The sequence below is a fragment of the Colias eurytheme genome, chromosome 7 (assembly GCF_061535395.1).
Source record: "Colias eurytheme isolate Ceu_HAF_F1 chromosome 7, ilColEury1 Martin Lab GWU primary, whole genome shotgun sequence".
In the NCBI taxonomy this organism is placed as follows: domain Eukaryota; kingdom Metazoa; phylum Arthropoda; class Insecta; order Lepidoptera; family Pieridae; genus Colias; species Colias eurytheme.
In genome coordinates this window covers 3,678,765-3,822,943 of record NC_142986.1, presented here as the reverse complement: position 1 = coordinate 3,822,943, position 144,179 = coordinate 3,678,765, and the positions used below count along the sequence as shown (strand labels likewise).

Here is a 144,179-nt window from a genome sequence, read left to right as displayed (position 1 = left end):
AAAAGCTTTGTTGTACTTACCTATATTTTATCACTTAACAATAAATCATATTATAGGTCATGTGATCAGTTGTTGCGGAAATATAGTGTTGCAAAATAGGCAGTTTTTATGAGCCTGATTTTAATTTAAACGATAGAACATACGCGAAAAATTGGCGTAAGATATCAATCTATGGTAATGAATGACCAATGAGTAATGACCAGTTTCCTGTATTTGAGCTTCACAAATAGTTATAACAATCAACTTCAGATTGTCGATATCGAACAATTAAGTAAGCTATGAATCCGGTCTTCATACAGATTTTTTACATTTTAGAAGTCTAACGAAGCCCAGGTACGTGCTTCAATAATTGCTATTATTATAAGCACATAAAAGATACTTAGTCACGCATGTATGCTAGTAAAAAATGGATCCTTATTAAGTTAGTATTCAGTTTTAATAGTCATATAAAAAATTGGTTCATTATTTCAATGCGGCTATGCTTATTTCTCTACAAAATTTAACGTCTCTTAAATTCTTCAACTAAATTGTTATCTGTTGAAAATCTCTGTACTAAGCTGCAATGGGAGATGAGGAAGTATTTAAAAATATTTGATGACATTGGCCAGAGACACGATCGTGACCCTTTTGAAAGCGATGCTAAAAATATTCACCGCGCGATGTAGACCCTGACTGTTTGTCTTTACCCTGAGGTAGTTATATTCGTTTACTTTAAACTCTAAATTTTTTTTACTTTGTTATTTTAAAAGAATTTATTTTAAGCACTTTCAAAATTGCTTAACATTGTTGTTAAGATTTAAGAAATGTCAAAAGGATTTTGTTGGTATGCTCAAGGTATGCTCTTATACCTAGGTACTATTATTATGGTATGCAAAGACTGATTAGGCAATTTACTTGAGAATGTTATTTTTTTAATAATATAACATGTTAATTATTGCTAAAACACTAATAAATATAAAATATTACTCCGTTGTCCTTTTTATATTTAATTCTGGCCTTCTAAATGACTGTGATTGATCAAATAATATGATTCTAGAAGTATTATGCGGTCATAAGCATGCATTATTAAAATTAAACGTATAATAAATAACAAGAAACTTCCGAAATATAAGAATTAATGTAGATAATAATCTGTTTGATCTTTAGATAAGGTCTTTCGATAAAAATCTATACTTTTGGTGAATTAATTAATTACAATTACTGGATTATGTCGGTGTTACTAACTAATTATATAAAAATGTATAATAATAAATTATGTTCTGTGTACAAACACTTTACCAACTTTAGGTAGGTACGTACCTACCGCAAATTATAATGACGTAAAATACACTAAGACTCCGAAAAATCTTATTTATTATGAGGTTAATCTAAAATTTATAATAATGGAAACCTACTTTACCTATAAAAAATCCTTATAGCAAAACTTTTGACATCATTTACTTCGCTAATATCAGCTGGATATATATATCATATACTTATATTATCACTATTTTGTTCATGGAAGAACTTAAAGAAAAAATCACAGTTAATCTTCTCATATTAATTTCTTAATACTGCAAACTAACAGCTTATTAAGTCAGTTAAATTAAGTTGTGTTCAACTCTGACAATGACCTCAAAATGTTTTTCGTTTTGATAAGAATCAAGCATACAGAAATAATCATTTACATCATAATTATCTGTTACACAAATTGTCTGCCTTGCATTTTGCAATAAATTTGTTTCACCTTTTCAGTCAGTCTAGAAGGATCGAAACATCTCAAGCGTAAGTTCATAATTAAGTTATACAAATTGTTTATTCGTTTGTTACAAGACATCCACATTCCTCTGCTACAGTTATTATCATACTAGCCTCTACAATAGGTATAACAATGTAATTCTAACGTATTGTATTGTTATATTTAATTCGCAAAGCTCTGGTATTTCGCTACAACGTGCTCTATATAAATAAACATAGACAATTAATATTCAAATCATTCGTTATCACGGATCTGTGTCAAACATTTACATAAGTAATATGTATAAACATGAATGAATCCTGTGGAATATCCAACGGAGTTCCGATTTGATTTTTTTTCTTAAATGCATCCTTGTTGAAAGGCACACGACTTGCGTAGGTTTTATTTTACGCTCAAAAATTAGTAGGCAATATTTTTATTTATTAGTAGGAAGTATGATATCGTAATATATTGCTTAAATAATATGTAACTAGTTTGAAAAACCATATATCATATTTTCTTCCGATTTCTTCTCCTTCACTGCAATGATAAATGTCATTGAATTAATGATGCTCTATTTAATAAGTTTGTATATTTGAACCGAGAAAATCCAAATGAGCGGTTTTAAGTGCCATATCACACTAGCGGATTGCGAGCGGTTTCAAAGCGGAGCGGGTGCGCAACGAATACGTTGCGGGCGCGCAACGAACACGCCGCGGTTGCGCAGCGAATTCGTTGCGGACGCGTCATTTTGTATACTCTCGCACAAAAGCCAGCCCTTCCGCCTTGCCTAACTTCCATTCAATATTTCCATCGTTTCTGTAGCACTCAATTTTTTAACCGTACTGTGGAAATGCACTTACTTAACAGTTAACTAAAGATGTAATAACAACTGGAGTTGTTAAAAAAAGGTGCTATAAAATTGAATTACTAGGACTTTTAGAATGTACCATACATTCCAAAAGTATGTAACGACTGACCAGTATAATCTCTCCCATAGCAACGTATGTTATAAAGAGATTTTGTGAACCTAATTATGAGCAAAGTGATAGTGAGTTGCTGGTTGCTTGATAAAATTTTCTATTCACTGCTATTTATCTAATAATAAGATAGCCCTGTTTTAGTTAAGGAGCTTTAACATTTATTTCACTAATGAACTTTCTTAATGAGCAATTAAGTTATCTGATTGCATTTCGACCAAGATTTAATAGATAAAACAATACCCTAAACATTAACATGTTATGAAACTCGTAAAAAATAATGATCTCATAATTATTATACTATCACAAGTTATAAGTAACAACCAGCACGGATTCCATTTTGTTAATGAGTGTACATGACTGCGACGTAAACGTTGCGCATCTGCCACGCGTCCGCAACGAATTCGCTGCGCAACCGCAACGTATTCGTTGCGCACCCGCTCCGCTTTGAAACCGCTCGCAATCCGCTAGTGTGATATGTCACTAAGGGTTTTGGATGAAATTTGAGCCATACTATTTATTCCTGGAAACAAAACCGGACGAGCTACATAATATAACCACAGTATTACCAGTTACCACAGTATTACAATATTATTTATAACTTCATAAGAACTCATACTTACAAACCGCCTTTGCTTCCTGTCGTACAAAAACTTGACTCCGGATTCGATTTGTGAACGATCTATGTATGTCCAGACTATAATAATAAATATTTCAAGGTAATTGTTATTTCTCTATGATATTTATAAAATTCATTATAAGGACATGTGAGATTCTACAATTACAAGTTGATTAACACCACGTGCGTTGTTAATGACATAGTTACCAGAATACCTACACGTTTTTAGGGTTCACTTGCTACGCAAAAACAGAGCCCAATTATTATAGTTAAGTAACTAGTTAGGTACTTATTTATAATTTCTCATCTTTTTCTATTATGGGTACATACAAATTACCATTATGCTCAATTTTTTTACGTACAGGCTTTTCACGTAAAACTTTCATTAAAATTTTAATTAGGTACAATTTCAGTAACACGAGAACCTTAGCTAAATTCTACGTAAATCATTTTTTTTATATTTATAAATCATGACACTTACAAATACCTACTACATACCTACTTGAAAGCATCGTATAGTAATAGGATCATGGAATATAGTTTCTGTAATATTAAGTCAGTATATCACATCAAAGTACCGTATAAAAAGTAGCACTAAAGGTCTTTAAACTCCAAACAATTTGAACCAATTTCGCAACTATTCGCTCTCACTTGACCAGTTTTTGTATGTTTGGACTTTGGGTCAAGGTCGGCAGCAAGATGTTTCATTACATAAACTTTGTACTTGTCATATTATAAAGTTCATTACATGCAAACATACCTTGATTAATGATGCTGGAATCAATTTAGATGTTCCTCTTATCATTTGTTTAGATATAAGGTTCATAATGCATCATTTACGTGAGTTATGAGTCTAGAAATTACATACTAAAACGTTAAATATTGTGTTTTACGATGTATCCCAACAGACAAACGCATGGTAAAGCAAATAAAATTTTGTTTGAACGAGCTAATCTCAGGAACTACTGGTCCGATTTGAGTAATTATTTCGGTGTTAGATAGCCCATTTATCGAGGAAGGCTTTAGGCTCTAAATCATGTCGCGTCGCTAAGACCAACAGGAGCGGAGAAATGCGGGTGAAACCACGGGGAACAGGCGAACAGCTAGTTAATGAATAATTTGGTTAAGAACCTACTGCTAAATTCAATTAAATGCAGTATTATAAAAATAATAATTTTAAATCAAAAGAAAGGAGAGAAATAGTATGTAAGAAACATCACATTAAAGTTGACATCCTTATTATTTTATATTTTATTGAAATTAAATTAATTTAATATCTAATTCGCATTGTTTTATATCAAATGATTGGTCGGGCAAATAATGAATTCAATGCAACTCAATGCTACAACCCAGCATGGCATTACACGTGAGCTGAGAACGGCAACCGGTTTATTAAATTGTACATTAATGTGTCTATTTTAATAATAAATCCCTTCACTTTTTAACTTAGGAAGTATAGGCTCTATTTCATTAAAACATATTCAAACAAACCTTTTTAATGGGGAAATCCTGACAGACTGAAACGCACGGAGAAAAGCGTCGTGGGTTTTTCCAAATCGGATAAATCTAAATATATCCTAACCTTGCAGGTTCCACAATAAGTTGTTTAAGGTTTTACGCTATGTAAGAATGTGTCATGCCTTCACCTACGTTAACTTTTCTTCTTTTCTATAGAAAAATCTTCTAGAAAGTTCCATTGATCTTGCTAGGTTCCTAATTCCTATCCTGTCCCGATAACATGCAGCTTTGCGTTTATTGCGTTTCTCTTAAAATAATTTTCTAGATTGTTCTCCAAGACTGAGATAAATTCTCACGTCTATTATTTCCTAGCTTCTCATTAATTCAATATTTTGTGCCAAATATGATTGAGGCCAAGTATTTTAAATAAATACTTAATAACTTTAAAGTCGACAAGAACAAGCTATATTTAAATCGAGCATGTAATTAATATGAACATTGAATTGATTTAAATGTCGTATTTTGGTTATTTATATACAAAATTGTAGTGTTTAATTAGTATATTGAGGCAAACAATTGTTGATAATTAACTAGTACAAAAATAAGTGTGAACTTAATATTGTGTTGGCAAAGGGAAAATGCCGCAAAGGTTAAAACGGTATCAAAATACAATATTATTCTTCCGGGCGGTCAAGTTTAATGAAGCGAGGTGTTTAAATCATTACGCTATTGTTCCGGACCTTAATTGATTTTTAATATTTTATCGATATTTATTTATTGTTTACTTTCGTTTCACCCAAGATTAAAACTGTTAAAGCAACTATGTAAACCAGAATTGGGTTGTCTTTTTGAATTTGCATTATACGCAAGCTGCTTTGCGCCCGATGCAGAAAGTTCCTCTCCTTTAAAGTTTATTTTTGGTGACAGAAACGAGAGTTTGTCCATTTTCAAGTCTTTTTCAATAAGATTTCATATTTTACTATTTGTATATGCTTTGCGATATACTTATCTTATTATATTATAACTACAAAAGGCATTTTAAAGGCCTAGAGTCTAGACTACAACTAGAAAATATGCTTACCATTCAACCTTATAACTAATTGATAAACGTTACCATGTAAGGTTTTAGAAGGATTACTTCGTGAGTCACAATCGGACACTAGTTAAAATAAATCTCGATGACAGGCTGTCTGTTGCAATATAATAATATTAATGTTATATAATATTGTTATTACTGCGTGTTTAAGCTATAAAATATATATTTACTTGCGAATTTTTTTACTATACTCACCGGTTTTCTAAATAACTCTATGTGGTAAGTAGGTATGTTATAAGAGTTCAAAATATTTTCTTGAAAAGTTTCCGAGCATAATTTTTTTATTGACGTATGCATTTTAGTTTATGTATCTATTTATAATTGTACCTAGCATTATTCCTTATTTAATGGAAAAACACTGTAATAAATAAATAAATAATATAAATAGTTATTGAATATAAAACGAGTGAAAAAATTGCCCATAATAACTTGTTATCTGTTGTTTTAAAACGATAAATGGTGGGCATAATTACAAATCGATCTTGTCGTTATCAGTTATACATAAAATATAAAGCAATTACAGTTGGGATAGGTTAAAAAGTATTGCGATACAGACTCATCGTGAAGAAACCGGCATGTCCAAGAATAAAAAAATCGACAACATGACGTGATCGAATCTGCTAATCCGTAGGTACCTACTTGGCCAGCGTGGTGGATTATGGGCCAACCCGTAGAAGAGGTCCGTGTCCCTGCAATGGAAAATACATGGACTGGTGATGATGATGATGAATTTACTCCTAAGTCCTAATAAATAGACTTATCTAATTATTATTAACTTCAATCCATATTCTATAATAATTTTTGATTGAAAATGGCAAAAGGGAAAAAATCATCATACTAATCCTAGTTAGCATTATAAATGCGAAAGTTTGTGACGATGATTAGATATGTATGATGATGCTCTTTCACGCAAATAGGTACTACTGAACCGATAAGTACCGTAGAATGAAATGTTTTAAATTGTGTAGGTAGCTGAAGACCCAGAATATATAGACCCAAAGACATAGGCTACTTTTTATCCCGGAAATCCCACAGGAACGGAAACTATGCGGATTTTTCTTTGAAATTCCGGGCGTCTAATATCTACTTAATAATAAAACAAATGTTGTAATGTTAAGTTGGTATAGATTGTCTTAAAAATACCTGTGAGGGTGTAATTTATGAATTAACAATGAACTAAATTGTATATTTCCGTATTAATTCAGTTAAAAGGTTGTCGCATTGTAATAAAGATAAAATGGTGATAGTGCCTTTTAAATTTCTTCCTTCGACGAATATAGGCTTCCGAATTGGTACCAAAATAGATTTCATTTTTAGTACACCAAAAATAACTTGAGATTTTTCAATGTTAATGAATACTTGATAACGCTACAACATTTTCCTTTATTGATTAAAACAACGGCGTCACCTTATTTCAATGTAAATTATCGGTTTGCGTAGATATTGTAAGTAGGTGTTTTTTTTTAAATTACAACACAAATAAGTACAGTTTATGTTTTTTATTAGCAAATGCTGTAAGACGACATTATTAATCAAAAATAAATAAAAAAGGAACATAAGAAAAATAAAGAAAGATAATATACAAATTAACTGAAACCAATGACATTGTTAATACTTTCATACTTATACATATACATACATTCACATAATATTATCTATACTTAAAAAAAAATATTTTTTTGCTTATGTAGAACTAATTATTTTCCTTAGATTATAGTTCGCTGTATTTATATTATTATATTTTTTATGCTAATAGTCGAGACTTAACTAACAATCAGAAACTGAAACTACCTGAATCCGATACCAAGACTTTGTTGATCTGTTGTTGATAAGTGTACAATATAATATTATGCCCAACTAACCCCTATTTATCTCTGGACTTCCTCAATTATGCATAAACTTATAATAATATTATAAAAATAACTAGACTATGTTATTATAGTAAAAATAAATACTTACCAACTAAAGATAACAACGTAGATAGTATACAAATTATATATAATTAAATCAATAATATTTTTATACTAAACATGCACTTCCTTGACAATGTTTAAGTTTATTATAAAACTATTTAAATCTATGTAGCTGTATCGATTTCATTGTCGAAAATAATTTTGCGAAGTGCATTTTAGCACTCAATGGACTAATACCTATAATATGAACACTCCATTAAAACATGGTTTTAAAGCAAAACTAAGTATTCAAATAGTAGGTACTTACCTAAGTCGAAATAGTATCGAAAAACATTAAATATTAGATATGATAAGCGACGTGTTGCACTGCACCATCATAAGCATGGATATTAATCAATTTTAATCTAGTAACATTTTGTCGAAAACAAAAATAGCTTGCACCAAAATATGAACATTTTCACACAAATAAATCAATAAATTGACAATTCAATGCAATTGCTACATGCGTAGACGAACATTTGTATTTTAAAAACAAACTTGTTCAAAGGACAACATCTTATCGTTGCAATCTTGAGACGTGACTTTTGCATTTGTGTCAATAGCTAAATTATCTAAATATCGCCGGGAAGCAATATTAAAATATTGATTATTGTTGAAATACATTTATAAGGGTTACTATCCATCGCAGCAATCGCGTAGCTATGACACCTCGGAACTGTAAAAAAAACTTAACATTAACAATACAACAACATTAATAGGTATAATATATTATAATAAGTTAAAATAATATATAATAATAAATAATAAGTTAAAACGTTTTGTCAACGCATATTGAATATTTTATTATACATACACGTTTATTAGTCTCGCACTCTATGTTTAATTTTAGGGACAGCTACCTGACTCGAACCGAACTTTGTAAAGTTAACATGTTTTTTTGACGCTTTGATGTTTTAGGGCGTATGAAAAATCAACCAATCAAAATATGAGAAGTATAGAGTCAACCATTCTTGAGTTTATGTTATATCAAAATCCTACATTTCCTTCTTAATATATTTACCTACCTTTTTTGTTTTTAATGGTACGCTTTTAGTAGACAACAATCCTAAATCGGTCCATAGTTACATAGTAACAATGCTAATTTTAATTAGGAAATTGTATGTAATGAAATATAAAAAGCAAGATTGTTTGAATATGAATATTTACATTATTTTAGAATATGATCTAAATAAGATCCATTTAAATAAAATAATTACGGTTCTGTAACAATTTATTTAATAAAATGCTAAGGTAAAAAAATCAAGACAGGCTCATATGAATGTTTTCAAGGTATGAGGTAAATACTGATGATATTGTTTTTTAATTTTTATAAAATTAAAGTATAGGTTTAATCGTTTAATCTTTGAGGTGTATTAAATTGTATTTCAGCAAAATTTCCTTTTCATATTGAAGGGACAAGTTCAATGCCACAATATTATATATCTATCTTATACGTATAAAGAATTGGTTGAACTTTATTTTTACACGCTTTATATTAGCTTCACCTGTATGTTTGTTTGTTTGTAACCGACTTCTTTGGGCGCGATTTTGACCCACTTTAAACGGTCAGATTTCGTTCAAACTTTGTAGATTTATTGAGGACCGATGACAATACATTAATTTGATAAAATTTTCTATTTTTTAGTTCGGTTTTCTATAAAAAGCGTGTTTTTTAGTTTTTTTAAACTATTATTATTTATTTACATTATACTGTAAAAGCACTGTAATATTAAGAAAAAAACACATCTAAATATCTTATTTGATCAATTATAATTAAACGCATTTATAACATTATACAAATAAAGAAAGCATGGTTTATTTCAGTATTGAAAAACTATTTATAGACTAGAGTAGATAATTTTTGAAACAAAAAAAAATCGCAGTCGGATGAAACCCATTAGAAAAGAAGGGGAATATGATAAAAATGTAAGGAAAAATAAATTACGGTCAATCCGAGTTCGGGAAGCGGGAGGGGGGAGCTTTTAAGAGAAAAAAATGGTTTCTCTCGATTTCCGACAAAACTACAAGTCCTATAGAAAAAAGTTCAATGGCAAAGTTGTAGGTAATTAAAAGTTCTACAACTTTTGTATTCACAATTTTTTCACATAACCTAAAAATTTAGGTGAAAAATTCAAAAAACCAAGTTTTTGGTCTTTTATTTCTATCTACTTCATAATTTATTTTTTTTCTACGAAATTTGGTGGAAACTTACTTTATTATGTCCCAAATACACTGTAATTTATTTGATTGAAAATATTTATTTTTTCGCCTTATTTTGAATGAATACCAAAAAAACAACCTAATTTTCAATCGAAAAGTCACCCGTCAAAATATCAGCTTTTTTCAAAAACTTGGGGTGCCTTTTATTCATTGAAATCTCTACTTTCATATGGTGTAAAAAAAATAAACACCACCATAGTAAATGTTCTCAGGAAATGCATACAAACAGTCTGAAAATTAGCTTTTACTAAATCAGGCACACTTCTCGAACTACCTGAAATGTTTTTATCGACATCATTTTGCTTTTGAATATGCTGTAAAATATTAAACTTAGAACAGATAATTATTTTTCTTTTGAAATATTACCGAAAAGCCGATACAAGAGAAGATATAGAGTTCAAGAAGTGTGCCTGATTTAGTAAAAGCTCATTATCACACTGTTTGTATGCATTTCCTGAGAACATTTACTATAGTGGTGTTTATTTTTTTTTACACCATATGAAAGTAGAGATTTCAATGAATAAAAGGCATCCCAAGTTTTTGAAAAAAGCTGATATTTTGACGGGTGACTTTTCGATTGAAAATTAGGTTGTATTTTTGGTATTAATTCAAAATAAGGCGAAAAAATAAATATATTCAATCAAATAAATTACAGTGTATTTGGGACATAATAAAGTAAGTTTCCACCAAATCTCGTTGAAAACAAATAAATTATGAAGTAGATAGAAATAAAAGACCAAAAACTTGGTTTTTTGAATTTTTCACCTAAATTTTTAGGTTATGTGAAAAAATTGTGAATAAAAAAGTTGTAGAACTTTTAATTACCTACAACTTTGCCATTGAACTTTTTTCTATAGGACTTGTAGTTTTGTTGGAAATCGAGAGAAACCATTTTTTTCTCTTAAAAGCTCCCCCCTCCCGCTTCCCGAACTCGGATTGACCGTAATTTATTTTTCCTTACATTTTTATCATATTCCCCTCCTTTTCTAATGGGTTTCATCCGACTGCGATTTTTTTTATCTTTTCATTATTTTCAAAGGCTTCTACCCCAGTATATTAATAAAGAGTTTTATTGAAAAACAGAATGTAAAAGTTTTGCAATAGAAATGAATTTTTCAAATGAATGTACGCTGCAAAAACAACCAGGGGGTTGTTTTCATCGCTATTGCGGCGATTACACCTAACGAGTACAGTGGCGAGTCAGTGTCCTCGGCCGAGTGCTCGGTTGGTATAAACACTTCAACGAGTGCTCGGCCGAGTACTCGGCCGAGAAGAGTGGCGAGACAGTCACTAGAATCCCAATTTGTTTACTCGGCCGAGTACCCACTCGCTATCCCGCTCGGCAGGTATAAACACGCACTCGTCGCGTCACTCGGCCACTCGCCACTCGTTCGTTTCGTCATTGTATTTATTCAAAGAATTATTATTTTTATTTATTATTTCTAATAAATCCCACAATTCGTTAATAATATCTGGTAACAGCCGATTTAAAACCCGTTTAAATTCTTTTTTTTTTCGATCCATTGCAGACGTCCGCGTCGTGATCAAAACTGAACTGACTCGCCACTAGTGAAATACGTGTAAACACCCACTCGGTTCGGCAACTGTCTCGGCCGAGAGCGTATTTATTGACTCGCCACTGTACTCGTTAGGTGTAATCAGCGCATATCCTGCAAAAAGAAAAGAGTGAATTTACAACAAGGATGTATGAATAATTTAAAAGGATTGGAGAGGACAAAAAGCACTCATAATGAGCTATTTTTTTACAATATGTACTTATGATGCTCATAACTATTATAATATATCTATATATATATATATATAACTCAAAGGTGACTGATATAGTGATCTATCAACGCACAGCCCAAACCACTGGACGTATCGGGCTGAAATTTGGCATGCAGGTAGATGTTAGGACGTAGGCATCCGCTAAGAAAGGATTTCCCGAAATTCTTGCGGGAACGGGGAAATACGGGGATGCACGTACAAAGTCGTGGGCGGAAGCTAGTCTACTATATTAACTATCCATTTCTAAGTTTAACCTACCCATATCGGGATGTAGTATTTTGCAGGTATGTGTTTTATGGGTTGATCTATAATCCGATTTTTATTTAATTTTTTTTATAACTTCATGCGGATGCTATACGTATTATAAAATTATACCTATTAATATTTTTAAAATTTCTATCTACACCTAGAAAAAAACATTTTTCCAACTAGATAATAATTATGTAATTATGTTGAACATTCTAGCTTTGAGTTTCGTGTTAGGTATTTAATTTCGATTTCTATTTACGGATGTCTGGTTTACGAATACCGATTAATTCTAAAAATATTCAATGCAAAACTAAATAACCTCTGCAATTAAATTTTTATGTTCTATAAATAGCTAGATTTTAATCTTTGAAACGTGATTCGTATTTGTAGCTCAGTAACATAGAGTATAAATATTTTAATTTGAATCATAAAAGGTTTCTAACCTAAATGCAAGTTAAATGAACGTTTAATAAGTTAAGCTTATAACCCATTTCGCAAACTACAGAATCTATGATATTTTTAACCATAATAGCGAAATTTATTTTATCTTTATTCGAAATATTGTATCTAAATCAAATTATATCAAAATTTATTTTAAAGTATGCAACATATATGTATGCATATTTTTCTGTGAGTCATATTGTGTTTAAAATACTCATAAATACAAAATCGAACTAAGCGAAATACTCAATAAATAACGAACTTAAAATCAATTGGTTGTATGTAACCTTCATAGATCCATGTCGGGGTGCACTCCCAGCCTCCCCCTCAGATAAAAGAGTATACACGAGGCAATTAAATTCTCTGAACCAACGCTGGTATAGTTTACAGTTACTGAGCAAATAGGTCAGGTATTACGTAAGCCCCTTGTGTTTATTTCTCCGGTTTCCATGAAAGTGCTTATTTCATTTAAGCTTTTATTCGAAGCGGCATTCGACAGCTCAATACTGGCAAATTTTAACAAGTTAATAGGATGTATCTGTTTTAGGTTATTATTAATTTCAGCTCTATCGTTTACCGTTCTAAAGATACTTTGGCATCGCTATACAGGGTGTAATCGTTAAGTGTGCACAGGCGATTATTCCGTAACTATTTCAGATATCAAAAAACTTTAAACTGATATCGAAAGCCCTTTACCTAATGAGTAAAATGACAATAATAACTTTTAAAAAATAAAACGGGAAATATCCAAAAAAGTTACATTAAACACATACATTGAATTTTTTTTGTGTTTAAAGCAAATGGTCGAAGTGACGTCCTCGTTTTGGAATACCATTGTTTTCCATATCGAGCTCTATTTACAGTTTCTAAATGAATTTTATTAAAATTTGCGAAGTAATTTAAGCAAAAATTAAAAAAAAAGAACCAAAATTTTTCATATTACATGTTTAGGATAGTCATATCTCATACTAAATGTATTTGTGTGTGATGTAATTTTGATGTAATTTTTTAGGATATTTCCCGTTTTATTTTTAAAAAGTTATTATTGTCATTTTACTCATTAGGTAAGGGGCTTTCGATATCAGTTTAAAGTTTTTTGATATCTGCAATATTTACGGAATAATCGCCTGTGCACACTTAACGATTACACCCTGTACAATATTATTATAATGTAAAATTATATTATTAAGACATTTAAACATAGCCATCTACGTTATAAATTAAAATTTACAATCCATAGATTCCTAAATGAATTGGCATTTACATGCATAAATTATTATTTACGACAGCTATAAAATTTAAAGATCTAGTCAAACATTACGGACATTATCAGTAAGATATTAAATGAGATAAGTATGCGTTTCTAAGTTTATTGCATTAGCTAACCAAAGAAACTTCTTGTTCCTCGATGGATAATACCTATGTAGTTTAAAAGAAATATAAGAGAGAAAATATAATCACTACAGAGCAGTAAGATACTTAAAATTAGATAAATTAGAATATAAATATTATGTAGTTTGCGCCTTACTACTAAATCAATTAGGTATACATAACGTTTTATTTTTTCCTTCACTTTCTTGTAGTTTAGGTATATCATATGCATACGATAATAAACTGATTGTCAACTGGCAACAGTAACTTGGGTTAGGTATTCAACAGAAATCCTTAATGCACACAATTGAATGGAAAAAGTATTTATTGGAAAAAGCATATTCAAAAAAGATAAATGTTAAAATTCAGTCAAAGTTCCTTATTCGCGCTTCCTTCATTCAAGGTTTCACTATTCGCGGGTGGAAAAAATGCGACCTAATTTCTATATTCGCGGACCAAAATTTTAAAATTTTTCTTTATTCGAGGATCGAATCGGTACATCGGTACATACAAAAATTTTTTTACCTAAATAAAAATCAATTCTTATCCTTAGAAAACGCCTGAACTACAACTACGAATTTATAATTTCGACTAAAAAACGAGTAAAAAGTGCCAAGCCATTGCCTAAAGCTCAAGATATTACCTAATTAAATGGTAATAAATATGTATGGTCAAAAATTTCAATAAAACTGATTGCTTTATGTATTAATTGCTTCCTTATTTCGTCACCCAGGAACGTATCCCCTATAACCCCATACAAATTACTATTCCATATTCACGGTTTCTCTATTCGCGGCACATTTACGGAACCTATTGCCCGCGAATAAAGAACTTTTACTTAAAATCAAACCCAAAGCCAAGTAGGTCCTTAAAACGACGCGTATCTAACCGGTCTGCAATATTTCGTTTACTTAGCACTACCTGCCTTATAACTCTACCATTTAATTATGTACCGAGTTCCATGAACTAGCATTACATTAAACCGGAATGAGATAAAAGATAAAATTAGTATGAAATGAGGATTTTCTACAGTATTGGAATGAGATAGTTAGCCAGGGTAAATACAGAACGTAATTGGGTTGGTAATCCCGCTTGTGGTTAGGGCAAAAACCTTAATATATTTATTTTCTTTTTCAATGTATGCAGTGTTATTCCACAAAATATAGCATATTTTATGCAGTTTCTTTTTATATCGTTGTAATCGGACTAGCGAATAGCGCTACCATGAATTTCATACGAATAACAGCTTTATTCGTATGAAATTCGGTCGGGTTACTAATTAAATTGAAAAAAAAGCTACGAGTTGACAACCGCCTGGGAACGTTGGATAAATAAAGTTTTTGCACAAAGGCTTTGCTGTTCAATTCAATATAATAAGCTTTGTTTTTATCAATTTGTCAGTGTAGGTTTTGAAAGTAAATTAATACGATATGGAAATTTTAAATTTGCTATTTAAATTAATTGAAATGTTTGTTATTTAAATAAATTTGAATAGCTCTACAAATAACAATTAAAGTGAGAATTGTTGAATTTCAACTACATAATATAATCGGTTGGAAATTGTTGCATTCTTATCCTCTTTTTTTGTTGTTTTGCCATTTCTTTGTACGTATCACAATTGTATTTTTTAAATAACACATTTCACATAGATTTATTGAAAAACATATTTATCTTAACCACAAATATATCCTGTTCATACTCGTAAGTATTCATTATTTAGGTATTAAGTAAAGATGACGATGGAAATATTCTATATACATATAGACTTTCTGTATAATTTTTGTAACTTATATTAATATACCAAAATTATCTAACAAAAGAATACATAGGTACTGACAATGCCATTCATTAATATAGCGGTCGTTTCATAAATAAATAAATAAAACTTATAATTTCCGTGTATGTATGACGTCTACCTTTATCATAAAAGTTTTTGTAAAATCTGAACAAATAAATCTGTGAGTAACATTTGTTTGACCTTCAGTAATAATTGTAACAGTAACGCATTAAAATGAATGTCCAATGCATGTTTATTTTTAACCACATTCTTTTAAAATAAAGAACGTTATTAAGTAGTACATATTATAATACACAATGAATATAATAAATAATTTCGTTTTATTTTTTCGATGTAGATGAGAGCTACGCCGTAGCGTAGCCCCTCATTGCAATATCAGAATATAAAACATCTGCTACACATATTTTCTAAGTGTGATTTGCGAAACGTTTTTGCTTGAAAATCCCGCCTGGGGGGGATAGCTGATAAGCGGTAGTCACCTTTTGTAGGGTGCAATACATATTGTTCTATAAAATAACGTAAATAGATCAATACATAATACAAAGTTTATACAATAAATAGGTTAATAAATACATAATAGTTTCAGAAAATAAAAAATTATTTTTTTAAAGTTTATTTGACGTTTGCCTTTCAATTGTATTTCGATTCATATATTTATCTAGAAAGTTATATTTCAAACAAGTAAAAAACACTTTATTCACTCTCCACTTAAAACAACAAACTATTATAATGTATTGAACAAGGCCTCAGATGTCATATTTATTTAACAGAACGATTTCGCTTACATTCATATATTATAACATAATATATAATTATGTATATTGTGCTGCCTGAATTTTGTTTTCAACTGGTATTTTCCTTTAGGTATAATAATTTATTGACTCATACGAAACGGGTCTCATTAATTGTAAAAAATCTATGAATAACACGCGGAAGCTTTAATATTTTATAAAACAAATGGTAGTGTTATAACATACGACAATTAAAGTTATTCAACCTATAAATTTATTAAAAATATCTGTAATGCTATTAGGTATCATGAAACATATATTTATTTATGTTTTAATTTTTGTTGTGCTCAATTGTATTGAGCATTTCATTTTGAGTAACCTCCCCTTATATCATTTTTCGAAACTTACATGGCAATCATCTTCAAATAAGAGATGCATTTTAACGCACGCATAGCACACTGAAAGGATTTCTGAAAATTCGCCCCTTTATAAGGTCGGTCAGTTTTGAAGCAAATAGGTAAATGAACGAAGTCGCGGGAAAAAAATATGTAGTTATATCATGTATAAATTAATATTTATGCACAAAAATATAATTGTAATAAAACGATTTATGTTTGACAACCTGCTCAGAAAATTTGCATGTTTTCAACGCGGAAATAGTTGCGAATTAATTTGCGAAACCGTTTCTAAATTGCACGAGTAATGTATATCTAAAATACCTATTATAAAAACCTATAGTCAAATCGATAAGGTACTTAAATAGATGCTTGTATAGGGAAAATAATCAATAATACTTTTTCCATCCTTTTCTGATACATTTTGTACCGAATACTACTTTCCTCACGTTGTTAAAGTTTGCTGTTGTTGAAAAATGGGAGCAAAAAGTTGTAAATATTTTCTTATGTGTCGTTATAGGTACTAATGTCAAGAATATTGCTTTGCATTGGTGCTACGTGAGCAAACTTTACTTTATTTGCCCTTTATCCCTATCCAATCCCTTAGATTTCAGTCCTATCAGTTTAAGTGATTATCGTGAAAGAATAGTAGCAAAACCTCAATAGTTGCGGTTAATAATGAAAATGTTTAAATTACAAACAGAATATGTATAAAACAACGGATCTAAATGAGTCATTGTGGATTCATTTTCTTTGATTTTACCTGAAACAAGTATTAATGAATTTTCTCACATGAAATTCCCAATAATTCCCAATCTGAATTAAATAAAAAAAATATGTATTTAATTAGTGAAATAACATAAGTGCTGCAAATTCAACACTTAATAAATTGTTTTATCATATCAAGGCCCGTGTTGTTTATATTTTGTATAATTTTTTATCTTTAAATATAGGACGGAGGGCATAGGTTTTTGCTCATAAAATATTTAAATTGACTTTAAAAGGTTATACTTTTATTTCGGGATCACGTCGAGGTTTCTTACATGTTTTCTGGCAATAAAGCCTATAGTTGGAATAGTAGGGTACATAATAAAATATCAATAAAACTTATAGGTCCGATGATAAGTTGTAATATGTAACCTCTTGCTACATTTACATAAATAAAATACATACGTATTTATATACATATAATGTATTGCTTAAATTAAACATTATTAAAAAAAACAATCATAAGTCCCTAAATAAGCAGATAAATGAGCACAGAAATCCAAGTGTGTTTATTAAAAATAATACTAACAAACTAAATAACTACTAAATAATTAATGCTAATAAATCTGCGATGGTTATTTACACTCATAATTAGTTATCCCGCAACTGTCCTAAAGGAAAATATTGCCGAGGCTTTCGTGTTGACCTTTAATTTACAAGAAATGATGAATCACGAAGAAAACAATTGACCAAGAATATAAATTATAACAATAAAATGACAATGAATTGTCCTTCAAAGTACTCTTCTAAAGATGCGGTTTCATAGTAGATGGACATATATAAACAGACCAAAGGCCTAACGTTAGTATAAGAAACAAAAGTCCAATAATACAGACGTTATAGCCATGTGTAAAATGTCTTTGTTTCTTTTTCAGTTAAGCTCTAACATCGCATTTGCTACAAAATTGTTCCCTATTCATTATTTACTACAAATTATATTCAATTAACTTACCTACATTATATACACAAATGAATAAACAGTATAAAACCCGCAATAAATAGGCTTAAACAGCAATAAAAACATAATCATTATTACGCCCATTGTTTCTAACTTCCTACAACGGTACAAATATCTAAAGGAAATCTTTAAAATTCGTTACATTTACGGACATTAATTAATTGGTATTATATTATTATATAACCAAAATAAAAATAACTTACTTAACCATGAAAGGCCGGTATCAATCAAAATTTTATATCTTTTTTTCAACAACTAAATCCTGTTTTAAATGCACAGCTGTATTATTCTTTGTTTCTTTATACATCGAAGTATTTGTATGATAAAAAAATCGTTTAAAAACTGGAATATGGAAATATTTTTTATTAAATAGTTTCAGTTGAACTTCGATGTTGCATTATTTATAAAACATTATTAAATTTATACCTTTTCCATCAGATTCATAAACAGTTAAAATTAACAATATAATATACCTACTATTAACATATAATTATGTTTTTTTTTTCTTTGTAGATCAGACACGCAACGTCGAAACTGCGTACAAATAAAATTAAACTTTTGAATTTGCTAACTACGCGGGTGAAGTCGCGAGCGGATAGCGGACGCAAATTCAATTGTTTCAATGTAAATTTTTTATGTTTTTAATGTTATAATGTCTTGTTCAAGTAGGTCATGACAGAGATTTGAAAAATTGCACAGTCACAGAATCATCACAGATATAGTTAGGTAAAGGAGCTTATTGTCACAGTATTGAATCCTTTTTATTCAAAAATGCATTACCCAATAGGTATGAGAAAATACAAATTTGCAAAATTTAGTTTTAGTATTTCTCGTATTCAGGTTACGTAGACATTAACTCTGGTTATCCATTTGACAGGTGCATTATCGTTTGGCGAATTCATTTGAATAATACATTGTTAACTTTTTGCTAATTTTGCACACTCAATCAGCTAAAATATACGCTTAAATTATTTCAAATAAATTTTAAAAGCAGAACATTACTCATATATTTTACATGTACATTTTCAGCACATAACTTTGGTGACGATGTTACAGTTCGCGGTATTGTGCGACATCGTTTTGCAAAAAAAAAAACTTTTTAATCCTTCCAAATTCTGCAGTAAATTGTCTTATCTAATATTTATATATTGCTAGGTTACATTTATCAAATCTTTTGGCGTGAATACTAAGAGAACATTAAAATAATATGTATAGCTATATAATTTAAAATGATAACTACGTACGTGTTCATTGTACATACTATTTATAATAAAATTTAATAATAAACTGTACTTGTTAATTATTTCTGTTACAAATATACATTATGATTTAAATATCTGTATGTTTTTCACGTAAATATTTTCTCTATCTAACTTACTCATGTACCTACCTACTTCAAAAATTAATAGAATTTTGGATGGTCTGGTTGCAATGTCTTAAAATTAATTTTGCCACGAATACAGTAATCTTATCTTTACAAGGCAATGCAAACGCTTCAATAGACGTAAACTAAATGGATTACGTGCAAATGGTCATTTCAATGCCTCGTTTGTTATTCTAATTGAGATTTCAATACAAAATCAATTACTTTTCCTTCGCAAATACCGAGTTTCATTTGTAATTGTGGGAAACATGAATTCATCTAGATTTTTCCTTCGATGTAGTTAAATTTATTCTATGAGCCAAAAAAGATCTATTTATTACTTACATGTATTTTGATACGATGAAAACTATGTATTGCACATTTTATTAGGTATATAATGTTAGTTAAATTGAATTGAATTCATTAATATACAAGAATCCTTAATATATTATACCGTTTATGTAGGAATTAGTCTTATTCTGCTTCAAAACAAGGCGGTTTTTTAGCATTTACATGAAATTAAAAAGAAATACCTACGTAACAAAATACACACACAAAATAATACCTAAAAATAATTGTATACGTAGTATATTATTATTAGTCTGTGATAATACATATTTGCAGGAACCCGTGTAGGTATTTTACTTTACCGTAGTTCGTAGCGATTTTATTATCTAAGTTATGTTGTTATTATATCATGTTTTGCGTTTAGCAAAAAGTTATCTAATAATTTGGTTATTTTTGTGTAGATATTATGATGATCAAGATAAAATCTTTTATCATAACTAATCGTTATCTGCGATTAAAATGAGGTTTTACCTCTACTGGACTAGTTGAATTCTTGTTTTTTAATCGAAAATCTGCATCATGCTTAAAGTGTGCGCAATCTAGCACATTATATATGATAACTTAATGACATATTTTTATTTTTCCAGTTGGTCCAAAATCGAAACACACTGTATGGCACCATCCATCACTCACATTTGAATTTTGACCAGTGATAAACTGTAAAAAAAATCTTTATTTTATCACGAAAAAGTGAGCACAGTAAAGTTTAATGCACTATACAGTATACACTAAAAAATCCACGACTGTGACTCAGGTGTGAGAGGCACACTTAACTTTACGTTTCCTTATAAAAATATGAGAGAAGTAAGTATTAAATTTAAAGGGCGCTTTTTTCATTTGTTTTTTATTTTATTTTTATTTACAGCCAGCGCGCCGCCATTCTAACCGGCCAGTTTTATTAGTCCGTTGATTACGGAAGGCTACGAAACGATGTTCATATGATAAAACCTTTTTTCAGTGCTTTGTGTCAGAGTTTTAGAAAATATATTTTTTTTCCCGCCCTTTAGGTGAATTTAAAGATCATAATTTAATTTTTAATTTTTTAATAGCCTGTTTTGTAATGGCCATGCTAAATTATTCACTTTAAATAGCATCTGACATTTTCCTTTTTTTATTGATAACACTGAACATTGGAAATTTCAGCAGGTTTTCATATTCTTCCTTTTGACATTTTTTAAAGATTTTTCATACCTTGCTTGAAACTTTAACAGGTAGGTGCTCTGCTAACGTGACTATATTATGTTTTATTCTATCTGTATCACAAAAACGTGAAAGAACCTTAAGTCCTTATTCCGAAGGCTGTAAGTAATCAGACAATAAACGATTATATTTTTAGATGTAAAAAATGACCTCGTATATAGTTAAATACAAGCACACTGTTGACCTACAGACATTGACACCTATATAAAATTTATATACATGCTCTCCTTATAATGATTTTTATTAAGAACATTATAGATAAAAATCTAAGCCCTTCACCTGAAATCTTGATTATTATTTTGGTTTTAAATATAAAGTTTTTAATATCTGAAAATGCATTCGAGGTGTTTTTTTATTTAATTTATTCTTATATGTGTGTACATAGTTCGGTGTTTTAAATATTCTACTTACGTACGTCTTTTAAAAATGGTGGCTTAAGATTTTTCTGTACTTTAGTTTACCCTAGCTTAGATACTTTCATCATTTGAATTTGAAAAATTCAGTAAATAATAATAATACTCATTGTCTGATACATATAGAATCTTTATTTGAATTTTAGCCACTGAAATAGTAATAACATATTACTGGGTACTTCAATTAACATATTAAATATGTACTAAAAAGAGCAATTATGCTTTAAATACAAAATATTTTTTTCAAGAATTATTACTAAAAATGCATTGAAACAAAAAATATAAAGCATTTAAGATAAAATTATTTGGTCATAATATTGAAGTGATATAAAAAATTGCTATCGAACAATGATCGTGTTAATTATTTAGGTACTTACAGTACATAATATTATGAAGGAATTAGGAAATATTGCAAGCATATGCGAACCGTGAAAACATTGAGAACAATGTGTACAGAAATCTAAAAATACCAACATAATGTAAGGTTAAATCAAGTATCATAGTAAGTACCAGAAAGGTTCTTGGCGACAATTATTGTTAACTTGAAAATAAAAATTCAAAATAAATTAATCCGCGAACAAATTTAATTTACATGAAAACTAAACTATCTTCGTAAATGTTATAAAGAAAATCGAAAGTATTTTCCATGACTACTTAATATACTTAATTCTGAAAGTAATTTTAAACAGATTTTGATAGAAATTATAAATGTAATTGATTTTCAGTTCAGCCTGAGAAGGACATGCGATATTTTATTTAGGGTTGAATGATTGAACAATGTGTTAAATAAACGTGTGCATGGACCTGCACCATATTGTGACGTCATTGTTGCTTAATCAAACAGTGTGTGTGATTCAATTCACTTTCAATAACTTAAATTAAAAGTCTTATAATGAGGCAAATAATTCATCAAAAATAAAAATAAAACTATGCAAATATTTAAATTGTTGTCGATACTTTTTTATCGAGCTTTGACAGATCAAGGTCATTGTAGAATAAAAGTTCCTTCAAAGAAAATCGGCCATAATAATTATGACCGATTTTCTTTGAATAATTTGAATCTTAGTTTGATTATTATACTAAGCAGTTATTAAATATTATTAGCGTTACTATATAAGTGTGGAAAACGGAAGAAAATAATGAAAAATTCAAGCAAAAAAATTTAGCATAAATAAGACACTCTTTTTTTAATAAAATAAAAAAGTGAGAGTGCGCTATTGAGTGATATAGTAAAAAAATTATGGCTTATAAAATATGAGCAATCCACAGTTATTTTCGTTTTAAGACTTTTCACGAAATATCTAGAATATGTAAAAAATATCGTATCCTTCAATGACATAACTTGTATTTTAAACGTAACAACTTTGTTTATTTTTATCTTACACATGTTTGTTTACATTAAGTATGTAAAACAATTTTATTACCTACGTAAACGTGTTGCACTTGCAGTTCAATGCTAAATTTTTGCTAAGAAAGAAAATTAAGCGCGTGTATAAGACTATTACTTTAATGACAAGAATATTAATTAAAAATAAAAAAGAGCGTGTGTGCCGAGCACACGTGTCAGACGCGAAACTTATTTGGAAAGATTCAAATATAACAAAATTTTCGCCTTACTTTATGACGTGATGGTATTGTCATGACGCAACCTTGAAATTATACTCTCAACGCGCTCAAGAAGTTTCACTCAAAAAAAGGTAATGATTAACTCTGTGACATATTATTCACGGTAGTCTGTAGAATAAATTATAATTGTTATGTCTATTTTTGTTTTTAAAAAGTCTACACAGATTGAACATGATTTGTTCGTTATTATTGAAACTTGACGTGTCGCACACAACAAAACAAAACAGTAGTATTCAATATTATTTATCAAAAGAGTAGTATAAATTCCGACATATGAGTAGTTAGTACAAAACCCCGTATGATTCATGATATATTTTGGTTAGTACCTATTTCTATTTTCCAGGCAATTATATTAAAACAATTGGAAAACATTCAGAAAATATTTAATTTAACAAGCAAGTTTTTATGTAGATTCTTATATTATGCTTACTTACTGGTAATCTCATAGTTGTAATCATGGTTGTATATCTTGATCAATTAAAGCTTTGTGTACCTGGCATAAGAAAATTTCGAAGCTTCTAGAAGTATCGAAATTTTCTATATAATAATATAGAAAATTTCGATACTTCTAGAAATAAAGTAAACTAGAGACAAGTAAATGAAAACAAAAGTGCGGCGCTCCGGTCAATGTCCGCTTGATAGATTCGCTTGTAAACTATTCAAGTTGGTTAGACTTCGATGCCCTTTTGAATCTACAATTAGATCCTTGCACTTTATTATTAGAAATTTGTTGACGTCAATGTCAATTTAGTAAAATTGGTGTTGTTTCTTTTTCTTATGGTGAGTACGCGGTTTTTGATCTTCTTAATTTACTAACTATATTATTCAATACCTACTAATAATTTAAAACAGACATTGTACAAAATAATGCAGAAAATGGAAAAGTTGTAATAAAACACATAATTTATTAAAAGTCCAGATTTTCTTTTTTATCTGCTCCTTTTATTTCCGAAAGAAAAAAATAAACAGTTAGTTACATATATTTTTAATTTTTTTAATCTCGATAAGTTCGATACAATTTACATTTTTTTCTTTGTGTTCAAAGTAAATACAGTTCATAATGCAATTGACATAGCGGGCTGCGGGAGTACAAAATAAATTATATAGCCACTGCATTAGCTAAAATAACCGATGATATTCGAATGGGCATGGACAATAAAAGGCTTACAGTACTGACCTTATTAGACTTCAGTAATGCTTTCAACACTGTAGACCACGACATTCTCCTCAGCTTACTGTGTTCACTAAATATATCCGCACCGGTAATTGATTGGTTTCAGAGCTACCTGAATGGACGACGGCAGCGAATACACATCGATGACGTTTTGTCTTCTTGGTGTGAGGTCTCTGCCGGGGTTCCTCAAGGTGGTGTTCTGTCCCCGTTACTTTTCTCAATCTTTATTAATACCATATCAGATACCTTGCTGTCTCTCTACCACATGTATGCTGACGACCTTCAAATATACACACAGTTTACTTTTGACGAAATACACCAGGCTATTCAAGATACTAATACAGATCTGAATACTATAGTCCAATGGAGCTACCGCTATGGCTTGCAGGTTAATCCACTTAAGACCCAAGTTATTATTATTGGTAGTCCTTCGTTAATCGCAAGGGTTAACTGGGTTAATCTGCCACCCATTGTAGTTGATGGTGCCATAATTCCTTATAGTGAGTCTGTAAGAAATCTGGGTTTGATTTTTGATCAAACCTTATCGTGGAGACCTCATATCAAGGAAGTGAGCAAAAAAATGTACGCAGCAGCTGGATCCCTGAGACGATTAAGAAACTTTCTTCCTTTGCCTACTAAAATCCTTTTAGCTCAGTCCCTCCTTCTCCCTATATTAGACTATGCCGATGTAAGCTATGTAAATTTAACGATGGAACAGTTGAATGTGCTCGAACGCCTACAGAACTTCTGCATACGGTTTATATTTGGGCTCCGTAAATATGATCATGTTTCGGAGTTCCGAAAAAAGCTCAACTGGTTGCCGATTCGCTTGCGGCGGGATGCGCATGCTCTCCAACTACTGTATCGAATTTTATTTGACCCTAAAACGCCAAAATACCTTAAGGAAAGGTTTGAGTTTAGAGGTCAATGTAGTGAGGTTCGTTCATCCGAAATGTTGAGGATAATTATGCCTCAACATCGCACACATTTTTATGATGGATCTTTTACTGTACATGCTACTAAACTCTGGAATGCTCTGCCAGACTCTATCAAAAATGCTCAGTCACCAAATAGTTTTAAATGTATGGTTAAATCTCACTTTCTCAGTGTTAGCCGTACATAAAATTTATTTATATTATATACGTATTATTAATTACTATGTATTATTTTAGTATGGTATTTTTCTTCGAATCTCTATTCCCTTTTACTTATTTAGTTTATATCACAATATATATAATATGTATGTGTATCCTTTATCATAGTTATTATTGCACTACCCATTTATGTATTTTGGTATTTATTCCTCTATTGTACCAAAGGTTGTCTGGAAGAAATCGCTCTAAGCGATAAGACCGCCAATTGTACTTAGTGTAAGTTATATTTAAGTGTTTGTATTTTTTCTTTGTCATCTTTAAGTGCAATAAAGTATTTATAAATAAATAAATAAATAAATAAATAAATAAATTAGTAAATTCCTTTATGACGGGTTCTTTATGATAATAGACAAGAAAAGAAAGGTAATATAAATTTAAATGAGGAATCTAGGAGTAAAATATTGAAATTGAGCTTATTAAAAAGATATTAATTCCTTGAGCCTTGGTGCCTAACCGCAACATATCAAGTATCAAATTAAAATTGTTAGTTGGGTACTAGATAAGTGCTTATACTTATTTAATATAGCTACAATTTATTTTAAATTTATTTCTTGTATTTTGCTGTTAAATCCAAACACTTCGTAACTACAGTTCATGAGACAATTAGGTATTTCAATGAACAAGATGGAAAATAGGTTACGGCAACTTTTCTAAATACATACCTAATAATAGTACCTAAAACATAAATTATGAATGGACAGACTAATCAATTTTAAATCATGTTACAATTTTTAACAACCTATTTTATCATGTTTAAGGTACCTACATTGGACGCATAATATTATACTCCCAATAGATATGCTATTGAACAAAAATTGGGCATGGCGATGACGGGTGAGAATCTGCCTTCTGCCCTGGGGGACAAGTGTAGGGATGCGTTCCTACAATATTGTAGAAATATTGTAGTCGTAGTCAACCAAAGGAATAGTGTGTGATATTAGTTAGCTCTTTACTGTGATATAGGATTAAGTTGAGTGTTTTTGTGCCGTGTTTTTACCGAATTTTTTATAATAATTTTAATTTTACAGCATTTTCAGCAATTATTGTATAATATTTTAGTCATTTTATTTGTAATTTAATCCAGTATTTTTTATCTTGTTTGAAAGTAGTATGTTATATTGTATTTTTTAATTGTAATTTAATATTATCTATACAAAAAAATAAATAAATAAAAAGCAAAAAATGTCTCTGGACTATAATCCAGAGGTGGCGCGAACACCCTGTGATGACGGGTGCCTTCTAAAAAATATTATACTCCCATACGTACACAAAAATTAAAAAAAATGCAATTAATTCCTAAATAGACCAAGTCCTATAACTTTCTTTGTCATATTATTATTTAATATTTATGATTGATTGATTAAGTAATATTCTATAATTACCGCTCACAATGCTATAACAATGAGATAACAAGTATATATATTAAATACAAGAAAAAATATAATAATTGTAAAGCTCATTTAAATGCATGCCAATAAATTAAAAGACAAGGAAGTGGTTTCAACTAGAATTAGCCAACGCGTGCTTGTGTATTAGTGGCATAATTTTGATCCTTTAACTACAGTAGACTACATGGATATATCAAACTAGATGGATCATGTTCAATTGGCTTAAATACCAAGTGCCCTGTTTTTCATTACGTGAGAATCGGCTAAGCTTTTCTTTATAGGGCGTAGAGTTGAGTCGTAAATTTTTTTTGCGCTTAGCTATTGTCCTATGCAACCTAAATCTGAAATTTCATTTGTAGGAAACTTTTAGTTTTAGAGTTACGAATTACAGTTTTACCTCAGAATCTTTCATGATATTGGCAAATTAACACATAACCACATAATACAGACATGAATTTCACACTACATAGTCAAGAAGCAAAATTTTGTTAATCAGTCATGGTTGTTGTACTTACAGATAGTAAATCAGTAGATCATCAGTATATTAATTAAACTATATTTGCAATAACTATCGTTTTGAAATCAGAGACAATGTCTTCTGCTACCACCAAAAGAACCAAACTTACTGAGATAAAATATTAATGATTAAATTAAGTTGAAAACACTCGAATTTATTTTCGTCACAATAAAAGCAATAAAACAGATAATATAGAAGGATTGTCTATTGTCTATGATTTCTCTTTGTAACGATATCATAGCTCAACAAGTAAAGCGCTTTACGAAATGCTGCAAGTGGGTTGCTTCAATAATGCACAGATAATGTGACACTTCACTCTTCTTCATAGTGCTTTTGTATTAAAGACAAACCCAAATTGAATATAATGCAAACGTAGCAATATATTATCACGTTTAGTATCAATGTACCTTCTGATTATAAATGTATTTATAGCAAAGAATTTCAAAACAAAACGATAGAAAAAATAACCATGTACCTATGCATAAACAAAAAAAAATTAATGTTTGTAAAATAACTTTAGTCTAAATATGTTAACATTAAACTTAATGTAAGTACTTACTTACTTCAGCGGCGCAACGACCCAAAGAGGATCTTGGCCTCCGACACCAAAAGTTTCCAGGTTTCGCGCCTTAGCGCCCTGGTGTTGAGGTCTTCTACTTGAAGGATGTCCAGATCTTTTTGGACTTCGTCTCTCCAACGGTGACGAGGTCGGCCGACGGGGCGTCTACCGATCGGCTTGCTCATGTACACCCTCTTCGCAGCGCGATCGTTTGGCATCCTTTCTAGGTGACCGATCCATCGAAGGCGGGCAGCTTTTGTCTCACCAATAATGTTGGGTTCACGGATGAGATCTTCGATGTCTTGATTTTTCCTCATTCTCCAAGTTCCCTCATCAGTTTTTGTAGGTCCTAAGATTTTCCGATGTATTTTCCTTTCCGCAACTAAGAGCTTCTGTTCTTCTTTCTGGCTTAGTGTCCACGATTCGCACCCATACATTAGGATTGGTCTAATAATGGTTTTATAAATTTTGACCTTTGTTTTCCTGCTTATAATCTTGGACACAAGGATTTTATGGAGCGCTGCTGAGCATCTTAGTGCGTTTTGGATGCGGATATCTATTTCGGCTTCTCGGCGGTTAGTATCCGTAACGGTGCAACCTAGATATTTAAAGGAGTCTGTTCCTAGGTATGTAGTATCTCCGGTTACCAGATTTTTCCTACACACTCTAGTATCTTTGTACCTTTTCATATGCAGGTATTCCGTTTTTTCCCCGCTTATCTTAAGGCCAATCTTAAGACCTTCCGATTCTAGTGTCTTAGCCATTAACGTAAGATCTTGTTCACGTTGTCCTAGAAGCGCTAGATCGTCAGCGTATCCAATAACTTTGTGATTGCCGTTGAGCTCAATCCCACCCTCAAGTATCAGGATTTTTCTAATAAGGTATTCTAGAGCAAGATTGAACAGAATTGGTGAAAGTGCATCTCCTTGTTTTAGCCCAGTGGTGACTTCAAATACATCAGTAAAGCCTCGACAAACCTTGACTTTCATTTTACTGGTTTCGGTAGCTACTTTTACCATTCTTACCAGTTTTTCAGGGATTTGGAAAAGTCTCAAGATGTTATAGAGTGAATCCCTGTCGACGCTGTCATATGCTTTGATAAAGTCCACAAATAGGATGTGAAGGCTCTGTGCATACTCCCACCTTTTCTCCATAATCTGTCTCAAGAGAAAGATTTGGTCTGTTGTGCTGCGGTTTTTTCGAAAGCCGCATTGATAATCTCCCAAGATTTTCTCTGTGTAAGGTTCTAGGCGACCCAGTATTATATACGAGAGTACTTTATACGCCGTGGGCAATATCGCTATTCCTCTGTAGTTGGAGCATTTTCTTCGGGAGCCTTTTTTGTGAACTGGGCATATCACACCTAGGTTCCATTCATCCGGTTGTTTTTCTTCCTTCCATATCTTAGTAATGAGCTCGTACATTTTGGAGGTTGTTATATCTTCACCGTACTTCCACAGTTCACCTGGTATACCGTCAGCTCCAGGGGCTTTGTTGTTTTTAAGTTTTGATATTGCCTTTCGTACTTCTATTGGGCTTATCTCGTTTATAAAAGTATCATTATTTTCTATCACTTCAGTGATGGGGCTCCCTGCTACTGGACAATTCAGTAGGGTCTTAAAGTATTGTTTCCACTCTTCTTTGATATCATCTGGGTTCGATAGGAGCATCCCATTCTCATTTTCCAGAAGCTGAGACGAGGGCTTGCAGGCTTTCCTGAATAGCTTTATCTCTTTATAAAACTTTCGGCTTTGGCCAGCTTTACTAAGAGTTTCGACTTCATGCAATATATTATCAAGATGTTCCCTTTTAGCATGCTTCATGAGATTTCTGAGTCGATTCCGAGCTATCCGGTGTTTCTCTTTCCATCCTTCGTCCTGTTCCATGAGAATTTTATACTTTCGCCTCTCTTCATAGGCCTGTTCGCATGCAGTATTCCACCATTTTCTGTTCCCCGTTCTCTTTTTCCGTCCCAAGACTTTCAATCCCACCTCTTCCATAATACCCTTGGTTTCAACCCACATTTTATTTATATCTTCTGTGTTATCTAATTCCTGAAATCTATTTTTTAATTCTAATTGGAATGACTTTCTTATGTCTATATCTTTCAGTCTTTCGGTATCTAGATTTACTATTCCTTCACTGCCACCAATGCGCTGTATTCGGATTTTTGCTTTTATTTTTATGAGTAGTAGGAAATGATCAGAGTCGCAATCTGCTCCGCGATAGGTTCTCACGTCCTCTATGTTACTTCCATGTCTGCTGTCAATAAGCACGTGATCAATTTGGTTCACAGTGGTACCATCAGGTGATTTCCAGGTGCCTTTGTGAATATCTTTATGATCGAACATTGTGCTTTTTACTAGCATGGATTTAGAAGCCGCAAAACTTATCAGTCGTAGACCATTGTCATTTGTGTGTTGGTGCTTGCTGTATTTTCCAATAGTAGGAATGAACGTGTCTTCGCGTCCTACTTGCGCGTTTAAGTCACCCACAACAATTTTTACATCATAGTCTGCTATTTGATCATACACAAGCTCTAGGTCTTCATAGAATAAATCCTTTTGACTATCGTCTGTAATCTCAGTTGGTGCATAGACATTAACAATAGTAATGTGGGAGAATCTACTTTTTATCCGAAGCATACATATTCTGTCTGATACTGCAACAAATTTTATTACGTTCCCTAACACTTTATTATCTATCAAGAATCCTACTCCGTTAACATGTTTCCCGTTAGAATCACCGCTATAGAATAGAGTCGCCTTCCCGTCAATGTTGCACTCTCCGTTTCCTGGCCATCTCACTTCTTGAAGTGCTGCTATGCCGATTCTGTATCTTTGCAATTCCCTGTGCACCTGATATATTGCGCCTGGGCGATATAAGCTACGAACATTCCAAGAGGCTAATCTTAAGTCCTTAAATCCACGCCGAGGGTCGTCGTTATGAGAAGATCGTATATAACTTTTTTGTGTCGGTTTCGTAACATAGGTTTTTTTTATTTAATGTAAGTATGTTTAACTAATTTTTGTCGGTAGATACAATATTTTTTAAATAAAAAAACAGCAACATGTAACATGCATAATATACATGATTATTTAAATACAAAATGAATCTAATAAATGGTAATGTATGTAAATATTTATACCAAATGTTTATACCAGATGGTTACATACAAATATTTGCTTAATTGACCTCAAAATCAAAATCGAGCATTGTTAAATCAGGCGCCGGACCATTAATCACAAAAACAGCAAATCAAATTACTAATCGCATACATAATACGTATATTTAAAAATATTCTCCATTTACATATTTATATGATTTATTTTTTATTAGTCAATTAGATATTTATAGATTTGTATGAAAAATCTAAATACTCCCGGCGTATGCATCCGTACAATGGGGCGGATATGAAAGGATGGCAGCGGGGGCGCGTTCAGCGCTACAGCTGCTTTATATAAAAGTAGCGCAGTTTCGCAACCATTCCAACTTCAAATCTTGCCGCGATCCCGTCAGGGACGTTCAGAAATTACAGTTTACGCGCGAAAACTGACAGGCCGTAAAGACAATTTAAAAAAAATATACAAAAATTTTCTTCTTTCAAAATGGCTCTTACTAGTGCTCGGAATGTTGTGAATTTGCAAGATAAAGGACACTTCGAACAAGAAAATGAACGGATTACTGAAAAATATACGGTATGTATTATAAAAATGCATTCATATAGGCATAGAACGTTAAATTAGCCAATGACAAAATCATCTAGTTTAATTAGTTACGATAAAAATGGCTATTAATTTGAATATATTTTTTTCTTACCTTTTTTAATATGCACCCGCAATCAAAACATTATTTAGAACGTTGCAATTTACTGTTATTTTATAGCTACCTGCATTAAATTTAAATATTGTGACGACGCGTTACTCGATTACTATAGAAGATAATAATATAACTTGTAAATCTTTTATAAATTACTAGTTATTTTGACGTAATATTCAATACGTAAGAATATTTAACTTACTAAATATTAACTAGTACCGATCTATGTAAATTTAAATAAAATTAATATACTTACTTGAATATTATGAATCCTCATTTAATCATAAAATATTTTTTTCTCATTGTTTTAATGTTTTACACACTGTAAAATATTAACTTTCAACTGAAAATTGGCATGTGAACCGCGCATAATTTATTACAATCCTTATGTACTTGATAAAATAAAATAACAATACCTGCAAACAATACCAAAAAATAAAAACCCTTCATAAACTACAAATATGCACTTCAAATATAACAAATCGTCTTGTCTATGATAAAATATGTAATCTAAATTGAATATGATAAACAAACACATTGCACTTTTACGACTGCAACAACAATAGAACATGAATGACGCTGTTCAATTGAATCACTGTACATACAATAAATATCAATTGATAATTTTAAGAATTCTGCTAGTAGAAAAATGCATTTATCTCGCGAAACATTAACGTACTTCGTAAATCGTTTAAATATTTTTTTTTAAGTTAAATCCAGAACAATATTATTATATTTATATTTGCAAATAATTTAGCGTCTTAACCTAATTTACGTTATCAATTCGCCCGGTTAATCTGCGAAGTAAACCTTGCCCTCAAATAAACGACACCATATCAGTCGCAGTTCATATAAATTAGTACATATATCATACATACTTTCTATTTGCGTATATTGGCAATGTACCAGTATTTCTACATATGATAACATGCACAACCTTGAATTGAATAGATAACTTCTATAACTAATAGATGATGTTGACTTTGCAATCACGTTGTTCGTAAGTCATATTGTCTTAATTAATAAAAAAATATTAAGTCGTCGTTCAGTTAAACAGACAACCATATATTACAGTAGTTTACAATAATTCATGTCGAGTGTTGACGTGAAAGATATAAAAAAAATAATCAAGGTACTACATTGTATACAATAATCTTATATATAAAAATGAATCGCAAAATGTGTTGGTAAGCGCATAACTCGAGAACGGCTGAACCGATTTCGATAATTCTTTTTTTATTATATTCCTTGAAGTACGAGGATGGTTTTTATGTAGAGAAAACGTAAATATGTACCACGGGCGAAGCCGGGGCGGACCGCTAGTCTTCTTATATATAAAAATGAATCGCAAAATGTGTTGGTAAGCGCATAACTCGAGAACGGCTGAACCGATTTCGATAATTCTCTTTTTATTATATTCCTTGAAGTACGAGGATGGTTCTTATGTAGAGAAAACGTAAATATTATGTACCACGGGCGAAGCCGGGGCGGACCGCTAGTAAAGAAATAAAATTGGATCTGTCACGCCTGCTTTAAATCTTTGTTGAAGGAGATAAACATTCTTATATGCAATATGTACCTATTAACGGTTTATTTAATTCACTCTGAAAATAAGTTGATGTTGGTTGGTTAGCATTCAGAATTTCAGAACATAACACATTTGTAATTTGCATATTTTATTTATTTACCGAGTTGCATTTTACGTAACAGACGTAAAAAATAAGCTAAAACAATTTATTTTGAATAAACCTCTTTGAAAATGTAATGTAATTTTCACTGGAGCAAGTAGAATTAAAATTTCCAATTTCGATTGATTAAATTTGAGGTAATTGGTAGTTTTTGTGGTAAATAGGAAAATGTTTGCGAATTTTGTATTCGCATCGCATAAGTACGACCCTGATAGGAAGCAAAGGACACAGATATACTTAAATTCAATGCAATGCGATTTTATCCGGTACTTCGTGACTACGAACTAGAATGCTGTATTGTTACGTTCTTCTGCGTTCTAAGAACAGAATATAGGTCCGGTTGTAACATTGTTTTAATCGAAAAATTAAATTGTAATTTATTAGTTAGTACGTGAGTACTTTGTATATATATCGATTTGGAAATAAATTAAAAAGATGAGGGTAACCTTCCTAAAATATATTTTTGAGCACCGTCAAGAATTTGTCAACTCGATTAGTTCATGACTATGCTGGCTGTTAAATAATATTAGTAACGTAAGTAATGGCTAATATAATATATCATCACTACTACATTTTAACTCTAGTAATTAGCTCAGATGTAAGTACCTATATAATTTAACAAGCGAAGTCGAAGCGAAGATCAAGCGAAGCGAATTTCTTTTTTTTTTTTTTAAGATGTAAGTTGCAGCAGTATGTCGTCAATCGATTGATATATCAAATAACATTGAGAAAAACCACTCCCACAGTAATCCATAAACGTCTTTCGTAATTATTGTCACTAATCGTTTTAGAGAAGTGTTAGGATAGGTTTTATTTAACCTACATTTATACAAAATATATATAAATTTAAATTAATAGTTTTAATAAATGGAAACAATTAATTCGTTTTTTCGTAATAGGACAAATTCCAATATTACCCATGAAATATCACCAGTTTTAATAATTTTAATCGATTGACATGCTCAAAATAATATAACAATAATATCAGTTCATGATTAAGTATAATTAAATTAAGTCGATTCTTAATTCCGAAACCTTCGATTCCAGGATAGAAACAATAGAATTACACACATACACGTGGATCGATCGATTTCACTTGATGAAATCTTGAATCTAAATAAAACAAACTTTATTAAACAAAATTATAAACACGTTTATTTTAGTGTTCTACATAATTCATGCTCGAATCAAACGTAACTTTAATTTAAAAACAAGCGCCTATAATTGAACACATAAATGTTTGTTGATGTTGTAAATCAATTAATTATCTAATTTGATTTACAGTTTTTTTGACTCTAGTGACTTTATTTACATTTTAAATTTATTTGCGTTTATTACAATTATTTTAACAACATTGTCTTGAGTAATCAATCCTAGGTATATTTTGCTCGGTTAGCTTGCCTAGTGCTTAATTATTTATAGGGGTTAAGATTAAAACAAATATATTAATATATGTATTATGTATATATATATATTATTTGCGCCCTTAACTTATTAATTATAACTTATTAACTTCACCTGGGATCCGAGTCTTATTTTTTGATAGTTTAAAAAAAATTGTAGTTATTATCCTCAGCCAGGGAACGAATAATGTTCTATCAAGCTAGATATTATTTAAATCATTTTAGATGTTCTTGAGTATGAAATGTCACTAGAACGTTCTTTTACCAACTTATGAGATATTGAAAATATATCGATTATCGATACATTGACGATAAATGATTGTAAAGTAAATTGCATATGCTATTCCGGTAATAAAATTTAATTGTTTAGATGACATAGGTAAAGATTAAACTAAAGTGCGTCACACACGGTGAAGATACTATAATATTTTATCTTAAGATACTGTAATATTTTATATTACAGTATCTTTAAGCCTTGTTTCCACTTGAGCATGCTCAGGCGAATGAGCGGCTCATTTGGCCGAGCCGCTCAAGTGGAGACGCCTGAGCATGCCCGGGCCGCGCGTGCTCAGGCGTCTCCACTTGAGCGGCTCGGCCAGATGAGCCGCTCATTCGCCTGAGCATGCTCAAGTGGAAACAAGGCTTTAGGTATCCGGTATCAGCGTTCTGACCATCATTTTTCTTTTTGTCATTGCGTACTAAGACCCCTGTAGAACCGCCATCCTGTTACAAATGACCCACAAAATTTCGGGTCGGGTCGGTCGGTATCAGCGTTGTGTCTCAGAACGCTGATACCGGAAAATATTATAGTATCTTCACCGAGTGTGACGCGCTTTATATACTCAAGACGATATTGTTCCGGAGATTAACTTTTATCAACAAGGTGATATTAATGCAATTAGGTACCTACTACAGGTACAGGTATACAAAACCTCACTTGAGTTAACTCAACTTTTATATTATGTGTTCAGTGTTAGTAAAGCTTTTTTAGATACACAAGGCAGCAGATCCTTCATTAGGGCCACCCTTTTTGATTTCTGTCAATATTATACCGAATTAAACAAAAGTAATTTTTCATTTCAATATTAGCACACAATAAACTCAAACTCAAAAATAATTATTTATTCAATTAGACTTCTTCGAGAAGCACTTTTGAAACGTCAATACATATTTTTAACATTTACCACAATATTATCGCATGAATTCGATTTTATTACTATAAATTAATCCTATTAATACATTACGAACAATACTAACAATACATAGATATTAATTATTCAATTTATCTTACTCGAACGTGATATACCTAATATTATGTACCTAATGCATAGATTACTATTCTAAGAAGTAAGAACCACATGTTCACACTAAACGTATATTGAAAACGTGCTCTTCACGTTTATTTCTGTTAAGTCTTTAAGTTATGATTAACTACTTTTTTGCTGTACTATTTGTATACGTAAACTTGCAATATTAACGTTATTATTTTGTTTTTCAATTTTACACCGCATATTGTGAAAATTTAAAAATACACTACTTGAGCTAACATGGAAAAATTGATCATAATTTTCTACTTTAAAAATTATTTTCTTCATGACTGTACTGACCTACATTCGCTTGTAAAGGATACAACGCAACGAGCAAACTTAAACCTCTTTATTATATTGTGACAGTTCAATATAAAGTTTATGAATGGAACTATTCACTATCTTCTTTATCTTTTATATATAAAAATGAATCGCAAAATGTGTTGGTAAGCGCATAACTCGAGAACGGCTGAACCGATTTCGATAATTCTTTTTTTATTATATTCCTTGAAGTACGAGGATGGTTCTTATGTAGAGAAAACGTAAACATGTACCACGGGCGAAGCCGGGGCGGACCGCTAGTATGTATATAAAAATGAATCGCAAAATGTGTTGGTAAGCGCATAACTCGAGAACGGCTGAACCGGTTTCGATAATTCTTTTTTTATTATATTCCTTGAAGTACGAGGATGGTTCTTATGTAGAGAAAACGTAAACATGTACCACGGGCGAAGCCGGGGCGGACCGCTAGTAGGAATATAAATCTAAAAACTTTTATACAAGAATATCAATTTACTAATTACTGTCATATGAAAACATACTAAAACGCTGTGCTAAAACGTTTACTGCACAGTGATTTTTAAGTGGCATAATGAACGAGCTCGGTTAAAGTAAATTTCATTTGCCCTTATCCCAAAAGTTTTAAGTTTTTAAAATAGATGTAAAATTGCGACTCAGGATCGAGCAATAATTCCAACTGTTTTCATATTTTTTTTAATCGCAGCGTTAAATAAAGAATCAGCTTTATTTGTTTATAATAATATCGATTGTCCATTTGTTCAACAAACGGTTGCATAATCTAAATGTATTCTGATCAAAACAAAGGCTGCTCTAGTTTTCGCAATAAACAGCAAATGTATTAATTAACATAGCTAGCACGTTCTTTATGATAACGTAATGCTAACAAAATATTCAGTCTACGTATAAATTTAACTCATTGAGGGTACTTCCTTTAACACGCAAAAAGTATCATTCATACTAAAATCTTGATATGAGGTTACACTTATCTATTAACAAGTGTATTCGCAATGTTGTCTAATTGCTGTTGATAAGAAATGTATAATATATTTTGGAGAATATTTTTTAATGTGATATTCATTTATTAAGTAGATATTACCAATAGTAACAGGTTTCATTTTATCGCAATAAGACAACATAATCATACTCGAATATAATATATAGATAATTATTAGCTAGCGAGTACTAAGAATATTACAAATATATTTTCAATAACAGCTTTTCACATTTGAAACATACACACAATTTATTAAGTTAATGCAGGTTACATGCAGTGTGTTAAAGCATAACAATACTACGAAAGATCGAAAACGGGAAATCACAAAACTAAAGTATATACATAACATACAAAATATTATTAATTAAAACAATTATAATATATTTATTTATAGCATATTTAAATTGCATTTAATGTTTAAACAGACAATGGATTGCGTTGGAATTATGTAGATCGCGAATAATCAAGAACTTAATAATTTACCAGTCACGGCCGACAAGTATTACAATAATTAAAATATAACACGGAATATATTCATGAAGGAACTGAATATTTACTGCCGATAATAGATACGACCATTCTTTTTACGTAGAATATTAATTCTTGAAATTTCGATCTTTATTTTGGGCTTTGTTTGTGCTCATAGGGCGGTTATTTTTAAATAAATTTAATTGTCCAATGAAATATATCTGTTACTTTCAAAACTACTTAGTTACTTTACGTAAAACTACTTACTTTCTACTTACTTGCTCTTTATGGGTAGAGTGCTAGAGTGCTATAAATTAATTTCGTATTTAATAAACGATCTTAGTAGCGCCACGCATTTCCAATCTGTCTATATCTATGTTAGAAACTAGTTAAACGCATTGTTTACTATTTTAATCAATTCGCTATCCTTGTTTATATAAACAACGATATCCGGACAAATCTAGCCCACGATATGCATGAACCGGAACGAACCAAACATCGTGAATTATAAAAAGGTTTATATATATAGAGTTGGTTAATGGTACGTGTCAACCTCAAATCATGTAAAACACTGATTTTTTATTAATTTTCGTCGTTCTTGTTTTCGAAGCAACCGTCTCCTGAACATAGTTTCTGGATATCAGCAGTTGTATTCATTCGTTTGTTGTTTTATCAACGTGTGCACAATTTTTTCATGACACATATTTAACCAGTTCGGAATGTATTTTTTTTTAAGATTTTTCTATATCAGGTTCAGAGGCTATTATAATGGCCGTGTTAACACGGCTTACTAAATTTAAGTAGGTAATAATTAAATTAAATAACATGAATCACACTCTTTGTCTAGTCTCTGTTCAAACTAGCCGCCATAGAAATATTCCTTAATAAAGTTCAAAAATCATCATTGTGTTCGTAGTTTCGTACAAAGATATAAAAATTGCATATTCTAAAATGACTAATCCAAAATAATTATATTATTACTACATATTTAAATAATGTAGAATAAAAAAGGCTATTATTTAAATTTGTGCGTGCAGGTATATTATAAATAAAGAAAATTACGCTATAACTTTAATGTTTAACTATATTCAATTAAATTATAATAATCATCGTTTAAATATGCGCCATAAAACTAATAGGTGTGGATTTCAAAGATAAAGTTTAATTATAAAAAATAATAAAAATGATTATAAATTTCGTAAAGAAAAAAAAAGTACCTATGTAATTTCTTATGAAAATAATACCCGTTAAATTGATCTTGCATACCATAATAATAGTCATATCAATTTGATTTTTAACTGTAAATATTTTTATTTTATATAAGAATTTGTATGTATAAATCAAGCTACAACTACACTACCTACATAATGTCGATATTATGTGTTTCATTGTTATCTCAAATACATAGGTCTATAGCGAATCGGACAGGATACGACTACCTGCTGTGTTCTAAATTTATCCTACCTGCATTTTTAGACCAATCGGTTACTATACCTGTTTTCCAAACTTTGTTTACCTGACTTGTAGACCAATGACTATGCTATGTATTATATGGCTAGATTTTTGTTACCGTGCATAACAAAACGGTTCGTTCGATTGTTTTGGAGCCTATAATAGATATAAAAAGCGTATGGAGGATAGAAGAAAGACCTATACATATTGCAGAATTAAAAGAATCACAAAATAAGGCAAAAAGCTTTCAAGTATTACATTAAGTACCTACGTGATATCATCAACATAGTTTATCTATTATTCGTATTCTACTTGTCCCTTTAATCCACCAGACGCTTATACCTACGTAGTATATTATTATTAGTCTGTGCTTATACTAACAATGAAGTGTGAACTATGAATAAATCGCAAGTCTAAGCAACAAAAAGCATTTGATTGACACTTGCATTACGCCGAGGCGAAAGGCGAGCATCGAACTTGGACCTTGGTATTGATCGTGAACGAGGTCCGTTCACTGCCTTGGGAATTCTAGTTAATTGTGTCTTTTTGTATGTATGTCCGTGAAAATCAGATCCAGTTTTGCAAACCTGGTTTAGCGATTATAGATATATGTTATTTTAAATGAACAAGAAATATAGGTACGTGCAGATTTTTTACGGCGTTTTTTAGTGCACACGCGGATACAATTAGTTCTAGTCTAGTACTATCCTGTTTGAACTCAATTTGCCGCATTTTGGGTATTAGCCGTGACATAAATCTATACCCGCGAGTTCGCATTTATTTAATTATTTCGACAACAAAAGGAGGTAAAGAAGATTACGCTCGTATTCGATTAATTAAAAAATGGCACTCTTATTAAAATTACTTTTCGTGCAAGATTGCATTTTAGAAAGATTTTCCACTTTCCAGCATACTTGGTTAGCTTTTGAAAATATTGGGTATACCTTATTTTTTTAATACTTCTCATAAATGTACAACTTTTAAGTTTTAATAAGCAATTAAATAATATTCTTTGTTATTAAGTCACAATGTGAATGTAACGACTGAATTACTTTTAAACAGCATTTCAAAAATTCTTGCAACTTCTGTTAGCAATTAATATCTACATTACGACTCTGACATTGTAATTATATAAAGTATATACTTTCACAGACTTTATTGTTTATTTTTATTTTTTATAGTCTGACAGACTCTAGTTATCTCTACTAATTACTTACTGCTGGTTTGATTAAGATATAAATAAATAAAAATAATGTTTTTTTTAACTACTGTATTATAGAAACAATGTTGTTCAAAGAACACGTTTAAAAAATTATTTTCTATTATTTTACGGATATTATTTTTCATTCAAATTACTTATATGAAATATTTTGTTATCGTAACGTACATTAAATCAATTAAATTTACAAAAGTTTATAGCTTTGATTAAGATAAAAATTAATAAAAAATATCTTAATACTATTATAAAGGCGAAAGTTTGTAAGTATGGATGTATGGATGTATGGATGTTTGTTACTCTTTCACGTAAAAACTACTGAACCGATTACAATGAAATTTAGCACACATATAGAGAGTAACTTGGATTAACACATAGGATAGGTTTTATACCGGAAATCCACGGGAACGGGAACTATGCGGGTTTTCCTTTGAAAACGCGGGCGAAGCCGCGGGCGGAAATCTAGTATTAAATACAGTCAAACGTTTAACATACAATTTTAAATTCGTCGAAATAATCAATGAGCAATCGATATACTCGTATAACAGAGATTTAATGAAACGAATAGTCGGCATTGAGAGAGCTCAATTTATCATTTCATGATGACCCAATCAAGCATTAATTATATTAGTAGAATATGATTTAGGATATTAAGTAACGGAGCCTTTAAACCTTGATGTGATCTGATGCAATAATATTTAAAGTAACATGAGATTTAATAGTTAAAATTGCGCTAAATTTCTCCTAAATCAAGATTGAATGTAACATGTTAGAAGTTTGTCATAAATGGTAATGGTCATACGTCTCTTTTTTTCTTTCTTTATTTTTTATCAATTTTTCATATTTAAAATAAATAGAATTGAATCTTAATTCAAAATTGTTTATATATGTATGAAAATGCAGTCTTTGATTTTATAATCTCCGATATTTATGGACATGCCATTTTTCTTACTTACGAGATACCTTGAAGGCATTCTTATCAGATTACAAATTATACCACTGTTATATTTCAAATGACCCAATTAACCATACATGGTCTAGGCAGTTAGCACAAATTAGGTCTCGTACACTCAGTAAAACGAGTTATTCACAACTATATTCAATATCAAGGTATATTAAATACGCCGGTCACATGAGTAATGTTTATAAATATATTTAATGTTCATTTTATTCATAAATTTAATCGAGAACTAATTTATTCAAATTCTCAGATAATAAATATGACACCTATAGCTATAATAGCGGTTCTTACATAATCTTTATAAAAAGCTATGTTCCGCTTGACCCATTTATTTCGCACAAAATTGGAAGCTAAGCATAAGAACTGGAAGATACGGGTAGACGTTTCTAGAAAGACCTTGGCTGTGGCTAGCCCACTGGCAGTTTAAAACCAATACTATCATACTAGATCTTTGGCAATTAGTTCCGGTAACACTACCGCGTGTCGTGACTCGCTGATACAATCGCAAAACTTCCGACAAAATTAACACATAGTTAACACGTTCAAGACGGGGCCCGATTTTGGCTACTTATCGTTGGGCCGGCATAGGGCTTACAAGACCTGTTGTTGAACTTCATTTACGGCCGGCATCAGGTGGAAAGGACCTGTTACACCTTTTGACATTAAAATCAAATGTGTCATCCAGTTGAAGACTTTTTTGAATATTCTTTCTTGAAATGTATTGTTATTGAATCACTGCATAACAACATTAGACCCGTTTTTGAAAAAAATATCATTAAATGATGTTAAATAAGTAGTAAAATTATAGGATCTTATACACCTGATCCCGGCACTAGTGAATACGATTGCTAGTGATGTCAAATGAATCGACTATATAATTAAAAAAAATCAATTTATTTTTACCTCAAAAACAGTATGCGCTTCATTATAACAGTACCCCTACCATGAGTTGACATAGTTAAATCGTCTGACGTAACTACAATAGTAAACGTGAATAGTTCACGAGATTATTTTCCGTGAATGACGTATCTATCATCGAATAGTTATAAACTATGACATATGTCAAAATTAGAACTCATGGTGCAAAAATTGTATGGTTACTACAGCGAGTGTAGTATAGTTTACTATACGTTATCTACTGTAGTATACTATAATGCACCTCATGGTAGGCTTTTTAGTTCTAATACGGCACACTAGGGGGCGCTGTACCAAATTTCATACAAACCGCTTACTACAATCGCTAGCGAGTATCGCGTGCGTAAACTCATGGTAGACCTACTGTTATGAAAATACGAGGGTGGATCAAAAAGTTCTTGGAATCACTATAAAAATGTAAAATCTATTTTCCAAACTTTGTTTTTCTCTTTGTAAAAAATGTTTTTTCTAACTATCAAAAATCTCAACCACGGCTACCATTGCCGCATCATAATCGTAAAATTTTGTTAGATATATAATAATAGATATCAATACAATATCGCAACGTCTAATTATTATGCACATCACTAATTAACTGACCTGTCACCAAGGGCCGGCTATCGGGTTATCAGGCATCGGGTCTTTTAGATCCGATATCCGTCCTGCAAGGACAAAATTTCTTTGCAGGCCGTATCAGGTCTTTAAGATCCGATACAATATTTTTCCTTTTATGGGTACTATTTAGTGGCAGAATACCAGTCAATATATCTGTCACACTCTCACTACAAAAAATCCTAAAGTAAACTACCCCGGCCCATGCGATAGCAATAGAAATCTCCCTCCGGCCCGCGCGAATAGTTCACTTCAGGTGTTTTCGACCCGATGCCGTACTGAACGTGTTAATAATGTGCGAATGCTTCCTTACAATAGGGCATTTACATTCGGAAGGTCTCTCTTTAGTCATTTTATATGGAGCAAGGAAATTCTTCTCAGTACCCATTTTATAGCAATCTTTTACGAGCATTTTATTATGCTCTCTTTGATTGCAACTTTTACCCTAATTATAAGATGAAAAATAATCTATTAAAAAAAACCTTAACTGTACGTCTAATCCATAACATCTAATCACTTCAAAGCAAGGTATGTTAATAAGATACGAACTGTAAAAAAGAGATATTGTAAATTTAAAGAGCTGAATCCAAGCAATTTAAAATTAAATAATTTTAACATTGTATTCCGTAATAATAATCAGATGAATAGTTTACAATAATTGTTTTACATAATATAATAATAACGTGTTAATTAACATGTAATAAAATGTTAAATTTAAAATTTAAATTTTTGTGTTTATATTTAATCATAAAATTCGCAAAAAATAATAGTTAAGTACCTACTAAAAACATACGTATTTTTTAATATTTCAATAGGTCTTTATATACCACTAATACCACCTGAAAATCCACGTAGGTACTTTAACTATCCATGCTCTTTTGATCAGTAACTTTGACACATTCAATAACTTTATTTAACTACTAACGAGATATCTAATTTATGTCTAATAAAGTATGGCATTTATTTAATCATTATTATTAAGTTATTATTATGTCGCTAATAAACGGAGACCTGCAAGAGTCGTCTTGAAAAATATAATAGGTTGTTAATAAAATGCAGATCATCCATTGTAAATACGCTCTAGTTATTAAATCGAAAAATATATTCCACTATGTAAATAATGCTTGTTATTATAGTATCATTTACAGGAATTAACAATTTAAAAGATAACACTATGTAATAGTTAACAGTTAGTACATAATAATTAATTTAATTTATTTAAGCTCGAAAGTTAGTCTCTCCAAAATGTCTCCAAATTATCTTGTTGTTCTTTCACCTGAAAACTACCGAAGAGCTTTGACTGAAAATTTGTTGCCTTCTGAGAAAATTATCTGAAAGTACCTGGAAAATAAACTAGGAACTTTTTACGAACTAAAATATACTAAAAATATTATAAACACTTTGCTTAATCCAAACATCTTCTAGAAACTGCAAGTGAACATCATTGACAAAAGCTTATTGTTCCCGCGAGATTGGAACAAAGTTTCGCGGTCAAGGCCGACCAGTGCTTCAATAAAAAATACCGTAACATAAAATCATATGAGAATTAAAACGGTTTACTGAATAGCTTCTTACGTACTTCCTGAATTTATCATTTTACATATTTTGTCTTTATCAACGTATTTTTTACTTTAAAAAAATCTACAGCTTAAGCTTTGTTTTTTATACAGATTTAGGTATAAATGAATAGTGAGTTCAGTTAACGGATAACAATGGATGTATTTTTAGAATTTTTCGACAGATTGTTAGTCTTATTTCAATAAAATTTAAATATTCACATTGTAGTACGGTTTTGGCTGCTTAAAGTATACCCACTCTCAGTCTGTTGGTTCCATTAAAAAATTACTCATTTGAACAAGGAAGTGTGATGAATTAGTTTTTATTACAAGTATTGCTGGATATCATATAGGTACTAAAATATGTAAAAAATGCACTGTATAAATGTAATTATCCCGTTTTGTGTCAAGAATAATGAATATTGTGATTATAATAATTGGTAGTTTTGCTTGTCAGCAGTTTCGGCAAAAAATCATTTCAACAAACGTTGATAAATTAAAAGTAATTAATAAAAAATTCGAACACAATTTAAAGATAAAGTTTTTTTTTTCACGCATTCGAAAATACTAACTATTAACTACTTAATATATGATATATCTACTCTGTAATAAACACAATGTTGTATAAAATATTTTGTAGATTTTTTTTTTTTGCTGTTTTCAAAAGAGAAAAAGATTTACTTTTAATAAATATATTAACTGAAAGGAGAATGTTGATATAAAGACGACAGTCGTGTTATTTAAATACTAAAGTAATTTACATAATTCATATGGACGCCATAAAAATATTTATGTGATAATTATCTTACATACCTCCTCAAGTAAACTGCTTTGAAAAATAGTACTAACTTGAAGTATGTATTCACTTGCCTTTTAATCAATACAATGTCATTATTATTTTACATAACTCATAATTAAATAAAATATATTTATTACAAATATACATTGTATCAAATACCTTGATATTAAACACAATATTAAACGTTACATCTATTTAGTTGTCAACAAATGATTGCTTTTACAACAATCATTTGTCAATACACATAATCAATCAGTGGAAAACAAATAATAATTACTCATGTACGATTGTACAAAGATACGATCTATGTATTAATTATATACAAATTAAATAATAGTAGCTTTTCTTGCGGCTTTCCGGTATAATAGAAAGTTAAGTTTATATTTAGGTATATATCATAATACTAGCTGCGCTTCCCGGTTTCAGTTTTCACCCGCGTGGCTCCGCTCCTGTTGGTCTTAGCGAGCCTAAAGCCCTCCTCGATAAATGTAATAAAACTCTTCAGATTTATAATATTAATTCTAGGTACTTGATAATTTTCGACGAAAATGTATTCAATCTTTTACTTTTTATATGTATTTCATGCATATTGTTAGCCATTAACTCATGTACCTATTTTCATTTTTTTTATTATAAATGTTAAGTAAATAGTATAAATTTGTAGATATCAGCGTTTTTTTGCGTTCGAGAATATTCTTAACTGATGCTTTACATAAATTTTATCGTAAGTTAAAGGTCTTTTTAAAAGGACGCTATGTTTCCGAGTTAAAAAATTAAACAATAGTAATTAAGGGTAAGGACTTGATAACAATAATGTTAAATTTCTATATTTTGGTACAAGGTTGCATTTTTATTCCAAGTACTTTTATCAAATTTATTAACGCGTTTAAACCAAGGTGACAATTGTTGAACAGTCCCTTACAGACCTAAACTGTTTTAAAGTCTAATTGGTTCGCAGGAGACTGGATTTTAACGAACCTATGGGAGCAAATTTCAACCCTATTAACATAAGTAATAATGATTAAATTGCTCAAATTATTGATGGTATCTGAAGTCCATTTTGCAAGTATTTCCAGTCACGACTCTATTAAGCCAATGCAAGAATATCAAATCGTCTAGTTGACCTGAAACTGTCAGACAACTGTTTATTCTGATTCTAGTTTAAAATTATTTAAACTACTATGGACAACAAAGTATACAATAATATGCAAAGCTTATACAGAACCCTTAAACACGTTGATAAAAAGTATCTAGTATGTATTATGACGCGGAGAAAAAAAAGAATGAAACAACTCTTTTTAAGGGGACTGACGTCAATCCTCTGTGGCCTTTAGGAACCAGCAGTACAAAGTAACTAAACGTGCTTTTATTAATGAAGCACACAAATGAAACGTAACCTTTATGCTTTACCTTTGTGAAACGTAAGTAGCCCGCAATAAATATATGACGCATAATGACGTAAAGGGAATAAATAGGAGTAAAATGATCCGTGAGAAACAATATTGTCAATGGGCTTACTCATTCTCAAGTCTTTGTATACTACGTGACTTGGCTTTCGTTTCACTAGTCTATTAAATATATGTACAGTATGATATTGTGTCCGTAAAGTTTGCGTATTATGTCATTTGTAGGGCATATTTTATAATTGTAATTGATTGGCATTCGTCACAGCTCAATTACTATTTTATGCTTCATTTAGATTCATTGCATATTATAATTATTTATTTATTAAAATAACCCCATAACGAATCAAGCTTCTAATCCAAGAAAGACGCTGTTTACTTACCTACAGTCGAAATAACGTTAACATACAAATTGAAAAGCTGGAAATTGCTAACAATATTTTTTTGCGGTTGACCGCAAAAAATTGATTGTGTACGGTGTTTTCACTTACTACAATCTACGTACACCATACATACAAAATTATATTGAGACTGGATCATTTACAAAGGAACTCTCTAAAAACTACAGAATTTATTCATAACATAACTAAATAGGGCAACAAATGTTGCGTGTAAATGTAGTAGCTATTTTGACTTATCAAATTGATTTATTTATTAAAGATAGCAAGTACTTCTGCAAAATAAATAAATAAATTATTATTATGTTTGCATATGTCACACTTGACATAACTTGACTATAATTCTTGAATAACATTATAATTATCATAATTGTCACAGTTGATAATGCAATTATGATCTTGCATAATGTCATAACTTATAGTACAAGTGTCACTCATGTTATAAAGTCAATGTAGTTATTCGTTTTAAAAATATAAAAAATATACCTCCATTTAAAATAACTGATATAATAAGTGTCCACATATATATTTATTACATAAAAGTTATACATATATTTTGTGTCTCTCCTTTCTATACAATGTTATGGGACCTATCCCAAAAAAGAGTTGTGTATGAAATATTTTTTGAGAATCGCCGGTTCATTCATTCCTGCTTTTTTTGCAACTTATTATTATTATTCTTTTTTTGTTTGTTATTTTATATTAATAACAATTTTACAAAGTTATTCAGATTATATCATTTATTATACGAGCATTCACTGACGCACAACTATTAATTTGATTATCGCCAATATAGATCTTAATAACAATTAACAAGCTTATTTTACATCACATTGTATTCGTAAATTGATTCTTGTATACAATATACATTAAATATTTCTAGTTGTAAGTATTATTGTTTCGTAACAGTAGCTAGTAGTACAAAAACTTCCGTGACGAGTAAAGTTAATGCTTTCAAATTACTGACCTGCCGCAACATAAACATTATTTTAATATATTCCATATAAATGTGCAATAAACAGCTTAAGCTTAATAACGTAAATGGAAGAACGCAATTTTAATTGTATGCAACGAGGGTGACTAATTTTATGTTCATTCCTTGGCCGGTTAATCTTTTGTAGTATCGGGTTACAGGGAATGACGCTGTCCTGAATTAGTTCAGTTCAGTATGTCATACCTTCAGTTTCTTCTTGTCGTTCTTTGAAAACACTCTCGATGTTTCGTATAGTAATTAGGAAATTTTTCCCCTTTTCTGAAGTAAGTCGATATTGTTAAGGATTCATGTAATTGTATAGATTTCATCAAATGAGACTGTAAACATTGTTTATCTTAGAAAACTCATCACTAACAAACGAAATCATTGATTAGTAGGTTTCATAATGTAAAATTTTAACTTCATACTAATTACGTAATATAAATACATATCACGTAATATAGAAAAATACATATGTATATTTAATATTATATGCGTTAATTTGTAGGTTTATGAATGTAGTGGGAATTGTCGCCCAAGTGTTTTGGCGCGTTCCTTTTTCTTAACGTAAAACGTTCACAAATACCAATTTAAACTAATCCAACTTACGTTAAGTACTTAACTAGACTAGAGGATAGTTAAGAAAATTAATACGAGTATTTGAAATCATTATCCATAATGTAACGTAATCCTTAAATATAATATGGGTTTGATTAGTAGTAGTCTTCGCAGTGGTAAAATTTATACAGAAAGGTAATACTTATATTATCTTGAGGAATCTATTTTGATTATAATCATCTTTTACAGTTGGCGGATAAGCTACCAGCTCAACTCAAAGAGCTGAGCCTTCGGCCACGTTCCAAACCCGCCTACAGTCTCCGGAAACTCACCACCAATGATAAGGATGCCGTTATTGACTTCTTGAGAAGGTGTGTACTCTATTCTTGATTCCTGAATTTCCTTACTGTGTTCAAAATGAATTTTCAAAAATAGATTGGCAAGGATAATGTACTTATACCTTATTTATTTTGAAGTGCTCTATGTACTCAATCTTTAAATTTCACTACTGATGTATTGGCATCAACCTCACGGTAGAAAAAGAAAGCTTCGCACATTTTCAAGCAAAGACTATCATTTGCAATTGCGTTCCCTGCTTTTAATTAACTTCAAAAAGACAACAAACATCGGTGATAGTGTTCTTCAACGATTATACTTCGGAAGTTTTACCTTAAATTTGTTTAGTATTATATTTTTTGTCCATACAGATATTTCTTCCGCGATGAGCCCCTAAACCAGACCATCAACCTACTAGAAACGCCTGAATCCCGATGCTTCGAATTAGAAGACTATGCGGCAAGCACTCTGCAGGATGGAGTGTCTATCGCGGTTGTTGATGAAGATGGCAAATTTGTTGGCATGGTCATCAATGGGATTGCTAAGAGAGATGTAAGTAGAACATGGTTTTTCTTTAGTGCATTGAAATTTAAGATTGTGCGGGTTCATTACAGTTTTTAGAATCATGTTTTCTTTATATTATACTAGCGGTCCGCCCCGGCTTCGCCCGTGGTACATATTTACGTTTTCTCTACATAAAAACCATCCTCGTACTTCAAGGAATATAATAAAAAAAGAATTATCGAAATCGGTTCAGCCGTTCTCGAGTTATGCGCTTACCAACACATTTTGCGATTCATTTTTATATATAAGATTTATACTATATTATTTTTAATCATATCATGCTATTATACCCGACTAGCTTTTTTTGACAGTTTTGATTTTTTTTTGTTTTATATTTGCATTGAACACAAGTAACATTAGAAATCCGTAGCTCCGAAAGCATTAATCACAAAATACCATGATGTAACTTAAGACGATACACAAAAAAAAATCCACTGCTTGGCGGGCGGAGTCTAATAGCTCGCTATCGCGAACGCGGGTGTGCGCGAAGTCATTCTTGCATACTCGCCGCGCTGCCGCTGGCCGACTCGGGACAAACATGTATGGAGTCGTCATACAGTTATAATATTGTTATACATATATTTAATTGTTGATTTATTGGTTTTATTTTCTTGCTTATAAACACAAAATTATCTTCTTTTTAACAACTACTTAGACATTATTAATAATTATTATTATTTCGTTATGTTTACTTTATTACAAAATAATACAGGTTATAAATAATCTTTCAAATAACAAAAAATATTGTTACTCTGAAAAAATGAAATGGTACCTAATTACGCGGACTACTGAATTGATTTAGATAGAATTTTATGCTGACGTAGATATTACATCATGCCCAGAAATGAAACGTACTATTTCTGAAAGAAGTTATAAACCCTAATTCTTCTCAGTCAAAGTCAAGAGTGGAAGATATCGCTAATACAGTAAAACTGATGCGAAACTTTGGATGTTAATTTGTATATTTTTTTGTTAGTTGTTACTTAATCACGTCAAGACTACATTACCAATTTTGATAAAATATTTTAGCTAATTGCCTGGATTTACATATAGGATACTTTTTATCCGAACTGAACACTTCTGTGGGATAAAACAGGATTCACGATATAACCTAATTCCACGCGGGCAAAGCCGCGGTCGGAATGATATTTTTTTTAAATAAAAAAATTGTTTAAAAAAAACACAAAATATATTGACGCATGTATTGCACGCCTCATAAGCGAAGCGTTGAGGTGAGTACTACTGTCACTTCGCGCAAAACATCTGATTTTTCAAACTTAAAATGTCTTTATGTATCATACATTGCACTTGTAAGATAATACATACACACACATATTAAGAAAAAACACTATTTTTAACGTTCATGATATTTTTGATGTCATTTTTGTTATTTAAACTAGTTAAAAAACAGTTTAAAAAAGTTCTGTCTTGGACGTCCGTGTGTCTGTATGTGCGGATCCTTTTTCTTGTTAACACGATAGCGACCGAAATACTTTACTAATCGAGTCTTTTTTTTTCTCTTACGCTTGAGTATGCTCAGGAATAGAACCCTTTCATTTTTCAGGGTCTGATTCGATGTGGTTTAATTGTTATTAAATAAACAAAAATAATAATTAATAAATATTTATTAAAAAAAATTATGAGGCGTGCACTTTTGGATTTTCCAAATTATTTATTTTTTGCACTCCATTATAATTGTAATTATTCATTACAAATAATCAAAATAACTAGGAGTATTCCAATCACAAATTTGTTTATGTAAAGGAAAGAAATAAAAATAGCCAGAACAAAGTTAGGCCCTGGTAGGATAGGTAGGCAGGTACAGCAATGTGAGACGAACACTGGCTTATTTATACCAATAATAATGTATTATAAACATTAAATTAAGTTTACTTTCTAACAACAAAAATACATAATATTAGCTAATGTGAAAACGAATCAACCAATCATCCCACAACAATGAAATGTGCACACAAATATTCATCCAAATCGGTTCATGTGATTAGGAGGAGTGACTGCAGCGCCATCCTCCGGGCCCAATTGTGTTTCCAGATCACCTAGGAACTCAATTTAATATACTTACACAAAATTTTTCGAAATGAAAACTCACATTACTATGTAAATATGAAGATAAACCGGTTTTAGTACTAAGCAATTTCCCGCACAGGTGTAGTAAGTATAAATGAAATAAATATCAACATCAAATTCTTTATACAACATACTTATCTACCACCTACTAAGAAATTCTTGAAATTTTTTCGTATTTTTTTAAAATATAATACTACTCCAACGAGCTCCTGTTCCATAATTCCATATTACGTCCACCATACTTCCACTAAGTTCACCATGATTTTTTATTTCTTTGCACTTTGTTGCTTTTTGCTAAAAATGGAATCATGCGATAAAACCAGTAGAGCGTTGATAACATACATTTTTGACTGAATAAAGGTACTTACGAAGGAGTGGGTTCACATTGTGAACAATCAGTGGGTTTATTTTCCTTCTGGATTCCGGATTTCTGAAAAGATTATTTATGCTATAAATGAAAAAATCTTACACATTCGTTATGTACTTAAAACAGGGGTACATACATATCAAACATCGTCTATAATACAATTATCATCAAATTTAAAATAAAACCAACTTACTTCATTACTTTGTTCCAATTGTAAGCATTCTTTTTCCTCCAACCTTTATGTTTCTTCTTCTTATTTTCTTTATTGTCCCCATTTGTCTCATTTTGTCTTATCGTGTTGTCACCCTTTTTTACGATTGCGCAAGCGACACAAGTTCCCCGTGTGACGGCCGTAGCGGGAATGACTCGTGCAGCGATCGGGGTAGGAAGGTACAGGGCGGCTCTCGCTATATTGGCTGGTCAGGCGCTAATTTCAAGTATTTCTTGTTTATTTCAAAACCATCGCATATTTCAAAATTCTAACACGGTAGACGTATAGGTTGTATATTTTATAGTTAATATCTAAAAAGTCGTAACTTTACGTTTGTTATTTTGAAGATGCCAGAGATTAAAAAAAAATAACAATGAGATCTTTGTATTTTTTTTCTATCGAGAAAATATCATGGAATCATGTTTCTAAAACGGTAGACGTATTGTGTTACTATTGAACTTTCTTGTCAAGAATTTTCATCACGACAACTTTAATAATATAAAAATTACGAAGGTTTAAAAAGGGCCGTAAATGTTAGAAAAATTAATTCATCACCTTAACATTGGGATATTTTTCAACTTACCTGTAGGTACCTATTACCAAAACAATTTATAAAGTGTAGCGCGTGCCATGTTGAAAGAGTTTTGTAAGAAGACAGTTTTCAAAACCTTACTTCCTTTCCTGTCAGCACAGTCAGTTAAACGAAGCACGTGCCAAAGGTAATGTAAATAAATATCTTTAATATGTTTCTTCCGGCCAGGTGTCGATTAATGTCGCGAGAATTACACGCTCTGAATATTAAACGTATTAAAGTTATATTTATCGGTCTAATATTTTTTTATTTACAAATTATAGTGTTATCTGAACTTGAAATTAAATGTTTTGTGCAGTAATCTACTTCTCTTCGTATAGCTATTTAATGAAAATTTTGATAAGCGTGGCCACAGCTGCAGCGTGACGTTCGCGTTAGAATGCTATTAAGTGCTGAATACTGATTATCACAAAATTGTTAGATGGATATCTAGAAGTGAAAATAAACAACAACTCTAGCTACTAATTTCCATTTAATAGTATTATTTTCATATATTTTTCTTATCGCCATATCTTAAAGCGTTTGTAAGCATTTTCTGTGTTCATTATACAAGAAAATGTTTTCAATTTCAGGACATTTGATCAATATTTATCACGTCTATGTTTATTCCTCCCGACGTTAAGAATGTGTTTGACAGAAACCCGATAATTGGAAAGGGAAGGAAACCTCTTGCAAGGGCGTTAGTCCCTTCGTAGTTGAATGTCGTAGCATAAATATAGGTACTTACAATCTAAATAAACAGGCGATTCGTCTTTTTAACAAAGAATATAACTTCTGGTAGATAGATATTCTGGTGTCTGAATTAATATTTGACTCTTTGTCAATATTAATTTTCTGCCCGTCTGTCTATTACACTTTTACGCGTATTGGCATTGTTATTTTGAATTAAGTAATTTAATATCAAAAAGTTTTTAGTCAACAAACAATTATTTTTATTATGGCTCAAAAGTAATTGTACATTAATTTAATTTAATCATTCTTATGATTTATAGCTCCATCCGCCTTTCGTAGCTAAATTTAAAAGTCAATCTTACAAAGCACAAATAAAATATGCCCCTGAAATTTTTATAGGCTCATATACTGAATGCAGTTTCTGAGAAAACGTATAAACCATTACCTTTAAAACATGTTATATAAACAATAAATGTTTTCAAAACCATACAAAAGTTCAATAACTATAATGTCATAATATAAATATAGAAACAATTATTTATGAAAGTTGATAACTTGATACCTACAGTTAGGTACTTATTTCATAAAATACTTGTCTCATGTCTGGTATAAGTAGTCCGTTTATCGAGGAAGGTATATAATAAGGCACAACATATTTTGTGAAAATAAGAAAATTATTATTTTTGAGAGACGAATGGACGCTTATATCATCATCATCATCAACCCATATTTTTACCTTCTGCAGGGATAATAAGAGGACACAATATACATAACAATCCCTGAAATCAAACTTTCTTGATAGGTATTATGTAACTCTGACAATGTCACAAGCAAGTCACAAGTAATTTGGAGTCGGAAATTCAGTTTTTCATTAATCCTTCCACGTATTGGAAATTAATGAAAGACAAATGATTCTTGAAACATCCATTAATTTTGGAAAATTTCTTATCCTCATTGATTTTTTCTTCTGATTTTTTGGTACTATATTCATATCGAAATATCGAACATCATTTTGATATTAAATCCATACTAATATTATAAATGCGAAAGTAACTCTGTCTGTCTGTCTGTTACTCAATCACGCCTTAACTACTGAACCAATTTGCATGAAATTTGGTATAGAGATATTTTGATATCCGAGAGAGGACATAGGCTACTTTTTATCCCGGGAAATAGGATAAGTTTTATCCCGGAAGTCCCACGGGAACGGGAACTATGCGGGTTTTTCTTTGACTGCGTGGGCGAAGCTGCGGGTGGAAAGCTAGTTGATGTATTATTTTTGTTATTCATATTTTTTAATTTATTGCATTTTGAATGATAAAATAAATTAATTCCACTTTCAAACTTGATTATTACGTATTCTGATGCTTCAATCTAAGATAATAATGCCGTCAGAATTAACTAAATATTTGTTAGAAACATTTCCAATAATTTGACTTGTTTTTCAACTATTTTAACAGTCAAGTAAAATACCTTTCAATTCCATGCAATTTAATTTCCCATCAAAACAAACAAAACAATTTAAATTAAACCGAACAAGTATCGTACAAAAAAATTATTACTTCATTGCGCATCTGTGTCGGAAGTCATAAAAACAACATGAAAATTTTCGAAATTGAACCATTTTGAAGCTTCAGCAAGCATTTTGAAAACAATTACAGGTAAATTAGCTTGGAGAATTTTTTGCATATGTAGTGGTGTGTATATTACTCAGATCTTAGAGCGTGTTTCCACTATATCGTTCTGGCCTATACAAAAATGTTTCGATATCCTAACATTACTATTTAATTTTATACTTATTCCTAGCAACACTTTTGTTTTCAATAAAAACAAGTTTTTATTTGAAAGAAAATGGTTTTGAGTTTTGACTTTATAAAAAAAATATATCATTCAATTTTACGTCCTTGAGCAAACGACAAGGCGACTACCGTGAAACAATAAAATATCGTGTCCATAATAATTTGTTTCATAATTAATATTTGACCATAATAATTACGAAACAAAACAAATAAATAAATCGTCACTTGATAGTGGAAAGTGGAAACACGCACAAAACCAGAATAAACCAGTTTACGCTGTCCGCAGGTGCCACGTGCAGTCGTTTGGTACCGTTAGAACATAAAGCACATTTCATTCAAAAATTATAATTATTATGTACGTAGTTTAATTGATAAATTTTGTATTTGTTGATTGTTGTTATTATTTGTTATTATTGTTATAATATTTGTTGAAGTGAATTACATGTCCCGCAGCCGGAGGCCCCAAATGAAAACTCAGATGTACTTAAAAACTACATATTTTAATAGCTAAAATGAGACTTTTACACCCATGTCTGCACGATGCAGACCGGAGTTAAAGAATGAATTTATACAGTTTAATAATTATAAAGACGTAAGCTTGGATGCTAACTAAGGGAAATCGCATCCACATTCTATTCCCGTGCGAACGGCGTATTCAGCAGTTTTGTATGAAGGCAGGGCCATAACTAGTGTTTAATTTGTGTGTAAGTGTTGTAACTTTATATTGTTAATTCAATATGGCTCCAGTGTTAAAACATGGTCGAGGCAAGCCTTTGACTTCTCAAACTAAAGAATTAAACTTTAAATGTCGTTTCTTTTTCAGGTTAGTAAATTTTTCATTTTAGTAACATTGTTAATGTAAAAGTTATATGTATGTTAAATGTGCAAATATTAAAATAAAGTCTCATCTTTTTCAGAGGAGAAACACATATAGTTTAATTTAAAATCCCTTGTATAAAATAAAAACTAAAAATAAAATGTTGTTTTATTTTATTTGCTGACCATACACTACTACAAACGCAAAAATTTCTCCAAGCTAATTTACCTGTACTTATTGCGTCACTGCAACGGATGTCTATAAAAATAAAAAACACTAAGTATAAAATATTTCAAAATTGAAAACTTTTTATGTAGATATAAAAATAATTTATCTAAGCTATTGTATTTAGGAATGCAGATTGTCGATACATTATGACACAAGCGTCCACCTCCTGAATGACCTACTATGTAGGGCCTTTATACCTACTTTCATCCTTTCTCACGAAGTCCTTTCCATTCTTCATATATTAGACTTAAAAGCAAATAACTATAAATTTGTCATTCCCCAGGAGGTAGACTACACAGACAAATCAGAAGACTGTCCCCACCCAAAGTTCAAGCGGATTCTCAAACTGCTCAGTCACCTGGACAGGGAAGCGAGGATCTGGGACAAACTACCAACTTCCTGTGATACAGTTCTGGAGATCAGGATAGCCTCTACACACCCAGACTGGAGAGGCAGGGGACTGATGAGGATCCTTTGTGAGGAATCTGAGTGAGTATTCATTTAAGGTTAAACCAGCCGCTTCATTAATAGCCTAGGTTCTTCATAAAATGGCAATTTTAAATTAATGTTCTAAAAGTATCGTTACACATTAATTAATATGTAGTTACAACTACCTAGTTAATTAAACAAGTTAATCAAGAGCCTTTTTTATAATTGATGAGTAGGCAAGCATTTGACTATCACTTTGCCTGATGAAAAGCGACAAGCGTGGTTTAGGATGGAGCACGCTGACCTAATAAATGTCTATTCACTTTACGTTTAGCCTAGGCTATTAATTAAACGGCTGATTGGCTTCAACATATGCATATTCGATTTATCATTTAAATAATGCTATTATAAGAGGTCAAATATATTAGTAACTAACCGTTATGTCACATAGTTAAATACCTTTAAATTCAATCCATTTCAAACAGATAAAGCATGATTGATTACAAATAAAATCTTTCGTATATTAAACCAGACGTATACTAAGAATTTATTCATAAGCAATTTGTAGAGGCCTTCGACATCAATCAAAAAGTGCGAGACGGTGACTAGACGAACTAAATTACAATCGATATCTCATATAAACGATAAAATATTATAATCCATAGGTATCTATAATTTCTGCACATTATTCAAATCAAAGGCAAATACTAGAATCACACAAACAATAAAAAATATGCTTGTTGACTAAACAATGATAAATAATTCTTATTCATACTATAAGCAGTTTCTCATTCATACTATCCATAAAACGTTAGTATATGTATTAAAAAAAATATTATAAGTAATCTATGCATATCAGTTATCATAGCAATTGCGAATATTATACAATATTTTTTAGCAAGTCTATTTCATAGACAAGGAAATAATTTTCATAAGAAGAACTTTGTCTTAAATATATCGTAATTTAAGTGACAAAAAATTGATTGAGTCTAAAAAGCCTTGAAAGAAAAAATGCGTGGCCAATCTAATTCCAAACTGATTGGAAAATAATCTGCCAGCACAATTATACATGATGGAGCACATTTAAATAATGGCCATTGCATTTAATACAGATGAGCTTCCTGAATCCTGTTTTTAAATAGTTGGTTCAAAAATGCAAATAAACCCTTAGGTTGGTATATGGCATTTATACGAGGATTGCATCTTTTGTTAAAATTAAAAAAAAATCCTAATTGATGTTATGTAAATCCTATTAATATTATAATTAATGTGAAAGTTTGTATGGATGTTTGTTACTCTTTCACGCAAAAACTACTGAACCGATTACAATGAATTTTAGCACACATATAGAGGGTAACTTGGATTAACACATAGGATAGGTTTTATCCCGGAAATCCCACGGGAACGGGAACTATGCGGGTTTATCTTTGAAAATGCGGGCGAAGCCGCGGGCGGAAAGCTAGTAAATATATAAAGACAACATAGAAAAGTTGAGTAGACAGTTGCAAAAGAACTTTATCGAAGTTACACTGTGGTTACACTATCGATTTTCTTTATTCAAAGAATTGCAAATAAGCCTAGCAAGACGAATCCATTATATGCACGGTTTACGCTCCAAATGCACGGATTTGTTTTCAGGTATTGAAATATAAATAAATTGTGAAACGGAAGTGGTAGGATAAGAACAAAACGTCTCTTTGTTTTAATGGTGAAGTAAGATTTTCTTTTAAATGATCGTAACAACTTAACAACTATACGAAAAGCCAATTATTATATAGAGTTACTACCAGTATTATTATATTTTAAAGACATAATACATATAATTGAAAAATGCTTCAGTTTAGATTACAATCATTTATGACTTGCATTTAATGTTGAAGTTTCCAATACATTTAATCTAATATGCAGGATAATAAAGCTATATTAAGATTTATTATGCGACACGTATGTGCAGAGATTGTAACAATACCACATACTTATACAATCGACTAGATTCTTTGCAATACTTTTTTATATCGCGGAAATAATACCTGTTCGCCTTAAAATGGGCACATAAAAGTTACTGTCAACATTCATTGATTTGATTTTCTTTGCAACACGGTAGTAAAAAGTTAGCGGAACCGAAAGAGGTGTGATTCGTGATTGAATGTCATAAAACATGTTGCGGTTTATTGTCTGTGGTTGATTAGTATTTGTTAAGTACAATTTAATTAATACATACCTACATTGTTATATTTAGCCTTCAGTTTTGCGTGTTGCGCGAATTTGAAAAGGATATAACAGTATTGTATAGATATACGAGATTTAGCTCGATCGCTTAATATCTATTTTACACGAAAAAGAAACAAACACTTCACATCCATACAAACTTTTACACTTACAATTTGTAATACATAGTAGTTTGTATTGTAATTTTTTATTTATATTTTTAAGTGTCCTTGATATGGGAATAAAAGTTATAATCCTCGCTTTCTCATGTTCACTTTCCTTGTAAAGGGCAGGACTTAGAGACGTATAACTCATCTCTAACTCTCGTTTCTTTCACCTCTCAGATAGAAATAATAAATAGTATATTAAAATTAACACTTATAGGTAAAGGGGACCTATTGGAAAATTCTAGATACCACCATAGGTTCTCTGAGGTCCACGTATAAATCAATCTTTATATTATGCATGACATGTATATTACCGTGATTATAATCGATAACTACCAACATAATTGCAGAGCAACTGACAAGCAGTACATTATGTATGATAATAGGTACGTTCTTATGTATTGCATTGTTGCCATAGTTTCACAGCGCCTAAGATTATGCTGTCAGCAGTATAATTATTAACAGCAGTGACGGATTTATTATTCCGCCCCTATTTCTATAATTTTAAAATTTTAATATAGCGAGCGAAGCAGCTCTATAAGGTAGAGATATATGGACGTGGCTCGGCCGAGAAAATGGCGCGTGCCGTCATTTTCCTTGACCGCCTATAGAACATTTTTAAACGAGAATAATTATTCTCACTGCCAAAGTTTGATTACTATCGTCTATTATTTCAAATAAGTTCTCATAAACCTGTAATGTCGGAAAAACCTATGCACAACATCTACTTTAAAATTTAAGAAGTAGTTACCATCAATTTTATTAACATATTTAATCCATTAAAAAAGCAACATAGTAAAATATGTTCTTATATGCAATTCTTTTTTTTTTCATCCGCAGTTTTGACGCAAAACAGTTTAGAAATAATAAAAAATGACCACAATCGCCTCATTTAAATAATTGTACACTTAATCAATTTGTCCTTAGAAGGCTTTGTTTAGTTACTAGCTATGTAAAAAATATAATTACAATCCAAACAAGGAGCACAAATAAATTTATAAATTATAACAATCTCTTTAGAAGATTGTGCATTGAACTCAATATTAACCTTATTATAATTTTTATTAGTCGCCATAATATGTAGTAGTTATATATGGGGAGGTGAATTTATGTTAATCCATTACAAATTAATCATTCCCCTGAATAATTTGTGTACATATAATTATTTATCTTCATTTAATTTTGTCTAAATGTCGTTTGCAAGTGACAAGTCAAGAATCTGTTGAATGTACAATATAAATAATTTTTCTTTTGAGTAAATAAACGACATCATATTCAAAATATTAATCTACAAAGTATGGAGATACAATTAAGTTTATAAAATAAGTATAAAAGGTGCTTTTATGTGCACAACATTTGTAATTTCCCTTCATTCGTTATAGTTAAGTTTTTTTTTATCAGGTGTAAGATAATGACAAATACCATGTATCGTTGCAAATGATAACCTGCATAAATACATTATCTATTTTACATTTAAAAGCTACGTTTAAAAATAAGACAACACCGTATTTATTGTCTTATAAATACTATAATGAACGTTTAAACCACGTAATAGCGTTGATCTTTTTTCATGCTTGCAAAACCTTTAACGAACTATAATTATTATTTTATAATAATATCTGTTAGTCATGTTAAATGCCTTATTAATAATGGTTCTGTTTAGGTCTCAATGAGTTTCTAGAAACCCAGGTTTAGGCCAAGGTGCCGTAGTGGACATTTCTTGATTTAATTAACGATAATTCTTGATTTCTTGGGTCAAGTTTAATGTAAGCCACGTTTTTATTGAGATAATGAATCAATTTAACAAGTTATATTTAAATGCAACATAATAATGCTCCAAGAAACAAAAATGAAAAATAAAAAAAAGAAAGGGGTAGGTATGTAACACAGTTTTGTAAGTTTCACATAACCTCTTGTGAAAAAGACGTCGTGTGATTTTAATTTCGGTTTTAGTACGATTAAAATGAGTTGACTTAAGAAATGTACGTATTTTTTTTAAAGTTAAGAATTCAGAAATGAAAAACAATTATTCCAATAAATCAATACGGCCACTTTATCTCGTGTAAATATCTTGAGAAAAAGAAATAAGAGTCGGCTTTTTTCATAACAAGTAAACTCTCAGGTATCAACTGGAATTGTTTTTACATTACAAATTTACAATATTTAGCTGCCTCCTTGGTCTAGTAGGGGCACCATCGACAGAGAAGTCCCAGTTCAAAGCCAGATTCATATTATATAAAATAGATCTTCTCATATTTTATAATATGAAGAATCTTTATTGAAAATTTGTGAAATCTGCATTAAATTCCTGTACAGTGACAGTGGGGCTTCAATCGAGATTTACTGACACCCTATTTCATTCAAGAGGGCTAGTGGACATTCACGGCCAGTCAATTTTGTGCGTCGTCCAATGTTTTAAGCGAAATGGTGAAAATGCAATTTTTTCGACAGTCCATCGGAATTTCACTTTCACGATCATATTGTGGTCGCGACTCGCGGCATTTGATGCCATGGACTGAATGAATGCCCACCTTAAGTTTATTGTTCGGTTTAGTGTCCTTACTCCTTATACACTAACCACTCGCTTGATTTCCAATACAATGTGCATCCGGCATAGGCTATGACTACAAATAAATTAGTCACAAAACAGGAGTCTTATTATGATCGATTCCGCATGAGTTTCAGACATGTGACACACGTCGTGATTTATAGACCTAAATGATTTACTAGTTCACCTCGATGCTATTGTGATCTTATTTAGGAAGTAAGTCGTTAATTAGTCATTTTTGAATTGTCTAATTATTGCAGTAATTGACACTGTATAAGTTTTAATTGCATTCATTGTTTGTTATCAGGCGCGTAAGTCAATCAGTGATTATATTACATGAGATCTGTCTCTTGTTAAACATATCAGCTATTTTTAACAGTTTTATAAAAGTCTTTCCGTAATTATTATAATTAATTGTTTCTAAACTTTATTTATTTGTCTGAATTCCACTACAAGACATTTATACCATACGTTTAAACAATAAAAAATATTTTGAATATATACATATTACTTACCTACATAGGTTTCATCGCCAGACGTAAAGTCATTCTCGAACATGTACCCGAAATAGAACCTCCATTCTCTAATAATTCAAAATGATACGACCTTTGTTATTTAACGCTTGCTAAAATTAAAGTTTTTTTTACGTACACGTATCTACTAAAAATATCGTAAAATATACGATCTTTTACAGTGAATTACAAGAAACACCCCAGTTTATGTTAAAAAATGACAATAACGCACATTTTTATTATTATTGTTAACTGCACGTGAAGTAATATTTTTAATGGCTTATTTCAATGAACTCTCAACCCGGTAATATCTCGATAGCTCCGCAGAGCGCAGACCAATATGTATCTTTGTTAGCTTAGCAATAATAAAGATTATACAATTAAACTAATAACACAAATCCTATAAACATGAATGACATGCTAATGATTAAATTGTATAATTGCGAAATTGTCTGCTATTAGCTTCCGGGCTGTCACCATGTGCGTCTTGGCATACCTACGATCGTCCTACGTATTGTTATATGCACATTGTACACATTACATAGGTATAAGTCGATTCACTTGCGTAAATTATACGTTAACATTTTCATAATAATTTCTTTCTTTAAAATTTTCAGAGATACCTACTTTCTTAGCTGATCAAGAAACTTTCATTCTAGGGCTTTAGATATTTTCAAGCCTTGCCTAATAAAATTATATCCATCCAATAAAGTATTCTCTATATTCTATACAATAATTGTTAAACATTCAAAATAATTACAGGCTTGTGAGAACACGTTCTTGAAATGGTTACGATATTCATTGATAATTTTTCGAGATATATAAAAAATTATTACCCTTAAAGTAATTGTGATTTCAACAGGATACTTTATTTCCATCCCAATATTACATGGTGTCTCTATATCTATTTTTATTTATATATTTTATTAATCTATTTATCAGACGCTTAGCCCGGGAGATCGGCGCAAGCGCGTCCCGCATAGACACGACCTCCGCGTTTTCCGCCGCGGCGGCTGGACGCCTCAACTACAAGAATGTATACAGCGTGCTCTATTCCGAGCTGCCATACGCACCTCAACCCGACCCACCGCATTTGGAAGCGAGAGTGTATATCAAGCAGCTGTGAAGTGAGTAGTTTATAAATAAATAAATATTTCAGGACAATTTTCACACACGGCACAATCAGATCCCATACTAAGCTTTCGCTTGTGTTGTGGAAACCAGATGGCTGATAAACATACATATATGTATATAATTTTATATAAATACTTATATAGATAATTAACACCCAGACACAGAGCAAACATCTTTGTTTATCACACAAATATTTGCCCCGGGTGGGAATCGAACCCACGACCTCTGGCTTGGAAGGCAGGGCCACTACCAACCAAGCCAACCGGTCAGTCAATTATATGTATATTTATTTATTTATTGTGTTACAACTACAAGAACGTATACCGCGTGCTCTATTCCGAGCTACCACTGATGACTGACATGTTTGTTCAAATAAAATTTATACCATAAAAATTGCAGCATTATCTATACTAATATTATAAAGGTGAAGAGTTTGTTTGAACGCGCTAATCTCAAGAACTACTGGTCCGATTTGAAAAATTATTTCGGTGTTAGATAGCCCATTTATCGAGGAAGGTTATAGGCTATATATCATCACGCTACGACCAACAGGGGTGGAGCCACGGGGGTGAAACCGCGCGGAGCAGCTAGTGTTTAAATATAACGTAATTCTTTAACATTTATTAATTTTTGTTTTTATTTTTCAGGTAATTAACAGAGACAAGAGCAAAAAAGGCTTCGCTTTCAAAAAGCGAATAATTCAGACTAAGGCAACATGTTTTTAGAGTTAACTTTTAATTGTAATTCGTCATTATAACATAAGTCTAATTTTAGTATTATTTTAGTGCTTACAAAAATATAGATTCGAAATCAAGTATTGGCTGTTATAGTATAATGATAATTATGTATTTTTAATGCTTTATCGGATAACCACATTCCAAAGTAATTTCATTTCATTTTTTATAAATGAAAAAATAGGTAATTATTAAAAAAAATACAAATTTTCGCTCAATTTTCAAGAAAAAATAGCAGTTTGTAAAACATACTTGCTATTTAAAACACTTAATATTATTATGTTAAGGTTTTTATGTAATTTTTTTTTTTTTTTTGTAACTACATATTGTCGAATGGCTATGTTCATAATATACGTCATTAAAAAATGCCTGTAACATGAAAAAGGCTTTTTAAATTCAGTATAAACCAAAAAACTGTTTGCATGTATGTACCTATAATAATTTTAGGTTTTAAGGCTGTGTAAAATTCATTTTAGTCATAAATAACATTCGTATTACGCGATTTTGGAAATGAGATATTAATTTCATAGAAAAAAGAGATGTCATAATAATTGTAAAATTTAACGCCTGCAGAAATAAAATAGCATATACTTTATACATAATATTTTAAAAATGAATTTGTGTAGCTTTAGTTAGTGGTTCCTTTATTATGTACAAACATTAAGATATTTTTATTTTAAGCGTCAATTGTTGACATAGTCAAAATTTATGTGATGCAATATTGTTTTGTAAAATTGTATCTTAGTATTAGCGTGTACCTATTTGTATTGATAATAAATAATAATTAATCGAATAAATCTGATATGTAACTGAACTTGCGTGTTTTATTTTTTATTACCTACCCTTATTTAAACAAGCATATTGAACATTGACGAGCCATGCAACAAATCTTACAACATATAGTGCTTTTAAATTTTTAAATCGTTATATTATCTCAGAAACGCTCTGAGAAAAAAGTATAATCTTAACTACAATTTTTGCATTAAAACTCTTTATGATAAAAATCTACATTTGGCCCCGATAGCTAATATCAGATCGATTTAGATTTTTTTTACTGTATTTATAAAGTGTAAATCAATTACAACAATCCTACAAACTTTAAGCTGAACGTGAATAATTATTGTACCTTCTGATATTATCTGAATCCACGAATATCAACACTTTCAACAGATACATTTTCCATAGTCTTTAATTGTATAATATAATTTAATTTCTGAATATATCAGCACATTATATAATTTTATTGTTTTTTTTTTAATAAACTTAAATCCTAAAGGCCCTTATTTAATTATGAATATCTCACAATATTACATCATATAAATTATTATTTGAATCACTGAGTCACACAATCTTCACTAGATTATAGGCCCCTTTGACGTAATAAATTGGCAAATTTTAACTTTGTGCTACATTTCTTTGAGGATAATTGGGAAAACTAACCACAATTAATATAATGTCATAATTATTAACATAATTGATAATAATAAACATAATGTAATATTAAAAACGACGAATTTGTATCTAATGCATTTTTGTCATTAAATCATGAAAGAGTAGATAGATATTGATTTACGTGAAAAAAAATAGAAAAATATTTTAATAAAGAACCTAGTGTGAAATGTTTCTAATTTAAATATACAGTAGATACATACAATAGCAAAATATTTTAAAAATATTTTTTTTCATTTTGATACATCTACATTCTATAAATACTTTTTCAAGAGTCAGATTATTAGAAAACAATTGCAACAACAAGATTTATGTGATATCTAGATAATAGACCTACCTATATATTTTGGGAACGTCGCACGAAAAAAAATAAAATGACCGAATAATTACACGAAAAAAAATTATTTAGTTTTTGCGACGTTCCCAAAACTTTGTAAAGGTTCTGAATACAAATAATTTTTTCCTTATTTTTTGAGTGATACAATTCACAATTATTGGTCTTAATTGTCTCGTATATAAATTTCGTTTATAAACAAATTGTCGCCCTGGCAGTTATTCATTAGCCATTGAAGCACAGAGTTGAACAATCATTTCGTCCAAACACATTCAGAGAAAAGATACTTGGACATAATATTTTAATTACAAACAGTTACAGTTACAGTTATCATAATATACGGAAACTCTGAAATAGATAATTCATATTAAGAAAAAAGGTAAGTGAATAAAAATTCACAATAATTATTCATATGAATAAATTTAATACTTTATAATAGATTCATGATGTGTTAATCATAATTTAAACGCGATTTATCATTCGTCTATAATTTCATAATACATATAGTCGATATAGATGAACGATCATTCATATTATGTCGTATTAAAATAATAAATATTTAGATTAATTCAGATAATTGGAAATTTTCTGTCCCCTATGGAATAATTATGCCTTTATCTGGCAAGAGAACTCCATGGGATTGCCCATGCTGCTCAATTATATTATATGTATTTATAGCTAACTGTGAGAGATAAACCATTAATTAATACGCATCTGTTAACAGAGAAACAACACTATTGTTATTTGTATTTTTAAAACTATTAAATAAAACAATATATGTACTGAAAAATATAATAAAAATAAATTTTTATTTGGTAATTAGTATAAGTGAAGTGAAGAAGTTATACTATGTTATGGTAACTTAATTTATTTGTATGTTCGTTCTAAAGTTCGGTTTAAATTACATAGTTCCAAAAAATATTATTATTCCTACAGAAAGAAGCAAAATGATACACTTCCACATCAAACGTGTGACGAAACACGACATTGATAATGTGATCAAATTTTTAAAAAGGTATGATTTTATTTTTATTTGTATTTCTTTTTTTCATATGAATATTCTGTAAATATGAATATAAAGAAAATTAGCCTTTGTTTGTTAACTTACTTTAATATAAACAAAGGTTGAATGATGCCAAACTACCTATGAGCAGAATAATTTCATGACTAAGCATCTCAATTGAGTCAATGGTATAATAAATCCAATTATATTACAGAACATACTTCCTTGATGAACCGCTGATTAAATCATTAGAATATTGCTCATCAGAAACTGAATATTGTCCTGAGTTAGAGGAATATTGCCGAAATGTTCTGACAACACTTTCAGTGATAGCAAAAGATGCTGAAGGGAACATTATAGGTGCTCTTGTAAATACTATAGGTCTTATTCATGATGTAAGTATCTAAGAATTCTTTTAAAATAATATTTGGCGTTGTCTCCCTGATTTTTTCTCTGTTTTTACATCCAGTACGTGAATGATGTTTGATTTTTTGTTTCTTATGTGCTGCTTCGGTTATGCTTGTTTATGAATTATGCGGTCTTTAATTTAAAAATCAGTAAATAATACTTATGATAGGTATATAATATTATAAAAGAGAAAACATAAATTCCTTGAATATTCAACAATTTTAGAAAAATCAAAAATTAGCCTGTATTTATCCATTTGGATTATTTTGTTTGGATATCTACGAAAACGAATACCTAAATACAGTTAAATAGTAATAGTAAATTTATGTTCCGTGTTTTTTTCCCTAAAAAGTTTATATTTACAATGCCACTTAATTATCCGGTTGCCAAATTTAGAGTTATGATAATTTATTATATGGAATTAATATAATAAAATTGTACACACTTGTAACTAGGTACTAAATTACTATTAAATATGAACAAAATATTACGTAGAACAATGCAGTTTTCTCAAAGAAATTTGTATTTGAATTTAATTCATGTCTGACCTACAGCATCTACCTACACGCATTTTTTTTATTTATTTTTTTTTTTATTTAGTTATGACGCTGAAAACCCAAAGAGAACTCTCCACCTTCCCGGGTCCTGAGCGGTCTCTTGCCAATTATTATTGGCTCGTAGCACGCAGACAGCATTTAATTCCTATAAATTATTTCAGCCAATCGACTACCTACTAAACATAGATAAATACGAAAACATAAAAATACAAAAGTTCATACGGGTTCTTGCCGGAAGATCGGGAGCTAATTTACAAGAAAAATACCCTGATGATAGAGAATCATTTTACATTAGCCTTGCGGCCACTGACAAGGCGTGGAGGAAGAGGGGAGTTATGAAAAAAATGATGGAGGAAGCTCAGTAAGGATTTTATTGTAATATATCTAATTGAATAATGGAACAAATCTATATATATGTACCTTTAAAATGCGAGTGGCTAGAATCTCGTATTCTGTCTATAGTTGTTTATTTTCTACTAGCGGTCCGCCCCGGCTTCGCCCGTGGTACATATTATTTCGCCATAAAAGATAGCCTATATTCTTTTTCAGGGTCTAAAGATTGTCTGTGCCAAATTTCATCAAAATCGGTTGAGAAGTTTATGCGTGAAAAACTGAAAACCATACATACATACATACATAATTTCAAACCTCTCCTCTTTATAATATTAGTATATAAAAAATATTTGAGAGTCATAAAAGGGCTATATGCTATGGCCAGCGCTCGACATTAGAACACCTGTTTGATACAGATCGACGGTTTTGCATAGGTAGGTGTACAGCTGTGGTGTATGATGTACACCACCACCACCACCGCCACCTACGTATGATGATTAATTACATTTTCCTATGACACTATTACCACGAATATATATGATTCACGCATAAAAATATTGCGTAGGTAACCGGAAATTATATTTAGTCTCTTTATTATTACTGGTGTAAGTACCTACTTATATTATGAAATATAGCACTCTATTTGCATTTAATACCCTTTTCCCGGTCGGCTATATAATTATGTAAATTACTTTCTTTAATTATATTGTAATAGTGCTGCCATAGTTTCTGTGATCTGTGAGTGCTGCCAATATACAGAATATACAGTAAGTACCTAACTATTCAATAACGAGTTATTAATAATTTACAGGAAAATAGCACGAGAACATGGCATCAGATTGATCCAGATAGACACATCTAGCTTCTACTCAGCCAAAGCTGCTGAAAAACTCGGCTTTAAATGCATTTACGAGAGACGTTACGCAGATATTACATTTAACGGCAAACCAATCGTCGTACCTGATCCCCCACATACTATGGACAAAGTTTTTATAAAGGAACTCTTTTAAAAGTACAGAAATTCGCTATGAATAGAGACCCTATTTTGTTTTTTGCAAAAGTCCGTTAAAAACGATCTTCAATTCTTGTTATTAATTTGCTGTAATTCACTACGACGAAGTTCTGCAACAGTGTGATCTAGCGTCTCTACCGGTTATGTGAAGCCCTAAAAGCGCACATATTTCCCTAGCTTTTTCAATATTCTCCATTCTAGATCTGTATTGATTATGTAACTATACAACAATTATATTGGTGCATGTATAATTTATGTGGAATTAAAATAATACGCTCGTCGCTACTTCGACAGTTGAGAAAAGCTCATCAACATCGTTAGGGAAAATCAATTTGCCGTTGCCTTTTTTAGAGCCATTTAGATACATATTTAGATACCTACTTTTAATTATTGTAATGTCCAGTTAAGTAACTAGATCTAATAATACTTAAATAAATAAATCAAATGTGTGAAAATGAAAGTTGTTGTTATTTTACACCTACCCTTACAAATAATATTATATTGGACGTAGATAAGGATAAAGGAATATTCGATAATAATATGATAATCTTTCTGATATTATGATATTATCTAAGAATAGGTTATTACTTATTATATTATCTGGAGAGTCTTCAATAATCTTTATCTGAACAAATAAATAAAATGCAACTTGTTTAGCTGTGTAATAATATAAGAACATGAATTACCTACATTTTAATGAAATGCTCACGATATCTTTGCCTATAATAAAATTGGAGTGTCTGTTTTAGTATAATACATTATCACAGCTAGAGCTCTATAATTAATATTCGATACTGAACTCAGATCAGGCATTAGTAAATTTATAATTTTTTCGATCTTTCTGTACTTGTACTGTGTGTATCATTCCATCGTAACTACCGAATTGATTTTTATTACGAAACGTAAAATGCTTTGATTAAAAAATTAATGTTTGTGTAGTCTGATATTAATTTAACACTTTTTGTTAGAATGTTGGGTCTAAAAATATTAAATGTACTTTAAAGAAAGTTTAAGGATTTGTAATTCAGAAAATATGAAAATCACAAGTCGCAGTTCTTATTATAATTTTGCTCCTGTAAATAAAACCAAAGCAATTTATAGGTTCGTGATTTGACTTCTGTTCGTAAATCGAAATATATTTTTGATGATTCCTGATTCTCACTACATAGGATAAAACACAGTCCTTTTCACTGTCTGTCTGTCCCTATGTAATTAATAAATATAACTAATTAGAACTTTAAACTTTAATAGATAGACAGGTTTAAGAGGAAGGTAAGTATTTAGTTTCTTCTTATATATTTTGTAATAAGCCAATATGGTTGTAGATGTTTCTTGCTTCCAATATTCCATAGTACTAAGTTCTAACGTGGTTCTTATTGATCGAACGAAGAAGCGAATCTATAAATCAAAAAGTTTTCTAAATCTATAATTCAATCAATCATAATCAAAAAATAGATAATGTTTTGTTTTATCATTGACACTCCCTATTATAATAATTATTTTATACTAGTGGTCCGACCCGGCTTCGCCCGTGGTACATATTTCGCAATAAAAGGTAGCCTATGTCCTTTCTCGGGTATCAAAATATCTCCATACCAAATTTCATGCAAATTGGTTCAGTAGTTTAGGCGTGATTGAGTAACAGACAGACAGACAGAGTTACTTTCGCATTTATAATATTAGTATGGATAGCATCATCTTCCTCTTCATATAATTCGAAGAATACAGAGAACAATTCGATTATAATATTTTTTATTTACGTACGTATATTATTCAGGCGTGAATCGGGTAGAATGACCTTTTAATACCGAAAATTAACTCTAGTTATAACCGTTTTTCTTCTTAGATTCTTAAAGTACATATCTAAAAAAAATGTATATTAAAGTTTCGAATATGATAAAGGGCATGGTTGTTTTAATTTGTTTATTTTACAATCAGGTTTTTTGGAAAAAAATCATGAACTGAGGTAGATTTTTTGCCTTTAAACCAAAACGCTAAGTCAATGTAACGTCAATTATGGTAGTATTTTTACAGTGTGTTTATGAAATTGAAACACAGGGCATGGTTGTTTTAAATTTTGATTCCATACCCAAATATCATTTTAAATAATTTTTATACGTACTTTTACTACGGTAGCTTCGCGCCGGTCCCCCGATCCCGCCTTGTAAATCGTCGTCAAGGTCGCTAGCCCCTATTAACGCCTTCACTAGTTACAGCATGAGCGTAGAACTGACTAGACCCAGGTTCGATTCCTGGTTCCCGAGGGACTAACAAAAAATGTCCCTCTCTCGGGCAGCACACAGGAGGCAGAAGGTACACCTACTTGTCCGTTAAAAAAACCGATCAGTGAAATACGCCAACTGCATCTGCCCTATCCATGCCCATACCTAACAAGGGGACACGCCAAGACTGTCTCTTTATTAAATACCTAGGTAGTTTAAATTGAAATCCATTACAGACAACTACCTACAGTCTACGAATAATTTACAAGAGTACAATATTTACAAATCTAGTCAAATGGACATTACAGTGCATTTAAATGCCTCGCACTACAGGCAAATTACAATATAAAGTTGAAAACATATTTTCAAATCATAACAGCCGGGAATTCTTCGAACTACAAACCGATGTGGAATAGTGACACAGCAATATTACATCGTTAATGTAGAATATGATATTAACGGCCCTTCCTATTTAATACCAGCCAATAATAATTTACGAGTTCAAAGCTATGGGTGGTATAATTCTGTAACATTATTATATTATTGGCACATCGGTAGAGATTAATAAGAATTATATTATTGGCATATAGGTAGAGATTAATAGATAATAATTTATAATAGATATCGGATGACAATATTTTTAATACTCTTGAAAAAGTAGTTGATTTAATCTCAATCCAAATAATAATCATTAAGATTTTAGATAATACATGGTCATTCTTGATTTCAACTTGTTAATTTTTTTTTTCTACGAGCTACTTATCACTCTACTCCATAGCTCTACCCCGTTTAAAAAGGATTTCAGCATATTAGTGAAGCAAGGCATAGAGTCAAAGAAATCAAATAGTTTTAACATGGTTTTAACGGTACAAAATTTGGTTCCTAGTTGAAGCCTAATAGATAGTGGTCTGTGGGGAGAAAAAATGCGTTCATTAAAAAGCACCCCATCAATAAATAATACTACGATCGACCTTTATAAACCCCCAAATACAACCAGACTCCACACACAACGCACTATCATCACAATCAAAGCATAGCCAAGCCAACGTGATTTCCGATAAAGCCATGACACTCAACATAAATTCTCGACGCTATCACAGTATGTTTACGCACTACCAGTCAGTCCAGTCGAACATTCACGGCTACCGGTTGCTGCCAAAATAACGCGCGAATAAATACAAATAAAAAGTGAATGCATTTTCATCTTTGAAATCAGTTCGACTATTCTATATATAGATATTTGTTAAGTACATGAACGATAACAGTGAGTACACTTTTCTATCTTAAACAAATAGAGCGATAAAGTGAGCATCATTTTTTTATAAGTCCATAGCTTGCTTCAACAAAACATTAGAGGGAAAATTGTTTAGCGTATATTTTCACGGGTCAAAGAGTTACAATCAATTATAATAATTATCTCTAATCTATATCTATTCTTTTTCTGATGCACTCTATATTAATGTTAGGTATGGATTTTGTGTACTTTACCTACACATTTTGTTGACACATTACATTACACGAACTTTAGAAGTTTTCGAACCGGTATATTGTGTTTCTCATTTCTCTACTCTTCTTCTCCCTTTTTTCGTATTAAGTAGTAATAAAAGTTAAAACAAGTTCTTAAAAGTCCATCACATACAGAAAATTTTAAAACATATTAACTAATATACTCACAATCCAATTCAGAATTGTTTTGCATATAGGTACACTTTTATTAACTTCGCAATAAAATACTAGTGATGCTCTTTTTTCTGATAGCGCATCACTGTCCATAATATTTTGTTTGAACTTCGCAATAATAAGACAAAAACTAACATACTTAGTACCTACATACATATTGACAATGCTATCGCTAATATTGACGGCTAACATACTTAGTTTTGTTATGAGTTATGAAAACATTAGTATTCACATGTAAAACTCTCTCGTCTGTATTATGTAGGTATATCGTAGTTTTAACCTTGGAAACTATTTTCGATGCTAGTACAATATTATGTTTTGTTACAGTCAAAATACAGTAAAACTCTCTGAAGAAATTTAGAAAGAAAGCAAAAATGTCCACTTATACTATTGAACGGATAGTGGCAGACGATACGGAGGAAGTTATGAAGTTATTGAGACGGTAAGTAACCTCTTTTGTTTGATACAGATAGAGCAATTACATAGTTTAATTATAGAAATAGCTAATTAAAATTTAAATATTTGTAATCTTATTCAGAACAACTGTATCATTAACAATTTTTAAAACATTTACTTTGGATTAGTCAAGTATTTTCATCGTAAAACTTTTTGGCGCCATTTCCCTCGCGCTACCCAATAATAAATTATTCTGCAATAAAGACAATTTTAAATAGTGTTTTTGTGTCTAGAATGGCGTAAAATTATGAATTATTTTTTATTAAGGTAGGTCTCACATACCCGACTAAATGTAATAATCCCATTAGATCTATTGTTTGATCGTGATAGCAGAGGTTTAACGAAACTAGATAATAAATGATAGTATTTTATAAAACTACTCGTTATTAGAGGTAATGTTTAAGTACAACGTAAAAACGTTTCATCACGTTTAATTAAAATATCCTGTGTCGAAATGGGTATTTTCATTCTGTAAGCAGCGTTGTGCATATTACTACAAAATTTCATGTCATGAAGATTAATATCCATACTAATATTAGTCTGTGCTAATATTATAAATGCGAAAGTAACTCTCTCTGTCTGTCTGTTACTCAATCACGCCTTAACTACTGAACCAATTTGCATGAAATTTGGTAAAGAGATATTTTGATACCCGAGAAAGGACATAGGATAGGTTTTATACCGGAAATCCTACAGGAACGGGTTTTTCTTTGAAAACGCGAGCGATGCCGCGGGCGGAAAGCTAGTATTAATATATAGTATTAATCTTCATGACCTTAGCCATTTAGTTTAGTCATACGTGGTCGTACATGGGATCTGGGTAGGTAGGTAAAAAAAGAAGTAATACTTCATTTTGATTTTTGGAAACAAAATAATTTTAAAGGTCAAGTTTAAAGGTTGGAGAGTTTATGATGTTCACTAAATTGTTTCGCATAATAATCGCTTAATAATACAGACGAACGACAATACATAGATGTTACATTTTTTCACGCACCATTCATTCGCGGAATGCACGTAAAATTATACTTACATAATATAATTTTCATGTTTAACATCATCTATTTAAAGTTAATGACACCAGGAACAATCAATATACCCATTTTCTTAGTAGATACCACAAATAATATAATATAGATATAATAGATAGCGCCCGGCAAACTTCTTGGCCAAAAAGTAGCGTGGTGGTATATGCGCAAGCTTCCCCCAAGAAGTTTGCCGGGCGCTAAGCCGGGCGCTATAGGTACCTAATTAACGTTAAATTTTTATCCTTCCAGCAATTTCTTTCTCGACGAACCGATTAACAAAAAACTGCAGTACTGCACTTCGGTAGATGACGATTGCCCTGATTTAGACGAATACTGCAGATCCACTTTACCGGGAATATCATTTAAGGCCATAGACGCTGATGGAAAAATTATTGGAGTTCTTATAAACGGAATCAGTGCTGTCGACTATGTAAGAAATATTGTCCCGACCTAGTATATGTTGTTATAAATAAAAAAAAAACTGAAAGATTAACATGAATAGTAGACTTTACGTAGCCGATATTGCTCACTCAACTCAAGTTGTTGTGGTCAATTGTGTGAGCTTATTGTGGTTAATGCCATGGTCTACAATTATGCATATTCCAATAAGCTTAACGAAATACTATTCTAAATACTTAACTAGTATCTATTACACATTAAATAAAATATACACTTACATTTATAATTTATTTTACAGCCCATAGACTACGATACAATGATAGCAAACTGCGCGAACCCAAAATTTAAGAAGATCCTAAACATCTTGCTTATTCGTGAACAAAATGCTCAGCTTGCTAAAAGATACCCGAATGAAAATAAATTATTCGAAGTCAAACTAGCGGCAACCGATTCCAATTGGAGAAACAAGGGAATTATGAATAAATTAATGGAATTAGCAGAGTAAGTTTAAGCACAGATAATTTATAGAAGTGGATGATAAGAAATCTCAATAACATATGAAACGCTAGATATAATATCATATTTAATGACTACGTACATAACTACTAGAACCCTGCCATTGTAGGTGTCGCAATTAACATACCTATCGTCTTATTTTACAATAATATCCTTATTTACGCGGTAAAATTGCAAAATACCAAGAGCATGAGCAATAAATAATATCACACTGTTTAACTGACAACTGCATGATGACCAAGCGAAAAAAGACAAACTTTTAACTTCCAATGTCGATAGGTACATAGCGGAATGCGAATTCTACTACATGTAAGACTTAAAGAGTTTTAAATTGATTCCATCGACTTTCGTAGAAGCACAGACTAATAATAATATACTACGGTAGAAGCAATTTGTTAATAATATTTAAAACAATTTTCAAAAAAGTGACATATTAAATCAGAAGTAACATGTTTTAACTCTCAACCTCATATAGAATTCGCTCATCAAAAAACAGGAGCGCGAGCACGAAAGCTATCGTCAAAATGGGAATTTGAAAAGCTCCCCTGCCGTCCGTAAAAGGAACTAATTTATTACGATAGCTTTCATGCTATCAAAATATATTAAAATTTAAAAAACAAAGAGCGCTAACATTCTGGTTTGCTGCATTAAATTATTTATATACTTACCATAAATACATTAATAACAAACTATAAATTACAGAAAATCAGCTCGGGACCTCGGCATCAGATTATTACGCATCGACACCTCGAGCGAATACTCCGCTAAAGCTGCCCTAAAGTTTGGTTTTACTTGCCTTTACGAAAGGGCGTATAAAGATATAAAACTACCCGGAGAAAATGAACCTATAATTGTCCCCGACCCACCACATGTTACAGATAAAGTATTTATCAAGGAATTGTTTTAATGTTTAGCTTCACCTTCAATAGTTAAGAGTAGATTATTCTGGTATTACCTACTTTAAGATAACCACATAACTTTGGTACTTAAATCCCAGTGATAAGGATCATCTATGTTTGTTTTATGTGACACACGTAATAACCTAGTTCAGGACAGAGCAATAATATTATGAACAAAATATGTAAAATTTGAGAAATTCAAGCCATGAACTATTAGACTGAGTTATTACATTTATTATTTATTATTATTACATTTATTACATTTGACGTGTTAAAGTACAAAATAAATTTAGAACTGACTTGTGACTTCTTTTGGTTTATATAATATTAGTACTTACGCTGTACGTACACTTTTAAACTGAGAATTTTTAAAGTCATAGTTTGTAAATATACATATTGTTTCAATTATCAATGCATTTTTACTTATATTTCTATAATAAATAAATTGGATATAGATATAAGAATATAAAAGATTTTGGCATATTATAGATTACAAAGACGATTTTACCTTACCTACCTCCAACTGTCAGATAAGTATTGTTTAGTAATTTAATGTAACATTTTAAAATTTATACCTCTGAAATTTTACATTGTAGTTTAAATTGCTCCGCTTTCTGTAGAGTGTAGGCTTTCTTCGTTATGTCATCTAAAATTACAGTGTTCTATTCACAGTTCTATTATTATTTATCTGTCATAATGACATTTCACGCATATAGGCTATTAATTATAGTCCAACTGGGTTTATTTTATATTGCAATGTAATAATAACAATCTCCTATAGATTGGGGGACGATATCTTATCTTTGACATTTTTGTTATATTATTTGAACTTTTTAGATTGTTATGAAGATAATATTAGTACCAACTAAGTTTTCAATACTTCATTGCATGACATTGTATAAAGTAAATTGATTGATTTTGTTGTGTTCCTCTTAGTATATATACTTAATAATGATGATGTGATATAATAAAAGAGATAATTAATTTAACTATTTTATTTACACAGCTAATAAAATATTTACAAAAATAAATTGAGGTAGTTAAACCACAAAATCTTTATGTATTTTTTTTCTACATTTTGTGTTAATTTTGTTCTAAAAATTTATCTATTCCTAGTCACTGCATTTTTTATTATTTAATGTACATTTTTTTATAAATTGAATGTACTACAAAATCAAGTAAGTAAACATATTATTTTTTTAATTTGAATTTTGAATAATTCATAATTTATCATTAATCTAATAAATAAATAAATTGCATTATCAAAGTTGTCAAAAAAATTGTTCTATAATCAGTTTCGTTGAATTGTAAAATACTTGTGTCTTAGATTAATGATTGGTCTCCGCGCGCGCGCTACGACTAGATACCGCCCCACCTAAAAACAAATAGCTCTGTCAGTGCGGCAACTCATTTCTGTAGTGTGTGTAAGGCAATTTGTAAAGACGCTAGTGTGTGTGAAGAATTGGGCTGCCAGCTACATAAATTTTACCTCATAAATGGGAAATCTGCCATCTTGGAGAGAAGTTTGAAAAATATTTTTTTTCATCCTGACCTGGCCGGGAATCGAATCCATGAACGATTTGAGTCGCATGACTCAAATCCACTTACGACGCTACTATACTATAAATAGTCACAAAAGTTGTTTAAAAGTAAAAAAGCGGAAATAAAAAAAATAACATATTATATGAGTCAGTTAAACATGGTTAAACAGAAATAAATTATTGTTATTATACTTTTTTATACATGTGTTAGTAATATTATTGAAAAAAAAAAAGTTCAAATTATTGCTAAAAGATTTCCTCAACCACGTGTATTTTTGGATATGCAGTACGGCAACACTGAATGGCGTCGTATTTTCGTAGAAAAAATTTTCGAAGTAAAGGAGAAATTTCGAATAATACTATACTTAGTGATGGTACGTGATCCCAGTGTCTTTCTTATTTTTTGTTGTATTATTTTTAAATAGTTTTATGATACAAATAGGCATTTTACTTCGGATTTTGTTCAAAATCTTTATAAACTATCGGTTCGCCCTCTCCACACAATGCTTGTGACACGACTGGCTTGGGTACGCCGAATTCGGCGTACTATTAGTTGCCGCATTTTTCAAGTACGCCGGCGGTATCTAGTCGTAGCGCGCGCGCGGAGACCAATCCTTAATCTAAGACTTGTGTATTATTTAATCACAGAAGGCAATCACTTAAGTTTGTACATATAGAAATATATTTTTTCACTCTTCAGTAATTGTTACTGAAATTTTTGTGTCATTTTCTTTAAAAAATTAGCGAATAATCTCTATCGTCTTGTGAATTATCGTCGTCTTTAAGACTGATCTACCAAAAACTTTTTTAGGTATTTCTTCATGTCAAATGACATTTGTCAGAGCAGCCAGCAGCCATTCAGATATAAATGAGAAATAAATTATTATTATTTGTGAGTATTTCTCTATCGAGACTAAGTCCTCTCAGTTATACCACCAGCCTCTTCTATTTATTTCTCATGAATTTTTTATTTCTTCTCGTTTGCAAGCGCGTGTCCTAAAGATGCAGTAGCGACTGTCGGATTAGCTGCATTCACTATTTTCTCTAATAATGCCTTTGTTTGCATCTGAAATATAAAAGATAAATTTATGAGTATTTTTAACAATTTGTTATACCTACAAGATACTTATCCATACTATAATATTATAAATGCGAAAGTAACTCTGTCTGTCTGTCTGTTACTCAATCACGCCTTAACTACTGAACCCATTGGCATGAAATTTGGTATAGAGATATTTTGATACCCGAGAAAGGACATAGGATAGGTTTTATCCCGGAAATCCTACGGGAACGAGTTTTTCTTTAAAAACGCGGGCGAAGCCGCGGGCGGAAAGCTAGTATAATATAAACTAATAGAAATGTTTCAGTAATTTTGACTATACTATCTGGATTGTCTTGAATCTTGGTAGTTTTGTTAGTAATTTTAATTTTTAAAAAAGCAAAGGATGAGATTATAGTTTCATTTTGACAAGTAAAGTTTTAACAGTTAACTTCATTATAATTGTATTTGTAGCTACTGAATGAGAAATTAATAAAAATAGACAAAGACAGTCAATTAGTTGGATTATCTATCTTTTCAATATTTGAGTTATCAATCAAATCAGACCTTTTCGAGTTATTATACTATACACCCTAGATAATAATGGCGATTTAATACTTACTTCATTAGTCTTCCCTTGAGCATTGGAGCGAACCCTGTCCAACTCTTCAGCTAACATCATAGACCTTTCCTGTGTCCTTCTACGATGAATGACATAGGATTGCCTGTAAAAGATGAAAAATCATGATTAATTTATTACTACTTATTATAGAGCAAAGTCCTTGTCCCTCTCTGTTCATCTCTATTATATGTTTAAAATGCAACAGATTTTGAAGCGGTTTTTATTAATAGATAGAATGATTCAAAAGGAAGGTTTTTAGTTGTATAATTTGGTGTGTTTTAGATAAAGCGAGCGAAGCCGCAAGCGGAAAGATAGTTTCGCGATCTATGACAATTTTTAAACAAATTTCATTCAAATTTCTAGTAATATTGCATTACATTAAACACAAGTGTGGGCAAATTTATTCGAACAAATTGAACCAATCGACCAAGAAGTAAGAATTAAAATAAATCATACAAAAAATTATGATGAATGAGGCAAACTAAAAGTCTAAAACAAACAAGAACCGTAAGGTATGGTATGGTACCTTATGATAAAAACTTGAAATAGTGTCCCGACTAAAGCCACACTAAAACAAAGTAGTATTATTGCAATATTTGGCAGTTTCTTGAGACCTTTTACTCCATAGTAGTCTGTGTTTGTGTTCTTGGACTGCTTCGGTGGATCATAAAATGGATTCTTGCCATAACTAAAAAATAATACAATTGTTTAGCTATCAATAATATGAATTCATATATAATCGTTTTATTTCCCGTGTTAGGGCATAAATTACTGTACAGGCTATCCATACATGGCTAGGCTTGCTCGTACAATTACATATGAGAAAAATAATAAGGAGCATTTTGGAAATTAACTTTGTTTATATTTTGATGTTTGAACCACTGTATGCAACTTGCTGTATTTATATCTCAAAAAAATATAAGATCTACGACCATGCAATGGTTTTCTTATTAAAATGAAGTTTCTGAGGACTTTATAGGAGTTTAAAGATTAAAAAGAAATGACTATTCCGTGAAATTTTGCTGGCATTTCATTTCAAGTCTTATTCATACATAATGATTGTAGAGTTTATTCAATAAAAATCAAATTGTATTACATAACGTATGAAACTACTACCTTATTACTTACGTATATGTATAAGGATTATGTGTTTTATAAACATAAGAAGCACTCTGTGCCCCAACATTCATCACATGGTCGTAATGTGCTCTGCTGCTCGGCTTGCTCAGGGTATTGTATGCGTCTACGATTTGTACAAACTTGTCTTGCGCCTTAACATCTTTATTTTTATCTGGGTGATACTGGAATAAGAATTAGATGACTATTAAATTAATATTGAATGGTGTGTGCTTCACCTAACCCTATATACACTACATAGTATAAAACAAATTCGCTTTCTCTGTCCCTATATCCCTATGTATGCTTAAATCTTTAAAACTACGCAACAGATTTTGAAGCGGTTTTTTTCAACAGATAGAGTGATTCAAGAGGAAGGTTTTAGTTTATAATTTATTATGTTTTAGACAAAGCGGGCGAAGCCGCGGGAGGAAAGCTAGTCTATATTATTAGTAGTATGAGAACTAAGGAACTGATCATTAGATAGATCAGATGGATAACTCATTGGTAGTGATAAATCACTAGATAGATTAATGTATGAACTTTACAAGCTAGGTGTGGTCTTCCATTTAATAGTCTATACATGCAAATAAAAGAAACCAAAATATATCAATGAAACAAAAATTTCTCTTGAAAACCAGTTATATAAACATTAAAAGGTGCTTAAACTGAATGATTGATTCACCCTCGGATTATTCTTTTTTTAGTTATATAAATATAGCATGCTTTCATTAAGTTTATCAACGGTCTTTGTCTTGAAACAGTAATAGGTCAACAATCCCCAAGGGTCAGATGAAAGTGAAGCTACTTTTTTAAAATTTAAAACTAAAGTTTTATTTTGAAACAAACCACATAAAATGAAGTGCTTACCTCTTTGCTCATTTGTATGAATGCATCTTTTATTTCTTTATCTGTACAGTTCTTCTTTAAATTAAGGACTTCGTAATGGGACTTCCTATTTTTACTAAAATGAAAGCGAAATAATTATGATAGGTACCTTGTTTCATATTATATTGAAATAAAAATTATGTTATAATTTCAAACCTGTATAATCGAATAAAAGAACATATTGAATGAAAGTTATTATTGCGTTTTAAAAAATACATAACGATTTTGTAAATCCTAAATGTAAAATGAATTAAAACATATTTGTTGTTATTTGGCAATTTCCATTTTTTAAAGGCAATTGACAAACTTTCAATGTCATCAGTCATGTGTCAATGTCAATAGACAGATTATATATTTTTAGAAGAAACAGACGCTAAAAAATCTTTAGTCGCAAATAAAGTTTAAGAACGCGTCCTGAAATCCAACAACAAAAATTAGGAGCTCGGAGCAAATAACAAGCCGAGGTTATATCACCCTGCACAGACAGATAGGTTAGATAAAAATAAGGTATATGATTAATCATTGTATAACGGACGCAATTTTTACCTAATCCATGCGCAGCAATCCCCTCATCATTTCACTTAGCACTACATGCTGGTAATATCCTTAAGATCCTAATTAAGTGCATAAATAATAGTTATCTAAATACGCGGGAAAAATAAACTTATTAGCAGGGTGTATTATTCACGAAAAAATATTTATTAGTCCATGCAAATAACACAAAAATTACGTACATCCCCGCCACCACAGCTAGACAGCTAGCCCACAAGCCCACAACGTCAAGCCGACGGCTGCAATTAATTTCATAAAAAAAGAATTACTTTTTTTTTCATCAGATTTGTAGGATTTAGCAGTGAGATCTTGTAGGTACGTATAGGTAAATTTAAGAAATACACGCAGTGAAGTTTAATAATTATTATTATTAAACGCTTAAATGTTTTTAATTGACTAACTAAATAAACCTGTAAATTTACCTTCGAAATAAGATTGGTTACTTAGAATAATTATTCTAAGATTGGTTAGCTATGAATATTGTATATATTTCGATATAATGACAATTTTAAATCTTTTAAGTTTTAACTAATTGTAACAATGATTGTAACATACATTTTTTTAAACAAAAGAATATTTTTATTTAGGTCATTACTTCAAAAATTAAATTAACACAGGCATTTCAAATGGTTCATACTTCATAGGTATCCAATAGTACATTCTCAATACATGCTCAATATCTTGATCATCAGGTGAACATCATGCATTATATTATATCTATTCTATGGAAGAATAAACATTATTGAAATTACGATTCTTAATGTTTAGTAAAATCGAAGCTTAGAATCTGCAAAGTGCAAATTTTATCTTTTATCTTTCAAGAAGACATATTGATCAATAAGATACCTTTTTTTTTTTTTTTTTTTTTTTTTTTTAAGTGGGGAAATCTTACCTAAGATACCCACGGCTCCCGGGGAAGGAGCCGTGGGTTATGTCGGATTCCTACCGACTAAAACCCCACTGTGTACCAACGCGCTGCTTTAGACGGGATGCGGGGACACTATCGCAATCTTCCGCATGTCCCGCCCAGCAGTTGCCCGTTTCCAGGCCCTCCGCGAATTGCCTGTTTCCAGGCCCTCCACCAAATTACCCACCACGAGGCGGCGCAAGCTGGAACACGAGCTCACGCCACCCACTCGCCGACGATGGATTGTTCCCCGTTCCATCATCGGCGTTCCCCAAACCCCCGACCCCAGCACCGACCGGCCGGAGGGCGCGCGCCGAAAGGCCCTACGAAACGTGTTTCACGCGTCGAAGGACCCTCCGGCGCACTTTTATAGAGGTTTCCCTCGCAGCCCCCACCTCACACCAGAGGTGGCGGCCCTCGGTCCGGCCCCACGGACCGGATTACGAGTTGGCAGACGGCTGTCGCAGGACAGCCGCCGCCCCACACCCACCTACAGGAGTCACCGCATGTCACCAAAGTGACGTGTCGGGATCCCGCCCCCTGCTTTGTTGGTAGTCAGACTACCAACAAACACAACACGCGCGGCCTCTGGCCGCCATCCGCCGCCGCAAAAGCGCGGCCCCCTGCCAGTCAGTCGGAACGAGTCCCAAACGAGCCCCGATCGACCTTCCAACCTCATTTTTTCCCAGCCAAATCGCCAGGCCGCGACCGCTGGCCGCCATCCATCGCCGCACCGCAACGGCACCTGAGCCAAACCTGGCCCCCCGGAGGACCCTAGCTAGCTAGCCGGCCATCCAGCCAGCCAGCCAGCCAGCCGGACAACCAGCCGGTGACAACAAGCCAGCCAGCCGCCGCCCAAGGCAGCCGGCCAGCCAACCGGTGGAGCAGCCGGTTTCAGCCAGCCTGCGAGGCAGCCGGTGTGACCAGCCGGTTCCAGCCAGCTCGGCCAGCCGGCCTTCAAGCCAGCCAGCCAGCTATATGGATCCCTGGCCGTCGAGCCAATCGAGTCGTCAGACGACAGACCGGCCGTTCAGCCCCTCCGCGTCCAATTAGCTTCACCCAGAGTACACAGTGCACTCCGAGCTACTGAGCCCCCCCGGCCACGACAAGGCTTGGAACTGATGGGGGGGATCAATAAGATACCTACTTACTTATTATATTTCTGTGTTAAGTTAATTTTTTGTGAAATATGCGTAAAAAATGGTGTGTAAAAATAATATACTTAAGGTGATTGCAACGATCTGTTCCCAGCCAATATCCCGCTAGATGGCGCTGAATTCTACATTTCTAGTTTATTTGAGTTTTTTGCGTAATTGGAATAGTCATCAAACCTAGGAATAGTCATGGCGGTTACTGAATATTATATTTTATTGAAATATGTTATATCATTGCCTTAAAATCCACCCAATTCGGTAAGTATTTTACTGTTGTTTTTCTAAGTAAATATTGTAAATTATTGATTAAAAAGGTCGAACGCGCACACATTTCATTATAGAGAAGTGATAAAATGATTAGTTTTAAAGAAATAGTGTCTGTGTTAAGTGTTTAGAGGTAATCAAAAATGTATGGAGGGACGGTCGGAACATCAACCTTAAGTACAAACGGGTTGAATAATAACAACTATAACAACATTGAATTTATAGAAACGACGAAATAGTTTGCAGCGTTTGTATTTATTTGCTCAGCTATCTAAAAGTTTAGCTTTTTAGGCTTATGATATTTATATTTTATTATTTTATTTCTTTCAGATGCCCTAATAAAGTAACTACCTACCTATTTATTTATTGCGCGGAATGTTTAAAACGTTGTATAAAAAAATCTATTCATAATTAATTTAAATTTCAAATATCCCGCATTCTAAAGTTGCAAAGTTAAGGTTTTTCAGTTTACTTTATTAGCTAATTGCACTGAAGTTTGAAGCTTGAGCGAATGAAAGCTGTGTGCAGCGTTGAGCCGATGTCCGATGAACGCAGTGCGAGCGGCGCGGCGCGCCGCGCGATCCGCTAGCCACGAGTCACGACTCACGAGCGTTGAGCGCAGTGCGTAGTGTTGAGTGCAGAGTGCGCAGTCAGCAGTGCGCTGTGCGCACGAAATTCAGTTTTCGCGCGGTAAACTGCGCGAGTAGACGTACGGTCATGCGAGAGTCGGCTAACAGGATGGCCGAACTCGAATTCGAGGCGCCGCTTGCCCAAATCGAAGATGCTGACGATTGTCTCTCCACTGCGGACTTTCCGCAGAAAACTATCAACGGCAATGACATAAAATTCAATAACATCAACAACCTAAAAAGTGAAATAGTCAAAAAGAAAATTGACTCCAACAAAATAAACGATAATGACGAACCGAAACCGGTGAAGTGTAAACAGGATAATATGCAAAATGGTGAGGGAGATAATTTTACGGAGACTTTCTCCGGCTCACTGGAGGATCTGGTGAACACGTTCGACGAGAAGATCACCAAGTGCTTCGGCAACTATGAGGAAAGCGTGGAGAAGCTGGCGCCGGTGCAAGTTCGTTCGCAGGAAGAAATTATGAACGAGTGCCAGTGAGTATTTGTTATCAGTTAATTAGTGAATTGTCTTATAGTGATATCATCGGTTTAGTCATATTTGTAAACAATAAGCAGAAATTTTGTTCTTTGAACTATAAGGATAAATTCGGGGAATGGTAATGGAATAAATTACATAAAATTGTGTTATAAACAAAAAGGGCGGCTCTGCGCATGGCTGTAGTGGTTGCGGGATCGATCGATGTTTTACTTGGGGGTAACCAAGGGGTGCGTTGGGGTGGCATGACGCATCGTCACTCCCTGAGGGTTGTCAACTTTACTATTTTATCCCCAAATTAAAAGACCCCTCTAATGTTATATTTAATTAGAGAAACTATGCCAATGCAAATGCTGTAAACATTTTTGTCGTATCACAATACGACACGATACGCCTACCCTTTCGATTATTGGATGAATGAATTAAATTATTGTTTTATCAAACCCCTTTGTGTAGATAACAACAAAATATATCAATAAAACCAATTAAATAAAAGACTTGATAAAATAAATTTCTTTATCGTGAAATTCAAATTTCAATCATCCGTCCGTCACCATTTAAAGTTTCACCCATGGAAAAGTTACCTATACTAATAGTGGAACTTACAAAAAAGATATTTCTTTTTTCTTTATCTCGGTAAAACAATGGGCAGACGGTGAGACCTAGACAATTGTGTTTGAGCTCACTTCTATGTGAAAAACGAGCTTGATTGTTACTTGAAGGAAAGTCGAGAGAAATGTATATTGTTCTGTGCATACAGTATAGACCTATGTACCTACTTGTCTAGAAAATATGTATAGATATTTAATATGTGGTTGTGAGATTCTTGTCTCTGAATGTCATCGAGTCTATTTGCGAGAGAAAACTTTTATGGATGCTGGATTTTATGAAAATAAAACGTTGTTCATGAAAGCAAAATATGTTCATGAAACAGGTGGGTATAGGTACATACTATATAATTCATCTACCTACCTAGGTCCTTAATTAATGTGCTCATGAAAATAGTCTTTTAATAACAAAGTACCTATTTGTTTATTTTTTAATTTATTGTAATCAAATATCATTATATCCTAAATATGAAAAAAAATACTTTTCATTATTTAAGTAGGTACCTATTATTTATACAGCAGGAAATAACATTCACTAAAATAAAATATAGGTACGTACCTACCAAGAATCTTATTTTGGAAAAGTCGGTTAAAATAATACTTCAAGTCCAAGAATATAAATTGCTCCATACATTCGAATTTCGAATGCTCCTAAATTAAAACTCAATTTCGTACCTACAACCGAATTAAAAAAGTACTATATAGTCATAATTAATTCGTACTTATTAGTACCTATCACGTAGTAATAACTGTGAAACTAATATGGGTAATTGGGTGGGATTCGTTGTCGCGAGATTGCGATTGGCGTCTGGTCGACATTTCGTTGAACTCGAAATGGGAACAATGTAGGGCTTTCAATTTACTTTTTATTTATTCTGTGAATCTATGTTTACTGGTGCTATTTAAAATTTAAATAGGGTGGAGTCTCCTATTATCGGCCATCTCCTAATATCGGCCTTTTCGAGAAAATGGAATATAACTATAAAAATCGATCTTAAATCATAAAAGTTTTTATGCAAAAAGAGTCTCTATATACATAAGCAAAACCTCCCAAATTTTGGTGTGGGTACCTCAATTGTTGAACATTCAGTTGGCCATAGAGCACGCGCAGGTACGGATATGCGTAGTTTGGCGGCATTGCGAAGTCAAATCTCTGAGTCGACGCTTTACGTTGATAAGTATTTTAATGGAATTTAACAAACCAAGAGTATTTAATTTTATATATTCTTAAAGAAAAACAGTCAAATTATCTATAAAATAGTGTGTTTTTACATTTATTTGTCTTTTTAATGAAATAATTGAGGGGCCGAGATTAGGGATCTGTATTCATTGATAAATCTCAATATCGGCCGGGTGGTCGATATTGGGGTAATGCATGAAAACTTTAAATAACATGTTTAGCTATTTTATATGTTAGCAGTGACATTAATAAGGTTAGAAATGAAACAGCAGCTCCGTTTGATCACTAGATCCTAAAGTCGGCCGCCTAAAAACGATTTTTATTAGCTACGGCCGATATAAAGCGAATCGATGCGTAATAACGGCCACCTTAGTAAAACCTTTTCTACTACCGTCGGACTTTACAATAAACAGTGCTGGTGATACAAGATGTATTTTAATTTTTGTTAATCATGCCGGCACAATCTAAAAATTATAGAGGCAGTGAATGCCGTCAAAAATGAAAAATATGAGCATCAGAGAGGCAATTCGACAATACGACATTCCGAGGACCACTTTACAAGATAGAATTCATAGAAGAATAGACACATATTGCACAGTTGGTAGAGATACGGTCTTAAACCAAAATGAAGAAGATGAAATTGTTCAATGGATGATACGGATGGCTATCTGCGGTTTTCCTAGATCACGTAGCAACGTGATAAATAGCGTTAAAAAGAAGATAAAAGATCCAATCCGTTTAAAATGGAAAACCAGGGAAAAAGTGGTATTCCTTGTTTTTAAAAAGACATTCAATTCTTAATGAAAGGGCTCCAGAAGTGCTGGCAAGGGCTGTAGTTACAGAATAAAGTGGTTTAATGACTTACAAGAAATATAAAATCAATCGGGCACGGAAGACATAATATTATTACAAGATCCACGGAGAGTATTTTATAGGGATGAGACGAGCTTTAGTATTTGTCCGAAGACAGGTAAAGTAATAGGGCCTAAGGTATGGAAGAACATTTATGAAGTTGCTAAGGGCAGTGAAAAAGTAACAATAACTGTTTTGCTAGTCATATCTGCAACAGGAGAATCTTTGCCTCCCATGGTTGATTTCCCTACATCCATAGACCACCAAAAGTAATCGTTAATAGCACCATCCTCCTGGTTTCTTGGTTTATCAAATATTGGGTGGATGAGAAGTGTATGTATTCTATGAATATGTTGCAAATGGCTATAATGATTGGGTGATTTCTGATCACATTTCTAAGCCAATTCTTTTTCTAGTTGATGGACACAAATCTCATTTAACCCCGTATCTTTATTTGTCTTAAGAATTCTGAACTAGTTACTTACATCACTTAATTTTTAAGACAATGCAATGTAACGAAAAGACCAATCATGATAGGTGAGTTAAAAAATGATTTGTATCACAATTGATATTAAAAAAAATATTACCAGTTTTAAGTTTTATTGATCTAACTTCACCTTAGAAAAGGTATGCCGATATTAGGGCCAAAGACGGCAGATATTAGGGTGTTATCTTGCTGTTAGTGGCCGATATTGAGGGAAATCGGTATATTCGAAATAAAAATTCTATATTTAATAAAGTAACAATGGATTCGTAATTTTGCAAATGTAGTAATGGAGTTTCAATATCTATCTACCTAAAAAAGGCACTGTATGAAATAAAAAGGTATTAATGTAAAAATTACATCTAGTCAAAGCTCAAAAAAAGTTGACATGGCCGATAATTGGTGCCACCACCCGTGGAGTCTCCTATTATCGGCCTGCTCCTAATATCGGCCTTTTCGAGAAAACGGAATATAACTATAAATATCGATCTTAAATCATAAAAGTTTTTATGCAAAAAGTGACTCTATATACATAAGCAAAACCTCCCAAATTTTGGTGTGGGTACCTCAACTCTTGAAAATTCAGTAAGCCATAGAGCACGTGCAGGTAAAAACGTGCGTAGTTTGGCGGCATTGCGTAGTCAAATCGCTGAGTCGACGCTTTACGTGGATAAGTATTTTAATGGAATTAAAAAAACATATAGTATTGAATTTTATGTATTCTCAAAGAAAAACGGTCAAATTATCGATAAAATAGTGTGTTTTTACATTTATTTGTCTTTTTAATGAAATAATTTCGGGGCCGAGATTCGGGATCTGTATTTGCTGATAAATCTCAATATCGGCCGGGTGGTCGATATTGGGGTAATGCACGAAAACTTCAAATAACACGTTTAGCTATTTTATATGTTAGCAGTGATATTAATAAGGTTAGAAATGAAACAACAGCTCCGTTTGATCACTGGATCCTAAAGTCGGCCGCCTAAAAACGATTTTTATTAGCTACGGCCGATATAAAGCGAATTGATGCGTAATAACGGCCACCTTAGTAAAACCTTTTCTACCTACTACCGTCGGACTTTACAATAAACAGGGAGGTGATGTATTTTAATTTTTGTTAATTGCTATGCCAAAATCATGCCAGCACAATCTAAACTAGCAAAAGATCAACTAAAAGTAAAACGTTGGCTATTGCAAACGTTTTCCTTTTTGTTGACCTTTTTGTTTGTCCTTTTTGTTGACCATAGTAAAATTATAGAGACAGTGAATGCCGTCAAAAATCAAAATATGAGCATCAGAGAAGCATCTCGACAATACGACATCCTGAGGACCACTTTACAAGGTAGACTTCATGGAAGAATGGACACAGAATGCACAGTTGGTAGAGATACCGCCTTAAACCGAAATGAAGAAGAAGAAATTGTTCAATGGTTGATACGGATCTACGGTTTACCTATCTACGGTTTTCCTGGATCACGTGGCAACGTGATAAATAGCGTTAAAAATATTATAAAAGAAGATAAAAGACCCAATCCGTTTAAAAATGGAAAACCAGGGAAAAAGTGGTATTCCTTGTTTTTAAAATGAAAGAAGCTGGCCAGGGCTATATTAACAGAAGAAAGTGGTTTAATGACTTACAAGAACATAATATAAAATCAATCGGAAACGGAAGACATATTACAAGACCCACGGAGAATATTAATGGGGATGAGACGAGCTTTAGTATATTTCCGAAGACAGGGAAAGTAATAGGGCCTAAGAGATGGAAGAACATTTATGAAGTTGCTAATTGTAGTGAAAAAGTAATAATAAATGTTTTGCTAGTCATATCTGCAGCAGGAGAATCTTTATGGTTGTTTTCCCTACATCCGTAGACCACCAAAAGTAATCTTTAATACCACACCATCCTCCTGGTTTCTTGGTTTATCAAATAGTGGGTGGATGAGAAGTGAAGTAGTATTCTATGAATATGTTGGTTTAATGATTGGGTGATTTCTTATAACATTTCCAAGAATTATTTTTCTAGTTGATAGACACAAGTCTCATTTAACCCCGTATCTTTATTTGTCTTATAAGAATACTGAACTTGGTACATTACTTTAAATTTTTAAGACAATGTAACGAAAAGACCATTCATGATAGGCGAGTTAAAAAAATGATTATAAAAAATCGATTATAAAAAAATTACCAGTTTTAAGTTTTATTCATCTAACTTCACCTAAGAAAAGGTATGCCGATATTAGGGCCAAAGACGGCAGATATTAGGGTGTTATCTTGCTGTTAGTGGCCGATATTGAGGGAAATCGGCATATTCGAAATAAAAATTCTATATTTAATAATGTAACAATGGATTCGTAATTTTGCCAATGTAGTAATGGAGTTTCAATATCTATCTACCCGAAAAAGGCACTGTAAGAAAGAAAAAGCTATTAATGTAAAAATTACATCCAGTCAAAGTTCAAAAAAAGTTGACATGGCCGATAATTGGTGCCACCACCCTACTTACTACAACTCTGAAGTACGCTTACTACGCTAACTATGTAATACGTAGATTTGTATTAATGGACCTTACATTGTCTTTTCGATTAACATAGTAAGTAGGTATATTCAAAGTGGGTTGATTTGGAAATTAACAATATAATTATAATGAGAATTAAAATATTTTACCTACATTTAAGAACGTATTCCTTTTTTATATAATACGTATATAATATTCTTTCAAATAAAATAAATTAGCCATATTATGATAACGTAAACCGAAACGTATCTATAATATCATAATAAATAATAACTAATTGACGAAGTTCACAATTTTTATCTCCAATTAATGCGAACGGAACCTAGAAGGGTCCACTATGGTCTATGCGTGTATTATCCAGCTTTTCAGATTCCATTTACAATAACAACTACCTATTTTAAAATATTATATACCTAAACAAAAGTTTATTCTTTCGTGTCAAAATGAATATTTTGGAAGCTATCCAACGACCTACTTGCCCAAATGTCGGGGAAACCAATAAATCGAATTCGCGAACAGATGAGGGATGCATCCTGCTCCATTCATACCTTTAACGAGTACCTAATTAACCTATATTACAAAAATAAACTCTAAATAACATCTGTATTTCATTTTTATGAGTCGTACAATATTATTGTGAACTGTCCCACTTCGCGATCTCAGCTACATTGTTAACAAGTTTGTGTATTTTTATTGCATAATTCGTAACAATAGGTATGTTTACACATTTTATTTGTTATTATTTTGTTACTCACTACACGAATTGTTATATTTAAGACATTGACCACAGTCTGCATAATTATATTTAAACATTGTAATTTATTTGCACATTTACCTCCATACTAAGTAATACTACTAGTATTGTATAGTATTATATTATCTGTGGTAATACGTCTTAAATATTTTCTTGTAAAATAAACACATAAAGAAATAAGGCTTAATTCTCTACCAACCCTTGCATTAAAGGTAGCAACTGATCCTCAAACAACAGGTGCACGCATTGATTTCCCGTGATTCGAACACATGTTAGCAGACTGCAGATGTCTGACCAGCTTGTGTCCGACACACCTTTCCGAATATCGGATCATATTGCAAATTATAACAATTGTATGTACGTATACATACTACCACTGCCCTGCGGCATAGCGTGATGGTATATAAGTCTATACGTTGACCCGACCTGTTAGTAATACTCATGCAAAATTTGAAGTAAATCCATGCAGTTCTTTTTGAGTTTAGCCTGGACATCCATAGAGACAAACACACATACATTTTTAAATTTCATTATATGTATAGATTACCAGATAATTGGTTAGTTCCATTCATATTCATGCGATCGATAAGCATATCCGCTTCCAAATGCAACATCCGAAAATTAAATCAATTGAAACAATGAATCATGTTTATAATTTACTGCCTAATTTGAACGTGGCGAACAAATTATTATGTATCTGCTATTAGCTTGAAATTATATTCATTATTTCATTATCAAAAGTTATGACACTAATATCATAAATATTGGATTCGCGTATTACATTTTCCTTCACGATTTATCAACTTATTTCAATAACACTCTAAATATTACCAGTTATTACGTCGTTAACTATTACTGAATATACAAGCTCAAAAATCAAAATGCAACAAGCGCAATGAACCGCGTTACGATATTCAGAACTTTCTACAAAAAATTATGAAATATAAACGAGATCGTATACATTCTCCGTTCTATTTAGTATTCATGGGGCTTTTTGCATTATCATCGAGACGAGCGTGGCACACGACTCACGTCCGTCATCGTGCACCCCATTTTGAATACTAAACATCTTTATCATTTATTAAAAAACAACCATAAACAAAACAAAACTCCAGCAAAATGGTTATAGTTTAAAACGTGGTCTGGATATAACTTCTATTCCGTTTAAATCATTGCCAGTTGTCAACTCATGCTGGGGTAATTATGCCATTTAAAACAGAACTGGTATAAATGTTCTACGAGTGCATTTATCTTGATATTTTATTTTATGGTCAATGCAATTAAAATGGAACCAGTATCATCTATCACAAATAGGATACCAATACGAGATAAGAATACGTGGTCACTATAAAAAATATCAAAAAAGTCGATGCAGCATATTTAAGTACAAAAAAAATTCAGTTTAGTGCAAAATTCAAAACGACCCATATTAGTATGTAAAGCAGTCATTAAGCTCATATGTTAAGCCAACGATGAAAATATTTCACCCACATTCTTGTAAGGCGACACGTCAGCTTACCCACATCACCACCCCAGACCAAACGCAAACACGCTCAAGAATGCAGTCGAGGATTTCATCCGACACAAATGCTATATTTTGTTAGCAGTTAACACATTGCGTGTATAACCTGTGACCTTAGCTGTACCCAAACAGATTTCGTAACGCTTCTCGGTTTCCAAGCAGTAAATTTATTGATATACTTGCGCTTGCGTGCTGGTACCAATAATTACCGCTTAATTGGACTGGCCTTCCTGAATATGACCACTTTCTAAAACATTGGAGTATAATTTCGCTTGTTTATTGAAAAGTGAAATTGTATCGTGAACTTGACGGACCAACACCAAAATGCAATATAATAACTATAACTTGAATATAATTGAAAAATAAAAGAGCAGTGTTATTTTTCAGTTTCTGTTCTATATCTGTGATTATCTAACACCAACAATTTTTTACTAGAACCCTTTCATTATTTACACAATGTTACTAAATCGAATTGGCACTCTTCCCAACAGCTTTTAAATGAAGACAACCTAAACTCCAATAAGTTTGAGAAGATTAAATATAGCGTTATCGTTCGTGTATTGTTGAGAATTATTAGTGTTTTGATCCATCAATTAAACTTCAGTAGAATACTTGACTATTTTCAGCTATCTATTACATCCTTTTGCCATATGCAAATACGTATAAATCCATATGAATACGTAGTGTATTCAACTAGAGAGACAATTGCGACTTCTTTCCTGGACCAAACCTCAATTTTATAATTTTTATTTATCTTTGTCCATATTTTTATCCACCAAGACTAGATTCACGTAAACCTAGACGATTTTAAATAACCATGTATTTACCCAATAAACTACAATGACAAGTAAAGTCATGAAAAAGAACCATGTCTTATCGTTTAATCCTATTAGGATACATGCTAAAGATTTTATGTGCTCAGGCCTCAGACTTACGACCATTGATTAGTTATGGTTGCTCGATTATGCAAAAACTAATCAGCTGATTGTTGGTTGGCTCATAGTAATCTTATAATGTATCTGGCATTATGGCTTGTTATAATATAAAGGCTATTTTTTGTCCGAGTACCACACAAGCTAAGCCGCGGGGCGTATAAAAATATGGAGCTCCATTTCAATCATTTAAATTGCGAAATAAAACCAAGCTGCAGTTTTATCAACAATCCGCAGCGGATGCCCTAGATACAGTGAACACAAATTATCAGAGACCTGCAGCTTGTAATTTACATATTTGCATTTTAAGTAAACGCTCAGTATTTTTTCTTCCGCATACCTAGGTATCTGTGCAGACCGTTTTAAAATTCCGTACCGTTACATTTGACTAATTTTAAAAATTGTTTCCATTATTTAAATTGGAATACGAGCGAATAATGGAATGAGAATATAGAAGATAGAGTGATATTTCAATTTATTGTATTGGAATTTAGATTTAATATCTGATGTTATTTAATTTAATTTTACGCATATATTTGCATGCTTTATACAAAGCGAAACATGATGATCAATTATTTCTTCACACCTCTCTGTACCATGTTTTAGGCAAATAAATGTTATTTTATTTTATTATTGAGAAAATGTACCTAGTTACTAAATATTATATACTTAGGTAGTTTTAAAAGGTTATTCTGATAGTACAATGTGATTTAACCCGATCTTAAATACCGCATCTTAAGGAAGCGTAATATCTTGAAGTCATTTGATATGATCGGCTTCCCTCTTCAATGTAATATCGAATACAATCGAATAAGGAGTTCATATCCTTATATCACCTACGCATGCGGGTCGGGGTGAACAACCTCTATTTCGCGAAGACTTGCCCGCATACAAGATAATTGTACCCGCAATATCACAAACATGGCAACTAAGTACAAGTTTCCCGGAATTCCAAAACCAGTTTCCAGCCAGTAAAAAAAATTTATGATGTAAATCCTGTCATAAGAAAGCGGGTGTTAATTGTTAAGTTATAGATGGCCCTAAAATTACGTAACGTTAAATCGAACAACCTTTAGTATGGGCATAGTCATTAATTTTATGAAGAAATATTAGAGGTATAAGCGGAGGTCGTTTCGATTCCATTCGATATGATAAGATCAAAGATTTAAGGGCATCGTAATATTCAAAGTAAAGAATCATGTATCAATCATAATGTATACAGGTACTTTCTTTGTACGGCACTTTTATTTCGGCTCTAAAACTTTCAAAGAAACACAATACACTTCTGTTTTAAGTTTTAACTTACACAACAGACAAAGCACCATAAAACACCATTAAATTTTATTCGTAAACTTCAAACGTATCTTTAATTGGCATTCTGGATCTTACCGACAACCTGTCGATAATTACATTCATCGTAAAGTTTTATAAATCTAAAAAGGAGAGTGGGTATCTGAACCTGATTTATAATCAAATTTAAATTCAGGTACAGCTACTACATATCAAAGGTACTGTCCCAAAATGTTCTACGTAGGTAGAATTTGACCGGTGCTTTAGTATGAACGAAACTTGTACAGATTACTTCCATTACTTTATCTACCACGAAGAGGCATTAATGCATCTTAAACGATGAAAGTGCGTGGGTGAATAACACGAGGTTGTTTGTATTTAACGATTATTCGATTGAGTGACCGCGATAATCGAATCGGGAGACAAAAGCGTGATGCTTTGTTCCAATAAATTGTCTTGGCCCTTATTGTAACTGAAGTTCTATTATTGAGATAACATTTGGGTACCGTTATTCTGTAATGAAAGAATGATGTAACGATTAAATATTGGATTCTATTGTAAACGTAATTTTGAAATATGTAATATCTTTGGGTTCGATTGAGCCATTGTTGAGCTCAGAGATTTTTAAATATGTTTGATTATTAAGAAAATATTTTAATGTCGCTGTTGCTTATATACCTAAAGTAGATTCTGGTTCGCTATCAGGTAACGCACTCTTGTTCCAATTTGATAAGTCTTATATACCTAGTTCAAGAGATACGTGCGAATATTGCAAATGCATTTGTCACGTAAAAATCACTGATTAGGTGAAAGTAATTTCGTTTTCTCCAATTTCTAACAAGGTAAAAATACATCAATCTATTCTAAGGTGCGGTTTGCAATTGCACGGTCGAGTAAGCCATTGTAACGACAGCTTTTAGTAATGGTTTCATTTTGAATACAATTCACTGGCTATTCAATAGAGCCTGATGAGCACATAATGGATTGTTTTAGGGTGACATTTGAATGGTGGATACACGCTTTTAACTCCAATTATAACTCAATCATTTGCCTAACAAGTGAACGCCTAGTAAAAAGGTTTCAAATGGTAGATATCATTTCACCAATATTTTTTTCTTTCTTCATGGCAAGATACGTATGAACTTTTTGTTATTTGTGTATAATGTACATCATAGAACACATAATACAGAACATTGTTAAGAATTTAAAACCTTCAGAAAAATATTCGAGTTCATAGTTAGTTCATATAGTTATTGAGATTTAATACTACATAATAAAGGGAAAATAAATACATTTCTGCAATCATTTGATTGTAGGTTATCGCTTTAATCTGGCAGCAATTGTGACCTAAAGCAATACCATATATTTCATAAAGTTCATCGACTTTACCATATTCGTAAAGACAAATTAGAAGTTAAATAGACTTTAGTGGTGACAAACTACTTTCCGAAAAGGGTATGAGACCCAAATATTTCTATACAATGTATATGGACTACACTTGGTAGGCTATTTGAATATACTTCACACTATATTTAGCATTTTGTTTTGCACTACGTAATACTATTATCAAGGCAGACCTGACGTGTGACACATCGTGGCCATATGTCGCGGTTTCCTTGAATTTACCCACATACAAACAACATCGAAGCATACAACCAACATATTTTATAACCTCCGCTAAGAATCCCTTTGTAAACATAAGAATAGACACTAGAATTATGATGGTCGCGTCCAAGATAAATATTTAATAATTCGATTTATTGTCTAATTTTAGTCCCAATCTCTTGTTATTTCAAATTTCAAGTCCAATAAAATAATAAGCATTGTTATCATAAATTTAAACTATCACTTGTATAACAGGCACGCATCTCAACTACGTCCCTAATATATTTCAATGAATTTCACATTGAGAGTGACGAGGCAAAATGCAAGATGGAAGAATCACTGCAATTGGCTTGAATGGTTAGTGTGTACTGCGGACGGATCCGAGTTACGATTGACGTTTTTCAATCATGATAAATGATTATGACCCATATTGTACTTCTAAGTCTAACTAGGTCTTTATATTCTGTTTATTTTTTAACATGATTGCGCATTTTGCTCGTCTTTTACCAAACTTTTTTAAGTATTTAACATTTTCTTGTCTGTTTTACACTGTGTGTATAAACATATATTTGCCAACCAAACTACTGAATTTGTCACAGTTTGGTAGTGCCTAAATCTAAAATTTTAAACTTATTTTGTATGTTTATACAAACTGCCCAAAATGCAAGGTGGCTTAGGTGGTCTTACCTGCGCATTTCGGATATGATGCCCATAAAATTGTTACAATACAGGAGAACACAAATACCGCGTGTTATGTTTAAAACATATTTCCTTAAACCAGAATACGATCGTAAAACGTCACGTAATGGATGGTTTATTTATCCAATACCCATCGTAATCACTTAATGGGGCCGTATATCATTCTTCACAGTTTTTTTTAATCGGTATGCCCCAACCCCGGTTAACGCAGCAAGGGCGGATCCAGCTTTAGTGCCAGGGGGGGGTCACATAGACGTGGTCAATTTTCAAAAGCTATATTTTGGTAATTTAATTGATACGTAGATTTTAAAAAACTTGGTCAAGTGCGAGTCGGATTGGCGAACCAAGAGTTCCGTACAAACATTTTTATATGTTATAATATTAAATTTATGCTTTTTGCAATTTTTCCTTTATCTGTGCTATAAGACGTAAGTTTCTATTAAATAAAGATTAAATATCAAGATTCCGTGTTCACGGGAAGTACCCTGTAGGTTTTGATTCCTGGCAACACTTGCGAATGTTGATAAGCATGAAATGTATGTTTTATAGCAATTTTTCCTCCATCTGTGCTGACATTGCTTTTAACCAAATTTCAGAACTCTGTGTTCACAGGAAGTAGTACAATACCTATAGATTTTGATTCCCTTGCGATAATGTCGAAATTTGCGATAATTTACGGCATAAACGGCTGAATTTTTTGATTGCGTTGGCTTATAAGTTTGATTTTTTCACAGCTATAAAGAACCGTAGATTTGAATATTCGGTATGAATTTCAGATTGATACCTCCACACGTTCCTGAGAAAAAGGGTATTGATAGGCAGACAAACTTGAAAAATATATATTTTTTGCAATTATTCCTGTATCTGTACTATAAGATGTTGCTTTGTACCGAATTTCAAGATTCTGAGTTTACGGAAAGTACCCTGTAGGTTTTGAGTTTTGATTACCTTGCGAATGTCGAAATTTGCGAAATTTTTCGGCATTTACGGCTGTATCTTCTGATTCGTTCACATAGAAGTTTGATTTTATTATAGCGTAAAGGTATTTTAGACTTGAGTTTTTGGTATGAATATTAAGTTAATACATGTCAGCGTTCATGAGTAACAGGTTTGTAAGTTAAATTTTTTTTTAAATATTTTTTTATATTATAATCTAAGGAAAAATTCATACTTTTCGCAATTAGTAAACAAAGTCGTTGTCTCTGTGCCTATGTCCCTATGTATGATTAAATCTTTAAAACTAGATACGCAACGAATTTCGATGCAGTTTTTTTTAAAGATAGAGTGATTCAAGAGGAATAGTATATAATTTATAAGGTTTTAGAGAAAGCGGGCGAAGCCGCGAGCGGTAAGCTAGTCTGCGTTATAAGACGTTTGATTGTACTAAATTTCATGACTCTGTGTACTCGGGAACTACCCTGTAGGTTTTGATTTCTTAGAGAGTGTCAAAAATTTCAGCAATTACAGCTGCATCTTTTGATTGCGTTGGCTAAAACGTTTGAATTTTTCACAGCATGAAGGAACCGTAGACCGTAGGATTTCGACATTAACAAGGGAATCAATACCTGCAGGGAGCACCCTGTCCCGTAAACACAGTCTTGAAATTGAGTAAAAAGTATCGTGTTATAGCACAATGTAGTAATAACTGCGAAAACCCTAATTATTTAATGAAATTAAATAAAAATATATTTTTTAAATTATTTTAAACTTACAATCCCTTTACTCATGAACGTCTACATGTATTTAATCCATCAGTCCTCGGAATCACAGACACAATAGAAAATCTATTGTGTCGCGCCCCGATCGGGCCTTACGGTGGTCAATGGGTTAATTGATATTCACATCAGAACTCAGGTCTATAATAACTTAAATCTGTTATTTAATTCAAATTATATGTCAACGCAATCTGAAGAAAAAGCAATTAGAGCCGCATATTCTGTAATTCGCAACTACTTGCAAGGGTCAAATCAATCAAAACCTACAAGGTACTTCCCGTGAACACAGTCTTGAAATTTGGTTAAAGGAACGACTTAATCACTTACAAGCACAGATAAAGAAAAAAATCCTTTAAACAAAATTGTAAGATACAACATAATGAAAAAATATGTTTGCTCGGAGTCCTCGGTGCGCGAGTCCGATTTCCGGCATTTGGCCGATTTTTTGTTGTAATTTGACTGTATTTTCTATTGTTCATTTAAAAAAAATTTTGCTATTTTATGTCTTATCCACGAACTGGGATATTTCGATATTTGAGGTTTTGTGTGAAAAGTGTAACAGCAAAAGTTGTAGAAAAAAAATTAATTACATTACACTTTACTTTACTTTACCATTACACTTTATTCCGCAGTTATAGTTTTTTTTAATCGAAAAACCTGTTATTTGTCCTTAAGGCGAAATGAGACCCAAAACAGACGTTTCGAGCGCACGGAGAATTAATTTTTTTCTTCAAAAACTTTGAATTAGATTTTTTTTATTTATCGATTTATTTAATTGAAGAGTTTGTTTAGTGACGTTTGGGAACCGAAACACGATTGACAAAATTTGCCTCGATAGAAAAACGCTGTGAAGTTGCCCAAAAATTAAACGGTGAATCAATTTCATTTGGACAATAGTAAAGTAATATCAATGAAACTTTATCCACATCCACTTCCATTCAATTCTTGAGGGACGTACGGGATTAGATTTTTCAATTAATACATCAGTAATTTAAAAAAAATATATTTATAAACTATGATCAAAAAATTGCGCGCAGGCCGGTCGCTTGCGCCGTTCCGCCTCCTGTTAGTCGACGCCAACGCGTCTTAGAGAGCAGTCCTGTACAACTTTTTCGCGCGGTGCCGTTGTCTACTCGCATACGTGATTTAGTGTTAGTGTTACTAAAGTTTTTCATAAACATGGTGAATTTTGGTGGCTAAAACATTGATAGTGAGAACATTAGGAATAAAATGTTGCGAAGGCAGATGAAGAAACTACAGTTATTGAATCTAAATAGGTAAGTTTAATGTTTATCATGCTTATTTATAATATTTATTATGTCTTTAGGTCGCTACAAGTCTAAAGATTTCAACTTCAAATATTTTGATTACTTACTAGGTATATGTTTACAAGTCTAAATTGAGAAACGCATAAATGAAAATCTGATAGTTATTTTTATTTGTAATAAGTAATATTATTTTAGTCATATTTTGAGATTTCATTACCTATTTATGATTTTTGTATTAGTACATATATGTTTACAAAGTCTGAATTTAGCAACGCACAAATCAAGATTTTATAATTTTATGCACTCTGTCTTTATTTTTATTTATAATTTTATTATTGGTATAAATAGGTAATGTTTTAGTTGTTTTTTGAGATTTAATTTTCCAATAAATATACTACTGATTTGTGTATGTATGTTTATTTCTAATAGCGAAGCGCGACCACGAAAAATCCGATGTGCAGCTTGCAAGCCAGGACGCAATAAAGACACGTTGGTCTTTTAGACCAACCATGATTACCAGAAAGTGATATGGATCTTCAGACAGTTTCACATAGTACTTTTTTTGTGTAAGTTTATTCTTATGTCATTTATTTATAAGTCATAAGATTGAAGATAGTGGAATATTTCAGACTAGTGTAAGTTATCACTGACGGGTAGGTAACCAGTGAGATCAGAAACAATTTTTATTTCAACCCTATTGCGTATAACTTTTTTGTTTTTTTTTTTTTTGTATTATAACTACTGTCTGAGGTCTTTCACTGCATTTAGGCTTATTGCTGATCTACTTACAATTCTATACACATGTGAGCAATCCCAAGACAAGGATTAGATCTAGACAGGATTAGATAAAGGATATTTATTTATACATATATCAATTCGAATGAATGTATGTATGAGTAATTTTTTTATTTGTTTTTATGAATACTATTTGCATATTATGCATAAGCATAATTACTTATAAATTTTATATAAAAAATATTTGAAAAATTTGTAGTTATGTAACTATGAAGTATGTAGGTAACTAAGCCGACAAACGACTTTTTTACGATCTAGGACAATAGAGCGATAAACGAACAGACACAGCTGCGAAATTTTTTACTAATTTTTATAAAAGCACTTGTTATAATAATTGCGGTCAACCGTAAAATTTTGCAAACAAAAGAACGATTTTCTCAGAAAGTTTGCTATGTATGACGCCGACAATCGAGTTTATTACGGGCTAGGATAATAAAGCGACAAAGGAACGTACACAGCTGTGCAATTTTTTCTAGTTTTGATGACAGTATCTTTATAATAATCGTGGTATTATAAGAGGTATTATCAATTAATTTTTCTCCTATTATAACTTATTATGGTTGTTTCAGCACCTCAATGTACAAGGATAGCTCAAAGTAACGGGCAAGAGACATATTTATTTACGGAACAAGGAGAAGAAGTCGTATCAAGAAGATAAACATTGGAACAATAAAATGGTAACAAAACCAGCATTCGAAAATATCTGATGTATAATAAGTATAATAAGTATATCAAAATGTCGGATATATTTATTCAAAAATAATCAAAATTGTAAATAATATTTTTTTGTCTATTATTGTTTTTTTTTTTCAATAAATATGATATAAAAACAAAAACCCGTTTTTTTTAATCTTTTAAAACCGATAATAATGTAAAAAAAAACAAACGTAAATAGCATTATTCTTTTATGTATTTTTATTATCATATTGTACGTAAAGTCCCCATGTCGAAAAACTATAAAATTTGTTTACAAAGATTTGAAAATAAGCTAGTAACGTAGGTAGCGACAATTCTAACAATAACAAATATTTAATTACATCATAAAATAATTTAGTCACAAGCTCAGTTTTTGTAATCAGATTTGTACCAATTAAAAATCGACCTTCGTGCAAAGGAACAAAGGTCGATTTTTCTAGTTCGATGGGCCCGGCAACGAAAAGACGGTGCCGGATCGCTTTACTCAGCTTTAACCGCGCGAATATAAGAATATAAGTAAAGTTCATTGAACCTCCGTTAGTTCCGTATGTTTCCGTCATCTATTCAGTTGTGTGGCGTGGCGAGGGGATTTTTGTGAAGCGTCCCGCGCGCTCTTATGCTCCACCCAGGGGGCGTAGCCCAAAAGGTGCACAGGCATGATTGTATTTCGTCTTAAATTACGACCACAGGGCGACCCTAATAAACTTTTTCTATAATTTTTGTTATATTCTCTTCCGTTACCGTTTGCAATTGATTTCATTGTTCTATATTACTTTTATGTCTCAAAATTCAATAAAAACATCATATTGAACAGTATTAATTTATTAATTAAAAAAAGGTAATATTAAATTAGTGGTCCACTTAGGTTGTGGACCTAGCCCAGGGGGGGGTCATGACCCCGTGACCCCCCCCCTGGATCCGCGCTTGTAACGCAGTAATAATTCTGTTCACATGTAATTTTGAAACATGCGTAGTGTATGCGTAGTCTCCGCTGACCTTCCATCAATCTAAAATAGATTGGTTGGCTGTGAGGTGGGTTTGAACTTGTAAATGATACTCCTGCGCAGTACTGAATACTGGTTTCGAAGCTTCGGAGGCAGTTTTCTTTATCGGGCTGTAGAGCGGATAAGATTTGCAGAAATTATTTCTGCAACTGTCTTATTTAAAATAATAGGCGGCGGTTATCGTATCTGTAGAAAAAATAGGAGAAATATTAAAATAAATTTGGGACTGCTACATACACGTACAGATAAAGCCAATCCCTAGTTAATTAGTTGTCACAAAAGATTACGTTGACGATCTCAAAAATAAAACCCAGCAGGTTTCGTATTACGTTTGGAAATATGAATGCTTATTTCCATATCCACCTGCGATAGCCTTTAAAACTTGTTCTTCCTAATATTAGTGCAGCTGATTGTATTTTAAAATAGTTTACAAAAGTAAAAGTTGGCTTATACCAAGCTGTAAAACGTATTCTAAGAAAATTATCTAGAAATATTAGAGCATGAACATCGAAGAGTTCTACAAAAAGAAACGGTTATATTTTATAATATCGGACCACGTTATCTAATTTAACACGATAGATCTCCGTTGATTGATGGCTGCGATAAAGTGATCTTCACTTCAAAGTCGTTTTTGCTTATTATAGGTTGATGGCGCTTGATCCTCTCCGGCTAGACCGTTATGTCACAAAGACAAACACATGTAGGAAATGGCAGGACAAAAAATACCCTATACTTATGTGATTTTAAACGATGTGCTATGCGGCCAGTGAGAAGGATTGAGACCATTGAAACACAACAGTAATTTCAAGTAGATAGTAGCCTCTTTTTTTTTGTTCTGCAAATATCAGAAACATCACAATAAGTTTAATACATACGAAACTAGTAGATCTTTTTTTAAACAAGTCTTACACAGTGAATATACTCCAAATTCACAAGCAATCTGTAATGGTAATTTTAAGCAAAAGGTCACCGACATTCGTTAGTTTAAATTTAAAAAATGTGTGATTATTTTAATAGCCCTCAATCTTGTTCAATTTTACCAACTTGAAATTAGTAAATTAGTAATCATCCTAATCGACCAATTACTAATACTACAAAATATGCTATAATATATATTATTTAGTACTTGCCACTTGGCCACATGGCAAAGGTTCGTATAAACTGAAATACTTTGTTTCTCAGTTGATTTCTTAGGAATCTTTCGCATTGACGTTGATTACCTCAGCGTTCCCAGTGTTGTTTATAAATACAGCCACTGGTGGGTTATTCGCGATATTCACGTCATCCCATCTGGATTGTTTGTATGACCGCAAGTATGACTAAAACTCTAATATTCCCTGTTGTATGAATGAGTAATATTGTACTGAGTATTCAATTATCGCGTTGTTTCATTTGTGCTCCAGTAGATACCACAAACCGCTAAAAAATGTAGAAAATTCTAGTTAAATTTTTTGTATGATGTCGACTATTTTAAATCGTTACAATATTTTATATATTTATAGAACTAGAAATACGGTTAAAAATTAACTAAATTGTCCATAAAATTTACAAAACATGCCAAGAAAGATTCATACAAAGAAAACAAGATACAATTTGTTGTGATAATTTAAAGTTCTCTCTTTTCTGTTGTGCTATCAATATTCTGTACAACCTTAAATATACCTAGGTACTTACTTTCCGGTAACAGCAAGTCCTCGATAAAACTGGAAGTCTGCAATCTTAACGTGCTCAGATACGCGTAACCTTGCCAAACAGTCTTTCAAGGACGATCCGTCGCCCTTTCATCCGGCCTATCAAAAGACCCTCCCACCTCGCCACCCCACCCCACGCATGCCGGTAATGGATAAAAAAGACAAAAAGATCTTCAAAGAATGATTTATGGTCTTCAGACACGCTGTAAAGAACCTCACAAGTTGCTAGACTTAATTTTGAACGCTTCGCCTGCAATGTCCTGCAGTCCTGCTCATCCCCAGGACATAAGATTGGTCACGCACCTCTTCCATCCTTTTCACTCTCCTAAACGGCTTTATTAAAGGCCACCACTTCAAGTTGAACTTCAAAGGCTTGACGGGGCTTTTAGATTTAGTCGGCTTACAGCGTCTTTATCTTTGCACGAGTTGCGAACTGTAAATCCATGTCTTAAAGGGAACTTTGCACCATACATATTTGTCTGTTTTAAATAACTCTAGACGTCAGCTGAAAGTAACTTTGCTAATCGTCTTCCTTAAAATAGTCTGGAATTTCCTTGCCTGGCGTCCGCTCCTGACAGTATATTAATGTTATGGTATTCGCTACATCGATGATAATAAATAATTGTATACTGCGCAGTGAAACATTATCTGCCGGGGTATATGAATAAAGTGGAGAATGTAAGTACCACTAATTTGCAATGCAGGCTGAAATAAATAAAGAAATTGATCGTTTTACAAATTATAGTCTGCCTATTAAAGATAAACGCAGTTTGTTCTCGGTTTCTATGGAACTTTTATAAATGTAAATGTAATCTAAAATATAAACAGATACACTATGCATTAAAAATTAAAATTGAGATAAATTCACAATCACGAATACGTAATAGCTATACAATTAATCACGATGTAGTTTGTAAATTGTCTACAAAAGTAAATGTAACATAAAACATAGTTGTACTTGTATAATAGATCATACGCTATTAAACGACGTGTTGTAATCTCAAAATTGATCAGCGCATCACCAGCCGACAAATCTGTTACATAATCATATGTAAGATGTAATTAAAAATCGTATTACGGTATTGTGGTCGATATAATTGCTGTACGCCGCTTGGGGATTAAATTCCCGTGTTAGATGTATATTAACAATATATGCAGTAAATGTATCGTGAAAATATGACTTGTATTATCTTGATTCACAATCTTATTCATTTTCGAAGCACATTACATGACATGACCGTTGTATAATGTTGCTCATAATAAAACCGAATCCTTGGCTGAGAGAAATGACGTAACTTACACGTCTCGAGTACTAAAGTAAGGCAAAGAAAGCCCACTTCGATCGGACTGGATCGGACAATCCGGTAACCGGTTTGACCGCCGCAGATCCTGGCAGAGTCGAGAACAGTGTATGAATAATTTTGGATGATAAACTTTGTAATCAGAATAAAATTAAGTTTTCAAGGAATCTTTTCAAGGGTTGTTATAAATTGGCACATCTCTTGTTTTATGAGACGAACGCAAATAAGTTTTCCAGGGATTTGATTGTTCATTCGAACTTTTAATATTTTACAGAAATCGTAAATTATTTACCGGACATATATATTTATTTATTTTTCGTCAAACTAGATGAAGTTATCTGAAGTGAGTTCGTTAGTTTCTCCTTACTTGGTATAACCGTTTTTAGATTGCATGCCGATAACGCAAATGTAGGTTTATGTAATAAAACTAAACTTAATGTAGGCAGAGAAAGTACGATTACATTTACAGAAAAGGCTATAGAATCCTAATGCACAAGTGTTTATCGCATAATGCCTATAAAAAATATAGCACAATAAAATGATATAAAGCATTTTTATAACGCGACTTTTACCGCAGTACAAAATACATACCTATATTAAATTTCATAATAATGCGATTACAATTACTTTATCTGTACTTTTTCTTTTTTATCTTCGGGAGAAATAGATTTTCTTGCTTCGAAGGTTGCGACAATTGTGAAAATATAATCCTTTTAAGCATATTATTCTGCAATTCAGTGTATCTGTCTTATGTACAGTCTAATTGCATTACATATTATCTGTGGGTTAAACGAAACAATTGTTATTCACAATAAATGCCATTTACGTTATATTTGGTTTAAGGAACAATATTTAAATCATTTATTAAGCAATTCTTCAGTTGTGAAAACAACTTGCATAAGTTATAATAATATTGAAAATTGAAATAGAACAACACGTGATTAAACAATATTACAAACATTTTTATTAAACTCAGAGTAGCAACAACTTTAGATAAACGCCTTACTTTTTGAAATTAAATATGAACATTTAAAAAGTTAATTTGGCGAGAAATTAATTAAAAATGAGGTTATAAAAATGTAAGTTCTGTTATAAATTTCTCTTATTTATTTAAATAAGTTAAAACGCATAAAACTACAAGTTCATACGATAGAAAATAGTAACAGTTAAGTTAATATATATTATATTATGTATTATGTTTGTGCCAGTGACTTCAATAAACTATTTTCCTCGCGTGCATTGCAGAAGCCAATAAACATAATCTTTCATAATCTCGTCAATTGTCATTGCTTATTATCTTTATTTATAAGTAACAATTACTACATATATTGTAAAAATACATATATACAATATTTTCTTTAACAGTTCTTCTACTAGCGGAGACAAATAAAAAGGTCGGCTAACCCGTTTTCATAAAATTATATTTTAACGAAATAAAAAGAAAGACAAGTATTCGTATATGTATTACGTACTATTAAAAAACTCACACTATATTCAGTGCCAGCAAATTATCTAATATCTCAAGATAAATGGCCTTCATAAAACTATAATTGTTTACCGACACTACGTTTATTTTGCATTTATCGTTTAATTAATATGTAAAACTAATATTATAATTTATGTTATTTAATATTAACGTAATTATTTTAATAAGAAACCAAATACCTAAAAGAGCTCAAAATTGCTGATAAATATTGATATGAATTTTATACACGAAATCGTTTTAATTTAATTATTTAAACTGTTAAACTTTTCACTCGCGGTCTAAACCACGGGCAATTTTTTATCCTATTTTCATCCCTATTTTAACCTGGATCTTCACTTACTTTTATTACAAACTAGCGACCCGCCCCGGCTTCGCACGGGTGCAATGCTGATACTAAATACACTACAGAAAAACTGTGAACGTTGTACGGGTATAAAATAGATAGCCGAGCGGCCGGCCGGTACCGCCGCAAACGCTACGTCCCGCAATTTTTAAATCTGTAATATCTTCGAAAATATTCACTTAAATCATACGGTGTAAAGGGCCATATAGATCTATATTAAATGAACAATGTATTCAAGGTATTTAATTGGTTAAGGATTAATACTGTATTGGTTAAAATCGCATCGAAAATTAGCCATTATTTGTCGTAAAAAGTAAATGACAAAAAAAAGTTATTGTGGGTTATCCATAAGAGATAGACATATACCATCGCGGACTTTTCTGTAGACCTTTTCAATGTGTATAATACTTAGTACATTATTTTGATAAAACTCGTAGGGTTTAGCCTGCGTTTGCAATGTAAGCGGAAAAAATGTAATTTTTTACGACAACACATTAGAAATCTAAAAAATAACAGTACTTCTCCACTATTTAATGGATGTTATTATACATATAAACCTTCCTCTTGAATCACTCTATCTATTAAAAAAAACCGCATCAAAATCCGTTGCGTAGTTTCAAAGATTTAAGCGTACAAAGGGACATAGGGACATAGGGACAGGGAAAGCGACTTTGTTTTATACTATGTAGTGATAGTGATATAATTCAAATAAAAGGTCTGGGAAAGCGTAAAATATATTTGTGAAGCATTTTGTGAACGAATAATACCATTTTAAAATATTCTGTCTTGGGCTATTTTAATAGACCGCCTGAAAATACATGTTTATTAGAGTATAAAATACTTTTGTATTGTTAACGTATCTCTTTTAATATCTTATTTTTAAAGAACAATGAATTATGTAGGTATAATATTAATAATAACTCTACTGTGTATAAAATATTTCTGCAATGCTTTTGTGTATCGACAGGGATGATAATACCCAGCCTATATTAAATGCCTGTTTGTTAGGCTTTGTGTGGGATTATGAAATTGCTATAAATTCTTATTAAAAAGCTTGATAACGGAATATAAGGCAAAATCTATCAGATGTTAAGATAAAGTAGGCAAGGGATTATTATGTATCGTTATTAAAATGATAATGTATAGGAAAAAAAGGTCTTTATAGAGCCCTTGTAATTTTAGAATAACGTACATATTATTTAACAATTATAGAGTAAGTAATGATTGAGAAAACTTTTTCTGAGGTTAAAGTGCGTCAGGTCAAAATGAAACCGTTCGAATCGGATTTTGCCGTCGATAGAAAGTTATGTTGCTGTTTGAAATATAAAACGATGACTAGTCGCTTTTATTGCTCTGTGAGTTATTGCAGCAATATAATTAAGGATTTATTTACGCTTATGAAAGTTTATTGTTCTTATTTTATACGATACAAACAGTAATTCAGAGCTAGAATAGTAGTAGTCTTATGTTCAAAAACATCCTTATAAACGAAAATTCTAGAAACATTTTTACCGTCGTTTGATAACGCTCTAATAAGCATCCATAATTGAATAAAACATAGTCCCCGTTACCCAAACAAATCTTCCCACGCCTCGTCGTAGTTTTTTCTCATAATTATTTATTTTGCAAAACGTATGACCGAGGTCACTGGCCCTTAGCGCTAACGATAAAATACATTTGTTCCACTTTTATTTCCTTTGTTCGTTCGATAACTTTATCTAGCGACGAAAATTAACATAACCAAGCGTCTCTGCAAATTGCCGTACCTACCATACTTCAGATAATTGGAGCCTTGTTAGGTAAAAATAGGATCCTTAGATAAAATTCTGTTCTAATTGGCAATTCTGAAAAATTATGCTAGCGGTTATTTTTCATTATTGATTCTACAAACAAAATCTATGAAACATAAATTTTATTAAAACTTTCCAGAGTTTGATTTACTATTAATTGAATTAGCGTTTTAAGAATGAAAACTTATTTATTGTAAACAGATTTATCGACCGTTTCACCCTTTCTCGTAAAGACTTATGTTACACATAATAAAGAGAAAATTTCGTAACATGAGCTTTGAATACCAATTGTAAATGTTTACTTGTGTTTGTTTATTTTGTGGCAATGAACATTGAGATTTACAAAGTATGCATCGTAAATAGCCATATGAAAATAAATGCATTGAATAAGACGATATTTTGCAATCTTGCAAAATTATAACTGTATATTTTAAAATGGTTTAGTAGGTACTGTAATTGTTAACAACTGCCTGTTATCAATTCATAAAAAAAATAAAAAAGCATACTTAAGTACATATAATATTATTTGTACAAGCATTCCTTTCTTAAATCTATATGCATAGCCGAAAAAGGGACGGAGCAAGAGTAAATACGTTGCAGACTATTGTTTTTTTTAACCACAGACTAGATAGAATAAACAAATACAGCAATGATAAAATAGATAAAACCAGCGATAATTATTTTATTTATATTCATAATGTATTTTTTATTTTTTTATAGTTAGTAAACTATCTTCTTTGTACTTTATTATTATTTTTCATCAGTTGTAAGAACATTGAAGTATAAATCGAAATTAGTAATTAAGATTCCCTTTGAAGCCAAAGCTTCGAATAATCCCTTTGAAGTTGTTTTGCTAATTAACCGAGATATCTGAAATGATCTACAAAACAAGATGATTAGTTAAGTACCAGTAAGAACAATATTTGATTGCAAACCAATACACTTTTATCGCATTCTTTACAAGCTATTAAAAACGGATCACCAATGAGTGTCAACAGCGTATTATAGCATCGGCGTCATACAGACGACCTAGATATTACCTAAATCAGGTCATCGGCAGAACGGGGACAGCTCTCCTGCATGGTAATGCAGCTGTTACTCTTTTGTCTGTAATTTTGGCACTGAAAATTTTGTATGGGGTATAACTTAAGTGGGCTATAAAAGGGACCAATTTTGAAGCATAATAATATGTTTTGTATTTTAAAATTTACATGTATTGTAAGGAGTATATCGTTACATAAGTTAATTAATATGTATTGTAAAAGCGATAGTGGAGTTGTTCAATTAAAATCATTACCCTGAATTTAATCTTCTTATACAGGGTGTCCCACTATTGGTATACTAAGCGCGAAGGAACTTGTAGTTTTGCATACACTGATCACGTAAAAAATACTTTTAAAAAAAATTACGTCCAAAATTTTTTGCTAAATTTTTCCTGAAAAACCATGTTTTCTTCTCTAGCTTCGCGCAGCCGGCATATACCGCTTCTCTAATATGAGCATTTTATCTATGAAAACATAATCTGAATCGAAAGCTCACGTGCTGGTGGCAAAGTTGGGCGGCTCGCTTGTTAAAGGTGTACACATAGAGTTTTAAGAATTCATCTATTTGAAAAAAAAATGCGTCTGGAATTTTTTAATTATTTTTTACGTACTCAGCGTATGCAAAACTATAACCTCCTTTGAGCTTAGTATACCAACAGTGGGACACCCTGTATATAAAAATGAATCGCAAAATGTGTTGGTAAGCGCATAACTCGAGAACGGCTGAACCGATTTCGATAATTCTTTTTTTATTATATTCCTTGAAGTACGAGGATGGTTTTTATGTAGAGAAAACGTAAATATGTACCACGGGCGAAGCCGGGGCGGACCGCTAGTTAGTGATAAAAAATAATGAATGATTTCAAAACCATATACATCGTACATAATATAGTCGCATAAATTCTATTGATAAAAACTCGATAAAGCCTAATCACAAATCCAATAGGCTGACCTACCTTACGTGATCACACCAAGGGGCATTTATCTTATAATGGTATTTATTTAGTTTGTAGGCGTATTGACCTTGTGTGGGTGGAGCTGGCGACATCAAGCACATTACAATAAATAATTTCAGTCACGCACATACAAATTATTAAATTAAACAAACAAAGTATAACAGGCGATCAAAAACCACGTCAAGATTCGTAATGGGCAAACTATAGACGTCAAAGCTATCTGAAGTTGTTTTTTGTGTTATAATACGAATCTAATGTTAAATAAATAGAATTGCATTAAGCGTGAAAAAAACAAGTCATTAAACTTCTTATTCTTGACAACCAATTTCCTCTGTAGCATAAATGAAGAAATAAAAATAAATAATGTCGCGCGAATTGCAAATGTGCAAGTGATGTGTTTATATCATGTTAACGACGATAAACAATATGACATGCAAATTTCTTTATAGTTTAAACTTTAAATAAACTGCATTGTTATAAATTATAATCATAACGGATATTAGGGTTGTCAAAAATCATTATAAATATTAAATATTAAAAATATTTACTTAAGGTAAGTGGTCAAAACTTGAAATTAAAGAGATATAACATAGGTACCAATTTACAAGTAGGTATATTGTATACCTACATCATAACTTTTGTTTTTTTTTTATCCACGTTTGTCATTCTCAGTAGACGTGAACTTTGGATTTTATTATTGGTATACAACGAGCTAATTTTGAACTTTAAAAAAATATTGCCCGTCCATTTAATACTACCTACATGAAGTCTATGTCATATATTTAAACAATAATAACAACCGAATGTTGGCAGCCCTAACATCACTTACATACGTTTATGTTGGACAACAGAAAGTAGGTAACCCATAGTTTAGTGCATCGTAACGTTTGGTCCACAAGTCAAGTCAACAAGACAAGTTGGTAGGCGGTAGCCATATATTATCTGTGGCGATAGATTCGAAGATACAATGTGAGGACGTACAGTGCCACAAACTTATCTGACCCGGTGGCAAAAACTGGAACTACGTGCCGCCATTTTGAAATGTCACATTTTCACAGACTTTTCATACGGAATATTTTGTTTATATAAAAGAAAGCGACATCAGTGACACACTGTCACCGGGTCAGATAAGTTTGTGGCACTATATGCTAATGTTATACTTGACTCGCGTTGACATATGGCTCAACTTGATGACATTATTGACTTTTACTTTCAATTTGTAATCACAAAATACGTTCGTTTATTATTTCACGGTTACGAAAGAGCAGAATATTCAGGCTTCTTTTATAAAGTACGATATGTTAGTAATAATTCAATACTAAACACGCACCTCTAGGAAAATGTATTGCAAAAATACCTAAGAATGAATTTCAAACATCTTTCATTAGTATTTGCAGATCATCATCATCATCATCGATATCAAACGTTATTTACTTACAAACTACAATATCTACCAAATATAAATAAATACTCTACTAAGTATAAAATACTATAAAAAAGTCTAAATAATCAAAAGCAAAATAAAAGCAATTCATTTACTTACCTCATAATAGTTTAAGATCATAATCGTATTTTCTGGCATTAAATTACGATAAAAATTAAATAAAACTTTCATATTATTCTAATCAAGTCTATAACTAAATTAATGCCACATCACGCAAACCATTTAACAATTTTTTTTCAACTGATTTAAACGCCAGCTAATATCCCATCATTATGTTATAAGTTTATAACTGAATTGAAACAGGTTAAAAATACAAAAACAAAACACAAAAAAATCCTTAAAACTGGACCAATTATTGTCGTCGTGTGGCATCCATTGGAACGCACTTCCTAACCATAAATTATAACATAAACTATAAAGTGAGAAAGCTATGGTGTAGCAAGAAATATTAAACAAAAAACACGTTTTAGTTTTTAAACGAAAATAACCTGTACGCATCCCGTCCCTGACTTAACACTTACACATTAAGGTAACGTTAAAATGTATTAAAACTTTTTATATAGGAAGTCGGTTACCTTACCTACCTGATGCACGGAATGCACCTGCTATCGTTTGAATAGAACGGACCCATATTGTGTTAATCTGAATTGTATGTTATATAACCTGAGACCCGAGCCTACAAAACCTACGTGATTTATTCACAATTTATCATATTCGCGACGCAAACGGTGAAAAGACGAGAAAGTTTGAGAAATTTTTGAAATTTTGATGTGTTAACTTTCATGATAAACCAATCGATTCTGTAAGTTATCTCTAACAGCTCTTCATTAATAGTTATGTAATACAAATTAAATTATAATGTTTACATCATGGTTTCCATTTCCCGAATTTCGAAATAACAATTTTTTTTCCTCTGAAAATACTACACAAATTATAGCACACACATCTGCGTCTATTCACGGTTTCTCCATTCACACTTACTGGCCAGCGACAACATTAGCAAATAAAAAAAAAGTTCGAACTGCGACTGATATAAAATTCTAAATTTGAATCTCTCCCGCCGTTCTGAATTCTGAATTGGCCGCCATTATATTATCACATGACATAATTTTTTACAAAAGTGATAAAACAGTACCTAGTAATGGGATTACGTATAATATAAATTTATTATTGAGTTGATGGTATTAATTATGAAAAGATTCATCTGTGGGGATTTGTTATCATAGAAAATAATAGGATGTTGCTGTTAGAAAAATGACGCCCGCTAAATCTCGTTGCAGTAGGTAAGTTTTAAAATTTAAAATACTCATTTTTAAGAAATACTTACATATTTAGAAGTTATTCGCATATACGAGTAGGACAAGAGTCAAGACTATTGTGGTTACATCACTACGGCAACGTTGATCGATATCACATACAATTCCGTTCGACCTTGTTTTGTATGAAAATTATCATACTTAAATATTTAAATGAGATGTAAATATAACTTTGAACTTCGAATAGTATTACAGGACAAACGAACTGAGACAATTTTTATACCAAGTAATTATAGAATGCAGATATTATTTTTGTTGACGAAATATAATCAAATTACTCGATACAAAGCACTATGTATAAAATATATCTAATTTATTTTATGTCGTGTACAAAATAGCTGTACAAGACATGCTTATATTACTATCAAACTAATGTTTCATTTCATAGAATAATAGTTCTTTGCGCACAAAGGTTATTTAGGTCAACACTTTTTCAAGAACCGTCACGTCATTACAAAAACTGCATAATCATACACAACGGTTAGTTATTCTAATAACTATTATCTATACATTTATGTTATTTTATGAATATTCTTGCCGAATTAAAGTCTCGTTGTTATACAGATAACATAGTTTATTTGAACTTAACCCCAATCGTTATCATCAAGCGATATTTAACTTTTAAATGACACGTTTACATATGCAATTCTTTAAAATATTAATTTTATTAAATTGTATATGTATCATTCATTTGTGAAAATCATACTTACCTACATTTTTAAAATTAAGAAAGTGCTTACTTTTATTTTTAATAAATATAATTTATTTTTTATATCTATAAACAGTAAATTGGTCTGAGTAGGTGTACAGTAAGATAAAGTGGCAGATTTAAGTTGTTGTTCGCCTTTTCCTATTTAACAACTGTGCAGGAAAACGCCATTTTATTTTTTACTATTTTTTAGAATTACTATTTTACATTAATTGCTAAAGATAAACTGAATATATAAGTGAATATGATTTTGAGAACGAAAATAACAAAATTATATTTAAAAATTTATATCATTTCTTTAAGATAAAAGTAGTAACTCTCTTCCTGATAACTTAAATATAGAACTTTTAAATCAACATTTCACCGATTCTCCACCCACTTTAGATAATAATACAAAATTAAACACACTTTATAATCTTTCTTCTTTATCAATTCCTAATTTTCCACCGTTTCATCTGAGCCAATTCGCTGATGGAGATGTTAAGAAGAGCGTATTGTCAGTGTCGTCTAATGCAGTCGGTAGTGATGGCATCAGTCGTAACATGATCATCCCTATCCTTGACCTTATTATCCCAATCTTAACTCATATTTTAAACTGCTCCATTTCCTCGGGTTCTTTTCCCTCCGCCTGGAAAAGTGCTCAGGTTATTCCTTTACCTAAAAAGCCCAAACCCTCTTCCCACAGTGACTTCCGGCCAATTTCTATTTTACCTTTCCTCTCCAAAGTCCTTGAAAAATTAGTCCATCAACAACTCAGTAGTTTCCTTAATAGACATAATTTATTGAACCCTTTCCAATCCGGTTTTCGTCCTGGTCATGGGACGACTACTGCGCTCACCAAAATCACTGACGATATTAGACTCGGCATGGACAACAAGCAGCTCACAGTACTCACGTTACTCGATTTCAGCAACGCCTTTAGCTCTGTAGACTTCGACTTACTGCTGGGTTTGCTACGCTCGCTTAACCTATCTTCATCTGCGTGTAATTGGTTCCATAGTTATTTACATGGACGCCGGCAGCGAATTTCGCTTGATGACATTTCCTCGTCTTGGCGCAATATCAATGCCGGCGTGCCACAAGGATGCGTCTTGTCACCTCTCCTTTTTGCAATTTTTATTAATACCTTAACTCAATCTTTAACTTCTCTCTACCACATGTATGCTGACGATGTCCAAATCTACACCCAAGCGACTCTGGAAGACTTGCCCAATGCAATCAGTAAGGTCAACAATGATTTGTCTACCATTGTAAACTGGAGCAGGAATTTTGGACTATTATTAAATCCAGCTAAAACACAGACAATCATCATTGGGAGTGCGTCATACGTGTCAAGGATTGATTGGGCAGCTCTTCCGGATGTTTTGTTGGACGGCATACAGATCGGTTACAGTACCCACGTTAAAAACTTGGGTATTTTAATGGATCAAACCCTGTCGTGGGATGTTCACCTGAAGGAGGTCAGCAGGAGGATGTTTGCTTCCGCTGGCTCACTTCGGCGCCTGCGCAACTTTCTGCCTATCCCTACAAAAATAATGCTAGCTCATTCCCTTCTTCTTTCCCATCTTGATTATGCAGATACCTCCTACCTTGACCTTTCCGAAGCCCAGTTGAGTCGACTTGAACGCCTTCAGAATTTTTGCATTCGCTTCATCTTTGGCTTGCGTAAGTTTGACCACGTGTCAGACTATCGCAAAAAACTCAACTGGCTTCCCATCCGCTTCCGTCGTAACTCCCACATCCTTCATCTTCTCTTCTCCGTCCTGTTTGATCCTAAAGCTCCTCACTATCTCAAAGATAAATTTGATTACTTTACCTCTCCTTTCCCTCGCCCTTCCAAAACTTTACTTTTGCGTGTCCCTGTCACGAACACCAAATTTTATGGTCATTCCTTTGCTGTTCGTGCTGCCAAACTCTGGAACGAACTTCCACTAGAAGTACGTCAAGCGCAATCCTTAAGGAGTTTTAAACACCTTCTTAAGTCACACTATCTTTCTCTTGCTTAGCTTCTTCCTCTATTTCCTTACTGTTACCTATTTTCTTCTTTGTTATATACCTACTACTATATTATATTTGTTCTTTATGATATACTTATTAAATATTTATAATTATGTTTTCTCTTGCTATTTACTAGGTACTATATAGTTGTTGTATATGATATTATACATATATTTATAATATATATTGAATATTTATAATTATATTTTTCTTTTTTCCTAAAGCCTTATTTTTTGCTCACCCACCTCCTTTTAACGTCTCTCCTTACTTATTACATACGGTGGCCTGGAAGAGATCGCTACTTAGCGATAAGGCCACCGTTTGTACACATTATTTCCTATTAGCTGTACTTTGTGTGTCTCTATTTCTTTTGTGTGTGCAATAAATAATTAAATAAATTAAATAAATAAATAAATAAGATACCTAATTAATTAAAAGAGCAGCGTCCTAACGAGCTCATTATTACGAATAAAAATACAATTCAATTGTAAAATAGATAGTCAACAAATAAAGCTTTGACACACTGCGGTATTGAGCATAAAACATTTTATAGAAAAGTACTGATTACATGCAATTATATACACGAAAGGAGCACATAAATATAAAATAGAACTAGTATAGAAACCTCTAACACATCATTATACAGTACAGTACATAGCTAGCGGTATTTTTATACGAGAAATTTTGCTTTGTGTTAGCCGCATGCGGTATGCCTCTTATGGTGAAGAAGGTTGTAGGGCTGCTAACAAAAAGCCTTAGTTATTTTAGTACCAGACCACTTCAATATTTTTGCTATAGAAAAAATCCTCACGTAGGTATTAAACTTCAACATTCGAAAGATTTTATGATTGTAATTAAACATGTAATTGCACGCCTCATAAGCGAAGCGTTGAGGTGGGTACTACTGTCGCTTCGCGCAAAACATCTGATTTTTCAAACTTAAAATGTCTTTATGTATCATACATTGCACTTGTAAGATAATACATACACACACATATTAAGAAAAAACACTATTTTTAACGTTCATGATATTTTTGATGTCATTTTTGTTATTTAAACTAGTTAAAAAACAGTTTAAAAAAGTTCTGTCTTGGACGTCCGTGTGTCTGTATGTGCGGATCCTTTTTCTTGTTAACACGATAGCGACCGAAATACTTTACTAATCGAGTCTTTTTTTTTCTCTTACGCTTGAGTATGCTCAGGAATAGAACCCTTTCATTTTTCAGGGTCTGATTCGATGTGGTTTAATTGTTATTAAATAAACAAAAATAATAATTAATAAATATTTATTAAAAAAAAATTATGAGGCGTGCACTTTTGGATTTTCCAAATTATATTTTTTAACTATCTGCACGAAATATCACATTCTTACAACAAATTTTAATTCAATAAACATGCCAACCCATCAACATGGAAAAATAATATCACGCATCAGTATATATTATCTACTAGCAGTCCGCCCCGGCTTCGCCCGTGGTACATTTTTACGTTTTCTCTACGTAAGAACCATCCTCGTACTTCAAGGAATATAATAAAAAAAGAATTAACGAAATCGGTTCAGCCGTTCTCAAGTTATGCGCTTACCACCACATTTTGGGATTCATTTTTATATTATAAGATTTATAATCGAGTTAAAATAGTAATAATAACTCTTCAACGACTCTCGACAACCCTAATGTAATTAAATGCCGTAAAGTTATCTCTGTGGTCAAAATCCAGTCTCGTCAGGATTCCTCGAACTAAAACTGGGACCGAGGTCAATCCCACTTTTACCCTGTCTTGAACCAATATATTTAACACTACCATTAGTAACACAAACCGGTTTCATGATGCTAGTACGGCACCACAATCTTATGTTAACTTTATTGTTTTTTACGAGGTGTTTTTGGTCGGAAGAGGCATATGTACTTTGTATGCAGAGGATGATTGAAATAAAAACAAAACACGGATTTACTTTAGTCAAAGCTTTCTTTGTACCTAGTTATTTTAATAGTTGTATTAATGCTCATATTATTTGAATGTATAACAATTTATGATCTTCGGTTATAAGAGCCATTTATGTTTTAGATACAAGAGGATGTAGATGGCATAAATCTTTTGATGTCTTTCCTTTTCAAGAAACATAATCCAATTCCGTCCTAGCCATCCATAAACATTAGTTTGAAATCATGTTAAGGATCGGGAAACTGGATGGATTTTCGCAACTGTCTAGTTATGTTACTTATCAAACAAGTAACATCAATCTTTCTTTAGTATAATATATCACATAAAGATTAAAGAAATAATGTCTCACAGAATTCAACAAAGTTGGTAAGAAGTTTTGACTTTCACGTGAAAACGATTCAGCAATATGCATATTAACTACAAAATATAAGGTTAATATTAGTTGATTTATGAACTCTGTCATCTTCCATATACATATGTATATAATCTGATAATATCCCCTTTGCCCAATACATTTAATTTTAATAAAGTAATACATAATGTCAAGTAAAACGTTAACCCAAAAAGTAAAAATTTAATAAATGTTGTTCACATCATCTTTTTTGCCAACTTGTATGTAATGACGGACCTTTTATAGTCATCTTGAATATTCATCATGAGCGTGGGATGTTGAAACGAATGAGGATGACCTTTACGTTCTTCTAATTCATTTAATAAAACCGATTAGACTAAAGTATTAGCTATAGATACATATAATATAGGTGCTAAAGTACATTTTATAGTGACTAGCTTTCCACCCACAGTTTGTTTATGCGAGTAAAGCATTTCATACACGATAACCTCTATTTCTCTATCTGTATCATCAAGATAGGTTTTATGAAAATCAGTGCCACAAAATTTAACACAATTTTGAATTTATTATACGTTTATGAGTTGCTACGGCTGCCGCTGTGTATAATAAATCAGAAGAGCATTTGTTTCGGTCTAAAACCAACATCAAAAATCTTCTTATAATATTTATGATAAACATAAATATATATTATAGGTACGAAGACTATATTTTTACTAACAAGATAGGCAGCATTAAATTTTCAATTAATCATAATAGAGGTATTTCAAACATACATATTAAAAACGCGTGAAGTGTAAAACTCCATTCATTGTAGCATCAATTTACTGTATCACATTTCATTTTATTCATTATATGTACTAGATAGACATGCATTGTCGGATGCAGAAATTATGGTTTGCTGATCCAATATTTATTTTCGAAGAATGCGGACGTAGACAGTAATGAGTAAGTAGATACATGCGCAAAATAAGCTAACTACTTATAACAACAATGCTCTATGCTTCCCTGTTAACGCGATTATAAAGAATCAAGCCTATGCTTCTATACTCTTCTATAAGTAATCTTAAATTGAAAGACGGGAAATATAAGAATTAACCACCAATTGTTTTTTATTCAAAGTATTTTTAAAAATCTCTCGTTCGTCGGCTATTTGGAACTTTATTATCTATGGTTGCTATCTTTATAAATATTTTATTTAGTACATACTAGCTTTCCACCCGCAGCTTCGCCCGCGCAGTCAAAGAAAAACCCGCATAGTTCCCGTTCCCGTGGGATTTCCGGGATAAAACTTATCCTATTTCCCGGGTTAAAAAATAGCCTATGTCCTTTCTCGGGTATCAAAATATCTCTATACCAAATTTCATGCAAATTGGTTCAGTAGTTAAGGCGTGATTGAGTAACAGACAGACAGACAGAGTTACTTTCGCATTTATAATAGGTATTAGTATGGATTGCAGCATTAACGTATAATTAAACGAATGTTCGCCCACCGTCATTTAACATTTGTCAGATAAAAAAGATTCTGGTAACTAATTCGGAAGCCACATTTCTCTCCTATGCTACTATTAGTTTGTCATTTTTAAATCGACAAAGTCGCATACACAAGCTAGTGAATAGACTACTTAACGGTAGTCTCATTGCATCAAATAAGAAAATGGTCGACACTAATTCCATATTAGTTGTAGAAAAGTTTCTCTCGATGTTTTTGGAGTCGACCATTTTTGTAGACGACCACGCAGTATGCGCAACATAAATGTTTAGCATTTAGACACCTCATTTAGAGTTAGTTTATCGTAAAGTTCGTTCGCATCGATAAATCTTTTGTATCTTGAAAATATCGGAGCCAGTTTTATTGGTGTCTAGACTTATTATTAGGTGATTGATTATTAGCAGGTAACGTTGAATTAATTTTTATTCTTTTATATTCGCTAAATAAACTACGTGTGATGTGTTATTAATTAATTCATTTTTTTCTTTAGCAATGGCTACTGCCAATTTTGCATAAATTTTAACAATATCTATATTACAGTTAAAAATTATCGCCAATGTTATTAAAAGGATTGCCTAGTTCTTTACAAATAAATAAATGAAACAGGCAGCAAACCCTAGTCATAAGTCATATTTATACGCGTCTTCTATTTTAACTTACAGACACACCAATGCAAACATTTTATCCGCACATGTGTCAAGCGTCCCTGTGACGTCATTAATTAGCCAAACAGACCTTGTGTTCATGCTGTCATCTGTTTTTCAAATACCACAGATAAAACTAAACAACATTGTTTATGTAACAAAACACCTACACAGATGATATACTGACAAACGGAATGTTAGCAGTTTATTTCGTTCATAGGACGGTGTACATTTTTTGAGCGAAATATTCTGTCATTAAAATCCAGATTTACAATATAACATGCACATCTTTTAGAAATTGGCTTACCAGCTTATAAAGGTGAGGTGTAATCATGCAATTAATAACAAATATCAGATTTTAATGACTCATTACGTAACTCAGATTTAACAGGGAAAGAAATCTTCATGTTAGCGGTTAATTTAATATTGTTTTCCTGCTGTAGTTTTCGTCATTTGGTTTACAAATGTTAGCTTGCTTCGAATTATTTGATACGCCTATCACCAATGTAACTAATAACCCAGTATTATTTATGGCAAAGCTGGTTTGATGATAGTATCAGCAGGGGGCCATAGACACCTCTCAAGACGTCTCGATTGTGTAACAATATAGCATTCGGGATTATTGTATTCATAATATTGATTATTGACCTATAGTCTATGTGTCTTATTCCGATGATTGAGTTGGGATATAAAAGCTTATTTTGAATACAAATTTTGGATCAATAATTCCTGTTGATAAATCCTCTATTTCGCTTTCCAAAATAAAATATTTATTTCTGCATTATTTGTACTAACTATGTTGTTTGATATTAAGATTTAATATGAACATTTAACGGTAGGTATAAATTATACAGACCGCAAGATTGACATGACCATAATATGAGTTTCCGATATAGGTAGACGTTGATAAGCAAACTTTCTCATTGCTTATAGGTCGTTTATTATCGGTGTTTATAATTGCTCAGATGACTGAGACTCATAACATATTTGCAAAGTATAAATTATGACTTGATTATATTATTATTAAGAGATAGGTATTTTCTATATCATCCTAAAATTGTATAAAAGTTCGAATTTATTAGCCCCAAATTATATTAAAGATTAAATTTAGCTATAGTTCAAAAAAGGACAAGCGTCCTAAAATAAGTAATAACATGTGTTTGGTGACAGCTTGGAAATATTTTAGGACATTTCTCATGAGACTTATGAGTTATGACGTGAACGTATGGGCAAGTGACATATTTCTATGGAAATATACAATTTGTTTTCGGCGCTATTCCAAGTCAGGAGTATATTTTATGATGTCCCTAATCTGATGCTTTATTGGAATAGTTCTTAGTCAAAACAATCGTGGTTTCCCAGATTTTGTTATTCTTGGGGATTTTTATTAATTTTTGTAGTTCTCAAAAGACAAACTTTACTTTTGCAAGCTTTACTTTATCCATGACAAGTCTTATATGTAATTATATTTTTTTAGTTAATCACGCATAATGCGCATCGTCCGCATTTTCCCTGATCATTATCAATCAAGGGAAATAACCTCTTATCTATTATCAAATATTAATCACGTAGGTAAATAAATATTGGTGCTAGAAGACTGTCAGATTACGACTAATTAATTATTATTATACACATTTCCCAAAAGAGTAATGGAGGGGCGTTATTTTCGGATCATCACCCGTGAATCCGAGTTCCTCTCATAAACTAACATACCAGAGGTACTGGTAATAAAAATGACATTCCTCAATTGAGCTGTGACGAGTCGAGATCACAAATTGGCGCCAATTTGAGTCTCCGGCGTCCGCTGACTCACGGGCCACGGCATGCTTTGCATCCATGTGTTTAGCGCATACACTTTGTGAGATATGAGAATCTGTCTCCGACAAATCCGGTGCGTACGTAGACACTGACCGATCCGTTGGATTAATTTTGGGAATTGATCTCGATTTCGTACGTAGGATTCGTAATGATTTAAAAGTACGAAAAGCAATCTGAATAAAAACTAGAATTTAACAAAACGTTTCTAAAAGCATCTTTGCGTCATTTCAATGATGCACGTCGTTTTAATTTCGCGTCCCCTCTTCAAACCCATTTAACATCATTCGACTGTAAATAAAAAAATATAAAAGGTTTTAGATATATTTTTCCACAAGCATTACAATATTTGTAAGTATTCCACACTAATCTATGTAAATGTAGGAAGCTAATAAGTTTATAGCTCATTGCACTTACGAGATTGAGCTTCGTGTGCCGTATCAAGTTGAACCCGTTTGATATCACGCTTTAATCCTATTATCGACGTCGTAAATGTACTCGAATATCGCGGATTTTATAGCATATTCAAAGTTTTAGTTTATTATTAATGTAGCTTTAAAAGAAAAGTGTCACGCTCACATAATGCTATTGAAATAACAGTCCGAATTCTGTTTCAATTTTTGTGATTCAGTTGTTTTAAAATAAAAATATAAGGGCACTTAACGTACGTCTGTATACCATACAAACTTTTGAATTTTAAGCTGGATTTATAATGGTGCCATGAAGTTTCACACAAAGCATGTAAACTATAGCTGTGCCCTATTTAAAAATAATCCTGTCCGTAATTATGAGGCGGGGTTGCACTTTGCGCCAGGACTGACCCACATTCCTAATTGCCATTCTTCCACATAATGACCTTATTATACGTTTAAATTAAATCTACTATGAAGCTCGTTACTAGGTACGTAATATTACTCTATAATTGTTGTACTATATGTAGATAGTAGATACCTATACTACCTATATTATTAGGTAGCATTCGTATTTGCGTGTTTTACAACGTTTATTTTTATGATTACCAGATTTTCCCCATTTTAAAATATGTACGTATTTCGTTCGAAAACAAAGAACGACGTTTCTTGAACCCACGAGTAAACGGTCAAACTATCATTTATTGCAGAAATAATAGCAAAAGCGTCAGTGCACGTTCCCAGGGGACCTTGTAGAACAAATTGTTTAATGAGAAGAGACAATTACTTTATCCCAGTGAGCTGCGAACGTGCTAAGAATTGTGGGAACATACCTTTGAGTACGTGACTGTGAATAAAAAAATTATGACACGTGACGGTTGCTAGAAGTCCTTTCAGTAGGTATAATGTACTCCCCTGCGCATTCAGGAAAATCGCAATTATTGTCGACAAAATTTTGTGTAGTTACATGATAGTATTTTTATGTATTCTTTAATTCTCATATCATAAGAGATTCTTCTGGCACCAGTCTTCCTTTGCCTCCTTGTCAGTTATTAACTATTCTAATTCATATGATGTATGATGACGTTCACAACTCTTATAAATATTTGGATGCAAATTGCAATCGAACAGCATTGATACGTGATTCAAAATTCAATGTCAACTTAACCATCCTTGTATTCAATCAAAATAATATATGTTAAGATTATATAATGTGCACTGTGTGATTAAATACAATTGCATGTTCGAAATCGAACAGCCAATCATAGATATTATATGATATTAGATATAAGATGATATCGAAAACTTCATAAAATATAATTTAGAATCTCTATTTTTTCCCAACTCTTAATCGGATTTAGGTATCTGTGGTGTTGTCGTTAAAGACGAAAGTAGACAGCGTTTTTTCTGTAGACTATAAATACGCAATTGGAATAGCCGTGTCAGCTTTAGATAATCTGTTTAAAGATCAGACAAATTTAAAATTAGCCGACGGTAATCTTCAGAAACGACACTCTTGACAAATACGTATCTAGCATTTGAAAATACTATAATACGAACTGTACTTCAAATTTCTAATTAGTCAAGTGAGGCCAAGTGTAAAGGAATGAATGAAAGCTTTTAATTGAAAGTCGATGCAGATATATTACTAATACCATGAGCATGAATAAATGTACTAAAATTATAATCGCTTGCAAATATGATGCCATAATAAATAATAGTGGGTGAATCCATTTACTATGGGTATGGGGTAATATATATTACAAGATCACTTTCTAATTGTATCCATAAAGCTTATTGCGTGCAGAAATATTAAATTATCTTTTCTTTGTTACAGAATGTGGTGGACAATTACTGGAAACTTCGGCAACATTCTACCCATAGACTGGACTAAGTCCTTCTCGCGAAAAATGCACATTCCCACCTTAAACCTAAGTGACAAGAAGGTAAATACTTTAACAATATTAGTAAAACACATTCAATTTATATTAGTGTAAATAAGTTAGAAGTTTTTGAGGAAAAAATTATATATGGCTGTACGTAGTCCTGTAAACAATATTGTAAAAGTAATGCAGCGTCAGAGATTATTGCAAACATGTAACGCGTACATAAAATTATTCGTAAACTTCAATGCAACATTGTATTCTCCAATAAAAATAATCGTAAAAATCATAGGAATTTTTATGAAAAGCATATCACATCGTGGTACTGAAATAGGATGCCTACATCCAGATGATTCACGGCTAAACTCATACTGCGTAATTTGGTATAAGGTCACGCGTGATTGTTTCACTTGTAGCCCTCGGTCTATCGTGTTATCATTTTTAATATAACGTTTATATGAATATTGTAAAAGTTTGACCTATATTACGAATATTGAAATTTTCGTATAATAGAATAAAATATAAATATTTAGGTATTGTATATGTCGCAGGTAAATTGTATAATCTCGCCGTTTTACAAACGGTCGGCATTTTGTAATATGCCGAAATTCGTCTTTTTCCAAAATTCCACAAAAAGACGATCGCGAGCCAACGGAGCCCCACTTCGTGGGGTTCCTATTTCTGTGTAGTTTTAAAAAACACGAATCTAACCAAACTCACCCCCTTATCCAAACCAACAATTTCTGATTACGAATTTTCGACATAATATTACAAAATGCTGACCGTTTGTAAACGGCGAAATATAACAATTTGCCTGCGACATATACATATTTCATTTTCGACACAACAAATTACTTATTTGGCGTTAAATTTCAATAATTAAAGAAATAAATACGGACGTCAGAACTGCTGTATTACTCGCTATATTTTCAAAAGCACATGTACATAATATAAAAGATCAAAACGCTTTTGTTTTGGTTACCCATTTCATTTGAATGGAACGAATCCAAACAAAGTTCTGCTTTTCTCATATTGACCGACTCTGTAAAATGTACGTGGTTTGTAGTTTGTACTTGTGGTTGAATGGAAATTGAGGTCTGAATGTGACTTTGATCAAGTTATTAATTAGTGTACCGGAATATTGTTAATACGAATGATTGAAATCAAAACCGAATGGCTAATTAAGTTAGGTATCGTCTTTCTAATTTCTTCAGAAGGGATTATGCGTTACACAATGTATTAACTAATTAGTAATTACGCAGTTCACGAGTACTTACTTATGTAGTAGTGAATCCTAAATGACGTGAAATATTTTTTTCCTGCTTCATTAAAATCGTATAACGTGGTATAACTATGATAAGGGGAACTAAAAGAATACAGTATCAAGAATTTTTGGACGTACATTGTAAACTGTACAAGATGTTTTTCATCACTCACTCAAAAATTAATGAACTGTTTGATCTAATCAGTTTAATACTTTTTATAGGAACTCTAGTCTCTACCCTTAGCCTATAGGAATATAATATGGCATATTTTATACGTAATTACTTATTAGTAGTACAATAGTTACAATAAATTTCCTTGTTTAATATAATGCCTAGCATCAAATTGACCGCATTAATCTAACAAGTAGTAATGATATAGAGCGGCTACACCACTTTCCAGAGCGCCATGACGCCGGACGACGAGATCCACAGCTCGGAGGACGAAGCCGTGGCCTCGGATCTGGACATGCACGCGCTCATACTGGGCGGCTTGCACCAGGACCATGAGTGTCCCGTTAAAACTGCTGATGAGGTAATTTATTTATTTATTTAATCATTTATTGTACCACACCATTTAATATTACAATGTACAGTATAATATTATATATTTGTATGGATGCGAAGTACAAAAGGTGACCTTATCGCTTAAAAGCGATTTCTTCCAGGCCACCTAGGTAATTGATAATAATTAAATTCGCAGCTTATCCCTTGCTTTGTTTGCAGAGATCGCTCAATTAGAATGCCTTCTGTACATAATATAACAGTTAACCTTCTGTAGTAAGCCTTCTGTACCCCTTTTTTTTTGGTTGTCATTTTCGAGTATTTAAAAAATTCACATTTAGATAAGCAGCTTTTTCTGAGCTTGCTTTCGGAGCATAAGTATCTTTCTAGCTGTCTGGCAGAGATCGTTCAATAAGACGGCCTATACCATAAACTGCGCCATAACGTCTTGTGCTTTTGTTTTTATTTTTAATCGGTTTTCATTTGACAGAGATCGCATAGTAATACCAACTTCTGTACAATTATAATCCTTATGTTTTTGTTGTTTTGTTGGTTTAGTCTACTGTACAGTCTGTACACACGGTTCTTCATAAATTCGATTAATTTATAAGCGAATTTTATCATCAGCGTTATTTTACATTAATTCCTTAATATTGAGCTTAAACTAAATTGCTTTGATGAAGTTTATATTATTATAACGACGTTATGTACTACTACAGTCTAAGATTTAATGGAATAATATTTCATAACCTAGTCCTAATTACTTAATTTTATTGAACCTTTTAATATTCTATTATTATGCCACATATGGGAATTGAGAATAACGTAACTCGTTGTTAATACTATAGGTACCTATGTAATATGTATAAATATAGATTAATTTAATAAAGCAATAGAAAGACCGTAAAAGTTAATTTTACTCGAATCGGCAATCGGAATATTGATGTTGTTAGAACTATAATTACTGAGCCACTTATTAAATACAATGTAACAAAGACGTATTGAATTGTACCATTAAGGAGATGGCGATTGACAAAAATAAATAAATTTAAATTCTTGAAACAATATCAAATTTACACAGACTTTTCATAAAAGTTTATATAATATTATTACATATTACGTTTATTGTGTTTTCTATTCATATGTTTTTACTATCACAAGTGAACTCAATCAAAGTTCAAACACTTATTTGCAAACAATTCAACTGTGATTGATTGTTTATCATATTTTATGGATAATTTGTTTTATCTATTCAAGCAACGATCTAGTATTTATTATATGTATAGTATTATAGCATATTATTTATAGAAATTGAATAATTGTAGGTGATACAAGAAATAGATGACATGATGCAAGAAACTCCATCATCTGAAGGAGACATCATCGAGTACAACGAGGCTCTGGAGAAAGGGAAGGAAGTTCTGAGCTCGCCTCTCTACGAAGATAGTGAGTATTTTTAACAAACACACAATAACTAAACAAACAAACAAAAATACTTTATTGTGCACCACAGAGAAAAGTACAAGTAAGGACACAATACATTGTTAATAAAAGAGCACAACAGGCGGTCTTATCGCTCAGACAGCGATCTCTTCCAGACAACCTGGTGGACAAGGAGACGCAGTGCAAAAGTAGTAAAATAAACAGGGCAAAGTGCACTAAAACAGAAAAAATACTACTAAAATATATATAATATATTTATATATAGATATTAATTATTAATATAAGCATACAAATATACATAAACATAGATACACATATACATACATAATATAACTATATAAATAGATACATACATATATATTACAATATGAAAATACACATACATATATAAATACACATACATAAAATAAAAAAAAAAAAAAAAAAACGCACACCGACGCAATTGACTAATAAAATAAATAATTAATTACCAGCTAACTAATTCGATAAATAAAATTGCTTCAGTAAGTTTTTGAACGTAGATAGAGATTGAGCTGCTCTTATGTCTAAGGGTAACGCATTCCAAAGTCTAATGGCACGCACAGTGAACGAAGAATTGTAAACGTGATTGACATGCGGTGGCATTGCTAGACGATGTTTATTAGAGAAACGCGTCGGGTTGACGTTAGACACAAGGAACTCAAATCTCTCTTTTAAGTATCGCGGAGTTCTCGGATCGAACAGAACACAGTACAGGAGGTGAAGGATATGAGTATTTCGGCGAAGACGGATGGGAAGCCATTTGAGCTTAGTGCGAAACTCGGAGACGTGATCGTATTTGCGCAAGCCAAACACAAATCTTATGCAGAAATTCTGAAGGCGCTCAAGGCAGTCTAGGTGGTATTCGTAGAGGTCAGGATAGCACGCATCAGCATAATCTATGATAGGTAAAAGGAGTGTTTGGACGAGCGCAATCTTAGTCGGTATCGGCAGAAAATTACGTAAGCGACGGAGCGAACCCGCAGCAGCAAAAACCTTTCTACGAACCTCCTTTATTTGGTGATTCCAAGATAGACACGAATCAATCCAAATCCCCAGACACTTAATTTCGGAACTATACGGTATGGCAATCCCATCAACTATTACCCTAGGCAAAGTAGAAAAGTCTATTTTGGATACAAAGTATTTCGTACCGCATATTATACTTTGCGTCTTTTTTGGGTTTACTACTACTTTTTAACATATTATTTTAATTTTTAAAACAAGTGAGGTCAAAAGCATGCAGTTGAATAATTACCATCTATGAAAATATGTACCTTTAATTTCTAAAGTTTACATAAAAATATCCTTGAATATAAAGAAACTCGGTATGAGGTTGTTTAAATAACATTTAGTAAACAGTCCGTGATGTTTCTGCTTACAAAGAAATATCAGCCAAATTATTTGTGTTTATTCTATTTCGTGTACGAACATTTAACTAATTCAAATTTCAAAGTGAGGTTGCAACATGTAAAACACTCAGACGGTTGTTATCTTCAGACAAGACGTTTCACGTCTAGAGTCTAGACATGAAGACAGGTAGAAATTTTGAAAAAGAACAGAGATTTTTTTCTTTCGTAGCACTAGTTGAAATGCCACTATTACCTGATTAACATAATTGTGGTTATTAGCTACTATAATAAAAATACTCCTATAGAAGTTAGAACAGGAAAAAAATAAACATTCCCCTCTACCAACATAAAATTTTTTCTTAAATTCTTCCCAAAGTTTATTCGAAAAGGTTCAACTTCATACCTACGTATTACACTAGTCAGCGTCACTAATCAGTAATCGTGTTGTCTATACGTGACCATGTAGCCCGTAATGAGATGACCAATGTATTCAGGTCGAATGTGTCTATCACCTGTGTAGGAATACTGTGACTGTGCTTTGTGATTTATATAATTGAACGTAAGATATACGTCAATATGTAGTATCAGTAATCTATGGGAGTATCAGGAATAATAAATAATGTTTGTTGTTTTATAAATCTGGTCGTTTTCTAATTATATTGAGTGATTATTGGGTGATTTGTTACTAGGCTTATCTGCCATCAACTGTTGTTGTAGGTAAGGGAGATAAATACGTCTAATCAAAAGAGTTAGACAATAAAAATCACGCGCCATTTCTCTGTATAGTCGAATAAAAACAAACTCTTTCATTGTAATACCACGTAACAGCAAGTTTCCAAAAACTCCTTTACGAAAAATTTACATTTACAAATATCAGATTCCTTCGCTTGACTCGGCAATTTCTTGTTTTGAACATTGTTAATGTTTTGTCATTTAATTACGCTGAAGCGGTGTTTTCATTATGAAATATGATGCTGATCAGAAACGATAGCGTCAGTTAGTCTAAGTACTTCCCCTGATGTGACTTGTCATGAAACACGAGGAGACTAGATTTCTTCGAAGCTCATCGAAACTCGTATCATGTTCTATACGTCATATAAATATTTTATTATTATTATATTCAACATTTTAATATTATACTCAACAATAGAGGCTTTAATTATGTTTCATACATTTCAATTTACTTAATTTGGGTAACATGAATCATGACTTGTATTTTTAGGCATTAAATAGGTAACCTTGTTATTTAATTTTTATTAACTATAATCAAGGCCATTTCAATAAGCCCTTAAATGTGTAGTTTGATTAACTATAATTGAGATATGGCTATGTCATCATTAAAAAGGACGAGACGGAGATAAAGATTATAACGTCCAAGTAGTTCTATCATATTTAATTGTCAATTGACTATTATAAATTAAAATTGCAATATTCTGATCATGGTAGCATTGGTTATTGGTATGCAGTACCGGCGGTAGGGGTGGGGGCGTGATGGGGCGATGGCCCAGGGCGACAAATTCTGGGGGGCGCCAAGGCCTCTCCTGGTGCAAACCCTCAGAAATGTGCTCTACGCTCTGTGCATATGCATATTTTTTAGATGGATTTTTTGAGGGTTTGTTGTCGAGGAGCGACTCTAATGATATCGTTAGAGTCACTCCTCCTTTACTTGGAATCAGCAAAAAACTAACCCTTTATATTGCTTCCCTCAAGTGGGCGCCACAATATTTTCGCCCGGGGTGTCAGTGGCCTTTACGCCGGCACTGTTGGTATGAATATATTTTAAAGCCTGAGGCACCTATACCTTTGCGTAATATTAATTATTAATCTAAGCTTAAAGCCATAATTAGAAACCTGACTTTTACAACCAAGGATTCATACGAAAAAATTATTACGAAAAGCTAACTAAATAAATAAATAAATAAATAAATAAATATAACCTCAATTTTTTCGTCCTACTTTTTTTAACTAAAAATAATTTCCTCCCTTCCAGAACTACGCCATCTCTCTCTTGCCCAACTGAACGAAATTTTCATGGAGTTAGAAGTCCTAATCCGCGAGTTCTCTGAAACTCTTATAGCAGAGCTGGCCCATAGAGACGAACTGGAGTATGAGAAAGAGTTGAAGAACACGTTCATATCTCTTCTATTGGCTGTTCAGAATAAGAGGAGACAATATCATATAGAGAAGAAAAAGAGATCTGGTCCGCAAAGATCGCCGTCGCTTAGCGTTACTACTACTGCTGAACCTAAGGTTGGTTAATATTTAAAAACTTTGTGATAATAATTATACATATATAATATATAGTAGTCTATTTCCAATATTAAGATTTTTGAGTTGTTATGCTGCGAAAGTGTGTTGGTTTGTCTTTATTTCACGTTGCAACAGATTAGATGATATGATTTTTGTGTTCGTAGCGCCAATTAAAATTTTATTTTCTATGAATACGCGGACGAAGCTAGTATAAACCTACGTATTTCTATGTTTAGATATTTGTTTATGCATGAAATATTACTCGCATGAAGTTATCTTCAATTAATGTAAACAACATAGATTGAATTCCAAAACAAAAACATGTCATTATACAATAATGTATTCAACTATGGCTTATCCAATAAATAAATACCTATGTTCTACTCGTACCTATATAATATTAGGTACCTTACATGTAAACGTTTGGTGACGTATGTTTGAACCGGGATTAACTAACACATAGAAAAGTTTCAATTAGTTAATAGCATTATTCAAGCGACAAAGCTGGGAAGGGAAGGGTGGGCTATTTATCAAGCTACATTACACATTATCATATTAGCAGTAGGTACTGTTATCAAATACACCATACAATATTTCAGAATTAACTCATATTTAAAGAAGTAAAAAATACCAATCTTGATTACTTGTTCAAAAATATTTGAGTAAAAATCATCCTTATTTTTAACCCTTTTTATATTTTCTTTTTAACAGTAACAATAGCTTATATTATATTACCTACATCTCGATTGCATAAAAAATTGTCTTACTTTACTTTTATGACTCCTAAATATCTTTATCCTACTTTTTATTTTTTACCAAAAAATATTATAAACTAGCTTTCCGCCCGTGGCTTCGCCCTCTTTGTCGAAAACATAATAAATTATATACTAAAACCTTCCTCTTGAATCACTCTATCTATTAAAAAAACCGCATCAAAATCCGTTGCGTAGTTTTAAAGATTTAAGCATACATAGGGACATAGGTACAGAGAAAGCGACTTTGTTTTATATACTATGTAGTGATTATCTCTTTTTATCTTTGAAAAATTGTCACCTAATAAAAAACTAATGTCCAATAAATATATTGCAGTACTTGACCACAGTGATCCCGTTCCACCTGGATAACGGGCCGCCCGACAACCAGTCGCTGCAAGTTCTTATCAAGAGTAAGTCGCTCAACTAAACAAATCTTATTAGAGCTTTATTTTTTCGTGTTTTATTTGCGAAGAACTCTTTTTAAAAAAGTCTGTTATATATTCGTTTTCCATGTTCTGCCAAATGTTGACTACTGAACTTTGACTGATATTTTGATAATTTTAGAATAAAAACATAATAGAGCCTCAATAGAGTTAATTTATTTTATAGAAAATCATGTAGAAAATATTAAATAATTTCTACAAAATTATTTCATCATAATTAATTATTCCTCATACATTCAATGAACAAAAATATAGAAGAAATATATTATATTTATAAGAAGGTTTTTTTTTAATATAATTTACATGCTTTTTTTCAGTTCTAAAAGCCATCAACGAAGACAGCCCTACAGTACCGACCCTGCTCACAGATTACATTCTCAAGGTCCTGTGCCCAACATAAATCTCAAAACTTGTTTAGCTAATTAAAAAAAATATCCGAAACTACTTTATTTAAACAAATTTTGATCTACATAATCAATTTTTCATCAAATATAGGTATTTATATTATAATGTCACCGAATAAAAAAACAGTATCTATAGTCCTTTCCACCTAAGATGATTTCTGTGACACATCGATTTTTGACACGTGTAGAGATGTCTTTACTGAAATCATATCAATTGTTTCCGATAATCGATAATATTTTATATGGAAATGAAATCGATTTGAATAAAATACCAAAATTTGTTTTTTCGGCATTTCGCCAACAATTAACTTAGGAAACTTAGCAAACAACAGCAACAAAAAGTCAACAATAACAATTAGTAACAATAACAGAATACCACGTAAAGTATCAATATAAAAATACAACTTGTATACAAGGCTCGCACTCGTACTGTGACGATTGACTCGATTGACAAACGATCACAAGATGGGCGCCGATTATATATTTTCCAACTCTATGATTTTTCAACGATCCATTTCATGTACACGAATTGCGTATTTTGTGTTATTTTATTTTATTTTTCATTATATTAAACTAAACAATACTGTTTTGTATTTATAAGCTTAAGATGTTTCATTTTTATATTTTTGGTAATAATGCCGCCATAAAATAAAAATATTATGCACTAAAATTATTTTGGCGTTTTAAACATAAAATACGTAATTCGGAACACGATGAAGTGTCACAGGAATCATCCTAGGTGAAAAGGACTATAGTGTTGTATCGACACTGAAACCTATAAAAATACAAACTTTTTACAAGTTCATTGATTTCAATTAAATCTTCATAAGTTTAGCAAGGGTTAGAGATTATTTGTTCTAAAATATATTATTTTGTCTGTGGTCGCAAATAGGTTTATATTTTGTAAGCTAGACTACTTATAATTATATATTAATCTCCTATATTTTCAATATCGGGTGGCTAATGCATATTTTTATTTATATTGTAGTAAAGTAAATTTAAAAGGAAAAAAAAAATATTTTTTCAATTTCGTCATTTGAGTAACCTTAAAATATTTTAGATATTTACCGTTTCATCAAAACAAAATTAAACTAAAATTTATATGTATTTACAAATTCTTTTATAAGTTTTATGTATTTTTAGTGAAATAAGTGAAAGTTTAATATAAGCACGCTACATGGCAAGTGGCAACATTTTCGTATTTATCTGCAAGTGTGTGTTCTGCCATGAGTTCAGTGTTGCCATAATTATATAACGCGTAGTTGTTTGAAAACATTTTAAACATTATTTTACTTTTTTGCATAAATGAACTGTGATATCGTATGATAGTTTTTTTTATTAATGCTTCCTTTTTAGATATTAATGTTTTAATCTATTTTAGTTGGTTAATATTCATTCATAATTTATTTAAGTGTATTCGTTTTATGATCATCCCCGTCGGCTCATTCGATCGTTTTTATTGTACATATAAAATATTAATGGAATTGTCATTCAAGAATACAATATTTATTAAGAAATGGTGCACGAAGAGGCTTGTAAATATCTAAATATCTGTCAATAATTTTGTAGATATAGCTAATAATTTGTTTATGTCTACCTGTCTTACTTTTATTGTTATCAATTTACAGCATTAATTATATAAGATACCGGTTAATATTGTATTCGTCTCGAGTGTAATTGTGCTAAACATTGCAATAAATATATTTTGCTTAGGTAATTAAATATTAATGATATAATAACACGAAAACGATCGTTGATGTATTAATGTAATGTTTGTTATTCACCACGATTCCATGCAATTGTTATTTTTACAACTCATTCTGTTTATCGCCATTCACGAAAACAAGTAGTCTTTCCTGAGTAGCTGTTTGTAGGGAAACCCAATTTTTAAATTCTTTACTGGATCCTTATAAGTTTTATCTCATTTTTTATGTTTAAGGGCCTTATGTTAGGCCCATAAACATAAAAAGTTATTTTTGCCTTTTAAAAGTTATTTGTGCATCTTTTAAAATTATACAAATAATAAAATGTTAAACTTTATGGCCAGTGTTTCACAAAGCTCAGAAAAGAAGAAACTGTTTTCGTGGATGGTAACATTTAAATGTGCACTATATTTATATGTTAGTTTCTAATGCTTATATCTAGTCTCGACAATTTTTAGTCATAATTTTGTTAATAATACTAAAATTTAATTCAATATTTTGCTAACGCAATACAATGTTGAATATATCGTTATTATTCTACTTAATGTGTTAGCAAAATATTGATTATTAAAAAAATAATATCCTAGTAAGTAAGTACTGTTGTAATAATGAAAAAAAAAACTCTTTAAATAAACATTGAAATTAAATGTAAAAATTTAGGAATGCTTACGTCGCACATTTGACTTAGTAGCAAACACCATTTGTTGTCTGTAATCTAAATGTCATGAAGGTACCGATTTATGTATTTGTCGTGTTGAATAAAATGTATGAATGTTTTTAATTTAAACCTCAGATAGTTAGAAACAATTTTTTGTAACCTATTGCGCCCTGTCAATTTTTGTTGGTAATTAAAAGGCATATTCATTTTTTTAACATCTTTTTAGTATTAAAGTGGAATTTACATTCAATCGAATAAAAAAACATAACACCATCAAATCTAACTCTCAAATAAACGATTAGATTTTGACATACAAAACTTGATAAAAAAAGAAAGTGACAGAGCGCGGCAGGTGTATGGAATTGCTGACAGTAGCGGCCATTTTGATTGTCTGAGGACGCGTGGTACCTGGTCAGAATAAAAGAGCTTGAAAAATACATGCTGTTTGATTTTTCTCTTCCATTCACGTCCCAAATACAAACCTATATACCTGCTCGTAAGTATTTACCATATTTGCCGAGTCTATAAATAGACAGTCCTTGTGTAATATATACTATCTATCACATCGGTTGTTATCAGAATATATTTTTGATAATATCAGGACAATAAACAAAATCAGGAATCTTTATAATTTATTAGTTTATTACATACAACAACAAATAACAGTTTATTCTTCGCAGATAACTTTTTTTTCATCTAAAATGGGCTTCAGTTTGTGGGAATAAGTGATAAAATAAAAGACACTACTATTTATATCCAAGTTTATTTCAATAATATAAATTTAAAATCAGACTTAACATATTATGACTATTCCTTTATAAATATAAAAACAATTCAATCTTCTGACATTGTTGCACTTTACATGTGCTGCATAATAAAGTTATAGAAGCTGGTAACCCTGGCGAATCCGGAGGGATGTGAGTTTTGACAACCAGTGTTAGCCACGAAAGAGCTGATACCAATCTGTAAACAACAGTTAAATTGTAGTTATGACATTCAAAGAGGTTTATTCGGAAATATTCCGTATGAAATTTAACCACAGAATTTAACGTTTTTCTAGTATGTGTTCATAAATGTAGCTATATGTAAGGCACAATATTTATCTGTAGTTATTTGGAGGAACTTAATAAAATTAAAAAAATATAATGTTTGTTTGACGCTAGATGTCGTAGTTTAATAGTCAGTTATGGATTGCAAATTCAAACTCAAACTAGCACTAGCAAACTTTGTAATATAAACTACCATTTCTTCAAGAGTCATCAAATACTATAAATACAACAGTTACTCCCTATCATATACTAGTACTTAATAAAAATGTAAATAAATAAATTACCAAAATGTGTTCTCCATTACGATTGAGCACAAGAGGACCGCCAGAGTCCCCAGAGCAAATGCCGGTACTCCTAGCGCCGCTCGTACACAGGGTACTCGCTTGAATAATAGACCCGAACGACGCACGGCACAGCACTTCGCTTATAACTTGCAGCATCACGTGGCTTACTTGCGCTGCTGTTGTGATCGAAGATTGAGCTAAAAGAAACAGAAGATAGTAGGTATTTGAAAAGTAAAAAAAGGAAGAATAGTAAAGAGTTTTACAGACAAATGACGTAAAATAATAATATAGGGAATGAAAGAAATAACCAATAATTAATATTTTTATTCAAGTACCAAGACCACTTTTATATTTTTATTAGGTACCTAATTGTTTTACTTACAATCACTGGTCTTTCCGTATCCAGCTGCCATTGCCCATTCACCGGTAAATGTATTCCAAAGATCGTTGTGCGGCAAGGAGACGGGTCTGATGCTTGCTGAAATTAAATAAAAACAGAAAAATAAAAAGGCCTCTACTTTTGTTGGCAATTTGTATCCATTAATCCATTAATGAGTTTGATGAATTTTTTCTTTTAAGTCGCAAAAAATATAGTTGCTCTTGTAGAGACAAAATCACTTGGATAATAAATTATTATAAAGTATTGTGTATGTTCTATTTTACTCACACGACACTGAAACACTCCTTGGCAGATAAATAATGGCGACATCGTTCATCAACATGGATGGAATATATTGTGGGTGCAAAACAACATGGTTGGTGACGATTCTCTCGCCGCCGTGGAAGAGGTATTGCGAACCGAGGACCACGGTGAATTCGCTCGCACTGAACGAGTGTCGCCAGCAATGCGCGGCGGTGACCAGGCGGTTTAGGGAGACAAGGGTGGATCCGCAGGCTGATGTACCCATGTGGTCGTGGAACCTAATCACCAGACCTGCCTGAAATATAACATTTGATTAATTACATATTTATATAAATACGTAATTGATTTTATGCATGAGTTTCCTCATGCATTTTTTACATTAATTATTAGTTATTACATTCTGACTAGTTAGGTGTTATAAAAAAATCAAATTTTAATTTTAAGTTTTCTAAGTAACTAGACAGAATCTGAGAACTTTCGTTAGGTATTATTGTTTTTCAAAAATTAAATAAATCCAAAGGAAAACATACCAAGTAAGGATATGCATCAGCAGGCGCAAAAGCACCGCCAACAATTCTGGATCCGCTTGCTATAGCTTCATCTTCTACCTGCTTGATCCTGGTTGCTGCTGGAATGCCGATATTGATGTGGTAGTCTTTGGAAAGATCTACTTCCAGCAGGGCGTTGGCTGCCGCAAGCGCAGACAAAAATATCAACAAACGCATTATTATATCAGCAAACCAGCAATAACAGTTGGACAATGTTTTTGGCTGCTTTTATATATTTGATAGCAGTGATTTTTGTAATTAATTTAGATTAATACTTTAATATCTGAGGATCCATCACAAATGAATGATAAGTATAAGTCGTTGGAGAGATCGGTATCAATTTTTATTTTTGAAATAAGAAATGCTAGTGATTTCGCAGTCTAGATGACTTTGTGGTTTAGATTATTCTCAAAATCATAGTATTAACGCATCAACTATCAGTGCAATTACCTACATCCTACCATTCGAATTCTGTTATTCTGATGTATGTTTTTCTACGTTCACATGGGAACCTTGCGTATTTACGCAATTTATTGATATAGTAAGGCAACTTTTTGTTTGCAGTTAAACATCTCATTCTTTGACCTCATCCAGACCAGACTCGACGGAAGAAGCCGTGTGCAACAGCTACTTGATAATATTATACTTATAACTTAAGTATATAATAGAAAGCATGTGGATTTTATACTTTGTAAAAATAAATCAGTTTTTTATATTCTCACGTGCAGCTTAACGTTAATCCCTCTAATTTTGATTAATTATTTCTTAATAAAGAGATAAACAAATAATTAATATGATATTCATGTAGAGATAATATCAAGTTGCAATATTCATGAGTCTTATATTTATTTACCAACAATGGAAATTTTAAAAACGTAAAAATATAACGTAAAGTATCTAGGCACTTAGGCAGTGGATATATTTTTTGTCAGAAAAAATCTGTCATAAAACTAGACGACTTTTATTCATTATGTTATAAAACTTCGTTAGTTCTCTACGTTAAAAAGTGTTTTTTTCTATTGACAATAAATTAACACCTCTACCTAGGTAAAAAGTCTTCCTTCAAGTTGTAATAAAAGCATTAATATATTAATTATAAATGTTAAATAGGTAGAACGGACATGGCAAAATAAAACAAATATTATTTCATATAAATTTCTTTATTCGATTAGATGATCGGTCTTTAGATGAAAAATATACAATATTTTATCTTATCAAATAATAAGTGTTTTTATAAACATAATCATAAATCATTTATTATTAGACTTACATTATATAACTGTAAAAAGTGTAAACTTTCGTATTTTTCGTCCTAAACTATTGCAATACCATTCCCGTTACATTACTAATCCAATCAAGGTAAAACTGGACCCTTGTGAATACTGAAGGCACTTCATCATTGCAGCCGCTCGAGTCGATGAACGTTGCTACTCCAATCTGTTGTACATAAGAATTCATTTTTAAAACATGTATATACCTCAGATTAATTTATGTCTAAACAATACTATTAAAAAGTCACATCTTTGCAATGTGTTTAAATAGTTACATAATATTAAAAGGAATTTATCCAAAGGTTTTGAATAAAAAAAAGTATGAGACTCTTCTAAATATAAATAGCTGTTCTTACCAAAATATCTTCTTCTGTGTTATTATAGAAAATCGTCATTGGGCCACCGTTATCTCCCTGCAAATATAATTTATAATTGTCTTTTTACTAAGTTACCTAAGGTGTAACTTAAGGTGTGTTTGAGAAAAATAAGAAGGATAGTAATTAAAACTACATTGAGGATAGTTGATATTTTAATATAGAATTATATTATATTTAATGTTTGTTTGAGATGTTTTTAGTTGTTAATAAAATCATAATATAGAATTAATAAAAATTGAATTTAAAACCTTTTTCAAGTTAAAAACACAGACCTTGCAAGTTCCAGCGGTTGGGCTAAACCCGCACACAACGTTAGGCGGCAGACGGTTGAAGTACGTCGAATTGCAGAAAATATTCGTCATCACCGTCATCACCTTCCCACGGAGCGTAGGAGACACAAATGTTACTTCTGAAGTTAATTAAAGTACACATTTGTTAATCTTAATTCGTATAATTTCTACGGAATCAATACCTTTCAATATAGAGCAAATTTAGAAGTATAAAAATTTCTATATGTAATTGTAATTTGTCTTTTAATCCTTTTATCATGGAAAATCACAAATAATTACAAGCCATCAATAGACTGAATGTAAAATACATACGTGGTCCAGCAATACCCCAGCCTGAGACTGTACCGGCTGCCCCAGCAAAGTTATGGGTCGAAATGTTCAGATATGGCAACCTCACCACATCGATGGTATCTAAATTGGACAAGAATAATTTTTAACAAAACATGAGATATTTCATTGATTTTATAATTTGAGATGATAAGGCAAAAATCGTGTAATTGTAAAAATTGAATTGTGTGTAGGTACATTTAAATAATTAGACTAATTTGCTTTCTATTTTAATATTTGCACACCCAATCGATGGGTAGAATGTATTAGCCTCATAATATTATAATTAAAACATCTGTAATTTGTAACTAAGTACCTAACTATATTCTTGCAAATAAATATAATTTTAATTTTGATAGATCTAAACAAAAAAAAGTGTGAAATGGTTAGAAATTTCCCATTCTGAAAAGCAAAAATGCAGTTTAATCGAATATTAATTATCTTTATAATATGTGACTACGCATACAATCTTTTTTTATGCATCAAGCCACGTGTTATGTGATTGCAATCACGACCAGATAAGTTATACTTATGACACAAGTGATGGTAATCATGCATGTTAATAATCTGTTAAATAATTTTAAGTGGCTTGATAAGTATAAAAATGCATGATAATTTTTTGTTTTTATAAATGTCATTATCAAAATAGATACCTCCAGGAAATATTTTATAGACTCTGTATGAGAAGCTTACCAGTTAATTGCACAACATTAGCTAGTCTGAGAAGGGCCAAGTCGTTGGCAAAAGTAGCCGGGTCCCAATCGGGATGTATTTCTATTTGATCCACAGTAACAACTCGACGACCGTTTTCATACCTGTCGTAGAGAGAGAGCGCTCCTAGAATCACCTGTTAATTGCAAAAATATAATACAACTTTACCGAGCACTAAATAGGAGAGATCTCATATAAAAATAATTAAAATGACTAGGTGTAAAGTGTTATTGATATTTTATACAATAGAACGATCAATATTATTATTTCGGTAACTTGGAGAATTTCATACATCTAAGTTATATTTTTAATTATAACGCACCTGAACATTATCTACTATAACATCGTCGTGAAAACAGCAATGTGCAGCGGTGATCACCCATTGCTGATGTATCAGGGAACCGCCGCAGAAACCCAACTGGCCTGTTGTGCCCACTCGTAGGTATAATGCAACCTGAATTTGGGGAGCGTTAGTAAAAATGTTTACGTGGTTTGAAATTGTAGTTTTTAGGAGACTAGTAGAAAATATTTTATTCTCTCAGAAGTCTCAGAAGTCATTTGGTTTTTGGCTGAGCATTGAATCTGACCAGAATTTTTAATTATGTTTCGATAAATGATGATGATTCTCCATCAGTATTACGTTACAAAAATAAGAACATGAGATAGGTATATGGGTGGACACACCATACGTATAAGTAGGTACATAATATTTTGAACTGAGCATATTATTATGTTTGAAATATATTAAAAAAATCATTATTTTAGATTTTCCTAGAGTTGGAATCAATTAAGCACAAAATTTAAAAAATAAAAATAGTCTACTGTTACTGTAAAAGTTTACCTGAAAGGGTCTAGAATTTTGTTCACTCCTTTCACTTGCTATCATTCGTGAAGTTCTAACGCATTTTTGATCATTGCAGAGCGTAGACGCACTTATTATAAAGAATGTAAAAATCACACAATAACACCACATTTTTTTAAATTTTGGATAAAATATTAACCGTATATAGACTTCAGTGTATTCTAACCGGTATATAGACTATGCAAAAGTAAAATATTCTCAGTTATCTTTATCCGACGAAGTTATCATTTTGAGAGATAGAAAGTTATCTTGACAAGAAATTTTTGTGACCTAATAATAATTGTAAGATATTCTCTGATATTCTTGGGAATGTAACGTCATACGTATATCATAAGTGCATACTTCAAGTATTTGCGTGTTATAAATTTTACTAGTTACCACCCTTTGCGATATAATAGTATAATTTTCTTGATGGAAAAAGTAAATAGTAGGTATGTAAATTAACTATTTCTTGAAGTTATAAATTACACATGG

The 144,179-nt window shown here is 31.8% G+C and overlaps 7 protein-coding genes and 2 long non-coding RNA genes across 11 annotated transcripts; 5 read left to right on the top strand and 4 right to left on the bottom strand.

Moving 5' to 3' along the window:
- The first annotated feature begins 31,784 nt into the window (after window positions 1–31,784).
- Window positions 31,785–64,751, top strand: LOC149906966 (arylalkylamine N-acetyltransferase 1-like). The gene is made up of 6 exons (XM_090104018.1): window positions 31,785–31,981; window positions 49,355–49,476; window positions 49,813–49,993; window positions 57,063–57,268; window positions 63,586–63,770; window positions 64,425–64,751. The coding sequence occupies exons 1-5, from the start codon at window positions 31,892–31,894 to the stop codon at window positions 63,767–63,769; spliced, it is 783 nt and encodes a 260-aa protein (XP_089960144.1). The 5' UTR covers window positions 31,785–31,891; the 3' UTR covers window position 63,770; window positions 64,425–64,751.
- On the bottom strand, window positions 51,791–52,945 carry LOC149906967 (uncharacterized). The gene is made up of 3 exons (XR_016456936.1): window positions 52,654–52,945; window positions 52,462–52,523; window positions 51,791–52,387 (listed from the first exon to the last, which is right to left on the bottom strand). It is a non-coding gene; the product is annotated as an uncharacterized LOC149906967 (long non-coding RNA).
- A 2,453-nt stretch (window positions 64,752–67,204) lies between the features above and the next one.
- LOC149906965 (arylalkylamine N-acetyltransferase 1-like) lies at window positions 67,205–69,642 on the top strand. The gene is made up of 4 exons (XM_090104020.1): window positions 67,205–67,309; window positions 67,512–67,692; window positions 68,424–68,623; window positions 69,407–69,642. The coding sequence occupies exons 1-4, from the start codon at window positions 67,242–67,244 to the stop codon at window positions 69,603–69,605; spliced, it is 648 nt and encodes a 215-aa protein (XP_089960146.1). The 5' UTR covers window positions 67,205–67,241; the 3' UTR covers window positions 69,606–69,642.
- A 3,308-nt stretch (window positions 69,643–72,950) lies between these two features.
- On the top strand, window positions 72,951–77,097 carry LOC149906964 (arylalkylamine N-acetyltransferase 1-like). Its single transcript, XM_090103724.1, has 5 exons — window positions 72,951–73,093; window positions 73,837–73,951; window positions 75,240–75,420; window positions 75,688–75,890; window positions 76,608–77,097. The coding sequence occupies exons 2-5, from the start codon at window positions 73,884–73,886 to the stop codon at window positions 76,810–76,812; spliced, it is 657 nt and encodes a 218-aa protein (XP_089959850.1). The 5' UTR covers window positions 72,951–73,093; window positions 73,837–73,883; the 3' UTR covers window positions 76,813–77,097.
- A 1,876-nt stretch (window positions 77,098–78,973) lies between these two features.
- On the bottom strand, window positions 78,974–82,302 carry LOC149906963 (dnaJ-like protein 60). Its single transcript, XM_090103721.1, has 6 exons — window positions 82,167–82,302; window positions 81,993–82,086; window positions 81,135–81,307; window positions 80,533–80,694; window positions 80,007–80,109; window positions 78,974–79,411 (listed from the first exon to the last, which is right to left on the bottom strand). Exons 1-6 carry the CDS (start codon window positions 82,226–82,228, stop codon window positions 79,313–79,315), a joined length of 693 nt encoding a protein of 230 aa, XP_089959847.1. The 5' UTR covers window positions 82,229–82,302; the 3' UTR covers window positions 78,974–79,312.
- Window positions 82,303–85,534: 3,232 nt separating this feature from the next.
- On the top strand, window positions 85,535–135,387 carry Unc-76 (fasciculation and elongation protein Unc-76). Of its 2 annotated transcripts, none has more exons than XM_090104016.1 (7): window positions 85,535–86,014; window positions 126,506–126,614; window positions 128,196–128,348; window positions 129,643–129,763; window positions 133,121–133,380; window positions 134,470–134,545; window positions 134,896–135,387. In XM_090104016.1, the coding sequence occupies exons 1-7, from the start codon at window positions 85,605–85,607 to the stop codon at window positions 134,976–134,978; spliced, it is 1,212 nt and encodes a 403-aa protein (XP_089960142.1). In that variant the 5' UTR covers window positions 85,535–85,604; the 3' UTR covers window positions 134,979–135,387. The 2 variants fall into 2 exon arrangements, with proteins under 2 accessions (XP_089960142.1, XP_089960143.1); XM_090104017.1 differs by having other exon boundaries at window positions 128,217–128,348; window positions 134,896–135,384.
- LOC149906962 (uncharacterized) lies at window positions 100,850–103,577 on the top strand. The gene is made up of 3 exons (XR_016456957.1): window positions 100,850–101,451; window positions 101,872–102,008; window positions 102,807–103,577. It is a non-coding gene; the product is annotated as an uncharacterized LOC149906962 (long non-coding RNA).
- A 2,808-nt stretch (window positions 135,388–138,195) lies between the features above and the next one.
- On the bottom strand, window positions 138,196–140,044 carry LOC149906960 (epithelial serine protease-like). Its single transcript, XM_090103807.1, has 5 exons — window positions 139,850–140,044; window positions 139,344–139,614; window positions 139,059–139,154; window positions 138,677–138,873; window positions 138,196–138,306 (listed from the first exon to the last, which is right to left on the bottom strand). Exons 1-5 carry the CDS (start codon window positions 140,042–140,044, stop codon window positions 138,202–138,204), a joined length of 864 nt encoding a protein of 287 aa, XP_089959933.1. The 3' UTR covers window positions 138,196–138,201.
- Window positions 140,045–141,052: 1,008 nt separating this feature from the next.
- Window positions 141,053–143,803, bottom strand: LOC149906959 (brachyurin-like). Of its 2 annotated transcripts, XM_090103814.1 has the most exons (7): window positions 143,685–143,803; window positions 143,166–143,297; window positions 142,826–142,979; window positions 142,118–142,216; window positions 141,788–141,924; window positions 141,495–141,551; window positions 141,053–141,304 (listed from the first exon to the last, which is right to left on the bottom strand). In XM_090103814.1, the coding sequence occupies exons 1-7, from the start codon at window positions 143,727–143,729 to the stop codon at window positions 141,185–141,187; spliced, it is 744 nt and encodes a 247-aa protein (XP_089959940.1). In that variant the 5' UTR covers window positions 143,730–143,803; the 3' UTR covers window positions 141,053–141,184. The 2 variants fall into 2 exon arrangements, with proteins under 2 accessions (XP_089959940.1, XP_089959941.1); XM_090103815.1 differs by lacking the exon at window positions 141,495–141,551.
- Between the last annotated feature and the right edge of the window lie 376 nt (window positions 143,804–144,179).

Excerpts from the sequence above, each read along its gene's own strand:
- LOC149906960 (XM_090103807.1), bottom strand. The coding sequence starts at position 140,044 with ATGCGTTTGTTGATATTTTTGTCTGCGCTTGCGGCAGCCAACGCCCTG. Across the intron at positions 139,615-139,849 it reads CTGATGCATATCCTTACTTG|GCAGGTCTGGTGATTAGGTT; the intron begins GTATGTTTTCCT and ends GTTATATTTCAG. Across the intron at positions 138,307-138,676 it reads GTAATGGAGAACACATTTTG|ATTGGTATCAGCTCTTTCGT; the intron begins GTAATTTATTTA and ends TGTTGTTTACAG.
- Unc-76 (XM_090104016.1), top strand. The coding sequence starts at position 85,605 with ATGCGAGAGTCGGCTAACAGGATGGCCGAACTCGAATTCGAGGCGCCG. Across the intron at positions 133,381-134,469 it reads CTACTACTGCTGAACCTAAG|TACTTGACCACAGTGATCCC; the intron begins GTTGGTTAATAT and ends AATATATTGCAG. Across the intron at positions 134,546-134,895 it reads GCTGCAAGTTCTTATCAAGA|TTCTAAAAGCCATCAACGAA; the intron begins GTAAGTCGCTCA and ends GCTTTTTTTCAG.
- LOC149906959 (XM_090103814.1), bottom strand. The coding sequence starts at position 143,729 with ATGATAGCAAGTGAAAGGAGTGAACAAAATTCTAGACCCTTTCAG. Across the intron at positions 143,298-143,684 it reads AAAATTCTAGACCCTTTCAG|GTTGCATTATACCTACGAGT; the intron begins GTAAACTTTTAC and ends CCCCAAATTCAG. Across the intron at positions 141,305-141,494 it reads ACACAGAAGAAGATATTTTG|ATTGGAGTAGCAACGTTCAT; the intron begins GTAAGAACAGCT and ends TATGTACAACAG.
- LOC149906965 (XM_090104020.1), top strand. The coding sequence starts at position 67,242 with ATGATACACTTCCACATCAAACGTGTGACGAAACACGACATTGATAAT. Across the intron at positions 67,693-68,423 it reads CTATAGGTCTTATTCATGAT|CCAATCGACTACCTACTAAA; the intron begins GTAAGTATCTAA and ends AAATTATTTCAG. Across the intron at positions 68,624-69,406 it reads AAAATGATGGAGGAAGCTCA|GAAAATAGCACGAGAACATG; the intron begins GTAAGGATTTTA and ends AATAATTTACAG.
- LOC149906964 (XM_090103724.1), top strand. The coding sequence starts at position 73,884 with ATGTCCACTTATACTATTGAACGGATAGTGGCAGACGATACGGAGGAA. Across the intron at positions 73,952-75,239 it reads GTTATGAAGTTATTGAGACG|CAATTTCTTTCTCGACGAAC; the intron begins GTAAGTAACCTC and ends TTATCCTTCCAG. Across the intron at positions 75,891-76,607 it reads AAATTAATGGAATTAGCAGA|AAAATCAGCTCGGGACCTCG; the intron begins GTAAGTTTAAGC and ends TATAAATTACAG.
- LOC149906963 (XM_090103721.1), bottom strand. The coding sequence starts at position 82,228 with ATGTATTTTTTAAAACGCAATAATAACTTTCATTCAATATGTTCTTTT. Across the intron at positions 80,110-80,532 it reads TTTCAAGTTTTTATCATAAG|GCAATCCTATGTCATTCATC; the intron begins GTACCATACCAT and ends CATCTTTTACAG. Across the intron at positions 79,412-80,006 it reads CTCAAGGGAAGACTAATGAA|ATGCAAACAAAGGCATTATT; the intron begins GTAAGTATTAAA and ends TTTATATTTCAG.
- LOC149906966 (XM_090104018.1), top strand. The coding sequence starts at position 31,892 with ATGGCTCTTACTAGTGCTCGGAATGTTGTGAATTTGCAAGATAAAGGA. Across the intron at positions 49,477-49,812 it reads GTTATTGACTTCTTGAGAAG|ATATTTCTTCCGCGATGAGC; the intron begins GTGTGTACTCTA and ends TTGTCCATACAG. Across the intron at positions 57,269-63,585 it reads ATCCTTTGTGAGGAATCTGA|ACGCTTAGCCCGGGAGATCG; the intron begins GTGAGTATTCAT and ends TCTATTTATCAG.